This window comes from Gopherus evgoodei, chromosome 4, assembly GCF_007399415.2.
Source record: "Gopherus evgoodei ecotype Sinaloan lineage chromosome 4, rGopEvg1_v1.p, whole genome shotgun sequence".
NCBI classification, from domain to species: Eukaryota; Metazoa; Chordata; order Testudines; family Testudinidae; genus Gopherus; species Gopherus evgoodei.
The window spans coordinates 122,493,564-122,613,437 of NC_044325.1; the positions used below are offsets into that span (position 1 = coordinate 122,493,564).

Below are 119,874 nucleotides of genomic sequence, written 5' to 3' on the forward strand. Positions count from 1 at the left end.
TTTTGGGGTGGATAGATATGTCCTAATGCAATCTTAACCGTGACTAAAAGTTTTTGTACATGTCAATTATTTCCTGTAGTCCTACTTAGAGGAATTACTGCAAACATTTGTGTGGTTATCAGTAAAGCTTGAGTATATTTGTCCGTCTATTGATGATGCAGGTATTATGCTTAAACAGGATCTGTACTCTTCATCATTCCCTTATTTTAGCTATCGGAACCATACATACCCCAGTTGAGCCAGTGATATGAACACAGATGTAATACATGGTTTGCTGGTAAAACTGGGATAATACCGATCTACCTCACAGGAGGTTTTATAAGTATTCATTAGACAATGTTTGCAAAGAATTTTAGGTGTGCAAACTGATATAGAAATACTAAATACTATTATGATGTTGTTTTATTATTTAGAACACGCCATCACTGTTCAGTTGCTACGCTGATGGCAAAGTTGTGCTTTTCTAGTGAATGTAATCATAGACTTAAGGTCAGACAGGACCATTATGATCACCTAGTCTGATTTCCTGCACAATGCAGGCCACAGAATTTCACCCACTCACTCCTGTAAAAAAACCCTAACCTATGTCTGAGTACTGAAGTCCTCAAATCGTGGTTTAAAGACCTCAAGGTGCAGAGAATCCTCCAACAAGTGACCCATGCCCCACGCTGCAGAGGAAGGCAAAAAACCTCCAGGACCTCTGCTAATCTTCCCTGGAGGAAAATTCCTTCCTGACCCCAAATATGCCGATCAGTTAAACCCTGAGCATGTGGGCAAGACTCACCAGCCAGCACCCAGGAAAAAATTCTCTGTAGTAACTCAGATCCCATCCCATCTAACATCACAGACCATTGGGCATATTTACCTGCTAATAATCAAAGATCAATTAATTTCCAAAATTAGGCTATCCCATCATACCATCCCCTCCATAAATTTATCAAGCTTAGTCTTGAAGCCAGATATGTCTTTTGTCTCCACTACTCCCCTTGGAAGGCTGTTCCAGAACTTCATTTCTCTAATGGTTAGAAATCTTCATCTAATTTCAAGTATAACTTTCCTATTGTCCAGTTTATATCCATTTGTTCTTGTGTCCACATTGGTACTAAGCTTAAATAATTTCTCTCTCTCCCTGATATTTATCCCTCTGATATATTTATAAAGAGCAATCAGATCTGCCCTCAGACTTCTTTTGGTTAGGCTAAACAAACCAAGCTCTTTGAGTCTCCTTTCATAAGACAGGTTTTCCATTCCTCAGATCATCCTAGTAGACCTTCTCTGTACATGTTCCAGTTTGAATTCAGTATAAAGTCAGTACAGCAATACAGTTGTCATAAACAGATAGTTAAGGGTTACTGTCTCTTTTACCTGTAAAGGGTTAAGAAGCTCAGTAAACCTGGCTGACACCTGACCAGAGGACCAATAGGGGGACAAGATACTTCTAAATTTTGGTGGAGGGAAGTCTTTGTGCTTTTTGCTTTGGGTGTTGTTCGCTCTTGGGACTAAGGGGGACCAGACGTACATCCAGGCTCTCCAAATCTTTCTGAATCAGTCTTTCATGTTTCAAAATTGTAAGAAATAGCCAGGCAAGGCAAATTATTTTATGTTTGTTTTTTCAACTTGTAAATGCTTCTTTTTTACCTCTGTTTGCTGTAACTTTGAATCTAAGGCTGGGGGATGGGGTCCCTCTAGTCTATATGAATCTGAGTACCCTGTAAAGCATTTTCCATCCTTATTTTACAGAGATAATGTTTACCTTTTATTTCTTTAACTAAAAGCTTTCTTTTTAAGAATCTGATTGATTTTCCTTGTTTTAAGATCCAAGGGGATTGGGTCTGAACTCACCAGGGATTGGTGGGGGAAAAGGAGGGGGGATGGTTAATTCCTCCTTGCTTTAAGATCCAAGGAGTTTAAATCTGTGTTCACCAGGGAATTGGTGAAGCCTCTCAAGGCTGCCCAGGGAGGGGAAGGTTTTGGGGGGACAGAAAGTGTACCAGATACTAAATACTAGCTGGTGGCAGCGTACCAGATCTAAGCTAGTAATTCAGCTTAGAAGTATTCATGCAGGTCCCCACATATGTACTCTAAAGTTCAAAGTGGGGAAAGAACCTTGACAACAGTAGACAACATCTCTAACAAGAAAATATAGTAGAGGAGAATAGATTATTCACTTCATGTGTCTTTGGATTCCTTTAGTTATTTGTGTAGTTCAAATGGGCCTAGAAATGCTTCTCAGACAGTTTGCCATCATCTCTAACCTGAACAGTATAACATATGCCAAGATGTGAACAGAAGTTTGGGTGCTCCCTAATGGAGTTTAGGAACTGCTGCATTACAGTAACGGCTATGTGGAGTGGGTGTAACACAATACCATTCTGATCTAGTAATATTTTAAATCCACTTTGTGCTAGGTGCAATGCACTATGCATAAAGGCAGTTGATATACAAGCTAAGAAACAGTGGAGAATCAAGCTTATTCTGTGCATTTCTGTACGCCTCAACATCAGAAAAACAGAAACACATGGATTTGGTGAAGAATGTTCTCCTGCATAACAACGGGCCAATCAGACTTTATGATTAAATGGCCCCTTCTAGCCTTAAGTCTATGGATCTACAAAAGCGATAAGAATAGAGTTAGAGAGCTAAATATGGATGGTTGGATTTACAGGCCTGCTGAGATGCAAAAATGCCGAAAGCCAACTTAACCAGCCAGTGGAGGGTTCCCACAGCATGAGGGAATCCCTAGGAGGGGACTCTACCACCACAATGCTGACCCCCAGCAGAAGGGGCATGGCCAGGGGAAAGGGTGGGTGGCTAGAACACTCTGTGCTGTAGCAATCCCTGGCTGCTAGAATGGCCCCTTTGAGCTGTTAGCACTGAGGTGCCAATTAGAACAGCCCGAGGGTGCTCAGAGTTACACTGTGAGCTGAACCAGCAAACCTCCGAGCTCTTAAATGTATCTTATTTTGCTTTTGAGGTCCTGTAGTTTATCTTTATCTTTAGTGGTGCTTCACCAAGTCCCTTTTTGTGTGTTGTAATCAGTGGTTTGTGATCAGTTTCCACTTTGAAGCAATGGTCAGAAAGTGGTAAAATCTTGTACATCCATATTCCAGACCTAGTGCCATTTTTTCAGTTTGTGCATACATCATCTTTGCAGGTGTTATCACCGTAGCTGCATAAGACTAGCCCCATAATAGACCTGCTGCCAGCCCTCCTTTTGAGGCATCTGTAGAGATCTTGGTGTCTTTCCATGGGTTAAAAAAATTGCAGCACTAGAATGGATATCAGAATATGCTTTAAAACGCTGAACTCTTTTTCATGCTCTGGCATCCATGCCCATTCAGTGCTCTCTGGAGGGGATGTCTTAGGTGAGTTGTGCAAGCTGTGCAGTTAGGTATGAACTTGCTGACATAATTCAGCATGCCTAGCAGACTTTGAATTTCCTCTTTATCTTTAGGTCTTGGCATGTTCAGTATTGCCTGAATCTTTGATGCATCAGACCCTTTCAGGCCAGTCCCTCTCCCAAGCATGTTGTTTGAAGTTGACCCTTGGCCTTAGACAGTTTAAGGTTATCAGCTCTTACAATTTCTAATGCTCCCCTTTGGCATGCCTGATGTTCTATAGCAGCACTGCCCCCAAGTTATTATATTGTCAGTGCACACTTTCATGCCTGCTAGACCCCCTCGTATCTGGCTATTCTATGGTGAAACACTTCTGGGGCTGAACTTATTCCAAACGTCAGTCTTAGAAATGCCAAATCATATGCAGAAAGTGCAGATTTTGGTGCTCCCAGTATCTAACGGTATCTGTCAAAATCCTGCCAATACATCTAATTTGCTGGAGAATTTTGCTCCTGCCTTCTCAGACAATAGTTCGCTTCTTGAGAGGAAGTGGAAGTGTTTTCTTTTTATGTTTTTGTTCAGTTCCTTGGGGGTCCATACACAGATGTAGTACCTGTCATTTCTTCTCTACAGTTATTAAGGAATGAAAGGGATCCTGCTTGTACAGTACAACTTCAGGCACACATCTTGCAAAGATTTTCATGGCTGCTTGATGAGCAACCAACCATGCTGAGACAGGTATGCTCTACAGAGAAATATGCATCAACACTACAGAACGAAGCACAGCAGGAAAGAACTTACTGCATGTAAGAAGGTACATTTAAATTTGACTTACATTTATTTGAGACCTTATAAAAGTTAGATATTCAAAGTAGAAAATCTGTATAATAGAAACTGCACTCTGCTCCCTTTCCCCCAGCAGTGTCCTCTATATGAGAACTTGAAACAGAGCCGCCCAGAGGATTCAGGGGGCTTGGGGCAAACAATTTTGGGGGCCCCTTCCATAAAAAAAAAGTTGCAATATGATAGAATACTATATTCTCGTGGGGGGCTGGGGCAAATTGCCCCACTTGCACCCCCTCCCCGGCAGCCCTGACTTGAAATATGGTAATCCTATCATTCTTTCTCCATAGCATATATCCTCTTAATGAGACCAAGCACCTCATTTAGATATAGGCCCAAAACTGCCTCTCTGTACCACCACAAACTAGTTTTATCATTTCCCCTTTGTATTTAAGGGTCAGTGCTCACTTTTCTCAACAGTAGAATTGTTTCTCCATTGTTGTCTTTCAAAGACACTTTTGACTGTCCTACTTTTAAGTGCTCCTTGTATCTCTCTCTATTTCAGTTTATTACATTTACTTATGCCATCCATTGTGCATGTCACATAAGCTCCACTTGTAAACATTTTAAGGAGCCAATTGTTTGAGTTTTCAGCCTCCTTTATTGTGCTTAAGAACAGCTCCTCCTCTTTACTTGAGGAATCCTTTTTTGTATGTAATACCTGCATTTTCCTGCTTTCTCTGTACATTTTAGCATATGGTTGGGTTCATGGAGGGAGCAGGTTCTGAAAGAAAAACCCTAGGAACCTGCTTACTCCAGAACCACCTTTCCTAAGTCCCCTTTTCTGGTAAACTCTCTAACCAGGTCCCCTGAAAGCTCCCTTTCCTCAGCAGCTGCCCTCTGTGCTCTAGGGTCTACTGACAGAATCCTCAGAAGCATTTATTCCAGGGGCAACTCGTAATAATCTGCTCTGGCAGTGCTGGGGGGGAGGGCACTGAGGTGTAAGTGGGGGATCCAATGTTGCCCTGGGAGCAAAAAGGATGGCCCAGCGGGAGCTGTTGCTTCTGTGGGGGTGGTGTCCAGCATAGGACATGATCCCACTCCTCTGAACATGGAAAAGCTCTTCCTTAATTAACTACCCCCAGACAATTAACTGCTCACAGCTGGATCCACATTAGCTCTCTCTCTCTCTGGAGCCTGCCACAGGTAACCTGGTCCCTGACACCCCTGAAAGGGCCAGCCCGTGACAGCCACACAATTATCTCAAAACTTTTTCATTATTTCTTGAAGACTTTCCTCTCTCTCCCTCCACCACAACGTGGATGGAATCCACTGTAGGCAGCTAGAGTTTCTGTGCCTTCCATGATTAAGAGCAGAACAATCTTTTGCTCATCTTCCCAATAGGGCTCTCATATACAGTTTGAAATGCTGTTTGAACCTTTTCCAGGCACATTCAGCATTTCCCCTGATTCTCAGGGTGAGTGGGGCATTACCTGCAGTTGCACATGCTGTTTGCTGCCATTGCTACGTTACCTCTCTCTGGTCCGGTACGCTGTGCCGTCAACTCATGGTACCAGGTCATATCTTACTGATGAGCAGAGTAATGCCAAGGTAAACCCTGAATTATGAACAGAAGCTATGTACAGAACTGAGGCAACAAACTTTCTACTACTCTGTAGCAGCAAAGTCAACCACAGCTGTGTCCTCGGCAGGCTTGAGTTTACTGCCCGGAAGGAAATGTATCAGCTGAGAATCAAGTGCGTCACAGGAAAACCAAGACTGCATGTATGCAGGAAGAAGGGCATCTCTACACATCTGGAGGACTTACTCTATAGCACAACCCCATGGTACATTAATTGGAGAAGGACCTGACCAGAACTCTGCCAGCCCCTAAGATCCACCTTATTTAAGGAGGGGAACAAATAGGATTTGATGTTTGGTTCACAACCTCTACACTAGTGACTGATAAGTAGCACTGCCCTAGAAATGATAAAGAACTGCAGCTAAAATAATGAGAAAAGCTTAAGTGTGACAAGAAATAGGTGTTTGCAGTGACATGGCTGTGCTGGTCCCAGGATATCAGAGAGACAAGGTGGACAAGGTAATATCTTTTATTGGTGAAAGAGAAACTTTTGAGCTTACACAGAGCTCTTCTTCAGCTCTGAGGTCTTGGCTACACTTGAGAGTTACAGTGCTGGTGGTGGCTTTACAGTGCTGTAACTCACTCCCTCGTCCACACTGGCAAGGCCCATACAGCGCTGTATCTCCTTGGCTACAGCGCTGCATGTGCTCCACCTCGATGAGAGGAATAAAGAGAATAGCGCTGCTGTTGCAGCACTGGGGTGCCAGTGTAAACAGGGAATAATCTTACTACGCTGTAACTGACCTCCGGAACCTTCCCATAATCCTTTTAAGTAAAGATTACGCTCTTTGTTTTGTTGTGATGCCTCTGTTTGTTTTGTTGTGAACTCTGGGCTCCAGGGGGCTCCGTTTGGAATGCCCACAGCTAGTGTTTGCTTGAAGAGAGGGGGAAGGAAGGGGCTTGAGGAGAGAAGCAGAGCGGCAGATGGGGGTGGGGGGCCGTTTCGGAGCAGCTGCTTATCTGGTCTGTGAGGAGAAAACCAAAGAGGGCTATTTGCTTTCAATGAGTGAGAGAGGAGTGGGGAAGGGGGTCGGAACTTGCAAGGCAGCTGTGGTACGGGGAGACTTTGGCAAACCAGTAAAGTGCCTGAAACCACTATGGCTTATTGTTAAAGACAGCCTAGTCAGCAAGCTGTTAAAAGCAAGTCTCAGCTTGACCAAGGCAGGAGGAGAGGGGGATTTAGGGTGCTACCGAAAGGGCAGCTTGACCCCACATCCTTCCTGATAGCAATTGGGTTGAAATTGCTGATAAATGCATTTTCGAAGAGTAGGATATGCCCCAGAAATGTCTATTGAGGTCTCAAGGCTGCAAGTTCTGGAAAAACCCACACCTGGTTAATCAATAATCAGAAGGAACCTCTTGCTTGAAACTGCTTATTAACAAGGTTTCTTTAATTACTAATGTATAAATAAGGGGAAAAAGCTTGAGATGGGGGGACTCATTTCAGGACTGGCCTCTCCCTCTGGATACATCTTGCGTTCCCCAGCAGCAGACAAGCTGCCGCTGTATCACTCGAGAGCCACACTCAGCTTTGGTAATTATCAAGAGTTGGAGGTGTTTTACTAACTTGTTGCAGACATGTGTAAGTGCTAGAGACTAGTAAAGTTTAGCTTTAAGTGAAAGCACTCTCGTGTTGTCCTGTTTGTACCAGCCATCTATCGGTCGGACGGCTGTGTCTCCCTTGATTTATTTCCTGATATCTCCTTGCACAGAGTAAAGTTACCAAGAGCTTTGGGTTGAAAGAACCCCGGGTAACTGCTGCTGACAGAGTGTCGGCTCCAAAAATCCACTCTCTCTCTCCCCCACACTCCCTGTCACACTCTATCCCCCCCTTTTGAAAAGCACATTGCAGCCATTTGAATGCTGGGATAGCTGCCCATAATGCACTGCTCCCAATGCTGCTGCAGATGCTGCAAATGTGGCCACGACAGTGCGCTGGTAGCTGTCAGTGTGGCCAGACTGCAGTGCTTTCCCTACTCAGCTGTACGAAGACAGGTTTAACTCCCAGCGCTGTACAGCCGCAAGTGGTATCACAGCTAAATACAAGGTAGAACATAAGGAGTTAACACGTTGCAAGAGATCACTCAGGGTGCAATGGGCAGTTAACGCTTCTGCAGTCCTAGGATAGAAGGATTAGTGTGTTTTAAACTCTTGTAATCTAAGCAATCACTCCGTAGCTGACCTCTCAGTCCTCATCCTCAAAGGAAACCTGCACAACACATGCAAAAATGAGCCTGGAAGCTTAAATTCATACCTGTGCTGGATGCCAAAAAATCATGGACTCAATAAAGACCACTGGATTTATGGTTCACTACCACAATCTATAAGGAACCCCAAGAGGCAGCAGCTAGGTCTACAGGTGAATTCTCCCGTCCACTTAGTACTGTCTACACTGGAGGTTAGGTCATAGAATCATAGAACCACTGGGTTAGAGGGACCTGAGAGGGTCGTCTAGTCTAACCACCTGCCAAACTGCAGGATTTGTTTTGTCTAAACTATTCAACATGGGTGGCGATCCGGTCTCCTTTTGAAAACTCCCAGTGAAGAACCTCCCCAGGCAGTCTGTTCAAATGTCCTACTGTTCCCACAGTTAGGAAGTTTTCCTGGTTACTTGAACTGAGTCACTCAGGGCACATTTACACTTAAAATGCTGCATGCGCACAGCTACATTTACAGCAGCATGTGTTCAGGTTCCCCTTCCCACCACTGCTTTGCAGCCAGGCTGCTCCTGCTCCTGGGACCCTCCTGCTGGCTGTGCAGAGCTGAGGGGGAATGCGGTGCTGATGTCAGGGCATCCTTCACCCCTGTATCCCATCTCCACACAGCCAGAGAGAAGGGACAGGGTTCAGGACTTGCAGCAGCTCTGAGGTCTCAACAAGCCTTCCCTCTGGGCAATGAGTGCCTTGAAGAGACAGCACATGGTCTCTCGGAGACTTCCCCAGCAGCCAGTGCACAAAGTCTCAATCACTCACACACACCCCTCAACACATACTGGCATTATTGTTGTTACTCCTTGGTACTTCCCGCAAGGCACATATATTTTCTGTAATTTATTCTTTCAAAGTGTGTTATTTTAGTTTTTTGAATGGTCTGTGCATTTCATAATATTTATTTCTCTTATGCTTAAATTTAATTCTTTGAGTAGGGAGTTCTGAAATGCCTAACCTGTCCTGGCTGGAGTAATTATCCCTATGGTAACTTTTAAAAATTTATATATAATATTTTATGTTTTTACTGATGGTGCACTCCACACATGGAAAGAAAAAATTAGAGGGAACATTGCATAGGATGTTAGGTTAATGTAACTGTGTCACTCAGGGGTGTGGATTTTTCCACTCTCAAGTGATAATTTAGAGCAGCTTCCTTTCCTAGTGCAGACAAGGCCTCAGACCTGAAGAAAAGCTCTGTGTAAGTTCAAAACTTGTCTCTTTCACCAACAGAAGTTAGTCCAATAAAAGTAACAGAAGTGTTTAACAGTACACACAAGGATCTGGTTCAAGATGTTTATTATAATTGGGAAACTATCAAGTTAAGAAAAATAAGAGAATAAAACTGCTCCCCCATCTCTAGATCATCAATTCACACTTTGAACTATGTCCTAAGATTTAAGTTAAATAACCTAAGGTCTTGACTTAACTTTGTTAGATAATCTGTGGGTCATTTATCTATATATAAGTTTAAAATTTGTTCTGCAGATGTATCTTTTAGTCCATTACATCATAAGGACTATTGCATAACTTGATACATCTGTGATGTTTTGATGTAATCAGAAACAAAAAGCTGCTTATTTAATGGAACATGGTACATTGCATGATTTTAAAGACACCTCAAAGGCTACATTTACAGCATTTTTTTGCCATGGTAATCTTTGCATTCTAATAAGCCAAATACAAAGTCGGGGTCAGGATCATAGACTCATAGAATATCAGGGTTGGAAAAGACCTCAGGAGGTCGTCTAGTCCAACCCCCTGCTCAAAGCAGGACCAACACCAACTAAATCATCCCAGCCAGGGCTTTGTCAAGCCTGACCTTAAAAACTTCTAAGGAAGGAGATTCCACCACCTCCCTAGGTAACCCATTCCAGCGCTTCACCACTCTCCTAGTGAAAAAGTTTTTCCTAATATCCAACCTAAACCTCCTCCTCTGCAACTTGAGACCATTACTCCTTGTTCTGTCATCTAGCACCACTGAGAACAGTCTAGATCCATCTTCTTTGCAACCCCCTTTCAGGTAGCTGAAAGCAGCTATCAAATCCCCTGTCATTCTTCTCTTCTGCAGCCTAAACAATCCCAGTTCCCTCAGCCTCTCCTCATAAGACATGTGCTCCAGCCCCCTAATCATTTCTGTTGCCCTCTGCTGGACTCTTTCCAATTTTTCCACATCATTCTTGTAGTGTGGGGCCCAAAACTGGACAAGTACTCCAGATGAGGCCTCATCAATGTCGAATAGAGGGCAATGATCACGTCCCTCAATCTGCTGGCAATGCTCTTACTTATACAGCCCAAAATGCTGTTAGCCTTCTTCGCAAGGACACATTTGACTCATATCCAGCTTCTCATCCACTGTAAGCCCTAGGTCCCTAGTCTGTAGCAGTGCATGGGATTCTTCTGTCTTAAGTGCAGGACTCTGCACTTGTCCTTATTAAACCTCATCAGGTTTCTTATGGCCCAATCTTCTAGTTGTCTAGGTCCCTCTGTATCCTATCCCTACCCTCCAGCATATCTCCTCCTCCTCCCAGTTTAGTGTCATCGGCAAACTTGCTGAGGTTGCAGTCCACAATATCCTCCAGATCATTAATGAAGATATTGAACAAAACCGGCAGCAGGACTGACCTTTGGGGCACTTCGCTTGATACCAGCTGCCAACTAGACATGGAGCCATTGACCACTACCCATTGAGTCTGACGATCTAGCCAGCCTTCTATCCACCATATAGTCCATTCATCCAGCCCATACTTCTTTAACTTGCCAGCAAGAATACTGTGGGAGACCATATCAAAAGCTTTGCTAAAGTCAAGGAATAACACGTCCACTGCTTTCACCTCATCCACAGAGCCAGTTATCTCCGCATAGAAGGCAATTAGGTTAGTCAGACATGACTTGCCCTTGGTGAATCCATGCTGACTGTTCCCGATCACTTTCCTCTCCTCTAAGTGCTTCAGAATTGATTCCTTGAGGACGTGCTCCGTGATTTTTCCAGGGACTGAGGTGAGGCTGACTGGCCTGTAGTTCTCTAGATCCTCCTCTTTCCCTTTTTTAAAGATGGGCACAACATTAGCCTTTTTCCAGTCACCTGGGACCTCCCCCGTTCGCCATAAGTTTTCAGAGATAAAGGGCAATGGCTCTGCAATCACATCTGCCAACTTCTTTAGCACCCTCGGATGCAGCGCATCCGGCCCCATGGATTTGTGCTCATCTAGCTTTTCTAAATAGTCCTGAACCACTTCTTTCTCCACAGAGGGCTGGTCACCTTCTCCCCATACTGTGCTGCCCAGTGCAGCAGTCTGGGAGCTGACCTTGTTCATGAAGACAGAGGCAAAAAATGATTGAGTACATTAACTTTTTCCACATCCTCTGTCACTAGGTGGCCTCCCTCATTCGATAAGGGGCCCACACTTTCCTTTACTTTCCTCTTGTTTCTAACATACCTGAAGAAACCCTTCTTGTTACTCTTAACATCTCTTGCTAGCTGCAACTCCAAGTGTGACTTGGCCTTCCTGATTTCACTCCTACATCCCTGAGCAATATTTTTATACTCCTCCCTGGTCATTTGTCCAGTCTTTCACTTCTTGTAGGTTTCTTTTTTGTGTTTAAGATCAGCAAGGATTTCACTGTTAAGCCAAGCTGGTTGCCTGCCATATTTACTATTCTTTCTACACATTGGGATGGTTTGTTCCTGCAACCTCAATAAGGATTCTTTAAAATACAGCCAGCTCTCCTGGATTCCTTTCCTCCTCATGTTATTTTCCCCAGAGTATCCTGCCCATCAGTTCCCTGAGGGAGTCAGAGTCTGCTTTTCTGAAGTCCAGGGTCCTTATTCTGCTGCTCTCCTTTCTTCTTTGTGTCAGGATCCTGAACTCAACGATCTCATGGTCACTGCCTCCCAGATTCCCATCCACTTTTGCTTCCCCTACTAATTCTTTCCTGTTTGTGAGTAGCAGGTCAAGAAGAGCTCTGCCCCTGGTTGGTTTCTCCAGCACTTGCACCAGGAAGTTGTCCCCTACACTTTTCAAAAACTTCCTGGATTGTCTGTGCACCGCTGTATTGCTCTCCCAGCAGATATCAGAGTGAATAAAGTCTCCCATGAGAACCAGGGCCTGTGATCTAGTAACTTCTGTTAGTTGCCAGAAGAAAGCCTTGTCCACCTTGTCCCCCTGGTCTGGCAGTCTACAGCAGACTCCCACCATGACATCACCCTTGTTGCTCACACTTCTAAACTTAATCCTGAGAGACTCAGGTTTTTCTGCAGTTTCATACCAGAGCTCTGAGCAGTCATACTCCTCTCTTACATACAATGCAACTCCCCCACCTTTTCCGCCCTGCCTGTCCTTCCTGAACAGTTTATATCCATCCATGACAGTACTCCAGTCATGTTAGTTATCCCACCAGGTCACTGTTATGCCAATCACATAATCAAAAACACTATAGAAGACACTAGTAAACCTCAGAGTTGTCACCTACATCCCCCTGCTGCAGAAAGTTAGAATTTACAGAGATTAACTGTAGAGACAATGTTTCAATATTCTGCACAATGACATACTCCAGTAAGCCTGAAATGAGACCTATCAGCTATGCTTTGCTTAACAGAGGCCCTTGTGCACATTGTACTAGTCCCACACATTGCTTATTTGTTCTTGTTTATTGGCAAGGCTCACAAGCCCAGCACCATGCAAGTGACTGGATGTAACACTCACCTCTCCTGAGCATCTCTTGTTGGCAGAGTGCAATCCTGCATGCTCTTTATCTGCTCCCAGTGCCCCCATCAGCTGTTACCCTTGCTGGGCAGGTCTTCAGTGGCTCAGCCCTCTGTTTAAGTCACTCAGTAGGTGAATGGATGAACCCCTTCTGGGGTAACAAAGCTCAGCAAATGGTTAGCCCTCATTAGGGTCTTCAGCCCCATCTCTGGGACCACTTTTACTAAAAGCCTCAGAAAGAGGCTGCAATTGGAGAGTCCTCTTTTCGGGACCTGGACCCACCCACTACTCCAGGTCCCAATCCAGGGACTCTGTAAACAGCAGCCACGTGCTGCTTCCCTTTGTAACTTTAGTGCTCTCACGGCCAAGATGGAGTCTGCTCTGCAGGCAGCTCTGGCCAAGAGATGGCACATGCAGGAATGCAGCAGGAGAAATCTCTTCCACCCCAGGGGCACCTGTTTCCCCCACCCCCCAGAGTGAACACACACACACACACACAGAAAGGTACAATGGATACAAGAAAGGGAGATATTTATTTACAGAGGGATGAGAGGAGAAATACAACAAGGGGAAATATAAGGGGAGCAGTAAAACAGGGCTGCATTCAAACCAAGGCCCCACAGGCCCAGCAGTAGCACAGTCTGGAAGGGCAGACACTGAGCAACGTGTCTGCACACGGAGTTCAAGAGTCCTGAGCAAAGTTCCAGTCCAGTGGTGAATCTTGGGTGCTCCTGGTCATCTTCAGCACCAGTGAACTCTCCCCAGCAAACCCCTCCGGTGCCCTCTCCTGCCGCTCTCTGCAAAGCAACACAGAGCGACCACCTCCCCACTTAACTAGCTACAGCCTCCCTCCTAGTTCCTAGTGCAAAGTCACAAGCCCCAGTACTCACAGCCCCACACAGCTCTGGGCAGCCATGATACTGGGTCCAGCTCTGGCCTGTCCTTCTCGGGCGATTCCCCTTGGCACAGGGCTCCTCCTAGCTCCTGTCCTGGGCTGCCCCAATTGGGCCTGTCCTCCTCAGGCAGGTTCTCCCTGCTTCACTATTCCAGGACCTGCTGACTTCCCCTCTCCCTCCCTGGAGCTCCAGCATTGCCCCCTGGAGGTTCCCTCCTTTTTTCTTACTCTTCCCCTCCCCCCAGGAAAAAGATTTAAAGAGGCCATGCTCTCTAAACCCCAAAGGGGTTACACCTTAATAGCTGCTTCTGCATTCCCTGGGCTGTTTCCTACTAATTTCCATCACCTTCACCCTCCCGTAAGGTTTCATTCCTTGGGTTCTCTCTTTCTCTTCCCTGGTCTCTCACTCCCAGGCCTCATTGCCTAGTGAGTTTCAGTGTCTTCCACCCCTCCTGGTCCCCACCAAGAGCTGATGAGCTGCAGGGCCTGCAGCTCCTTTTATATCTGAGCCTGCTATCCTCTGATTGGCTGCTTTCCTGCAATCTCACAAGGCAGGCCTGGGGAGGACCCACTTTCACTGCTTCTTCCCTGGCACAGGGTGCAGTAGGATAATGAGGCCTCCAGCATGGGGGCATCGAAGCCTGGTACATCCTGTCGCAGAAGAACCCTTACTGCCATACGTTGTTAAGCTTGGCAGCCCTGGTTTCCGAGACAGAACTCTCCTCCACTACCCCCACCACCAGAATAAAACTAAAGCTTTGAGGGAATGTTGAATTTGGGATCAACAGATCTTGCCACACATCCTGTGATTTTTAATAGCAGCAACAAATAGATGTTTGGGTAGCATTTATTGTTATCTACAAGGGCTGGTCTACATTAGGAATTTATTTCAGTATAACTACATCTCACAAGGGTGTGAAAAATCCATTCCTCTGAGAGACCTAGCTAAACCAGCCTAGACCAGCACTAAGTTGACAGAATCTCCAGCTGCTTCTTTGCCAAGACATAAATTTCTCACTCACCCCCTTTTTCCTGCCAAAGAATGGCCACTTAACCAAGTGATAGTTCATTTAATTTTGTTGATACCTGGCGGAGGCATCAGTTTGCCCTTTGTCTCTGAAGAACCAGTTTGTGGCTGCTTTTCTAAACCTGGAACATGTCTCACTAGTGTCCATAGCCCCCTTACCCAGAGCTGGTTTAATAACAAGCAATTCAAACACTTCGCAGGTTCCCCAAAATAAAGTCCACAATCACAACACAGAAGTTAATATTTAGGCATGGCTCTTCTACCACAGACCTACCCAAAGCCACCAGTCCCCCTCCCAGGCTTTTTTGGGGGCTAAAACTCTGCTTTCTGGCCCTGGCTGCCTTCTCCTGTCAGCTACAGCCTATCCCCATACCTTACCGCCTAAGGCCTATCCTGCTTTGGCAGGTTCTATCTAGCTGAACTCAGGTTTCTGGCTCTGACTTCTAAACCCCCATTTCAGAGTCTTCCCTACAACAGCCTTTCTACAGTCTCCTGAACTTCCCTCTTCATTACAGCCACCTGCTGCCTTTTATAGGGAATTACTTGATCCAACCCATGTGTGCCTCTTTAGTAATCAAGGCTGGCTCTCCCCAGCCCTTCAGGGTCAAGCCACCCTGTTACACACAGCATTAACAGAAAGATAGTTATCCAGAGTTCATCCACTGAGCTGCTCCTGTTGCCTAAGAGGCCAGACACATACGTAGGATAAACCCTGTCTGGAGCACTCTCAAATGTGCCTGGTGCTCTATGTCCCCACTGAAGTCTTAACATTGCAGTGGAATAACATCATTTTACAGAGTCTTTCCACAGAGCAACAGAGGCAGCAACAGATCACAGCTGCTTAAGAGAGACTGGTCAATATGTGTGCACCTGCTCTGCTTTCCTTCCTTATGTAATTTTCCTTACATTCCATCTCATACTGAACAAGCAGCTGATTAACAACCAAAGAAATATCATATGACTAAATCCTGAGGAACTTGCTGTGATGGGTTCAGTCAGAGACCTCTCGGGGACTGTCACTTGATGTGCTGAGATACTGCTGAGCCAAACCCTTCTGCCTGTATGGGCATCCCTTAACTCTGTCTTGCTGAGCCAGGCCCTCCAGCACAGACCCAGAGATAGGGCCACATCCCTCTGCAGAATACGGATGCTGAGATCAGCTCAGCTCTGCTCTGGAAAAGCTGAACTAAAAGGACTTGTCTCAGCATCCAAGTGCACAGCCCTTCTGGGAACCTGAACCCCCAATAAAATATGTCTTATGCTGCATAGAAAACTGTGCAGTATAAGCTCATAAGAATTTGCCCTCTTTTTCAAAGTAAACAGAGATATGCACAGACTCCTTGCCACTCCCCAGGTAACAATTACTTAGATTGGATTTATTAATAAACAAAAGTGATGTTATTAAGTATAAAAGGTAAGATTTAAGTGGTCATAGACAGAACAAAGGAAATTGCTAAGCAAAATAAAACAGACCATGCAAACTAGGCTTAATACACTAAGGAAACTTGTTATATATAGTATTTCACCTTCACAATTGTTCCAAGAATCTTTGCACAGACTGGATACCCTTCCAGTCTGGGTCCAGGGCTTGTCCCCGGTTCAGTCTTTAGTTGTTTCCAGCAGTTATCTTGGGTGGGATAGCCGGGAAGCACTGATGACCAGGATTACCTCATTCCTCTCCCTTAAATAGGATTAGCATAAGGCAAAAATCCTTTGTCTCCCAAACAAGACCCCCTTTCTTCACTCCGAAAGTTACGAAAAGTCCCAGGTGATGTTCAGTATCAGGTGACCAGACCACCTGACTGTAGTATCCCGGAGTCCGTGAGTTAGCAGAATGGAATATCAGCAGGAAGGCAAGCCAAAATGTTTTCACAACCTGTTGTACTAGCTGATGAGTCATTAGCACTGTCTGGCTTTTACATTATTGTAGCTGAAGTGTTAGCAGTGGGAGAGACCCAAAGCAGCAAATACGAACTACAGATATACAGGTCAATATTCCGAATTTCAGCTACAGAAATGATACAAATAGGATAAACACATTCAGCAAAGTATAACCTTTCCAATTATGTTACATGAAGCATTTTACATAAAGCATATTCTAATTATGTCATATTCATAAGCATATTTCCACAAAGAATATGGAGTGCAACATCACAGCTGCTTTTATTATTTTACATTTATAATGTGATAGTGCCTAGAAACCAGACAGACTTTGGCCCCATTGTGCTGAGCACAATGTAAACACATAATAAATGAAAGTTCTTGCCCCTTACAGATAAGGACTATGACTTGAGTCATGAGCATATTATTACCTGAGTTCTAACTACAGGAGATGAGGGCTATGAGCTATGAATGTAAGTGAATTTAGTGGTGGTGAAAAGTGCCAGATTAACAAAATGGGTGACCAAAGACCTATTGTTAATCTACAGAATTAGTACTGCACCAGAACTGACCATACAATTTTCCCATGACACCATTTGTGTTCCCCTGCAATGACCTGGACATTACACTTTCAGGGGTTAAAGAACAGGTCATTCTGCACCCCCGCCCCCTATTCCCTCCCTGCTCTTTTTGTGGAGAGTGTTAAAAGGGTGGTAGTTAATGCCAGTTGTAATAGTGATTTCTGCGGCATGGCCATCAGTCTGCTGGCCACGAAACAAGCCCCAACTAACTCATTTCATGTATGCTGCTGATCAGCCATCCCACTGTAACAGTCAGTAACTGAGCCACTGTATGCCACTTCCCTTCCATCTCCTGTGGTCCGGACTGAACTCAACCATTATAACCACCACCCACATGGTTGGGGAGACTGACTATCATCCACTTTGCCACTGTCAGGGGATCCATCCCCTCCCCCCAAGTAGAACTAATCTAAAACCCAGTGAAGTCAATGGAAAGACACCAATTGATTTCTATGGACTTTGGCTCAGGCCCTCACTGTACTAACTCACATGCTACAGAGATGAGCTCAGTCTAAGTAGACTAGACAGAAAACCTAAGTTTTCCATTAAAGTACTTCCTCTTATCTATTGGCAGGAAAGGCTCTGGCTTTTGTCTGCTCTTCTGGGAACTCTGCCTCCAGTGACTGAGCTGCTGCTAACAAAACCCATAGGCAGATCCCTACATTTCTGCAAGCACAAATCATTCCCATTTACAAGGACCCAGTGCTGTGAAATGCTGAATATCTTCAACTCCAAATGAAGTCAGTGGGAGTAAAGAGGACTCAATGTGCTTCAGGATCAGGCCAAAAATACACATTATAGAATATCTGAATGAATCAAATATGCAGCATCCCATCAGATAAATGGTAAAATTGGATTATTAGCCCCTTCTACTACTATTATATAAAAGGATTTTTGCTGTATTGTATTGAAAGGTATATAGGAGAAGTGCATGTCCAGGGAAGGAGGGTGGCTAGGAATAGATTAACCAAGGCTGCTAGGAGGCCAGAATGGAGATGAATTATCAACATGAGTGGGTATAGAGAGGTTAATTGCAGGTATGAGTGAATAGTGAGAATTCAGATCAGCTCCCTGTGAATGGACAATCCAGTATTGGAATCCTAATATGAATAGCAAGGGTCAGATTTAAGAGTTCCTTTAAATAAACAAAACATTTGAGCCCCATCTACAACCACACTCACATGTACCACTCTTGGAAGTTCAAATATAATTACCCTAGTCACCATTAATTCTGTTTTCTTTGCTTTGCATATACACATACAGTCTTGGTAAATGGGGAACACAACCAGTGTTATTTTGGGTAACCAAACAAATCAGTCACCAAACTAATTGATCATTTGGGTTGTGCCCAACTGTCCACAATTCTGGTTCACAGCAAAGTACCATCATTGCCTCACCCTTAAATCCATCCCCATCTAACTCAAACAGATGCAGCAGGTCCATTTTGCTGTAGATTTACTCCAGCCCACTGATATTAGCTGCTTCTAGTGTGCTCTTGCACAGTTCTCAATTACCAGCTCTTTTCTGGTTCTCTACCACCCACTCCCCCAGCCTAGACCAGATATCATATAGGCCACCAAAGACACATAACCAGAATCCAACTAATTCAATTTTAATTAGAACTTGGTTGTCTACTTTAGACTCTTAGACTTCAAGGTCAGAAGGGACCATTATGATCATCTAGTCTGATCTCCTGCACAATGCAGGCCACAGAATCTCACCCACCCATTCCTGTAACAAACCCCAACCTATTTCTGAATTATTGAAGTCCTCAAATTGTGGTTTGAAGACCTCAAGCTGCAGAGAATCCTCTAGCAAGTGATCCATGCCCAATGTTGCAGAGGAAGGCAAAAAACTTCCAGAGCCTCTGCCAATCTGCCTTGGAGGAAAATTCCTTCCCGACCCCAAATACAGCAATCAGTTAAACCTTGAGCATGTGGGCAAGACTCACCATTCAGTACCCAGGAAAGAATTAACTGTAGTAATTTAGATCCCACTCCATCTAACATCCCATCACAGTCCACTGAGCATTGTTTGGGCCTGGTTACCTAGTCTGGGCTCCCTAACTTCTAGGTTAGAGTGTCCCACTTGCCCCCTTGGATAACATCCATGAAGTCTCACACTTTCACCCCCTTTCACTCATCTCCAATTAACTAGCATTCTGTATTACTGTTTATGAGTGTGGAACACAAGGAAACTCTGGATAGTACAGCTTTGGGCAATCTCTGGAACTCTCTAAAATATGCAAATTATATCCACCAGCCAGTAGGAACAAAGTCTCAATTCTCCCACTTCACCTGTAGAGGGAACCAAAGAGCTCTCATTCCAACAACATTGTTAGCTCAAGGACAATACATTCATCTATTAGCACTGATTTTTTAAATAAAATCCAATTTTATTGCAGTGAAAATTTTGAAACAATTTTGTTAATAAAATCTTCCAGACAATTTTGATTCTTCAACAAAATTTAAAATGAAATTTTTCATCTCATTTCAAATTGAAATGTTTGTTGTTTTGTTTTTCAAAAACCAAATTGAAATGAAAATGTACATGAAAACCTTAATTACAGGTTTTGTTTAGTTTTGATTTGAATATTTTTCACTGAAATACTGAAAATATAGTTGAAATTAAACTGTTTTTACCACACATTTCAATGAAACTGCATTTTTTAATGCAAAATCATTTTAACCAGCTCTCTATTCAGCGCCGTTCGCCTCATGGAAACAAACTCTCCTTCCCCAGCGCCGCCCCGCTAAACAGCTGTGGGCCGAAAAGGAAGGTTGGGGGAAGAGGGAGAAATAGCACGCCTAGGGTGATCAGATCACAGCAGTAAAATAGGACCCGCCCCCTCCCTGCTCAGCCCCACCATCACACCCCTCTTCACCTCCTAGCCCCCCGCTGGCTTGCTCTATCCCTCCTAGTCAGTCCCCCACCTACCACGCTCCTCCTTTTACGTTCTCCCTCCCCTGCCAGAAATCACCATGCCCACCCCTAGAACCCCTGCTGGCTCACTGCTCACCTCTTTGCCCACCTGCCGCTTGCCCACTTGCTTGCCCCTGACTTGCAGCTCACCCCCTTACCCCCCTCCACTATAAAGTCTCATTCAAAGACCCAGGGGTCACTATATTACTGCACACAGCAGTCAATCAGTGCAGTACCAAAAATTAAAATATTGAAAATGGATGCCCCCCTCTGTCCACCGACTCACCACCTGCCTCCTTACTCCCCCACCCTCGCTGCAAGTATCAGGGGCGGCAGGTTTATAGAAATTTTGGTGGTGCCCAGAACACTCAGAGCCCGCCCCCCCGAACCAGGGCCGTCCTTAGGCATAGGCAGAATAGGCAGCTGCATAGGGCCTCACTCTGCCTGGGGGCACCACTCTGCAGGCAGCCCAGACAGTGTAGAAGCAGGGCTGCTGGGTCCTAGAGAGAGCCGAATGCAGCACAGTCGGAGGAATGGGATTGGCTGCTGGGGTCTCTGGGAAGGGGAGGGGGGAGGGGTTGGGAAAGGAGCTCACCTGTGAGTGTGACTCTTTCCCCCCGGCTGAGGTCAGGTGAGGCAGGCTCTGTGGCTCTGGAACCAGTATCCTTTGTTGTTCCCCATAACATCCATTCTTCTTCCCTCCGTCCCACGGAGCACCCCCTCCTTTCTCCCTCCTCCCCAGGAGCACCTCTCTCTCTCTCCTCCCTCCCCTCCGTCAGGGCTGGGTTGGGTGAGGTGCTGGGGGTAGGTGGGGGGAGGGGAGGCTGGCTGCCTGCCTGCTGAGGAATGAAAGTGAAAGTAACTCACTTCCTCGGCAGGCAGCCAGAATTGGAATGTCACACTTGGCTTGGCTGGGGTTAGCCAGATGTGTGAAAAATCAGGATAGGGGATTGGAGTAGGGTGAGCAGATATCCCTATTTTATAGAGACAGTCCCAATTTTGGGGTCTTTTTCTTATATAGGCTCCTTTTACCCCCCCCATCCCTATCCTGATTTTTCACACTTTCTGTCTGGTCACTCTAGGTGGGGGTAACTGGTGCCTATATAAGACAAAGCCCCAAATATCGGGACTGGCCCTATAAAATCAGGACATCTGGATCTATCACCCTAGCTGGGGAGCGCCTCTCCCCTGGGCTGGCAGCTGCCAGCGATCCATCTCATCCGGAGGGAGCTGCACAGGGCAGGATGAGCTGCTGTGGCTCCATGGGTGCCCCGTCCCTGAGATCAGATGCTGTGCTAACTTCACCATAGTCTGTTGGACTGGCGGTGGTGACCATTGGCCCTGAGGGTTTGCTGCTGCTGTTGCCACTCTGCACCCCATGAGGTGGATTTTGAGGTCCTGCAGTTTTCCACCTATCTCCTCCTCCACTGCAGCTGTTGGACCAGCAGGCTGGGGGGTGAGCCAAGCATGAAAGCAGTACTGTGTTGCCATTTAGATTGTCATTTAACAACTTTGTTTGCCAAAAATTCTTGCTAACAATCCTAAATCCAATTTCAATGTCTTTTTTTAAAACAATATCTTAGCCAAAAACAGAAAATTAAGTTGTTGACAATTATTAGTGACAGGTTTGGTTTGAGGCAGGGAGTGGGCCAGTTTTCATCAGAGAAACAAAAAATGTTGACTGACTTTCCTGTAGCCTGTTACTCCTGATAAGAGCCCTCCAACAACTGTAATATGCTCATCTCCTTACTAGTGTATAAAGCAGGGTTCGGCAACCTACAGCACACCTGTCAAAGGTGGCAGGTGAGCTGATGGTATGCAGCAGCAGGCTGAGCGGCTCAGCCCATCACTGCTCGGGGGTTCCGGCTGCTGCCCTATTGCCAGCTGGGATACCAGCCATCGCCCACACTCAGCACCTGCTGCTGGCCCGGGGACACCCAAGGAATCCCAGGCTGGCAGTGGGCTGAGCAGGCCAGTTGAACCACTCAACCTGCTGTCAGCCTGGGGTTCCATTCACTCAGCCGGCAGCGGGCTGAGTGGGCTGGTGGCGGGCTGAGCAGGGCCAGTGGGGGGATGAGTGGCTCAGTCTGCTGCCAGTCTAGGGTGCCAGCAGCACTCAGCCTACTGCTACTCCGGGGTTCCGGCTGCCGGCCCCTTGCCAGTCAGGAGCTCAGCCGCCAGCCCCACTCTGCCTCCTGCCAGCCTGGGTGAGCAGAATCCCAGGCTGGTAGCGGGCTGAGGGGGGGTTGGCAGCTGGGATCCTGGCTGGCAGGAGTTGGTGGTCAGAACCCCACACCAGCAGCGGGCTGAGCAGGGCCTGGGATCCTTGTCTAGTGTTCCAGCCACCAGCCCGCTGCCGGTTTGGGGTTTCATTTACTCAGCTGGCAGTGGCCTGAGCAGGACCGGTGGCCAAGACCTCAGATAATAACAATAGTTTATTTATATAATATAGACATAGAGAGAAACCTTCTACAAACATTAAAATGTATCACTGGCACGAGAAACCTTAAATTACAGTGAACTTGGCACACCACTTCTGAAAGGTTGCCGACCCCTGATATAGAGTGACCATATGTTGTACTAAGATTCTCCTGCTTTTTATTTCCCCTGTGAATCAGTATAACTTTTGCCAGCCCAGAAGTTGGCCAGCCAATGTTTTACGTTTTCACAATGTTTTCTCCAACTTTCATAAAGTAAATACATAGTTAATATGAGTTAAAAAGGCCAGGGACACTTCTTTATGAAGAATCTGTACAGCAGATCATGCCCATGGACGATCCAGAAAAGAAATTTGAGGTTGAATTTTTTAATGTTGTGATGGATAAAGCAGTATCTGCTGTTGATGAAAGGTTTAATACCTTACAAGTACACCATGAACAGTTTGGATTTTTGTATGACATAACTAAATTCAACAAAATAGGAAAACAAGAGCAACTAATGACAAAGTGCAAGAATCTAGAGAGCCTCCTGAAGCACAGTGATAGTTTTGATTTAAATGGACTTGAACTGTACGAAGAATTGAGTACATTGTCATCAATGTTGCCACATGCAAAATCGGTGATGGACATTGTACAGTTTATTCATACCCGCAAACTTGTTGACATATATCCTAACGTGTACATTGCCACTCGTATTCTACTGACAATTCCTGTAACAGAAGCATCAGGAGAACAGAGTTTCTCAAAACTAAAGCTCATTAAAAACTATCTCCGCTCTACAATGAGTCAGGAACGCTTGACTGGTCTTGCTATTCTTGCGATCGAACAAGACACGACTTTGTCTTTGTCATACGATGACATTATTACTGATTTTGCAGCCAAAAAAGCCAGAAAGATTGCTTTTAATTAAAAACAAATCTTTGTTTCAAAATCTCTTCATATAAATTTCCAATAAAATTTTGATAAATTAAAAAAAAATATTATTTGCATCATTCTGTCATATCAGAATTTTTTCTATAGTGCTGCTTCTTTAGTGCTAGTCCATCAGCATTACAGTGTGCTTAATTAAGTTAAACTGGTTTTAATAATGTGAATGTGGCAAGTTTTCCAATACTATAAGCTTATGTTTATGTTGCTAAGAGCAGATCAGGCACAGGGGCACCAGTTTAATAATCTCGCTTAGGGCACCATAAAATCTAAGGCCGGCCCTGCCCCGAACTCTGCCTCCCACCGGCCTAAGGCTCTGCGAGGGAGTTTGGGTGGGGAGATGAGGTCTGGGGTGCAGGCTCTGGGCTGGGGCAGGGCCTTGGGGTGCAGGCTCTGGGATGGAATTTGGGTGCTGGTTGCAGGTTCTGGCCTGGGGCAGGGCCTCTGGGTGCAGGAGGAAGTGAGGCGTGCAGGCTGTGGGACAGAGTTTGGGTGCAGGAGGGGGTGTGTGGGAAGGGGGTAGGGGTCTCCTTCAGGTCTCCCATGGCACTGAAGGACCCCCCACCACCACCACCAAAATGCTGCCGAAGACCCAGAGTGTCTCCCGCCACCACTGAAATGCCACCAAAGACGACTCAGAGCAGAGCCGGGGGAGTTAAAAAAAAATTAAAAACTAAAAAGGTGCCTCTTAGGTGCAGGAGTGGGGCCCTTTTAGGTGCGGGGCCTGATTCCAGGGAATCAGCCTAAAGCCGGCCCTGCAGCTCACCAGGTAGTTCTGCAGCTCAGCATGTTAGCACAGCAGTGAGGGGAGAAGCTCAGATTGCCACTGCCTCTAGGCTGTGCCCTTTCCGTGAGCACAGGACTTCTCAAGTCCAGCATGAAACCCACTTTTTGACCATGAAACATGGAAAGAGAGAAGAAATTCAGGGTAACCCAGAGGGAGTGACAGCAGCATCCTGGACACAGACTTTCCCGTGAGTAAAGGATCAGCCTTGGATTTTGGTTTTCCGATTAGTCTTTGTTTACCCAGCTCCAGTTCTGAAAGTGCCTGTTCATCGTACAAACATCGACAATGCTGGCAAGGCTGAGAGGAAGCAAAGTTCAGCTGCAGGGAATGCAAGAGGAAGGGTGATATGGCAGCTCCCCTGGCAGCAACTCAGATCGTTAAAGCAAACGGTTCTGACTGGCAGCAGGGTGGGAAGGAAAAAGGTGGGGGACTCCACCTCCCAAAGCCTGGGTCTCTATGTGCTCCTGGCCATAAAAACTGGGGCTGGGCAGAAATCTAAGTCCTCCCCAACAGGCACGTTAAGAGCTGCTGACTGACCCCCAACACTGCACATTCACTACAGCATGTCCAGGGTTGTAGTACCATCGGGGAGATTATTGTGCCACCAGGTTATACTACAACTGTCTTCCCACGATGCCACGAGAAGAGGCTCAGCAAGGGCCTCTCTTAAGGCTCCTAAGCTCTTGCACTCTGGGGCCTGGCCCAGCAGCATCGGCTGGAGGAGGATGGGTTCAGGTGCAGCGTGCTCTGTGGTCGACAGCTAAGCACGTATATCCCTGCATCCACTCGCCCCTCCTAAAAGCAGTACCTGCAGCGTGTACTCGGTTAACTCCCTCCTGTTGACTCATTCACAGAAGTCAGGTTTCAGACACATCCCAGTACGATATGCTCCTAACAAAGGGGTTTGTTGCAGAAAGCTCCACTGTGTTGTGGACCATATTTGGGTTTGGTACACAAGCAATGTATTTTATCCGTCGGTCAGGTCCGTTTTCTATTGTTTTTTCCCATCTGAAACATGCTAACTCTGGTGCCATTTCTCTGAGGAGCTGCAAGCACCTCACAAACATTGGTCAACCATCAAACCACCCCTGTAAGGCAGGTAGGTTTACCCCTATTTTACAAAGGGGAAAACTGAGGCTCAGTTACCCAAAGTCCCACAACACGCCAATGGCAAAGCCAGGAACAGAACTCAGGTTTCCTGATTCTCAATCGCCCCACTTTAATCACTAGACTAGACTCTTTCTTCAGAAACATTAATTCTGTTTTCTGATGCTAATTTAAAATGACTTTATTCTATTTCTGTAGATTAAATGCTTTCCTTAAGCAGATCTCTTCCTCATAGAGGTGCTTGTCAAAGGTCTGCTCCAATGCACTTGAATGTTTCCATCGTGCAGCCTTTGTTGTCCCCCTTTCAGCTGTGAAATAGCACTAATCTCACACAGGCAAACTGACAAATGAAGCAAGTTCAGACATTGTCATCCAGAAGTCCCCCTGTGCTAAACTTAGGAAACCATATGTGGCTGCTTGTTCTTATCGGAGGGTGTGACCAAGCAATTCCTCAGCCAATCATAACCAAATTCTGCAGACATGAAGCAACTGAACTTGTTTATCACTTTGACATCTGGCACCAGAGCAAAAACTTGCAAATCTTAAACTGCCTTCACACAAGGAACTTGTGACACAGACAGCTGCAGCCTCACAGCCCACAGGCTGTGACTAGCTACACTCCCTACAAAGGGTACAGAGCCTGGATTGAAAGAGAACACAGTAGAAGGGCCATGTTGGGTTTTCAACGTGCATTCAGGTTGCTCAATGCAACAGTGAGGAATCAGATTGTTCCCAAAGCAAATATTGTTTCTGGAGCACCAGAGGAGATTGTCACTCCAACTGTGAGTAACCTTTTGTTTAGGTGAATAATGATAATCTATTATTGTAAATGTAGCAAATTATTGTCTTCTGGGCACTCAAAACTGACTAAAAGTATAGCTGGTATCATAGGGATCACTTAAAAGGACAAGTATCTCGTGTGTGTGACAGCAAAAAGGGGCTCTGATGGAAAAGAAAATATAAATCATGTAGGGAGAAAGTTAAATACTGACCCATCTTTTTAAGAAAAGGAGAAACTTAAGTACGTTTTCCTTGGGGTGGGGATAGGAGACGCTGCAACTGGTGTTTTTCCATTTCTTTAATTTCATTTGGACATGAAAGTAAAAGTATAAAGAAAGAGGGAAATGATGAGTTTCGTTCAGGAATAAAACCCTTTTCTTACAAATTGCCGATCAGATCACATGATGGATCAAATTCTGCTCTCAGTGACCGCACAGAAGTCAGGGGGGCTGCCTGGCTGTAACTGAAGTTGACTCACTTTGATTCCCAGGGGTTATTTTTGTTTATATTCTACTTTCTTCTCTCATCAGTCAAATGACAGAAAAGGGCCTCTTTTCATCTTGTGCTTGCACCAGTGGGCAGGGCAGAGATGTTCAGCTTTGGATGTGAATGCCCAGCAGGCCTCAGCCTGTAACAGGCCAGGCCAAACCACAATCCAACTTCTAATGGCAGGGATGGAGAGATCCAGATCTGCAATGTGTGGCTTGGGCTCATCTCTGCTCCACTCAGTGCCGTCACAGAACCTAGTGCTGTTCCTGATTTTGATAAGAAATGTTCTTTCCCTGCAGAAGCAGTTCCCTGCTTTGTGAACTGCTTTGCATAGTTGGCAAGGTGGAGACCCCAAAGAAAGACTTCTGATCCTGCAGAGATCTCCATATGTGATTTTGGAATCTGCAATATTGCACAGATGCAGGGATCCGCCTACATGGAGCTCACTGAGGGATTGGGGACAAACTGTGTTAACAGAGACAAAATTTGTCAACTTTTTACTCAACTTGAATGTTTGGCATCTACCGGGTTAAAAAAAGAAGCCTCTCTGGAGGCTGTGACAGTGGTTAAGTCAGAATCCATTATTGGTCACATCTGTTACACGTACCAGGAAACTGTGGTGATCAGTCACCTGCAGGCTGACTTATGGTGTAACTTTAAACAGACAGTGGCAGAAACTAAACTCTGTTCCTTCCATTAAAATACTCCCGCTCACTGTTTTGCGGAGCCTGCCAGGAGTGCCATGTTCAGAGGTGAACATGGGTGGCCTCTTTCTCAATGGGCCAATAATAAAAAGAAACAAACAAAAAAAAGTCATATGAAAAGACGCTGTCTCATTCTGGCTATAAAAAACATTCCCCTTGTTGGGGGCGGGGCAAAGGTGGGGGTCATACTGCAACCACCTACCGTTTTAGCTCTAGCTCTGAGATCTAGTGACAAGGCATCTGGGTGTCTCATAAGAGGTTGTGCTGCAGTTTGCTTCATTCTACTCATTTTGTTTGTATTTCTATAGATACTATCTCACTCCTCCCTCTGTCAGATCGCCTCTCCTCACCTCCAAACCAACCACCATTTTAGTTAAGCCTTTAAAATGGGAATTTTCCCAGTTGAAATTGCATCTGCTACTGTCATGCAGCTGTGCAGAATCCTGTTGTTTTCCTGCTTTCCTCTCCTTTTCCAAGAGATTGTGTGTGAGCTGGGGCCAGGCCTATACTAAACTCAAGAGAGTCCAATCCTGAGGTGCTGACTTGCTACTCAGTTCCCCATTCCTTACTCAGGGTATGTATACATCTACAATTTTGCAGCGCTGGTTGTTACAGCTGTATTAGTACAGCTGTATAGGGCCAGCGCTGCAGAGTGGCCACACTTACAGCAACCAGCGCTGCAAGTGGTGTTAGATGTGGCCACACTGCAGCGCTGTTGGGCGGCTTCAAGGGGGGTTCGGGGAACGCGAGAGCAAACCGGGGAAGGAGACCAGCTTCGCCGCGGTTTGCTCTCGCGTTCCCCGAACCCCCCTGCAAACCGAAGGGAAGGAGACCTGCTTGCACGGGGGTTCGGGGAACGCGAGAGCAAACCGGGGAAGGAGACCAGCTTCGCCGCGGTTTGCTCTCGCGTTCCCCGAACCCCCCTGCAAACCGCAGGGAAGGAGACCTGCTTGCACGGGGCTTCGGGGAATGCGAGAGCAAACCGGGGAAGGAGACCTGCTTGATTACCAGAGGCTTCCTCAGGTGTGCTGGGATACCTGCTTATTCCACGGAGGTCAAGAAAAGCGCTGGTAAGTGTCTACACTTGATTACCAGCGCTGGATCACCAGCGCTGGATCCTCTACACCCGAGACAAAACGGGAGTACAGCCAGCACTGCAAACAGGGAGTTGCAGCGCTGGTGATGCCCTGCAGATGTATATACCTCCTAAGTTGCAGCGCTGTAACCCCCTCACCAGCGCTGCAACTTTGTGATGTAGACAAGCCCTCAGGAGCCTCAGAGAAGCTTTGCCAGATTAAGGTCTAAATAAAAATTGAACAAGAACCTCAAACTTTGGTCCGAAGATTTATTCTATTAATATGCTTTGCTCTCAGGAACAGAGCACAAAGGGTTAATGTATTACAGCTGTATGTAGAGTTAAGACTGTTTGCAGCCAGCGCAGATAACTTGGTACTAGGTGAAACTTTGTCCAGGCCATTGCTACTGTTCTTGGCACCTCAAAGTGATTTGAAGGTCAGACTGATCGTCATCATGCCCTTTGGGAATGCAGTCCCAGGCCATGACCTTCTTGCTGAATCTGAGCAGCTGGCGAGCTCATGGCACTGATCAGTGACCTTGGAAGGCCGAGAGCGAGCAGTTATTGCTGGGCTGCTTTGAATGTCCTACGCCTGGAACCTTGCTGAGACGTTAGACTGAACCCTGCCTGCGTGGGATGAATGTTATGGGAACTAACCAAACCAGAACAGGGAAGCTCGGCTCTATGCCAGCAGGTGAAGCTTGGAGTCATTCTGTTTTTCAAAGCAAGTGCTTATGAACCACATTGTCCCAAACCAGGTCCCAGCTAATGGCAAGCTCTAGGCTAGGGAGCTGGGTTACTTTGATTTCCGTGCCCAAACTGAGATGCAGCAATACAGGTCTGTTGCATCTTAGGAGCATTTAACATGCACGATTTCAGCTTTATGCAGTCGGCAAAAACAAGAAAAACAAACAAACAAACGAGTATTTAAATTATTGTTTTTGTGTTTCTGTAGTGCGGGCGATTCCACCCGCCATTACACTCAATGTAATTTTGACTATACGCGATTTTCACTTTATGCACTGACTGTGGAACGTAACCCCAGCATAAGCGGAGACAGACCTGTATACAACCATACAGCAATAGAACTAAATGGACATATCAAACCACATTTAGTCTAGAGCTAGAGGGAATCAGTGCATTTACCCATAGCTCCTCCCTCCCGTCTCTCTGTGAACCTGTTCCCATGTTCCCTGGACACCCAAACTTCTGACTGAAGTCAGTAAGAGCTTGGGGTGCACCCAGAATGGAGATGCACTGGAGCCAGCTACAGTTTGAATCCCTAAATCCCAATAAGGTGATATCCCACCTCTATACTGATTCATGCTGCAGAAGACCCTATATGACCTCTGGTTTCTCTCCCATTGCCAGGATCAAGCCATCGCACTAACTGCAATGTTTGCAGCCTTCCTGATCCCCTCGGGCTGGATTCTGGCACATATGGAGGACTACAAGCGCAAGCCTAGCGAGTGAGACACTGGAGGAAGCTGCATCCTGCCTAGTTCAGGACAATGGGAAGAGGAGACTATTGAACAAACCCCTTCGTGGCAACCTTTGAGGATATTATAATTAAAACACCATGAAAACAACCACAACGGGCTGAGCAGGGTTTTTGTTTGGGTAGAACAACTGGATTGTATATGCTGGTTAGGGTAGACCCTGATCTGTACTACACCTAGCACAATGGGATTTTCCTCTTAAGCTGGACATTTCATGCATCCCCACTCACCAGCTTTACAGTGCAGCCTTAATTCAAGTCCATGAGGAACAACTTACTATGCTCAAGTGCACTCAGGTTGCAGGCCCAGTCACTAAAGTGCAATAGAGCAGAGATACTGGCAAGAATATGCTACATGGCCATTCACTGTTCAGTAGGACTGGAAAGCTGTGAAGTGGGGGCTTCTGCACATTTATAGTTCACAGACTTTAGGTGTTGTAGGTGCTCCGCCTGCCTGAAAAATCAGGCCCATTGGCCCAGATCCACACTATGTAGGATCCTAACTCGCACTGAAGTCAATGGAAGTTAGGAGCCTAAATACTTTTGTAGCTCTAGGTCACATGTCATTTCTCCCCCCTCCCTCACAAAATAGCTATTAGGGAATTAGTGCCAAGCAAACACAGCCAAGGCTGCTCCAGGAAAGCCGATTGCAAGGGTAATTCAGAAAGGGGGCAGCAACACCACTTCTATTATTACAACCTCATCTCAAAGAGGGATTAGTTTCTTTAGTGAATATCATGTCTATGAAGCCTACCGGAGTTATTTGAAAAGGTTAATACAAGACAAGTCCATGGTTCACTAGGATAGGGGAAACTCCCTAATTCACTTCTGTGGGCCCCTCCACCCAATATCCCCATCTCACACCAAACCTAGCCCTCTCTCCACACTACTGAAAGGGCTGTAGTGAGGTCTCCTGAGCTCCACTGCTTCAAGAATTAGGAACTTATTAAGTATTGCAATTAAAACTAAACTGCCAAGTCATACATTAACTCTGCTTTATGATGTTTGTTCCTTTACTACTTTCCAGTGGCACTCAGTCAGCATGAACTAGTGAGGTTCTACATTATTTTTAAAAGCCCTCCACTTAGCCCAACCCTGAAATGACAGAAAATATATTTGTAACCATGGGTTATTTCCTCCTTACCTCTGCATCACAGACTGAATCATGGGAAGTGGCAGTACACAGTGAGGGTGTCTTAGGAATTAGGTTTGCGAGCAGTCTTACATATATTAATGACCCAGGGCATAAATATGGGAAATTCTCAGATTGCACAAGGTTGGAGGAAGAAATGGACCATAACACTTGCAATCATCACAGAATTATTTCAGTGAATAAAACAAGGGAGGATAGAGAGACTCTCCAAATAGAGTTTGACAGAGTGGTGTGGCTAGGGAAGATGACGGTGGATGTGAAAACAAGGGGCCACTTGCTGAAATTAAATAATTTAGAACCTATAAAAAAGGAAATGTTATTTATACAGGAATTTCCTGCCAGGCAAGGCCGTTGAACTGAACATGGAGGTCAGAGAGTAAAAAGAATTAAGTCATTTTATAACCAAACTCCACAGGTGAAACTGGTATACACCTAATCAAGTCTCACACCTTCAGATCTTCTCTCTGTTCACTACTGTTGCACTAACATGCACCCTATTTTGTGGTGTGCTTGTCACGAGTGTGAGGAAAGACTTGAAGAGCATATGCAGAGCTACAACCATGGGAAATCCTACTGTGTTGGCCAGAGTCTTTGCCTGGTGAAGAAATCCAACTCGCACACTTTGATGAACTATAGGCACAACCACTGGTGAATAGCATGCCAGCTTTTGGAATAAGCTAGTCCTAGGATACTGTCCTAAGCACATGGTGCAAGAATATAAGTATTGGATCTTACTGTTTAAAGCTAACTTTATAAAGCTTCCTGGAAGTTTGTCACTATAATTTATTTTTCATTTGACACCATCTGCCCAATTGACAGGTGGAAAGGAGGCTCAGTTGCTGTCTGCAGCAGCAACCACTGAAGTCAGTGCCACCCCCAAAAGAGCACCAGCCACCTAGCGGAGATCAGAGACCTGCTTGGGTATCATTCTGACTAGCGTTTATGCTCACACACCACATTTCCTTTGGCGTTTGCACCATCATAGCCTAGGGCAGCAGGCAGCCATCTCCTTGATGTGGAACCTGTGCCCCACCCCCACAATCACTCTGCTCATTCCCCCAGCTGAAGTAGTAGCCCAAGAAAGGTGTCTTTTCAAATAGACTGGTCATGGGCCCTTTTACCAGCCTTCTCTCCTGGCTGTTTGAAAAACCCACCACCCCCATGAAAGACCCAAGCTGGCCACACTACTAGTAATACTATGGAAAAGTGACTATTATTGAACTGAAAGACTATTTAACTAAACACTGATATAAGAGCCATGGACAGTGCCAGAATACACAGGCAGACTAAATCAAAACAATGAAGCTTAAACTGTATTAGAAAAACATTCATTATCTGCAGCCTGGTTCTGTCACCTTTCCTCACCAAAAGTTGCTACTCCATGTGAGTATGGGTGACAGAGTCAGAGATGTTGAGAAACGTGTCAGAAACACAGCTCCTAACAAGACAGAACCTTGAATGCTGCTCTTGGCAGTCACCAATATTTCAATTCATTGTTAAGATGTATTGCTCTGTAATGAAGACTACACCTGGCATGCTGAGTAAGATCTTATGTTATTCAGTTAGATTTTAAAGAATATTTCAGTTCTCCCTTAAACAGGACACAACCCAAGAGTTAGCACAAGAGCATGTGAACAGAACTGTAGAAGAGGGAAGGCAGAGAAGTTTATTCCAGCAATACTGCTGCACCACACTTCACAATAATGTGTTCATGAAAGACAAGAATAAACCCAAAAAGGATATAAAACCAAACGCACTAAATTAATGATTTTATTCCTGGCAAACCCACTGATGGGGTGAGCAGCTCCCTTTACTGCCAACTGTGGGGGTCAGGGGTCTCGGTAATGCTGCCTTTAGGCTGTTGGGAGGAGGGGCTACGAGGGAGAAAGTCATGCTCTCCCAAGTCCAATCACCACATCAGCAATGCCTGATAGTGGGAATATGCATCTCTCTCTCTAGCACAGTTTAGGACAGAAGCACCCATCTACTGGGCTAATGACTACTATGTAGCTACCACCAGCACCCTGCAGTGCAATAGTTTGACACTAGGACTGATTCAACCACCATTATTGAGCCCTTATCCACCTTGGTGACAGTAGGACAGGAGCTCCTATGGTCAGTGCTAGCAGACGGTTGGCGCACAGGGAATTCCTGACTTAAGCACCAAAGGGTTACACAGTAAAGGCCACTTACTCCTCTGTACAAGCATCACAAAGTAGTTCTTCCCGACTTCCCCTTGCCCCCCCTTTAATATAATTCTGTACAGAGGCAGTGATCTGAGCACCACCAGTTTCAGCAGCAGCAAGAGTTATTCGCTCAGGCAGTGCAAGGTCTTCTATGTTAGGATATCGTGGGCTTGGTGCTCCACCAGCATTTCCATGCTCCTCACATCTGTGCACCAGAACTCCAGACGGTCCTTCATCCCCTTGATCTGGAAAGCAAATCCATAACAGCTTTAGGAGCCTGGACATAGAAGGGGAAAAGTAATTGCACCTCCCCAGGAATGGGCACTACGCGAGACTGGGCATGCTGCACACTGAATTCAACTACTTTGGAGCAGAAGATTTCTCACTACATTCACTGCATTTAAAGGTGGAACATGAAAGCAAACATGGCTAATCAGAGGCAGGGCCCCAGGAAAAGCATTACCAAGAGTGAAACCAATTCAACATGGGTAGGGCCCTACCAAATTCACAGCCATGAAAAACGCATCACAGACAGTGAAATCTGGTCTTCTGTCTGCTTTTACCCTATAGTATACTATACAGATTTCATGGGGGAGACCAGCATTTCTCAAACTGGGGGTCCTGACCCAAAAGGGAGTTGCAAGGGGTTGCAAGGTTATTTTAGGAGGATCGCGGTACTGCTACCCTTACTTCTGCACTGCCTTCAGAGCTGGGTGGCCGGAGAATGGCACCTGCTAGCCAAGGGCTCAGTTCTGCAGGCAGCAGTGCAGAAGGGTGACAATGCCATGCCATTCTTTCTTCTACACTGCTGCTGGTGGTGGCTCTGCCTTCAGAGCTAGGCTTCCGGCCTGCAGCCACTGCTCTCCAGCTCTGAAGGCAGCGCCACCAGCAGCAGCAGCGCAGAAGTAAGAGTAGCAGTACTGCAATCACCCCACAATTCCTTTTGGGCCAGGATGCCTATAATTACAACACCGTAAAATTTCAGATTTAAATAGCTAAAATCATGAAATATAGGATTTTAAAAATACTATGACTGTGAAAATGACCAAAATGGACTATGAATTTGGTAGGGCCCTAAACATAGGACATCAAGATCCCAAACTTGACCTCAAGATATGGTATGATAGGACTCCAAGATTCTAAGTATGTGGGTTTCTGAGAAAGCTTTTAGAAAATGAGTATAATAAAGGAGGAAATTTTAAGGGAGAATCATTTTAAGTTTTGCAAAATGAAGCAGTCCATCAGCTGTGACAGTGTCTCATTAGGACAGCAATGTGCATTTCAGTTTCACTCAAAGCAAGGTCAAACATTATTTCCCTCTCCCCAACCAAGTGTTTTTCATGGTTTAAAGGTTTTTATATCTCAGAAAAGCTATTCAAAGAGTTCTTCACACCTTCTTGTTACACATTCGTTATGGGAAAAACTAATTAATCATGGAAGGCAGGGATGGTACAGATATAAGGTCTTCTAGCCCATCCCCCTCCTCAGGCAGGATTGTTATCTATAGCATTTACTAATATGTCACAGGCCTCATATGATGAGGGACCAACCCTGAGAGACTATTTAGCTCTTAACCTTTCTTCCAAAGTCAATCCCTGTTAGATGCAAGGTCTCAGATATAGAGGATGCGCAACACAGCTTAGTTATTAACCTGAAACTAAATTTTCGCTTCATTAAATTTAAATTTGTTACATTAACCCAAGTTTTTGTCAATTTATATATACAAGTGTGCATGTGTGATGTGCCTATAGTTTGCATGGCCCTATTCTCAGAATCTCTCACTTATTCCATCCATCATGTTCCCAAGGAAGGCTTGTGAGTACAACTGCAAAGCTTAGTTATGGATATCTGGGTTGAAACCAGGAACTTTTCAGATAGTGTTTTCCTCTGGAAGGGGAACCTTTGCTAACTCTCCTCTCCAAACCACTGCAAGAAATGGGCAGAGCCAAGGTCTGAGAACTACAATCTTATTAACAGCTTTCATGTCAGTACTCAGGCCAATTACAGATTGAGAAGGTGAGTTGCCACTGGTTAAGTATTTCAGCTGACATTACCTGCTGTAAATCCAGCACACGCGGTTGGACCCAGGTCATGTGCACTTTCTTATCCACTTCATCAATACTGCCCTTTACTAACCCTACTGAGAGAGCCTTCATCACCAGCAGTTCCACCTGAAGATAGGAAGAAAGGGATTAAGAACCAGTCATTTTTCACAAACACTCCCCAATTCTTTTAAATTGAGTCATTTTATAATCCAGTCATTAGACTACTGTTCGCCACAGCACAAAACAAAACTGAAAAGTGGCATAAGGCAACTATCTCCATGACAGATCACTTGACCAAGCTGGGCAGCATTCTATACAAACATCTGGATCCACAGGAATTAAAACTGTGTGAGCTTGTTCTACTAAGGAACGTGAGGGCCACCTGTGTCTGAGACAGAGCAGGAGATGGCAATTCATTCTTCCTCTACAGCCAAAGGATTCTTTGCAGTTAATTTGCAAACATTAACGCAGTGAATTTTTCCCCCACTATTTGACAACATATAGAAATGAATCTATTCTGCAGATATTGTTGGAAACCTCACAATCAAGTTACTTATTGTCATCATTAGCATTAACACAACTCACCTCATTCACGGTGACTTTGGCATTTTTAGCAATCTCTTCAAAAGTGAGCTGTCTGTGATTGGCTGGTCGGGTGAAAGTCATCTAAAGGCAAGCAGAAAATCAGCACTCTTCAGATTTCTTCTCTCAAGATGTATTGAGTCTCCCTAGTACTGTCCTCCAGAAGCCACAGGGTATGTCAACACAGCAATTAAACACCCATGGCTAAACCAGGTCACCTGACTTTAGCTCCAGGGGCTCAGGCTGCAGCGGTGTAAAATTGCTGTGCAGATGTTTGGGCTGGGGTCTGAGCTCTGGGACTCTGCAAAAGGGGAGGGTCTCAGAGCCCAGACTGCATCTCAAGCCTAAACACCTACACAGCAATTTTTAGCCCCACAGCCCAATCTAGCTGACCCGGGCCAGCCACAGTCATGCCGCAGGTCTTTTATTGCAGTGTAGATGTACCTGCAGACTTGAACCTCATCTCTACCTGTGCAAATCAGAGGCTCTGATAACAAAGGGCCAACAGCAACTAGTTCCCCCTCTATTTTTTTAATAAGACTGCTTTACTGAAGATGGTAAAGTAAGCAGCAGTCACTCCTCCTCCACTCCCCCCATCTACCTCCCCAGGAAAAAATTACTCAAAGAAAGTAGATTCTAATCCTGAACATGGAAATTCTCCATGCACATCATGTTATTGGCATAACTGCAAGTGCTTAAGAACCAGTAGACCAGTGGTTTTTAAACTTTTCTGGGGACCCAGCTGAAGAAAACTGTTGATGCCTGTGACCCAACAGAGCTGGGGATGAGGGGTCTGGAGTTTGGGAGGGGCTCAGAGCTGGGGTGCAGGGGTGAGGGCTGCAGGGTTGGGTCAGGAATGAGGAGTTCAGGATGTGGGAGGGGGCTCGTGGTTGGAGTGCAGGAGGGGGTCAGGGCTCTGGGGAGGGGATGCAGTCTCTGAGCTGGGGCCAGGGATGAGGAGTTTGGGGCACAGGAAGGGGTTCCAGGTTGGGGGGGGCTTAAGGCTGGGGCAGGGGGTTGGGGTGCAGGAGGGGGGCAGGGCTCTGGCCTGGAGATGAGGGGTTTGGGGTGCAGGAGGGGCTCCATGTTGGGGGGAGGGCTCAGGGCACAAGCTCTGGGGTGGGGCTGGGGATGGAGATTGGAGTATGGACTTACCTACGGCGGCTCCCAGTCAGCGTTGCAGCCGGGGTGCAGAGGCAGACTTACCTCCTGCCCTGGCACCGTGGATTGCGCTGCGCCCTGGAAGCAGCCAGCAGCAGGTCCAGCTCCTAGGCATAGGCGTACAAGCGGCTCTGCACAGCTCTCACCCGCAGGCGTGGCCCCCCCGGTTCCCAGCCAATGGGAGTGCGGAGCAGGTGCTCAGGGCAGAGCCCCATTGCCTCCCTGCCTAGAAGCCGGACCACTGCTGGTTGCTTCTGAGGCACAGCGCAGAATCAGAAAAGGTAGGCACTAGCCTGCTTTAGCTGGATAGCACCACCGACAGGACTTTTAACGGATTAGGTTACCCATACCCATTGGTGACAATGAAACCAGGCCTTGTACATGCAAGAAATGCCAGAAAAAGTATTTCTGTGTCTTAGATGTTAAAGGATTTCCTTGCAAGGGGAGGGTTTTCAATCCTTATCCATTTGAGGTGAGAATTTGGGCTGTTCTTTAGGCAGTTATGTTGAGACAGTTTAAGAGCCATCCCTTCAGATGGCGTCTTTGGAAACAACTTTTTTGGCTCTTGCTGTCTCTTACTAGCATCTACTGGCACTTTCTTCCAGCAGCATTTGTCTTTGAGCACCACCAATAGGCAAAATCATGTAATGTTACCATTAGTGATTTATATCTAAACAGCAACTATATAAAATAGTAGTAGACTGAAAGCACCGTGCACACAGCTCTCAACTCACAAACAGAATCTACTTGGACACTACAGGGAAGTTAATCATGGGGGCACCTTCCAGTCCCATATAACAGATAATTGGGATGCCCAATCAGGGTCTCAGCTAGCAGCTTACCTCCATGAGGCACAGCAGCTGGATCTTCTTCAGGAGAAGAGCTTCATTTGCAGCCAGGTCTGGCTGTGAGATAACAAAAACATTAAGCAGCTGTCTATGAATAAAGTTTATTTTTCTTCTGTTTCTCTTTTTTTTAAGAAACATCCTGTGCACTAGAAATGAGCCACACAGAGGATAAATACTCTATCATCTGTCTTGCTTCTGTTCCAAAAAGCCCTGGATTCAAACCCAGTAACGGCTGACCACTCCATATAGTACTAACAAGGGGATGGTGTACTGTTAAATGCTGTCCTCCGCATGAGATGCAAAATCATGGTCCTTAACTAAGGGCTGTCTAGATGGACAATAAAGATCTCTGGGAGCTATTGCCGTATTGACAACTTCCTGCATAATCACTGAAATATTAGTATTGACAATCATTACTTTGCAATGGTTCTGGGAATGTGAGAGGCACTTTCTTTAGTGTTTTCCATAGCACCTTGAAAATGATATTTAAGTGTGTCCCAGGTAAGTTAGATTGGCACAGCAAGAGCCCTCTGCTCTTGTTTCCTTGGTTACAGAAGACTTTCTTCCATTCTTTATATTTGATTAGAATACATACATGAAAGTAATCTAGTTATGGTGGGAAGGTGCTGTTAGAAACGTTATGGTGGAGATTTTACATAGACTGAAGTCAGGAAAACTAGAGTTATGGGTTATATATTATCCTTAACTCTGTCCCTTTGTACTCCCACATTATTTTATTATTCTAGCTGATGTCTATGCATTTATCAGGGCACCATGAAGTTGTGTTTCCCATCTCACTCACTCACCTGCTGGCCCCAGGCAGTCTTCAGAGCCTGGAATTTCTCTACATTACCACTATTGAAGGAATAAAGTGTGTCAATCAGCCACTGTCTGTCAGTGTTTCTCAAGGACTCCAGCACAGGGTGCATGAGCTGTGATAAATAAGGCAGGACAGCGTTACTGACCAACTATAACCAATTCCCACCATTCAACAGCTGAGACAACCCACAGTCTACTTACCAGCTCCCCAAAGTTATAAACTCCTTCTCCTAGGAGTCCTGCCAGCCCCAAGGTAAAGGCTCTCTCCTGCTGCTCTGACACTGCAAGGAAGAATAGTGTGTGTAAAGCGACAGCTTCAACCATATTGCTCCTTCCTCTTTCAGTATGTATATATGATCTCTTTCAGATTTTTTGGTCATCATCACCTCCACATTTACTCAAGACTGCAAACATGATCAAATCTAATCTTAATCCATGTAAAATGCAGTTCCATGCCAATACTAGAGGCTGTAAGAACCAGTGTGTGACAGAAATCCACTCCAGTGCAGCCTGAGGGTCTGAACTACTTGAGGTCACTGACTACCTCAGTGACCTGCTTGCAGCAGAGCCCCCCAGAGGAATACCATCACTTACCATATCAGCAACCCAAAGGAGATCACAAGAGTTGAGAAACGGTCATTTACTCTCCGCTACCTTACTGACAGTCTCCCCACCCCCATACATCTTGGGAAGAGCAGCCCTGAGATGAATGAGCAAGCTGAATTCATCTCTCTGGGTGCACTCTACTAGGTTAATGGTGGAGTTATATAATACAACAATGCTGAGGAAAGCTGACTTCCCTATGTGCTACGTGCCTACACCTGGACTACACTGGTGGAATAGGCTAGGACTGAATGAACATGGAAACTGCAGTTCCCTATATCTGGCACAAGGAGGCATATTTACCTGGCAGATCCTTGACATCAATACAGCCCAGGAACCGCAATGCATCTTTATAGTAAGAGGCATGATTCCCAATTGTCTGGTAGTACTTGCTGGAAAGGTCGTAGAAACGGCTGTGAACAGATGTCACCCCAGGGAGATTGTTCAGCATCTCCTCAACATCCTCTATGGTCTCCTAAAGAAAGGAGAAAGTCCAACTCTTGACACAGACATTTTATACACACCTGTACCTTTCACCTCCGCCACTTGCTATTTTAGTTAGTCTTGAAATTTACAGCTTATCACAAATTATATTAACATGTTTAGTACAAAAATCCCATCCAGAGTGAATCAGATGAGAGTGCAGCTGAGAACATTAGTAACAGCATTTGAAAAAGCAAGACAACTCCCTTTCTCCAAAAAAGTCTCATTCATATTTACAAACACTGGTCAGTGAGTGCACTTCTTGACCTTTGAAACTTCATATTTCCATTAATACAAGAACATGAACAAATGAGGGATCCCCGTTTGGTTCATGTTGGTGAAAATAATATATCATAACTTTGCATAATAATTATAGAAATGTAGGGCAGGAAGGGTCCTTGAGAAGTCATGACGCCAGACCTCCACACTGAGAAAGGATCAAGTAAACTTAGCCCATCCCTGACAGCATTTGTACAATCTGTTCTTAAACACCTCCAACGATAGGAATTCCACAACTTTCCTTGGAAAAAACATCTGTCTAAGTGGATTCCCTCTTACCCAAATGCTCCAACTTATGTCAGTAAGCTCCCTCTCCCCCAAAAAAGGTCAACCAAGAAGCTAAATACAGATATACAATATTTCTTAGCTCTTTGCCAAACCACATACATGATGCTAAATTCGTAGAACCACCCCGAAGTTGCAGTCCGAGACATGGAAGGGTTAACTCAAGGGTTTTTCTAGCTCTTCTCAGAGGTAGCTGCTGATTCACACCAGTGAAGATCTGGCTCCATATGGGTCATTCATTAGTGGTGATAGTCATACATTAGAAGTATATGCCACTAGCATCTCAGCTAAAGGAACAACACTGGAAGTAACAGCCAGTGTTATCAGAACTAAGCAAACACTTTCCAGCCTTCCAAATAGAGCTGGATTACCAGGAGATCTGCCCATGCTGCCTAAAGGAGGTTACAGATTAACTTAAATTCACAAAATTCAACAGACACAGAAAGAGTGGGGCCGCTTCTAAAGGCTAAGCAAGTGCATGGGCATCCAGATGAATTGAATGCACTAAAACGGACAGAACCTAAATGCCAACATAATCTCACCTTTGTGACCTGTAGGTCGCCAATGTTTAACTTCAGAGCCCCAATGGCTGTTTTACATAAAATCACAGCTTCATCACTGCTTTTCACCTGCAACCATAACACAGTTACACATCAGAAAAACATAACTGTTCCAGCCACGCAGGCAACTACTGATAGTTAAAGCATAACAAGTGCTAATTTAGTTAGGTTTTGTTTCTTGTGTTCCCAAATCCAAATCCATGTTGGCTTGTTCATAGAGAATAGTATGAACTGAATATAAACACAGATGTAAACATATCTACCTGCACAGACCTACGTATACATGTAAAAAGCAGCAGATATTTTATTTAACTGTGTGCCAACAGGAAAAAACTTGGATTTCACAAATACCTTTTCTCGAGTCTTTTCCAGGAAAGTAAGGGCCACATTGGGATCTAACATGGAGCAAGAAGAAAAGCATATTAAGGATCCAAACAGCAGAATATTTGAACCTACCACAAGAAAGTACCTTGACTGGCTCCACAGAATTCAGAGCCAGATTCTCAGCAGGTAAAAGCCATCATATGAACTATGCTGATTCACACTAGCTGTGGATCTGGCTCCGTACGCATCAGCCATCTCTCCAGCAAGGTCCCTTCTGCAGCAGTAATTTCAGCATTAGTTGGTAAATTCTATGAGTTTATGTTTTTCACTTTCAATACTGTGCAAACCAGTTGCCTCGTTTTCACATTGAAGTCTTAGCTGTTGCCATCAGCCAGTTAAATCCTACGTCTAATAGCCCTAAAAAGTCACCATTAATACTAGAAACGTTACTCACCTGTCATCTGTCTAACTACATGAAGAATGATCTCTACCAAGGACAAAGGATTCACCCTGAAATGAACAAAATGGAATCAGAACAGTTAAAATTAAGAGTGCACAAAGTACACACTTATGTACAAGTAGCCAATCTCACCTGTGTTCAAACTCACTGATGAAGTTATCATAAAGCTGTGGGTGGTAAAAAAAATTTGTGACAGCCAGTTAGTGACAGAATATTTCATTACAGTGAAATAGGCAACTTGCCCATCATTCAATATAAACTCCTCCCTCAAAGTAATTTTGTACCCATAGAAGGAGAAATCTAAAATGTACTGACACTAGACTACAGAAGCCAAAAATTGCTCATCTTATGAAGAGCAGTCTCCAGGATCGCCTCCCTGCTGTGGAGAGTGATTCACCAGTTAATAGATTAATGAGATAAGAAGACTAGTCTTACCAAGAGGGGGTTACCTAGGTCTGTTTACCCCTCTTTGTTGTGAGGGGCCGCTATTCCGCTAAGTATCCGTATAGTCAATAGAAGCCTAGCTATTTCAGGTTTTTCTACACACTCCACATGCAGGGCATGTCCAAAAGCTCAGGGCTTTCCTCACGGATGTCAATGTCTTTTTGGTAAACCATAATTAGATATAAAAATGCAAAGAAGAGGGAAATGAGCAGAAATTAATTACAGGAGTACCTAGATTCATTTAAGTTCAGATATCTGTGTGCTGCATTCTTAAAGATGACAATATGCCTAAACTGGAAGAGGGGAATGAAATCTGCTCTGATACCTGAGTTTGTGAACTCTCAGGAAAACCACTCTGTGCATATACACAGTTAATCTCTTTGTTGCCAAGACTGAAGAAAAGCCTTTTTAAAAAAAAAACACAGGTGAACCAAACTAAGACCTGTGAAGACCTGAAACTCATCTCATTCCATTCCTTAACTTAAAGCGCCATTATTTTATCTAAATCATTTCAAGCTTCAGAATGTTTATAAAACATGGCCAGACTATGCCCAAATCCAATCCATAAATTTCTAATACTAATAAATTGTATCTATTTGTTGACATTTTGAAATAAATATTCAAACCCTTCCAAATAGATGGGGTGCGGTTAGGAAGTTTTAAAGCATATTTTCCAATCCCACAATGTTTTGGCAGGCCTTCGCACAGCTATTTCATATCAGCCCAAGAATGCTCACACTGTCATCTTTACACTGACACCCGCTTACGAATCAATCTATTCACCTTGATGAGTCCATCTCCTTTAGCAAAGCAGGGGTCCTGCACAAAGTCCAACACCTGCAGAGTCAGCTGGTGCCAGAGTCTGAAAAAACAAAAACAAAGAGGCCCCTGGCATAAGCAAGCATCAATACAATAAGCAAAACGATCAGATGGACACCTACTGAAATACAGAGGCAACTGTTATAAAGCTAATTTCAATTAATCCATAAGGAAAACTATAAAGGATAATTTATGACTCAATTCAGCAATAGTTCTGAAAAAATTAAAGACTTCAACTGGCCAGGACCAGCAGACTGGTGCTTATAAATATTCTAGACCAGACTTCAATTAAAAAATGTGTTCTTCAACCTTTTCCTCATGCATACTTCAGAGGAATAGTAAACACTGAGTGCAGATTTCTGCAAAAGATCTCAAAGCATATAAGTAATACGAATCAACCCTCAAAACATCCTCCAAGGAAAAATATTACTTTCCTCATCTTACACATGAACAGGCAGCAAGAAGTCACAGGGAAAACAGCAATCTCTAGCCTATTTCAAACTCCTGTCAATTATTTTTAAAAAGTTGCAGTATGGTTTCATGTTCTACATGCATTCCTCCACCCATGGCAATTTTTGTGGTTTCAACAATCACATTTTCCTATATTTTAAAACTGATTTCTCTCTGTTGTTGCTGTGAGCAAGGCTGACAAAGAGGTGAAAATCACTAACAGAAAGAATAAAACTGACTATGTATAAAGTGGGGTCAAACAAAATAAAACTGAAAAAGCATCTCAAATTTGCTATAAATATCCTAGGTGTTTTTTGTAGCTACTACAGATAAAAGATATCAGATGACTGAGGGTTTTAAATTAAAAGGTGTCTCTTCACTATGACATTAACTGAAGAGTACTGAATGGCACTACTACAAGGGGGATTGCATTTCTTGAGCACTGTCATTTCCTGTAACCCTCATTGCACCCTGACCTCCTTCGGACAACAAACATTACTGACAACAAAAATTACCAGGAGGGGGGACTGGAGCCCGAGCCCGCCGATAGCCCCAACACCCTGGGCTGGGGAGGGGCAAAGCCCAATGGCTTCATCCTTGGCCCTGGGCCCCAGCAAGCCTAACACCAGCCCAGGCGACCCCACTAAAATGGGGTCACGACCCACTGTGGGATGCCAAGCCAGTTTGAGAAGCCCTGCAGTGTAACCCAGTTACAGTGGAGATGTCAGAGTGCGCTTCTGACGCTGCACTGAACCTCCCAGGTAAGTGCACGGGAGACGGGGCGTCTGCACATAGATGCAGGATTTGCTCCCGGGGCGGGTCTCAAGAGCAGACTGGGGTGGGTGGGTCTCCTGGCGGAGGAAGGCGGAGCCTCAGCACCAGCTCATGGAGCAGCCCTCAAGCAAAGCGCTCCAGCCTCCCAGCACCGGGGCAGAGCGCGACCCCGGCTCCCAGCAGCCACCAGGCCCCAGCTCGCCCGGGGGGAACGGAACCACCCCCGCCCCATCCCACAGCAGCGGGCAGCCCCCGCTCCCCTTGGCGCCGGCCCCCCCGGCCGCTCACTTCTTGGTGTAGAGCTCCTCCAGGCGGTGCCACACGGCGGCCTGGCCCGGCCCGGAGCTCTGGCTCTGCTGCAGGAAGCCCGGCACGTCCTTCATGATGGCGGAGGGGGAGGGGGCGAGAGCGCGGGGAGGCGGGCGAGATGAGAGAACCCCAAAGATCAGGAGGCCAGGCCACCCGGCTACTACCGCCGGAAATGCACACTCACTTCCGGTAACGAACCCCCATCGCGTGCGCGCGCGCGCGGCATGACGGGTACCGTATGGCCTCGCGTAGTGTAGCCCCGAAACCCCGCCTTCGAGAGGGAGGAGCAGCTGCCCGGCCTGGGCCCGCTGGCCTGGTGCGGGCGCAGGAATGCGCGCTGGTAGCCATGGCAACATGTGCGAGCTAGGCCCTACAGCGCGGAGCAGGGAACGGGACACAGGCTCTGGGGGACACGGGCAGCCCAAGCCTACGGGGTGGAAGTTTCCATCTCCAGCAGCCCAGCACCCGTCCCAGCACCATCACAGCTGCTCCTCCACGTGTGGCCATGGCAGTGCCTTGCACCAAGCGCCCTTGGCCAACACTAATTCATGGCCAGCCTGTCCAGCGTGGTGCATCGAAGCGCCATGGCGTGGGGATGCTGTGTCTCAGCGCCATGACGTTTCAGAGACCTCTAGATCAGCCGGGACCATGTCACAGACACAGTTTTGTGGCTCTCGGGACTCCCTCCTGCCCCTGCTAAACACACGTTACTGCATTCAACAGTGAAGGTCTCCTACCCCCGTCCCCAAAAAGTGTAACTGTAGCAATTTGGAGTCACCATTGATTCTGTTTGGGGTGGCAATGTTTCTCAAAAGTCCCTGAAGGGGGTCACACAGGGTCACAGACCTGCCCCCCAAAAAAAAATAAAGCTGAGCTTCTGAGGGTGGCCCTTTACACGCTGTCTTACCAAAGCTGCTGCTTCCAGATAATGATAGAGCCCCACTTTTTTCAGATGACTTTAAGCATTTCACTAAAGTACCCCATTCTCATCTTCTTTCCCTGCCCGAGGGACACCCTGCTCTGAAGGCCAACCATTAGCATGAAGATAGTTGAAAGTCATACTAAAGTAAACAAATTATAGTGTTTTTACTTGAAATTCTACATTTCCCCAACTTTGGGGGAGGTGACCACACAGAGACAGTTAGTTGATTTGGCCTCTGTCCCTTCCTTTGCTAAAAAGGAGGAAATCCTAGTGCATTTATTAACAACTTGGTGGATGGAGGGGAGAGTACACTAATGGCAGCAGTGGACAAATACAAAGATGCTTGAAAGGGCAGCAAATGTTGTATGACAATTAAAATAGAGTAAGAGCGAAATAAATTTTTTAAATTGCATAAAATCAGTAAAATGAGGTTCAGCAATTTCACATAGGGAGAGAGAATCAAATACAGAGGTTTACAGTGGGAAAATAATGGCTCAGCAGGAGAATTGCAGGTGGGGATCTCTGAGTGATTTCGGTAGATGATAAAATGGATAGGAACCAATGCAAGGGGAGCTATTGGGGCACTGATAAATGGATCAATTTGCTGCCTAATTTCAGGCCTAAATTAGGAATGGTGGCAGTGATATCTGAATGATAGGAACAGTGCCCAATGCTACAGTATGAGGGCACTGAATTGCTGGAGATGTCACCTTTTAGATTAGGTAACATCAAAGTTCAGAGCACGCATGGTCATGAAAGATCCATGGCACATTTTGAAAGATTTGGTGTTAATTACAATGTCCAGGACACTTTCCCATCCAGCACAGCACCTCTTGCAGGACCTATATTCAGTACTGCCAAATGCATATGTTTGAAAATCATAAACTGGGCTCTCAAAATCATGAGATTGAGAACAAACCATTTTGGTTTCTTTTTAGTTGCCTTTTGCTTTGGGGGCTTTTAGGGTGCTCTCAGGTCAGATTTTCAAGCCTTTCTCCACTACCATGAGGACTAGAAATGTACTTTAGAAAAAAAAGCTGAATTTTCACCTCATCACTTGTCTCCAGCAGTTGGAACTGCTCAAATATCCCGAGACTCGCAATAAAATCATAATCATTCCTTGACCTAAAGACACTGTTGTATAGTATAGCTAGAGATGAAGGCTGCTGTGCTCTACTCCATTTCAGTGGTTAGGTGTATGATCCCTCTATACACAGTTTGTATGAGCGACAGCAACTATAAAATTACAAACTATGGTTCTTCTAGTGTGAACTGCTGTGGGCTCTTCTATTATGGACATTGTGGTAAATCCTTTCAGCTGTTCTGCCTGGCTCAGGATCACCTTAAGCAAACAGGCTGGTGCTTTGCTTCGTGCCGTAGATCCCCCTTCTCCAGCCTAGTCCAGGTCACTAGTGCAGCGAGTCCCAGGGGGATGCAGGAGATAGTGACCGCCCCGTGCCAGGCTCCCTGCAGCTAAACTGTCACTTAGTCGTCGGGGTGTGTAAAGGGAAAAGCAGGGAAGCAGCCACAGCAACCTCACTCGTTCTTATCTACATCGCACAAGTCTCCACTGTCTGCCACAGGGCAGGGGTAGGGGAATGAGCCTGGGGTTACGGTTCAGAGTCGCGGCTGCTAGAAATGTGTTTCCTACTGCGAGTCTTCAGGGATTCACGGGTAAGCAGCATATTCGAGGGAGTTGCGGGGAGAGGGTGAAAATGATCGGAGGGAGGCGGGCAGGCGGATTTGGGAAGACTTCAGTTCAGAGGGAGGGGAACGGCAGGATAAGTTGGCTGGTAAAATTCAGAGATGACGGGAAGAATGGAGTGGCTTGAGCAGCAGAGTTCAGAGGGGACTGGGGAGAGCAAAGTACAGTAAATGAGTTTGTAGCATGTGGGGAGGGAAGCTTGCTGGCAGTTTGTGGGAGATCAATGTCAGTGACATACTGTGTATGGCAGAGTGTATGTTACCTCTGTAGCCATACGTGCCTGGTCTCAAGCTTTTCAGTGATAGAGCCAGGCGCTGAGTTTGCATGGCATGCCAAGCTACCGGCTTTGCTTGTACCAAATGTGGTGTTAGGAAGCTCTGTGGATTTGGAGGTGCCCTCTTTTAGTTGAGATGTAAGAGTGATAGAGAGACAAGGTGGGGGAGGTAATATCTTTTACTGGACCAACTTCTGTTGGAGAAAGAGACAAGCTTTTGAGCCACATTGAACTTGTCTTCAGGTCTCTTTCACCAACAGAAGTTGGTATCATTTCACCAACCATCTCTCTCTAATATCCTGAAACCAACATGGCTACAGCTACATTGCATGTAAGAGGGATGTCACTCATAATGCCATAATTCCTGGTAAATGCATGGAGCTGACTGTTCTTTCCATAACTCTGGATAGATTCCTTTAAATCGGTCACCCCTGGCCCTGCCTTCCTAAGGGACTCTTGTCAGCTGGTCCAGATTGTTATCTTTTGTTTCAGCCTGGAGGAATCTCTGGATATGCAGTCAGAGAAATCATCCCAGGAGGTCCGTTGGTTCCATGGGGGGCAGAAATCTTCCCTTAGCTTCCTTGGGATCTGGCTTCATCCTCACAAGTGGAACTTCCCTGCAGAGGGAGCCTCTGGAATGCCATGGAGAGATGGCAATTGCCCGTGGAGCGAGGTACGGCTGTTTTCTCATTTCGTGCTGTTCCCTGTCACTCTCAAGCACAATCCTGATAATTCTCCACAAACCAGGGCTCTGTTATCTTATGGACTCATCAGACTCTCTCACCGTCTCAGAAATACCCACCCCCAGGAAGAAGGAGATGAGGCTGTTATAATTAAATTCACCAGATACTGTAAAGAATGCTGAGAGCTTGGAGCTAAGAACAGTGTTCACCATCTAAATGCACAGACTTTGTGTCTCTGTGAGCTACGCTGGTGCAGTATCTGCTGCCCTGAGAACTCTGCAAGTGGATCAAACAGCAGAGAGACTTTGAAGAGAAATATTTACCACTGCTAGAGATGGGACATCTAGTCTCATGCTGCAACCCATGGAGGCCACATTCAGTGATTCTGTGACCTAATAATCACCACCACTAGGAGTCACCAAGAACCTCTGGGCTCTGCTTTCTTTTCTGGATTTTGCCCTGATCAGAGTCAGTGCCCTGTGTGATGGGTTGGATCACAGAAACCCTCTTGGGACTGCCACCTGATGTGCTGAGGCTATCTCTGAGCCTGTTTTCCCTGCCAGCTTGGGACTTCAGTACCCTGTCTTGTTGAGCTAGACACGCTAGCCTGCTGCAAACATAGACCCATGTCCCCCAAAAGCAGCAGACTTAACTGAAAACAGCTTAAGAAGTGCTCCTGCCTCTAACACTCAGACACCCAGCTCCCAATGGGATCCAAACCCCAAATAAATCTGTTTTACTCTATATACAGATTATACAGGGTAAACTCATAAACTGTCTGCCCTCTATAACACTGATAGAGAGAGAGGCACAGCTGTTTGCTCCCCCAGGTATTAGTCACTAACTCTGTGTTCAATAATAAGCAAAAGTGATTTTATTAAGTATAAAAAGTAGGATTTAAGTGGTTCCAAGTAATAACAGACAGAACAAAATTATCAAGCAAAATAAAGCAAAACACGCAAGGTTAAGACTAATACATTTAAAAACTGGTTACAGCTGAAATCTCATCCTCAGAGATGTTCCAATAAGCTTTTTTCACAGACTTGACTCCTTCCTAGTCTGGGCCCAATCCTTTCCCTTGGTACAGTCCTTGTTCCAACTCAGGTGGTAGCTAGGGGACTTTTTATGACTGCAGCCTCCTTTGGTCTGTTTCATCCCCTTTTATAGCTTTAGCACAAGACAGGAATCATTTCTCTTTCTGGGTCCCCACCCCTCCTTCTAAATGGAAAAGCACAAGGTTTAAGATGAATTCCAGTACCAGGTGACATGGTCACATGTTCTGTGAGACCCCAAGCCTTCATTCTTCCTGGCCTGTCTCACAGGAAGGTGTGCAAGTAAACAGAGCCATCCACAGTCAATTGTCTTGGTTAATGGGAGCCATCAAGATTCCAAACCACCATTAATGGCCCTCACTTTGCATAATTACAATAAGACCTCAGAGTTATATTTCATATTTTAGTTTCAGATACAAGAATGATATATTCATACAAATAGGGTGAGCACACTCAGTAGATTGTAAGCTTTGTAATGATACAAGAGACCTTTTGCATGAAGCATATTCCAGTTACATTATATTTACACTCATTAGCATATTTTCATAAAATCATATGGAGTGCAATGTCACACCCTGGGTGAGTAAACATTGCTTAGGTTGTTTGGGGCAATATTCTTCTCATGTGATGGATTGTAGATTCTCATTTCCTCTTCCACACTTAAGGCTGAGCAGTGATTCAATTAGGTATCTGCCATCTGCACATGGACTCTACTAAGGGAGGAATCCTGGATGGGATTTAGGGAGGGCTGAGGTTTCTTCAGTCCTTAAACTGGGCAGCCCTGTCAGAATAGCACGGAAACACAATCCCAAGTGCTTTCTGGTTGCCAACCAGGATGCTAAAGGGACTCCCGTGTGCATTAGCATTGGGGAATCATATACTAATTTGGAGATTCAAAGCTTCCTTAACCCCAGTGCGTTGTCCATAATCCACCCAAATACACACATGGTGGAGCTGTGATGCTTAATGTCTTATTTAGATTGAAAACATCTTTGGGGTAGAGACTGACATTTTGTTCTGCGTTTGTACAGTACCTAGCACAGTGGGGTCATGGTCCAGGCCTGGGTGCTAGCACAATAAAACAATAGATAATAGATGTATTTTAAGTGCTTTGATATCCTCGTGTGAAAGGGGCTGTAAGTGCAAAAGAATATATTGCGCTCCTGGGGGCTTCATACTAACTGCTATTATGTTTTCTCCCCTCAGTTACCAAACAATAGCACATGAACCTACAGTTGAAAGATCAGCTCCTGGCTTCCTAGGAAACATTTGGGATATTTTTCTCCATCTGAGAAGCTTGAGTCCTTTTGTTACCTGCTGTGTTTCCTTTCTGCTCCTAGAAGGATCCAAGGGGCTAGACTGGTCTCCTTATCCACTGCTGCCATGGGCATCTTTGGGATCGGCAGAGGAGGAGATGGCAGTGGGAACCGGAAGCTCACCCTGCAGGACGTGGCAGAATTAATCCAGAAGAAGGAGTGTCACCGGATGGTGGTGATGGCTGGAGCTGGGATCAGTACACCCAGCGGCATCCCAGATTTTAGGTAACACCTCACCCCTCTCACAGATGCTTATTGGAGCCAAGCCAGAGCTTGAATTGATGATATTTGAAACCTAGGTAATACTAGGGGGCTGCCACTTAGCATTACTCTCCCTCTCACTAGTACTGGGGGTACTGATCCCAGCTCCAGCCATCACCACAACCCTCTCATTAGTGCTAGTTTGTGGCATGCCATGTCTGCTGCTTCTCCTTTCCTGGCCTGCTTGGACAATGCCACAGTTAAGATGAGTGCTCCCTTCAGCAGCTCAGACTCCATATGACACCTTGATCCGGATCCTCAGGCCCAGCTGAGTTGTCCTTATTGCTTGATTTCGCCTCTGCACTTCCCCAGTTCTGGGTCTGTCCAGAAGTCAGTCTGGCCATGGCGTAAGCTAGAGTTGAAACAGGGGCCACTCCCTCAGCTCAGGATCACTGGAGCACAGTGTACTTGCTGTGGCCCTTCCCATCCTCAGCAGATCCTGAACATGCCTCATACATCAGGGGTCTGGAGTGGGGGGGCATAGAGCCAGCAATGCCAGTTTGACATCACCTGAGGGCAGGGGTGAAAGTAACTTACAGGACTTACTGCCGGAGTCCTGAGGGGGGCGTGGCCTCTCAAGATTTAAAACCCTGAGGAACCAGCTGTGGCTGGGAGACCCAGAGCCTTTAAATCAACCAGGGACTCCCAGCTGCAGACATGGCTGGGAGCCCCTCGGGGCTCAGGAGCAAATTAAAGGGACCAGTGCTCCGGCCGCCAGGGGAAACCCTGAGTTTTGTGGGGCTGGGGCAGGGATTTAAAGGGCCCAGAGCTCCTGCCGCTGAGGGAAACCCCAAGCCTTTAAATCCTGGCCCCAGCCCAGCCGAGCCGCCAGAGCCTGGCTGGGATTTAAAGGGCTCTGGGCTGCCCGCAGTGGTGGGGAGCTCTGAGCCCTTTAAATCCCAGCTGTGACCAGGATTTAAAGGGCTCTGGGCAGCCTGCAGCCGCGGGGAGCTTTGAGCCCTTTAAATCCCCAGCCCAGCTGCCCGAGCCGCAGCTGGGATTTAAAGGGCTCAGGGCTGCCCACAGCCGTGGGGAGCTCTAAACCCTTTAAATTCCGTCCCCAGCCCAGTCGCCGGAACTGCAGCCGGGATTTAAAGGGCTCTGGGCTGCCCACAGCTGTGGGCTGCCCAGAGCCCTTTCAATCCCCGCCGTGGAAGTTGATGCAGTCCAGCATGGCATACTGGCTCTTGCCAATACGCTGGACTGGACCGGCTTACTTTCACCTCTGGAGCAGCAGAAATACAGTCTCCCCTGTCTCTCCACTCCTCAAAAGGTCACTGGCGCCCTCCCCACGGAATAGTAATACATACTGTATGTATGTGTATGTGTATGAATGTGTCACAAACAATGCAGCTGCAGCGTGCCACTGACCAGCAGCGATCCCAGCAACCGGCCCCTGTGGGCTGTTGCCTGCAGAGAGCCAGCAGGTGCCGCTGGGCTGGGTCTGCCAAGGAGTAAATAACCAAGGCAAAAACCACAGCCAGCCAGGGAGGGAGTGGGGGGGGGTAGGGAGTTGGGGTGAATGAAGGACAACTGGAATAGCCTTCATGAAATATACAAGATATTTAGAGAAAGTTTTGTCAATTTCAGCCTCTGCACTCTGCAGGCAGGACAAAACAGAGATCTGAGATTGCACCCGATGTCCTAAGGACATTTCAGGTGTTTAAATCAACATATAAAGAGGGTGGATTGGAATGAAAACTACTATTTCTTTCAAAGGAAGCACAATAATTTCCCTGAATATTCAGTTTTCCCTTCCAATCTCTTTGTTGTTTTGTCTATGGGGGCTGTTTGTTTTTCCTCTGAATCTTCAGTTGCTTTAGCAAAATTGCATTGCCCCAAATAAACCCTAATCATCATGACACATCTTTCCACCATGTTCTCCATGTTTTTTGTTTTTTTTTGTTTTTTAAACAGTAACATTTCAAAGAGGATCTGCAAGCAGTTTGGACATCACAACCATGATCCTCTGCTGGGGAGGGAATGGGATAGATTGAACTTGGAAATGGTTCCTGATTTTGATTGTGTTTAGGAGATCCCCCTCATCCCGGAGGCAGAAAAGAACTGCCCCTGCCATGGTCACACACACCCAACAACAACTGGGAGTGAAATTAACAAGGATGCCAGAAATGGCTCCTAACTCTGGGCACTGAACTGCACAGGGAACAGCTGAGTTTAAACTGTTCTTTTGTAGGCAGCAGCAGCAGGCATCTCAGCCAGTTTCCCTACTACAGGCTAGAGCCTAGAGGAAAACCCCTGCTGGGGTGGGGGAGAGGAATGCAGAGCCTTGTCTGCAGGCTGGTTGGAGGACGGGGAGGGAGGAGACGAGAAACCAATGTGACAGTGCGTTTTCCCCTTCCACCTGCTTTTATTAGCTCTGGATTTAAGCTGTGCAGTCAAATGCTGGTATTTGTTGTGTATATTAGTATTGGACAGATCCCCTCATCCCGGGGGCAGAAAAGGACTGCCCCTGCCGTGGTCAAACACACCCTCCCCTCGACCCCCTTCCCCCAGCTACTGTGAGTGAAATTAATAAAGATGCCAGAAATCTAGCCCTGGGGGCTGAACCATCAGGGAACAGCTGCGTTTAAACTATTCTTATGTGGGGAACAGGCTTCTCTCTGCCTCCCTCAGTCAGTCTCCTTTTCTTACCGGTCCTCCGTACCTGCCTATACCAGCTTACTTTCACCTCTGCCTGAGGGGTTCCTCTTATATGCAAAGGAAATCCTCAGCTGCCCACTTAAGACTCCTTTGCCCTGCATCAGCTGCAGAAAGCAACCAGATAGGGCTCAAGAATCTGGTCATTCTCTCTCAGAGAGGTGTCATATGTCACACTGCATGGGTAAGTGTCTTTAGAACATCTGTGCTGGGTTTGTTTTCCTGTGGCATTCTGACTGATAGGCCCCCTTTGTCCCCTCTGCAGGTCTCCTGGGAGTGGCCTGTACAGTAACCTTCAGCAGTACAACATTCCCTATCCAGAAGCCATCTTTGAAATTGCCTACTTCTTCCACAATCCTAAGCCCTTTTTCACTTTGGCCAAGGAGTTGTACCCTGGCAATTACAGGCCCAACTATTCCCATTACTTCTTGCGACTCCTCCATGACAAGGGGCTCCTTCTGCGTCTGTACACTCAGAACATTGATGGGCTAGAAAGAGGTGAGTGTCCCCTTCCTGTCTCTTCTTGACGGAATGCAGGGAAAAACAAGGTGGGGTGGAATATGAGAGTAGGGCTGTTGAAACATCAGATGAATTTGGGGCCAGTAGGTTCAATTTCCTTGTACTGAGTTGATCTTCTCTCCATCTTGTGTTCAAGTTGCTGGGATCCCTCCTGATAAGTTGGTAGAAGCTCATGGCACCTTCGCCACTGCAACATGTACCACCTGTCGGAGATCCTATCCGGGTGAGGACTTTAGGGTGAGTGGCAATTATGAGGGCATCAACACAGAGACAACAGAAGCAAATTCAAAGGGGGCCTGCAAGCCAGTTACCTTGTCCTCATGGCCAAGAGACAAGGTTCCTGTTCCAGGGCAAATTTTGTTTTGTTGCGATGTGATATGATGGCAAACCCATGTGTGGTTGTGGGATGGATGGTATTTGTGATGGTGGAGTTGCCATGCTGCCTGGTAAAGCATGTAGCTGCTGATGGGTTTTCTTGTTTCAGGGGGATGTGATGGCAGACAAAATCCCCCATTGCCCAGTCTGCACTGGACTCATCAAACCTGACATTGTGTTTTTTGGAGAGGAGCTCCCACACCGGTTCTTCCTGCACATGACAGATTTCCCCATGGCAGATGTGCTCTTTATCATTGGAACCTCCCTCGAGGTCTGTGACATAGATCATGAGAGGGCTACAGGGATTCAGCACTTTGGGTCTTGGGGAAATAATGTAAAATTGAACAGGGCGTTGGGGGAAATGGAGAGGGGGAGATTCAGGGATCAGGAAAATGAAGAGAGGAATTTGAGGACATAGGGTGAGGAACGGAGTACTCAGACTCGGGGAGGGGGGCGGGTATATGGAAACAAAAGAGAGCTAGGCAAGGTCCATGGAGCTCAGAGTAAGAATTGGGGGATGGACCTCTGGGGATGGAAGAGATGAGTTTTGTGGATACTTGAGGAGGTAACAGTAATAACTGGGGTGGACTCTGCTGGAGAGATGCCCCCTGCCAATTCAGTGATGTACCAGTAGGGGTACAGTAGATAATAGCTTTTGTCTGGGATATTCCTCTTAGCCAGTTTGCCCAGGTTATGAGATGCAGTGTAAACTTTGTTATTAACAGAGGGTCTGTGTAATATGGAAGAGTCAGGCTGCAAGGTTTGGGGCCTTCCAAGACCCTGCATTTTGAGTCCCTGAGGTTCAGTTTGTGGAGTGCAGTGAATTCATTTTGTGGAGGTTTGGACTACCCTACTGACTGCCACTCCTGGGATGAAGCTCTCTGTTTCTTTGCTCCTTGTGGGGGGATTTGTTTAGGTGCAGCCCTTTGCCAGTCTGGCAGATGCAGTCCGCAGCTCTATTCCTCGTGTGCTGATCAATCGAGACCTGGTGGGACCATTTGCTTACCAGCCACAATACAATGATGTGGCCCTGCTGGGAGATGTGATCAGTGGGGTGGAGAAGTTTGTGGAGCTGATGGGCTGGAAGGAGGAGATGCAGGAGCTAATCCGGAGAGAAACCAAAAAGGTATGAAAGGCTCATGGAGGTCTCCCTCAACCTCATCATTTTTTGTGTCAAAAAATATTCCAGTGCCAACAGGTTTTAGGAATTGTCGGGCCCAGAAAGTCACATAGAAGCCATCTTCATGTCTACAATCTGAGGGAGGGAGGGAAGAAGGGAGAGTACATTCCAAAGGATAAAAGAACCACTAGGGCATTTAGCAACAAACGAGGAGGATTTATATCAGGAGATAAGGAAGTAGCCGGAGTTGTTAAATACATTTTCAGCCAACATCAGACTTCTCTCAACCAAGCAAAGAGAAGACCAAGACTGTGGAGTATAGTTCCCTAATGATGGAATAGTTTAACAGTATTTAACGGAATAGCTGGGTCATCCTGATCTAGAATGATGTGGATATTTAAAAAGTACAAGCTGTTTTAAGGGAAGTCTCTTCTGTTTATTTACTGATGCATGTCCAGATAGACTTTTCAACCCCTAAAGAAATGAAGAGGGTGATGGATACTTGCCTAAGACAGGGATCAGTTTACCGGAGACAACAGCTGTGCAGCTAAGAAGCATACAAAAAACAGAAAGGGTTTGGGTTAGATGCATTTAAAAGGCAAATCATCACAAGTCTGATCCAAAGCCTAGTGAAATCAATGCAAAGATTCCCATTGACCTCAACAGACTTTTGATCAGACCCCAAGTCCAGGATAACACGAACTCCGGGGTGCAGACTGCAAAAGTTCCATAGAGATTCTGAAGGACTGAAATGTTACCAGTATCCCCATGCCAAGAGAAATACCGACATGTGCCAAACTAATCTGTGCACATTATAAACACAAAAAAGTGGTGGCTTTTTTCCTCCTCTCAGTTTTTAGATCAGAGGCTGTCGTGAAGTCTCAGTATTAAACTTCATTCATTTTACAGAATATTCATGGTGGGTCAGATCCTCAGCTGGTGTGAGCTGACATCACTCTCTTGATTTCAATGGAGAGGCAGTAGAGCTAAGCTGCTTTGTGCCAGCAGATGATCTGGCTATATAATTGTATTGATTCCTTCTGAAGTGTTACCATAAATAAAATTAACCTATAATAACATTCTCTTTGCTTTTTCATGGGGTTGTTCTCTTATTTGCTGATTTACAGAATCAGTTCATTCGCAATGGCTCTCCCAGTCATTTGTATGAAAAGAGGTTGTGCAGTCATCCCTATTACTAACAGGAGTAAAAGCATTTGTCTAGTCTGGTAGTAATGAAATGCTAAGCGCCTAATCCTGCAAACCTTCGGTCTTCTGAGAAGTCCCATTGACACAGGTGATCCTTTGAGATCTTCAGAAGAGAGATTATAAAAAAGCAAGCTATTAATTTTATTTTTCACTAACATTAATTAGGGACCATTAGTAGTAGTAGTTTATTTTAGTCTAGTGGAGCATTTAACTCCACGAATCAAACTCTGCTGGTATAAATGGGTGCAGCTCCATTGGTGTTAATACAGTTTTGCCCATTTGCACCAGAAGAGAATTTGGCCCTGTATTTTTAAACAAAGTGCTGTGAGAGGGCATGACGTAGTATGGAGGTCCCAGACCCCATTTTAACACTGCTGTTTCATTTTTCACTGTCAGATTATGGATCATCTACTGAAAGGCTGATTAGTCATTTGTCAGGGTTTTTTTCATGGTAAACCATTTGAGGGTAACACGAGAGTGCACAGCCCTTCATGTCATGGTTGTGCTGCTGTAAGTCAATGAAGCAAATCCAGTTAATTGTGGCATGCACGCTCTCTCTCATCACCCTGGGCTTTTGGCCTGAGTGTCACCAGCTGAGCTGATGAACACTGGAACACATGAATCACGTTGACGAGCCATGAACATTCTTTCTATTTTTAGCTGGATGCAAAAGACAACTAGGACAGCTGCCCTCCCGCTGCTGGGAAATGATGTTCACCTTGAAAAGCGGTAGGTGTCATCCCCAGCGAGCTGTGAAGAGGTTACAGAAGAAAGCTGGGGAAAATGCTCTCCAGCTTTGCAGTGGCTACTGACGACCCCTTTGGCTGTATCTGAGTGCCCTGCCGCAGTACAGAAAAGACCATCACACAAGACTCGTAGGAAGTGAAGACCGAATGGCAGATGTGGACTGGCTATTGCAGGAGACTTTCCCAATCTGACACCTCAGACTGGCACATGTGCCCACTGAACGCTGTGACCTCAACATTTTCCTGTCTTCCATTCTCCCAGATCACACATTTGGAGAGACTTTGCCTCTCCTTTTGTGTCACATAGATCCTTTAACAGCTGTATTAACTATCATCCAACTTTGCGATGTTCACTATTAGACTGGGCCAGAGTCTCATTTCCCTCCCACCAGGCATTCTGGACTCCCACCAGGCATTCTGGATCAAATTTTCATAAGTGCCTTGTAAGTCTGGGTGCCCAACCTGAAATACCCTGGAGTGGCCTGTCAGAGGGTGAGAACTCAGAATGTCCTGAAAGGCAGGCCTATTTATAGTACTTCAAGGTGGGCACCCAAAGTTACTAGTCCACTTTGGAAAATGTTAGTTGGTCTGTCTCATTCTAATGTTGCTGGGATAAGTACCCAGCTCCATCAGACAGGTTCATAGAAATTGTCCGGCTCCCTGAACCAGCTCTTTGAAAGAGCAGGTTTCGAATGCAAGCAGGGTTTTTTCAATTATTTTTTGTTGCAAATTTGTAGTGTTTATTATATGGGTGAAATTGCTGCTAATCAGGAGGTGAAAGGTATTAATGTGTCTAGAGATGATGCCTGGACACCCCACTCCTGCTGAGCAAACAACCCTATGGGCCAATTTAAGCTGCTGTTTGAATGGAACATGGTTTGATAGCTGCACAGCAATAATAATTATTAGTACTAGTGAGTGCTGATGCCTTTGCGGATGTCTACACGTGGTATTTCAATGTCTCTTTCACACATTTCCTAGGGTCAGTGCTTTGATTGCACTTCCCCCAATTTGGTTCATGCCTTTTGTTATCCTTCATTTCTCTTAATTATTCACTTAGCAACTATTCACCCTTTAAATGCTGGCTCAGTTCCTTGCACAGATTTACAGATCACTGAATGCTCCAATCATACGGAGCAGTAAAGGGTTTATTGTCTGTTCACTGAGCCTCCTAGGGAGGGAATGTTTGCCAGGACACCAGGGTTATTTCCTCTTTTCAGAAGGTGCCAGGGGATATTTAATTTGCACATCACAGATGGGCAAAAGGGCTCCATGTTTAATGTCTCATCAGAGAGCACTACTAACAGTGAGAGGCCCCTTCCCCTCTCACACTAGAGAGCTATCAGTGCAGCTGAGCCTAAGTCCCAGCGTAGGATTTGAAATCACACCCTTCTGGCCTGGAGGCGAATGCAGCAATAATTAGCTTGTCTATTACAATGATTTGTCTGGATGTGACCTTTGCCCAATACTACATCTAAAGAAGCACAACAGAGGAAATGCAAAACACCTTGCTCAATATGGTTATGGTTAATATTGTGAAATGCACAAAAGCCAAGGAATTTGAATGTAAAGGCTTCCATAGCTACTGTAACTCTGCATCTTTGTACATTTGTCTCCCTTTTATAGTTTGTTAACTTTTACACCTTAATATGTATGTGCAATGTGGCTAATTTACAGTTGTGGTATGAAACTTAGTTTTGGATTATCTGTCTTCTATGCATTTACAAACTTCAGGCCAAATCCTCAGCTGGCGTAACTCAACAGCACTCCGTTGACTTCAGTGGATGTATACTGATTTACACTAGCTGAGGATCTGGCCTCGTCGTTCCTACCATTACAGTAACAGAGATTTTTGCCCTTGCACTTCTTTTAAATGAGGTCTGTGATTGAGCTCACATTCAGATGAACAGACTTGTTTATCTGAATGTGTGATTCAAATATATTTGAATGTTCTTACATGGTTGTAGGTTCAGCCATTGAAATAAATGTCATTTGAATTCATAGCCTAAACAGAAGTGTTTCTTTCACTTTGCAGCACACCAGACACGTAGCCTATCTAGAGTTCTGCCCATTTGTACAGTTAACATTTTACTACAAAACAGCATATGTTGCTTCTCAGCCATATTTTGTTATACACGTCAAAGGCACTTGTCCTGACTTGAGCCTCAATTCTGCAAAACCTTATGCACAAGATTTATACATCTAGGCAGCCCTATTAAAGTCAGTGGGACGACTCATGTTTAATGTTGAGCACACGGGTAGAGCTTCTGTAGTATCAGTACCTAAGTCCATTGCAAGCTTGAGTTTTAAACATGGCATATTTCTGAGGGATTTGAACAGAAGGAAATGGGCGAGGGGAGAGTAAAATACACCATGTTTTTCTTTAATTTCTTGAATGGGTGATGTTTCTGCCAGATCTAGCACTTTGAAAAAGATCAGAGGTTTGCACTGAAAGTTCACTATTATTTTTTGCCATCTTCTGTGTTAGAAAAAATAAAAATAAAATGGCTTGACTCAGAATTTCCACACTTGATTTCTCCTGTTCTCCTCAGCGAGCCTGCTGTCTATTAGTGAAGTTTAGTGGGTTAATTTTTGAGTTATTCAATTTTTTTTTCCTTTTAAACTCCTTGGAGTTTAAAAACTTCCATAAAGTTCTTCACTAGGTGAAGAACTAAACTTGCATTTTTAAAGAAGTAAATCTCTAGCCTTTTTCCCTTGCAGAGACAGCCTTTAAAATGTAAACCAACTGCAAAGTATATTTAGAATTGTTTTTCTCCCCTTAAAAAGTTCACAGTAGGAGACATTTTTAGGAAAAATCCCCAATTCTTCAGTCCCCCCAACTGCCCTCCACAGCTGCACTTCTGCCTGCCAGGGCTCCAACACCACCTTGATTTCCTGGACCACAACCTGTTCAGCGATAAGCCACAAGGCCCAACCCTTCCTGACCATCCTCTCAGGAGAGAAACACTGCTATGCTTAACCTACTCTCTCATTCAGTATGGGTCAGAAACCCCACTATCTACATACAAGCAGGTAACCATTTTGCCGAGATCCACTCCACAAACACTAGCTGAAAACCTCATTCTGCAATTCGGTATATGCCCTTAGATATTCTACACAGAGCAGAAAAGGGAACTAACATGCACGGACTGTATTTCTTATTTTTAATAATTACAACCATTTAAAAAGTAATTGGAATACTTATCATGCTCCTATAGCTACAGTACATGTGGTGAGGGACGGAGTGGGGCAGAGTTAAGGGTGTTAGTGGAATCTTAACTTAGAATTTCCTGAATCTCAGGAGCTTAGATTTTTCAAATTAAACATTCAGTGATATGTTCGGGTTTTTTGAAACTAGAGCCAGTTTCACCCTTAACTGTCTCTTAATATTGCCTATTATTTGGGAATCAAACTAATGTGTGGAATGATCATGGCTATATGACGGACCCCCAGAAACACTGGCCATTTTCAAATTTGCTTAGAGTTGTGACGCCACTCAGATGAATCATTGACACACACTCGTCTCTTCAGAAGTTTCCTTTATTCTAGTGTAATTCTTTCTATTTGTGCTAATATGTTCTGAAACTCTTGGTACAGGAGACAAATTGGAAGATAGTTTCTCTTCTTTAAACAGAAAAGTCTACGCCAGAGTGCAGGAGGGGATATGATACCAGCCTGGGAGTGCAAACAGCTGGGGATCTGTGGGAGCTGAAGCAGATGATTCAGCAAGAAACTACGCAAGGGGTCTCTGCCTTTCGTTCAGAAAGCAGAATGGGAGAAGTTAGTCCAGGAAACTGAGGGTAGTGGAAACAGGGACACTGCACAGTGCTATAGACTACAAATCAAAGCATTACTGGCAAACAGTCACCTGCAAATGTCAATCCTGCAGTCAGTGTGAGTGCAGAAAGTTTTTCACAAGAGCTATATTCTCATACCCCCAACATGTGCTCCCCACACAGAATGAGTACATGTATCCTAACGTGAGTACTGACAGGCAGATGTGCTTAAATATTACACTCACGTCCCCACCTGTACACTCCACAGCCACTCATGTATACACCCCTCACATGCCCACAACTATTATCTATATGTGTACCTAAATATTACATGTTGACATGTGCCATCTGTACATATACAATTGCATACACCCAACACACTCAGGCTCACCTGTACAAGTACATACCATCAGTATGTAGACCTGTAATGCCCCTATTCTTCTAATCACTACATATGTCCCAGGCATGTACTCGTATATACACATTCACACACATCTCATGTTCCCAAATTACCACATATGTTCTCTGACACAGGCACACCCTCATGTGCCCTTACAAATGCATTCACGCTGCACAAGTGCCTCACATACTATAAACACACCCACACCCCATAAAAACACCCAGATGCACAGACAGTGATGTGCCTACACATAAGTCAGCACACACAATGCTCCACATGCTACTGGATCCCATTGGTGTAAGAAGATATTCCCTCCTCCCCCTTCCCAATCTCTTTTATAAAAGTCCTACTGGATAATCATGGGCTTGGGTTAGAGTGTGAGATCCTCAAGGACACGGAGGGAAAGAGACCAAGATGAAACCAAGCTTTGGTGAGCTCTTTGGGAAAGGAGAGGTGGTTATGGGACTGGAGAGGAGGTGGTTGTTAACCACCTGGGCAGTGGACTCCAGTCCTGACTCAGATCCTACTGGGAGAGTCCTCACCCAGTATTTATCCTCTGGGTGCAGCACCAGTTCAGGAGGGAGAGTGGAGAGCCCACAGTCCTTGGAGGGGGTGGAGAGGTGTGAAATCAGTCCAACCCCAAGTCAGAGTCAGACGATGACCTCTCCTCTGCCAGCTCATGCACAGTGTTCTCCAGAGAGGTGAGATTGCCCCCTGGAGTCATCCCCATCGGCTGGATGACTTGCTGTCTGCAATACAGAAGGAAAGAGCAGAGTTATTTTGGCAAAAGGAGTTCCCAGGAGAAACCACATAATGTTACTGGAGGGGCTACAGAACTGGGAGACTGGGGAAGGCTCACATAGCGGAGCACTTGTGTCCATCCTCTGAGGGACCTGTGGGCACCTCCAGATGGCAGCCAGGGAGAATGCTTTGTGGGATACCAGTGCAGTAGAGGCCCCCCAGTTAAAGAAACAGGCCTGGTTCCAGCAACAACATCCCCATGCACCTAAGGAAGGAATAAACCTGTGAAAAGAACGAGGGGCTAATTTTCAGAAGTTTTGGGCATCCACAACTAACACTGAGCTCCTCACCTCTGAATATCCGGCTCTGTACTTCCACTTGCAAAGCTTCAAAAGGCAGCAGAAAGAATCCCACAGCCCAACAAGTCAAGTCCAAGGAATGGATTGCTGCCTCTTCTCAAGCAACTCGAAGGTGCAGCCCCTGCGGCAGGGTGTGCTAGGGGCCCAGAACCCCAGTCATGTTGGAATTAGCATTGGAGATCCCAGGAGCTGCCACTTTAAGCTCCTGCTACACTGGTTGGGTTCTAGAATCTCCTGGGCATTCCTGGCACCGTCCGGAGCAGCACTGGACAGAGGCAGGGAGTGCTAGCTGAACCACTGTAGTATAATGTTAAACTCACACCAGGATGAGTTTCTCTCTCTCTGACACACATGCCATCAGCATTAAATGAACTGCCCTTTTCCTTCCCATCTCAGTGCCTTCTGAACTCTCCAGGTAGATCCCGGACCCCTACCTGCAGTGCCCTGAATGATGGATGAGCGCCTACTGGAGAAGGCTCTCCTGTAGGGAAGGAGAATTGGTGCCACTGGCTGCCATCTGTGGCTGAAATGCTACTTCCTACCAGCAGCCACCCAGGGGCAATGCCACTACCTGCTAGAGAACTCCCAGGCTGAACTCTGGTGAGGTGACAACTCCCGATGCACTGGGAGGTGGAGAACACATTATGTGGTAGTTTCTTAGTCTGTTGCTGTATCAATGAGGTTTGGCCAAGGCCCCTGAACTCCTTTTGCTGGGGTACCAGAATTCAGCTCTGTTAATTTATTCACGTGTTAAGTCTTCCCAGCAATCACCCCAAGTCCTTCCCCCATGACCTTCCAGGGCCCTGGACTTCTACCAAAAACACTCACTGCACGGAGCTGGGATTCCCCTCCTCCTCAAGGCATATACCTAGTTGTGTGCCCATTAAGACTATCCTACTGCACTGACCTGCCATAGTCATGACTCTGTGACAAACCTAGGTCTCCCCAATCTCAGTGTCTGACCTATATTAGCCAGGACTTTTTCTTCTAGTGCATTCCCACTGCATCCCCAAACCACAACCACGCACACTCTGTTCTCTCTTCTGATACCTGGACAGCTTGTCAAACATGTTAACCAGCTTCATGGCTTCATACTCCTTCTGCTCCTCAGTCATCCCTTCCATGGGGTTGGGGAGCTTCTCCTCCACACGGCCTGTCACTGGGTTAATGCTGAATCCAATGATAGGAACAGGAGGTAGAGAGAGAAAAAGAGAGACAGAAGAGAGAAACAGGTTCATTGAAAAGCAGGCTGCGTCTATGAGTCTACAATAGCATGAAAGCAGAGCTGGCCACAGAGCACATGATCTCTCCTCTCCTTGGGATACTAGCGCTGGTGGTATCACAGGAGACAGCCAGGTGCTCCTGGCACTTGCCCATGCTCCACTGCATCAGCCCCCACTCTCCTTCAGTAGGAGAGTCCTGCCAAGCCCTCCCCTCCTTCTCTGGCCACCTGAGTGGGAATACACCTTTTCCTCGTTGCTTTCTTCCAGAGGACTCCATCTGTATAGACCTCACCTCCCTCCTCTTCCACATACATGTGGTCCAGGTGATTCCAGAATTGGTGGACTAATGGCCTGATTTGACATGGCCAATCCTACATTCAACCAGAGCTCGGTAGGACTCCCTACCGAGAGTTCCTCTGTCCACCCCATCACAGCACCACTGCTAAGCACTGCTGAGGAGAGAGGAACACAATCACTTTGGCTGCAGACAGGGATCCAGCAGCTGGAGGTGGGTATGACCAGAGCTCTAACCCAGCCCTCATTACACATGCTACCCCATCTCCATGCCTCTCCGGAGAGGTGCAATAAGACTGGCAGTAGGGCACGTGAGTGGATATGGGCATGCTAGCAGCTGTCACGCGAGGGGAGCCATTCCCGAGGTGGGTGAGGCACTGGAGTAGGAAGTAGGTAATTTTTGGATGAAATGCCATCAAATGAAGTGAGTAGTGAGGAGGAGAGAGTGGGTGAAGCCCTGGGAAGGGGGATGCACGGAGAGGATGGGGAAGAACAGAAAGGAATAGGGTAAGAAAAGTGGGTAATGAGGTAGGTGAGAGCACAGGGACAGGATGGGCATGGAGAAAGGGATTTGTGAGTATGTAGGGACAGAAGGACTGTGAGAAGAGGTGGTGGAGGAAAAGGGGTCCTTACTTGGGCTTAGCTTCCTTGTATTCCTCTGTGTCCGTGTCTTCATCCTCAGAATACTCTCCCTCTGCCCACCCTCCTGCCATGAGGCCTCGTGCTGCCAGGAGCCCAGCTGCATTGCCATACCCTGTGTACTTCACAAATCGAGACACTGATGGGGAGAGACACACAAGAGTCAGCACATCCTCGTGCTGCCCACCAGCCCTCCTGGGGACAGGCTGGAGTGACTGAGAGAAAGTGACCAGTTTTAAACAAGAGGCACCAGCCAGCACAGACATCCACTGGATGTCCCTCATGTGGAAGAAGCAGGTGGGAAATGCAGACTGTGGCACTGATAGTCAATACACCGCTCCTGAGTGTTCAAACAGCAAGTTCAGCTTCGGGTCCTCCTCCCTCAGACAAAATCCCCAAGTACCAATTCTTCCCCTGAACTTTGTGACAGTGGAGCAGAGGGTAAAGCAAACAATCCCAGATTTATTATCTGACTCCCCACACTGGAGGGGCTGAACAATGGATCAGTGGAGCTGCATCTGTTGACAGCAGGTCTGAATGTTGTCCAGTGTGCCTGTGAGGTGGGAAGGAGCTGTCTCCTTGCAGAGTGTTTCACTGACCACTGGCACGGCTCAGCTATATGGTACGTCTGAGAGGTGGGAAGGCAACTCCGGCTTCCACAGTGCACTCCTGTACTACCTGCCCCAAGCCCCGAATGTCTGGACAGCATGTCTGAGGGATGGCAAGGTGTGTCCTCTAGCCTCAGAAGGTCTGATGTGGTGTAAGCTCTAATTGGCTTTGATCAGAAATTGGATTCCATGCCCTGCCTCCCTGGCACTATGATGCCAGAGGATCTCATCCATCCTGTGACATTTTCGTTACTCACCGCTCTCCTTGCAGAGCACAAAGAGGAACTCGGCCGCACAGTGCTTCACGTCGGTGTCAATGTGAGTCATCAGGCGCACAAGCTTGTTCCGCAGCAAGTTCCCCACCTCGGGGCGATTCTTCACGTCCCGCAGTGGAGGCAGCACCTGCAAAGCCACAGCAAGAGGGATGAAGCTGGAACAGCACTGGGATTTCCAGAATACCACAATGTAATTTACAGATTAATTAAATGAATAAACTATGGGGAGTGCGGCAAGCATGTAGGCAAATGTTGCAGGTATTGTGGGGCTCATAGCCTTGGATAGCAGAATCTATATATCGAGGGAGCAGGGTATCTGCTTGGAGGCTGGTGGTATCCATAAAGTTTGTGTTATTCTTGTCCCACCTCAGAGGAATCAGGCACGAGTATCATTTGGATTCTCCCTACACCAATACGGTACCTTAGCTTTGAGGAACTTCCTCGTCTGGCGGTGGACACGGGCACTCTCAGTCAGCAGGTTCAGCACAGGGGTCAGGGTCTCCTTCAGTTTGTGACCCTGTGAAGGAGCCCAGAAGAAACAACAACAGATCATCACAAGCTCACGTAGTTCTCATTGTCCAGTTTCTAGCAGAGACAGATCCCGAGAGCGTAGGCCTGCATGTAAAGAGATGAGGACGGAGGATTCCAGTTCTGTGCCATGGCAGCTTTCCCACTGTGTCAGTGCTCAGAGCTGGCAGCCTCTCTGCATTCGCTGTATGGCATGGGGCTGCCAGAAGTAAAATGGAACACAGGAGCGACAGCAGAGAGAGCTGAGAAGTCGTGCAACCACACTCAGAAAAGCTCTCAATGTATTTCTAGAGATTGAAGACCACACTCAATGTTCTGCTGAGTTGGTGATGTTTTTAATAGGTTTGCTTCATATAACACCTTTCTGTCGAAAATGAACTGAGAACTTAAAAACAATTTTATTTTTGGCTTCAGGGAAAGCTCAGATTAAGCAGCTGGAGTAGTAGATCCAGGAATTTGAGGGGGTGAGGGGTTGGGTGTTAATCCCGATGGATCTGCCTTAATGAAGCTCACAAAAACTCCACCAGCCCTCCACCTCAAAGTGAGATTGTCACCAATCAGTCCTCAGAGCTGCTGAGTTAGTCACGGGAAAGAAACAGCTAACCAATCAATTAACTGCCTACTGTACAGCAACTCACACTGTCATATCCAAACAGCTGACCAACACACCTGGTAACTAACCAGTGCCAGGGTTTCCGATTCAATCAGCTTTTCAGCACCCTGATCAGTCAGTCAGTCAGTTAGTTAACTAACTCCCATCCAATGAATCTTGCCATGCAAACAGCCAATAAATCTATTATTTTTTAATCAACAAGTTAACCACCCTACTGTCCAGTCAACCAGTGAACCTTGTCAAACATCAACCATAATTTTTTTGCCTTTGTCAGGAAAATATCTGCCACTTCTATTAAAGGTATAGCTGCAAACTACTCTGGCGAATTCCAAACCAACCATTACTTGCTGACATTCTTGTGGTCTCCTTGTGAGGTGTTTTGGGTATTTTTTAATGGAGAAAGTAGCTCTGCTGGTCAGAGATGGAGGGCCAAATCTGCCCTACAGTGAGAAAAGAAGGTACTGCATGGAAAGATGCACAAGGAAAAACTCCGAACAGCATCTCATCTACCTACCCTGTCAAGTCGTCGCTCTAAGAAATCCAGCAGGACACTGACTGCATCCATGTTGACACCCATGTACTCAAGCGAGCCTGGCCGCACCTTCGGGGTCAACAAGACATCCAGACACATGAGAGGGAGGTTGCCCAAGAGGTTAACAGTGTGGCTGAACATACAGGGAGAGGAGGAACAAAGAGACATCCAAGGCTCTGTGTTAATGTAGATTCTTTTACTCTCCAAGGAGCAAGTTAATTTCTAAATTCTAGCAATATGATGTGCCGGAGGGTAAGATAAAAAACCATCATTTGCTGGGACCTGCAAATGGACTCTTCTACAACCAAACTAATCAAATGGTGTGCACACAAAGGTCAAACATGACCTGATTTTGGGAGGTCTCAGCTCTCTCTCTCTAATGACAACTGTCAATGTCAATTGCACAATATATGGCAACTGCTCAGTATGACTCAGGATATGGTTAGATATTTAAGGCCAGATTGTGAAGACCTTTTCCAAGTTGGTGAGCAATTCTTTCTCTGACAAGTAGCCCTATTCCCTTCAGCAGGACTACGTGTAGAGAAAGATAGCATTCAGCATGAGTCAGGGTATCAGAATCTGATCCTTAGTGTCAGGATGGCTTAGATAGTAGCACCTTCTTGTCTGGGTAAGAAGGTTATGTGGGTTCAAGTCTTATGCCAGGACAATGATCTTCACCTATGAAATTCTTCTGTCCGGTCCTCTCCATCAGCTGAAATCATCAGGCAGTGACGCAGGAGAGCGCCCAGGCGTCGGTACAGAGCAGCATCTTCCTGGCCCCAAAACAGAAAACAAAAAACCTGATTATGAAAGGGAAGCACATCTCTGCAGTCCCTGAAATCCCAGGGTCTGTTTGCCTTCTGCCTCTCTATTGCTGTTTTGGGAACAGAACGCTTCTGTACATTGATACCAAGAACAACCAAATCTTGGTAAAGTGGAGTAAGATACCAATCATGGCAATGTCCGCAGAACTCTCTTTTGGCTTCCTACCATGCTCATGCACATGTTTGTCCTTTATCTTGCTCCATATCCCTCCCAAGTCCTCCATCACACTACAAGGTTAATCCAGGGGCCAGGAGAGGCCACAGACATTCCTAAGAGTTAGCCATCTGCAACCTCCATCATACCCATTAGTTAATACAGAAGGCGGAAAAGGGCCATGCCTTGGCCATTTCAAAGGTGAGTTACATGACTGTTTTGCCCTCTTCCGGCACAAAAAAATTATTTTTAAAGTCATAAAAAAGTTTACAAAAATTAAGAGTTATTAAAATGCTACCATTTGTTAAGTGTTAACAGTGTATAGGGCAAGTATCAGAGGGGTAACTTTGTTAGTCTGGATCTGTAAAAAGCAACTAAGAGTCCTGTGGCACCTTATAGACTAACAGACGTATTGGAGCATAAGCTTTCATGGGTGAATACCCACTTCGTCAGACGCATGTGGTGGAAATTTCCAGAGGCAGGTATAAATATGCAGGCCAGAATCAGTCTGGAGATAAGGAGGTCAATTCAATCAGGGAGGATGAGCCCTCTTCTAGCAGTTGAGGTGTGAAAACCAAGGGAGGAGAACCTGCTTTTGTAGTTGGCTAGCCATTCACAGTCTCTCTTTAATCCTGAGCTGATGGTGTCAATTTTGCAAATGAACTGAAGCTCAGCAGTTTCTCTTTGAAGTCTGGTCCTAAAGTTTTTTCTGCTGTAGGATGGCTACCTTTAAATCTGCTATTGTGTGTCCAGGGAGGTTGAAGTGTTCTCCTACAGGTTTTTGTATACTGCCATTCCTAATGTCTAAATTTGTGTCCATTAATCCTTTTACGTAGGGATTGTCCAGTTTGGCCGATGTACATAGCAGAGGGGCATTGCTGGCACATGATGGCGTATATTACACTGGTGGACGTGCAGGTGAATGAACCAGTGATGTTGTGGCTGATCTGGTTAGGTCCTGTAATGGTGTCGCTGGTGTAAATATGTGGGCAGAGTTGGCTTCAAGGTTTGTTGCATGGATTGGTTCCTGAGTTAGAGTTACTATGGTGTAGTGTGTGGTTGTTGGAGAGAATATGCTTAAGGTTGGTGGGTTGTCTGTGGGCGAGGACTGGCCTGCCTCCCACGGCCTGTGAAAGTGAGAGGTCGCTGTCCAGGATGGGTTGTAGATTACTGATGATGAATTGGAGAGGTTTTAGCTGAGGACTATAGGTGATGGACAGTGGAGTTCTGTTGGTTTCTTTCTTGGGTTTGTCTTGCAGCAGGAGGCTTCTGGGTACATGTCTGGCTCTGCTGATTTGTTTCCTTATTTCCTCGTGCGGGTATTGTAGTTTTGAGGATGCTTGGTGAAGATTCCCGCAAGAGGAAATAAGGAAACAAATCAGCAGAGCTAACCAGATCACCCACATCATCACTGGTTCATTCACTGCCACAGGACTCTTTGTTGCTTTTTACAGTGTATAGGGCAGAGACAGCAGAGTTGTCATCAAACTATTCTAGAAGTGAAGGCCCCATGGGCTGCTTCTGTTCCTACGTATGTATGTAACCGTGAGTCCACAGACTGGAGGATGCACCAACATCAGACACAACAGGGAGGAATTGCTAAGTGGAGGTGGAAAACAACAATCAAACCAAGGAATGGGTAGTGACTTCTGGGAAACTTACCTCATCCACCTCCCTCTTGCTGGAGTCAAATGTGATGTTGAAGAGCACCTTAAGGATCTCCATGGCACGCTCTGTCTCCTGGCGTGGCAGGGGTAGGGGAGGGCTCCCCTCAGTGGCTACCTCATGGGGGTCTAGCCATTTCACCCCTAGTGTCAGCTCCAGGGTGTCTGTCATCAGGCTGATGCCCCTGAGCTCCTGGGCCAGCTGCTGCCGGATGTCCACCCTCAGCGCTGTCAGCAGGAACAGAAGACGCAGGTCAAAAAACTTGACCTCATGGGGGAGGTTCTTCTCATTGTAGAGTTTGATGCGCTCCGTAAGACCCACCACGAGCCGGGCCTCAGCCGTCAGCTCTTGTGCCCGGGGACTGCTGAAGACTATGTTGCAGAGGCATTTGAGGGCCTCCAGGATCACATCTAGGTCTGGGACTTCCCGAATGAGCTCCTCTGAATAATCAATGCCAGCATGTCTGGCCAAGGTTTGCAGGCCTTCCCTGGTGGTAAAGGGATCAAGGCAGCTTTTGTCCCGGGACAGAATGCGGATGCTTTCCAAACATGTGACTTGGCAGGAGGGCTGGAGCTCTCTCTCCAGGAACTTGATCAGCAGCTGGGCCATTTTCTGGGGAGTTGGAAGGGAAAAATGAAGACATGGCAAACAATGCCTTAGTTCTGACATTTCAACTGCTGTTCTCACGAGTGGGCACTCTCTAATGCACCGCACTGAAACAGATAAGCAGTATCTAGAGATGGGCCTACCATAAAGTTCAGATCAAGATGTGAACTTTCCAAAGCTCAAGGGCATTTGGCTCCAGAGCATGGGTTCTGACCCACATCTAGCAATAATGCATGGAAAGGAGTACAAAATTGGGGGTGGGGAGGAAATGCAATGGGAGTCTCAAGGTCAGAGAGCAGGTGATACTGGGGAGAGCAGGCTGAATGAACTGAGGGAAGGATAATACAAAGTTAAGGGAAGGATGGAGGATCTAGCTGGGCTGAGAAGAGGGTGGGAAGAAGGGAAAATCTCTTAGAAGGTTTAGATATAGTAGAATGTCACTAATTCTCACCAATGACTAAGAGACTCATTGGCCCAGTCTCCCTGCTGGGGTAAACTGAGATAGCTCCATTAACACTAATTTACATCGGCTGAGGATCTGTCCCATTGTGAATTGCTGATATCTTGCAGATCAGCAAGTAAGAAAACAAAACAGCAATAATAGCAAAGGTACAACCCTGCATAGTTTTGTTTCAATGTATAACACTTCATATGACACTAATAAATGTTCTGCATATGTTGCATAAGTAATGATGCCACCGCAAGAGAAGACCTTACTACAGCTCGCTCGCTGCCATTCAATCTGTGATGAGAGGTGAGACAGTCATTTGCCATGTGAGTGAATTTTGGAGACTGAGGATCAATGGTGCATGAATCAGTGGGGTTTTGCAGTAAACCTTAAGCCTTTCTAGGGATGATCCAAAGTGACCTGAATGAGGAGAGGGCCTTGCAGAGGTAGCCTTTATACAGAATAATGGATTTATGATCACTTCATGCTTTGTTGCAAGATAAGACCTTCAAAATCAGGATCCTTCTGCCACCCAAGAAAGGGTTTTTGATGGAGTTCTTGAAGCACTGGAGTTTTTTTTTTTTGGTTTTTTTTTTATATTGTATATTTTAAGGCTATAAAAACCATTTAGTATAAAAAAGACCCCATTCCCCACCCCGCTCCCCCGACGAATAGTGTAGCATCAAAAACTCCACAGAGGGAAGTTGGGCCTCTCTAATGGAGTAGCTGCTCTCTTGCAGGTAGCTGGAGTCTCCACTGGGTCCTAATACTGTTTTGTCCTTTCGTAAGGCAGGGTGGTGTATGTAAGGGGCTGTCTCTGGTTGATCAGATTGCTCCTTTAAAAAGCTCTTTGCCATATGATTCATCATTGCTTACTGCTACAAAATCCAATGGTATTTGGCATATTTCTCACCCTCTATCTATGGGTCACTTCTGTGTGTAGACACAAAAGACATTTCCACTGACTGAGGAGGTACAATCATTTTGTACCACAATACATTTCTCCACTATAGATAAAGGTCTCAGTGTGTCTATGCAGGTGGAGAGTATTATTCTGGCTACCTGGGTGGTGGCAGGTGTGTGCCTCTGTGTATATTACATTCTGCAGGCCACATTCAACCCTGGCATAATTTCATTGACTGCAGTGGAGTTAAAGGCAGCATGACTTTGGTCTGTGTGTCAGTATAGGTGGCAAGCGTGTTCCTGTACGGTATGTCTATTTAGGTGATGTTTGTGTGGCTGTGTGTACATGCATGCACATGGTGGGCATTTGTCTACCTGTGGGGCTGGTGGCAGGGGTGTTGTAGAGTATCCAAACTCAAAGTAGAGAAGGTGCAGGCAATGTGACAGAGGAGACTGAGACAGAGAGTGATTTTCTGTTCCAATGTCTGAAATACGAGATTGAGGCAATAGCTTTTTCACACTAATTATCAAGAACCATAAAAGACGTCTTATGAAAAAGCATTGAGGAATAACTTGCATGGCCCTGGGGAGGAAGGAGAGGGATAGCAGACATGGTATCGTGCTATGTAGAACCTGCCCCTGGATCAGGAATGGACACTACTGACAAACTGACTCAGGGGACCACTGTTCTAACTCAATGCTCCCCCATCAGTGACCAAGTCCCAGTGAGAGAGCACTAGCTTCTCTCTGGGATTTGCCATCTCTCACCAAGCCGTTTGGCATTCACTGCTTTGCATTCAGGTGCCTCTGTTAGCCATAGTAAGAAACAAAGGACATACCTTCCTCTCCTCCCGCTCTTCATCTTCAAAGGTGAAACACTGAGACTTCTGTGAAAACAAACCAGAAATTACCAGTCTCAAGAGGCAAAAACCAAACTGAGAAAATAAATTTGCTCTACTGTATACAAGGAATGGTTCAGGGACAGCCATTGGGCTGCTTCTACCCAGCCAGACACATAATATGAGAGCTATGGGCCAGTCATTGAACTGAAAGGCAGCAATGAAAAAGGAAATCATTCTTCTTGCAGAGAAGAGCCAATTCATGGAACTCACTATGCAGGAAATCAGTATAGCAATAGTATCAGAGGGGTAACCGTGTTAGACTGGATCTGTAAAAGCAGCAAAGAGTCCTGTGGCACCTTATAGACTAACAGCTTCATGGTATTCACCCATGAAAGCTCATGCGCCAATATGTCTGTTAGTCTATAAGGTGCCACAGGACTCTTTGCTGCTTTTACAGATCCAGTCTAAGAGTCCTGTGGCACCTTATAGACTAACAGCTTCGTGGTATTCACCCATGAAAGCTCATGCGCCAATATGTCTGTTAGTCTATAAGGTGCCACAGGACTTTTTGCTGCTTTTACAGTATGGCAATGTTTATCAGAGGATATTAAAAGGGTTTAAGATATTTACATAAACAAGTAGAACACAAGCAGCTGAAGTCACTAAGAAACCAGGCAAAAAGTTAACAGAGAAATCAGGATTGCTTGCAAAAGTTCAGAAAAATCATTTCCCCCCACGGTATAGCACAGTTGACTAGACTCATTATGGAGAGTTTCACCTTCCTCTGAAGCATCATGTAGGAGCCACTGAAAGAGGCAAGATACTTATATGCCTAGGAGACAATTCTGCTAGCACTCTGTTGCAAAACTGTTACTCAGGGTTACATATGTTCCAGGAGCCAACCCACAGGCACTCCACAAGGCATGTTTCCAGCCAAATTAAAACAACAATGGAGGGGGAACAGGAGTCACATGAACTGGATATACCATTACAAGTCCTTTATACATGGTTGCAATTAGGGTCTGATCCAAAAGCTGCTGAAGTAAATGGAAAGACTCCCACTGACTTCAATGCACTTTGGATCAGACCCTTACTTCCTGGAGTTCGCATTACATTTTAATGACCACTTACATACCCAGACTGTTCTCCAGACACTCCTCTGCTCCATGTCATCAGTCCTCCTCCTGCTTCCTGCCATCCATCCCATTAACTCTCCTCCCACTCCGTGTTCCTGCCATTCCTTCACAGTTTTGTGTGACTTCCTTCTTCTTAAATCTAAGCCTCGTTATTTCACATTTCTCTCCATTGCCCTGATCTTGCTCCTTGTCTGTCCAAGCCATTCTGCGATTTATTAACAGGCATATTTGTACTGATCAGCCCCGATCTCCTACAGTTGCTCTAGTTTTGTACCATTAACAAGTTTCATCCCTTCACTGCATGCTCCTTCTTTTAGGTCACTGAAATGTAAATACCTTTTCAGGATGACACTTCAAAAATCCGTGGAGTTTTAAGATCCCTTAGCAATCTGTATATGTAGGAGGTTCCTGTAACATGTCTGCTTTACAAGGTCCTGGGCTTGATCCTCTGTGGAACCCGCAGCTCCCCATTTAGCTTGCTAACCTACAGCCTGCGATTCTTAGGTTGACAGCCATGGGTTTCTGATTTGTATTGGGTACAAACATTTCCACACGTTGTTAAATTTGATGCAGGAATCACTGTGTGAAATTCTGTGGTCTGTGTTACACAGGTGGTCAGGCAGATGATCACAATGGTCCCGTCTGGCCTTAAAATGCATGACTCTATAAAACAACATGAAGAGTTATGGAAAGAACAGATGAGTAGGGATGGGAGCTGTCATGTAGGAAAGGCCTGTGTCCAGCTTCGCCAATAAATTCATTATTTTCTAAAGTCTATTGTGATACCTGTGTGTCTCCCACTGCTGTATGGTTGTTTCTGACTACTTCCCAAGCACTTAAATATAGAAACAACAGTAACAAACTCTCTCTCCTTTTCTTCTTTCCAGGCCTGGGTGAAATACAGCTTGATTCGTTGTTTGTTTTTTATTTGCTTGTGAGAGTAGGTGTGTTGAGTGTCTAGTGCCTTGATTAAAGTAGAGAAATGAGCATTACCTGGCACAATGAGCATTACCTGGCACAGGTCTGTAATGAGGTACCCAGGAAACTACAGACCAGTTAGTTTAACTTCTGTGCCAGGGAAGATAATGGAGCAGGTAATTAAAGAAATCATCTGCAAACACTTGGAAGGTGGTAAGGTGATAGGGAATAGCCAGCGGGGATTTGTAAAGAACAAATCGTATCAAACTAATCTGATAGCGTTCTTTGATAGGATAACGAGCCTTGTGGAAAAGGGAGAAGCAGTGGATGTGATATACCTAGACTTTAGTAAGGCATTTGATACGGTCTCGCATGATATTCTTCTAGATAAAGTAGGAAAGTACAATTTAGATGGGGCTACTGTAAGGTGGGTGCATAACTGGCTGGATAACTGTACTCAGAGAGTAGTTGTTAATGGCTCCCAATCCTGCTGGAAAGGTATAACAAGTGGGGTTCCGCAGGGGTCTGTTTTGGGACCGGTTCTGTTCAATATCTTCATCAACGATTTAGATGTTGGCATAGAAAGTACGCTTATTAAGTTTGCAGACGATACCAAACTGGGAGGGATTGCAACTGCTTTGGAGGACAGGGTCAAAATTCAAAATGATCTGGACAAATTGGAGAAATGGTCTGAGGTAAACAGGATGAAGTTCAATAAAGATAAATGCAAAGTGCTCCACTTAGGAAGGAACAATCAGTTTCACACATACAGAATGGGAAGAGACTGTCTAGGAAGGAGTATGGCAGAAAGAGATCTAGGGGTCATAGTAGACCACAAGCTTAATATGAGTCAACAGTGTGATACTGTTGCAAAAAAAGCAAACGTGATTCTGGGATGCATTAACAGGTGTGTTGTAAACAAGACACGAGAAGTCACTCTTCCGCTTTACTCTGCGCTGGTCAGGCCTCAGCTGGAGTATTGTGTCCAGTTCTGGGCACCACATTTCAAGAAAGATGTGGAGAAACTGGAGAGGGTCCAGAGAAGAGCAACAAGAATGATTAAAGGTCTTGAGAACATGACCTATGAAGGAAGGCTGAAGGAACTGGGTTTGTTTAGTTTGGAAAAGAGAAGACTGAGAGGGGACATGATAGCAGTTTTCAGGTCTCTAAAAGGGTGTCATCAGGAGGAGGGAGAAAATTTGTTCACCTTAGCCTCCAATGATAGAACGAGAAGCAATGGGCTTAAACTGCAGCAAGGGAGATTTAGGTTGGACATTAGGAAAAAGTTTCTAACTGTCAGGGTAGTTAAACACTGGAATAGATTGCCTAGGGAAGTTGTGGAATCTCTATCTCTGGAGATATTTAAGAGTAGGTTAGATAAATGTCTATTAGGGATGGTCTAGACAATATTTGGTCCTGCCATGAGGGCAGGGGACTGGACTCGATGACCTCTCGAGGTCCCTTCCAGTCCTAGAGTCTATGAATCTATGAAATGTTATTTCTTGTGAGAATAAGCTGCTTCTGGCTCTTTATTCTGTGGTCTATGAAGCCATCCAGGATGTGAGTGATTGTCTTGGTGAACGAAGAGGATAATTCCTTGCAGTGAGAGATGCTGTGTTCTGAGGTTGAGTGGCGGCCAGCTGAGTTTGCAGTTGAGAAAAATTTTACGGGGCTTGCTTTGCTACCTCCATGGCCAGGGAGAAGCAGGCTCTCTATCTCCCTCATGGCAGTGGTAGAAAATGTGTTCTGATACAGCCAGCTTCCAGTACCATTTTCTACCACTTATGCCTGAGTTTCTTCTTGCTTCTTCAATCCTAGGTTGTCTGAGAATGACAGTGATCCAGGGTGGATCAAAGTGTGCCAGTGTTAAAATCTATAGTCATAATCAGGAAGTGCTTAGCACTAGTGCTAGTTCTTCTCCTCCCTGGCCTCTCAGTTGATTCAGGTTTTCAATAAGCAAGTTCAGGAATTTGCCAGTGTCCAAGAGATTCTCGGGATCCACCACATGCACCAGTTTCTTAGTCTAACAGCAAAGCTTCTGCTGCTATGTAGCCCAGTTCCCTCCATCCCAAAGGGTTTCAGCTAACAAAGACTGCTCCATGCTTTCAATATCCAAGCAAGTAACTGGCCCAGGACTTTGATAAGTTACCTTCTTATTTGCAACCCTGAACAAAGACCACATCCAAACTGTACAGCACCTTCCCTCTTCACGAGGCCGCTTCACACTGGATCAGAAATGTCTGAGATCTGTCTAAAAAGGTATTTTTAACATTGCAAGTGACATGGCCACTTAGAATGTGGCTGCAGTAGAAGTGCTTTACCAGTATAGGAATGCCAGCACACTTCACTGGCAAAGTGCTGTAGTGTGGACGCAATTTATACTGGCAAAGCTGCGCTTTGTATCAACACAGTAAAAACACTCCCCACGAGAAAAACACCAGTAAAAGTGGGGTTTTGTTGGCATAGCTGCGTCTACATGAGGGGCTTCTGCTGTGTCAGTCAGGGATCAACCCTCTTCATGTGCATGACCTATGCCAGCTGAAGACTGTAGTGTAGACATAGCCTTACTCTGCTCTCTTTTTCCAGCTCTATAGGCCCCACTGATGCATGTCGACTGGCTGTAAAACATGCCAGGAGCTGAGCAGGCTTCTATTCTGTACATCTTTCTTTGAAGAGACCTCTCTCAATTTTTAAAAAGATTTAAGATGCAAAGGACCACCTCCCCAGACGGGGAAAGCAAGAGATACACCCCACACCTAATACAGAAGACTGCTTGGCAGCTAATCTTCCGGCTGTGAAAGGGAGGGAGGTTTCCTAAGTGCATTGGTGGGAGGGCATTTATTAAACATTGGAAAGCAGAGAGAGGAGGAAGAGGATTAAAAGGCGAGAGAAAGAGAGGGAGTTAGTGCCTGATTTTACGAGGGTCATCCATCTGCTCTGCCCTTTGGAGCCATTTCACTTTTCTCTCTCTGTTCATCTCCCTGTTTTGCACATCTTTCTTTGAAGAGACCTCTCCCAATTTTTAAAAAGATGCAAGACGCAAAGGACCACCTCCCCAGACTGAGAAAGCAAGAGATACACCCCACACCTAATACAGAAGACTGCTTGGCAGCTAGGTGAAGTCTCTTGTCTTAACAAGGCACTTAAGGTGAACACCAGTCACCCTGTTGCATCTTAAATATTCTAGGTATTGCATCTTAAATATTCTAGGTATTGGCCCTACTCCCTGTTGCATCTTAAATATTCTAGGTATTGGCCCTACTCCCTCTCCTTGGTGACTATTTCCATTACCTCCTCCACAGCCACATCCTATAGTTTCCTCAATCTGCTCTGAATTCCTTAATACAGCTGTTAGACTAGTTTCTCTCCAGCCCCTTTGTTTTCAAAAGGTTTAAAATATAGAAGCATAAATTGCCCTGTCTCACTTCCTTTATTAGCCTCATATTGATCCTGTCCCCACCCTTTGGTTTTCTCACCTTTCAGATCTTCTAATTCCTGATTAGCTATTCTGGAAATGATCTTGATTTTCAATATAATTTTACATGTATCCTTCATCCCACAGTCTAAACAACATAAACAGCATCACAGCTGGGTAAAAGAAGAATTCCAGGCAAATAATCAGCACACTATACGAAAGTGGGAGGAGGCTGGGTGATGTCTAAGGACTTCAACATGTCATCTTCTCCCCTTGGATTCCAGGCAATTCAGATTCGATCAATAACGCGTATAGGTCTGTGTCTTGCTCTTGGTTCTCAGTGCTATGATTTAGGGAACTTCCCATTCTTCTGGAACACAAAGAGCCATCCCTGAGGCCCCACAGTCTCCTTCATCTGCCTCTCATCCTTCACTCTGAAAACATTTGTTTTATCTTGCCTCTGCTTTTCATTCCTCTGGTTTTGGTTTTCATGGCAATTTTACTGCACAATTAACCCCTTCACTGTTGAACCCTGGTGCCACTTCTGTATGGCAGCTAAATGCAGTAGCATTATTTTAAGTGCTAAGCTGACAATGAAACATCAGAATTTCATTGATGGCACACCTGCTACAGCATCTGCAGCATCACTGGAGGTGCATTTTAACCAGGTACATTAGACAGCATTGAAGCAGCTAATTTCACTCTATAACCTTTCCATTCCTCTCCTGACCCTGATATTTTATAGCTCAAAAGTGCCTCCTGCTTCTTACCCTGGAAGATTCTGTTCCTTTTCTGAACTGGACTTCTTTCCCCCCCCCCCCATCCCCCCCCTTTCCTTTTTGGAGTGGCAGGCACACAGAATTTGTCCATTTTTTTCTCCATCAGGATCCTTTCCATCAAATTCAAGTTGTGTCTTGCTCCTCCATTTCTTCAACCTTATTAATTAACCTCAGTTTTACACACTCTTCCATATCTGGCTCTGTAAAATTCATTATCTCTAGATTCCTCACAATCAGGTTAACTTCATTTACACAGCTAACTAGAATTACTGGCACTGTTGACTGGACCATAGAGGTGGGGAAACATCAAAGCAGGTCCTCTACGCTACTCAAAACTAAGTCAAGACATTCCTTTCTACTCAGCTCACTCTTTTATAAAGCGTGCAAGGAAGCCATGTATTTATGTTTCATCTCTTTGAAGCTGGGGCACTGGGCCAGATCCCTAAGTGTTATGAAATGGAGAAATGACACAGGTGGATTTCCACCTCTGCCTCTACTCCTGGAGGCAGAAGGGGACTGTTCTGGTCTCCAGTGCAAATTGGAGCAGCTCCGGAGCTGCTCTAAGGCCAGTTCAGTCAGTCCAAGATTGCCATGCCTCCTCCCCCCGGCACACCCACTGCACACGGAACATGGTCCCAGGAACATGTGATGCGGTAGAGCTGCCTACGCTGATTTTCTGCCTCCCAAGGTTTCCCCTATGCAAAGGGAATCCTCAGCTGCCCTGTTAGCATAACTCTGTATTCTCTTTGCACTCCAGGAGTGGTACAGGGGGGATGAAGCTGGAGCTGAGAATCGGGTCTTCTTCTAATTGTCTGTAAAGGACCACGTAAAGGTATGGTGCAGCATGATAATAATATCTATAAAATTCTGATTTATTCTTGTTGCTTGTTGTCCACATATGTATACAGACTTGATTTTCAAACTATGAGTAAGTTATTTTAGCCTAGTACTGTGCATAACACACACCTAACTGCCTGTCTGACCAGCTGACATTTTAAAAGACTACAGTGCAGAAGCAGAGAAGTCAATATTCCTGATCCAGGTATGCTGTATGTCCATGCAGATCAGTACTAAGTTACATCCCAAATCATGCATATATCGTTCATACATTTTTTCTTCTTGATATACAGTGCTCACTAGTGCACTGTTTCACCCATTCATTCTCTCTAGTCTATCTGTCTAGGTATTATGAGGTCCTTGTTACCATAGTATCAGAGCTGGTCAGTTATTTACCATGAGTTCTTTAAACACAGTTGATTAGCATATGTAAACACACCCTCTCTATAGCTTATTACAGCCTGTATTTGCTACCGTTGAGTCACTTGATAATGGAGATCATTTTAAATTACATAACTAACAACAAGTAAACCATGCCAACTTTATAATACACTGCAGACTTTCTGGGTGCATTGGCTAGAAAATGTTCTCATCTAGTCTTTGGTACCTTTCCCGTAGTCTCTCAATAATACAGTGCCAAACTAAGGGTCTTATTCAGATTTTACTCAGTCATTTTCCAGTAGAGTTCTGCTGAAATCAAAAGGAGTGTTAAGCGGTAAGGAAGGAATAACAGTGAGGAAGGATCAGAGGGTTTGGCCCATTGCTCACCATGGCAGATGGATTAGAGGAATCCCTCTCAAACATCCAAAGCATGGCATTTCAAATCCAATCTTTTAAAGAACTAAACAATTTTCATACCTCAACATGATGTGTCATTCAAAGGTTTGAGCCAGATACCAAGATGAGCCTAGTTTATGTAACTCCGAGGTCTCTCAATACATATTATCCTATTCAAATCAGGCAGGGGTTGCTGAAGCAGCTAAATGAAAACATTACAGTACCCAACTGTGGCTGCACCCTGTGCTAACGAGCAAGGGGTGGAGGGTGCGCATAGCCTTCCCTTGTTCCCCACCACCTTTGCCATACTGGATCAGACCAGAGCTCCGGAAGCTCCTGCTTCTAACAGTGGCCAATGCCAGATGCTTCAGAGGAAGGGGTAAAATGGACAATTATAAACTAGCATTTCCATGGGGGAAGTTATGATTTATGCCCCAACAGAAGAGGGTTTAAAGACTTTTATCCTATCTAATGTAACTGCAGATATCCTTGTTACATTTGTAAATGTTCCGTCCTTGTACCCTCCTCAGCTACCTGTCTGAATTATACCTTGTGGCAGTGAGTTCCACAGGTTAATTGTGCAATATGTGTGTATAAAAAGCATTTCCTTTTACCAGTTTTAACAATATTACCTTTTAATTTCACTGGATCATAGAATCATAGATTTTAAGGCCACAAGGGACTATTATGATCATCTTGTCTGGCCAGCATAAAACAGGCACAGAGACTGTGCCTTTATGACAAGAAAAGGTAAGGATGACCTCCTGACCGATCTGTACTATATCACTCAATATTTTATATACAGGACCTTTCTCACGTCCCCTTTCCAAACTAAACAGTCCTATCCTCTCTTCATATGGAACCACTTCTATGTTCCTAATTACTTTTGTCATCCTTCTCTGGACCTTTGAAATTTCTGTTACATCCTTTGGCGATGCAGTAACCAGCACAGATTACAATAGGTTCTGAATTCTCTGCCGGGATAAACTGGCACAGCTCCATTGCAGTTAATGGAACTATCCCAATTTACACCAACAGAGAATTTGATCCACTGCTTAAGGCAAGGATGTCATCAGTTTACATAACAGTATTATCATATTTTTGTTATTAATCTCCATCACATTCTTAATACTCCCTAATATATTTTTGACCAACACTGTGTTTTGCCCAGATGTTTTTATTGTGCTGCCTACAAATGGGCTCTAGGATTTTTTCCAGAGTGATTATACTTAAATTTAGAACCTATCAACATGTATGAACAGTTCAAATTGTTCCTTCCAATGTACATCACTTTGCACCAGTCCACAGGGAATTTTTATTGCCTCCATGTTGCTCAGCTGCCTTTTGGCATCTGATCCAGCACCCACTGAAGTCAGTGATAGTATTGCCATTTACTTCAATAGGCTTTGGGGATCCAGTCTGTTGTAGGGTCCCTCAGGAATTCCTGACGTTCTTTTGCAGTCTTGAGAGATTTTCATAATTGTCTGTCATGTGCAAATTTGGCCTCCTCCACTGTTCTCAATGTCTTCCAGATCCTTTATAAACGTATTAAACAGCCTGACATGAATTCTTCAGGCATCCTAATGTTAATTTCCTTTTATGGCCATTTGTTGAAAAGAATGTATCTGGGGCAGGAATCTCCCATCATTTTCCGTGGTGATGACCAACACAAAGACATTGCAGAGAAGCTAAGGCAATGTCTTATCCTCCTTTATTGCTCCCTTTGCTCCCTGACAGCCTCGCTGACTTGCTAACTCTCTCCCAGGCTTCCTGTGTCCCATATACTCTCAAAAATGTCTTGGTGTTTGTTCTGCTATGTTTAGCTATTTGCTCTTCAAATTTCCTCTCAGCGTCTTAATTCTTCTTATATTTCATCTGCCACGGTTTGTGTTATTTCTGCTATACGTCACTTTTATGAGGTTCTACTGTTTCTTAGTCGAGACTTTCAATGGATTAAAATTGCCCGGTTGGAACAGATGTAGCACGCATAATTTTCCCCTGGAAAATGACACTTGTACAACAATATTTGCAGCTTTCTCTGCTCGCTTTCCTCCTACTTTCGCGTGATGCAGAATGAGTCATGTAGGATCTGATGGGCCAAATTCATTCCTAAGGTGACTCCATTTGAAGTGAATTTCACCTGCACTTGCGTATTGGTTCCTGAGCTGAAAACATCATGTGAGCCTATTCATGTAATGTTTTGAAACATTTCCAAGCTGGTAGCAGCAATCGCTCATTCCTACCAGTTTGTTCTTTTCACGTCCTATTTCTGATTCCTCTTATCAACTTTCAGATGAAGCATATGTGGCAAATCCCTACTGTCAATGTGCTTCCTTAATTATCTTTAATTGTGAACCATAATAATTCTACTCCATTCATAGCTTCCTCCTTAGGCCTCATATGTTACCTCCAAACCTTCCTTTACCATAAAGGGCTCCTCCTTTCTATCGCTCACTATTTAGCCCCTGCACGAACATTCAATTCCCTGCCATGTTTCCCTTGCACTCATGATGTTAAAAATCCAGCCTGAGTGTTTTATTTCCAGTACATAAGTGAAGCAGGAAGGGGAGATGTTTACTAGATGCTTAGGAACAGTCACTGTCAAAACATGCAGGAACCACTGATGTTACAAACAAAAGATTTACCCACTAAGCAGGTTAATGGCAGTTTTATTGAAGCAATGCACAGACAGATATAGGTAGAGGAGACAGACGGGGACTGCTAGGTGGCACAGAAATCCCACAGCATGGCTTCTCCAGCCAACCTGCTCCCAGACACGTAAACAGGGAAAGCTGAGGACTGGCTCAGGCCAAGCACAAACACAGCACTCACCTCCTGGTTGTAGATCTGCAGTACCTTGAGGATAGCATCTTGTTCCCCACTTTCCACAGTCTCTACCACATTCTTGAGCTCCATTGCCCCAGCAGCCTGGATGTGGATTGGAACGATATGGGGTGGGCGGCCTTGCAGCGTTGCCAGATAATTACCGATGCACGGGGACCTTGATACACAGACAACTGGGAGGAAGAGGGGAGGAACAGAGAGAGAAAAGTGAAATGGCTCACTCTGTTATATCCAAAGGGAAGAGCAGATGGATGACCCTCGTAAAATCAGGCACTAACTCCCTCTCTTTCTCTCGCCCTTTAATCCTCTTCCTCCTCTCTCTGCTTTCCAATGTTTAATAAATGCCCTCCCACCAACGCACTTAGGAAACCTCCCTCCCTTTCCCAGCGGGCGAATTAACACAGAACAGATAACTACAGCTCTCTGCAGCCCTCCTCCTCCATCCAGTCCTGATTTCTGTTATCACAGAGCAAAATCCCAGAAATGACCCTGTGGAGTAAAAGAAATACACAGATAAGCACCATCCAGGCTGGGTTAAGGTGGAGCTGTCCTTTAAGGTGGCATGAAGAAGTTCCTCAATTAAAAGAACTGGGATTTTGCTTTATTGGTTCAACAAAGAATCTAGAATACTGAGGCTCTGTAACTGAGGAAGATGGGAGGATATACCGAACACACTACAAAAACGCCTGTCTTGATGACAGATAAAAGGCCTCTATAGGCCTAAGTAACAGTAGGCTTGTATCATCCAGGAAACCAATGTTATACAATTATATTAAATAATTAGCTGTGTATTTATATGAAGATAATACTCATAGATTCTTCGGGGCTAGGCATGTGTTTAAGGTTGTCTGTAAAGCCTTGTGTTGATATAGGGTGCTGAGAGACATAGTTAATAAATAATATAATACATTATTGAGTACAATTCCATAAGTTTATGTATGTTTATATTTTCTATAGCTAGACATCAATTCTGCACTACATATTGGTAGTGTAAAATTACAGAGTAAGGCCATGATCCTGCAATGAGTCCCCTGCAAACCCCTGTCCCCCACCCCCGACTTCAGTAGGGCTTCATCCAGAGCTCATTGCAGGCTGTGCACCAATTCTATGGCATTACCACAGTCAAGTTGAAGGGTGCCTACTGACCATCCACCATGATGTGTATCCTGAAGTATGAGAGCTACTAATAGGGCCATTTAGGAAGAGGAAGCACCAACCACCTCCCAATCCCGCCCCCCTCAAAAAACAAACAAACACACAAACAAACAAAAAAACCCTAAAAGAAATTCTACACAGTTGTAGATTTAAAGCTGAAAAAGGCAGCTCATCTAATTCCACCCCCATTAGGCCAGTGCAGCATTGTTCCCTACAGAGTATTCTCCAGCTCTTTGTCCAGGCCAGTCTGATGGAGCTTCCACCACTTCCCATGGGACTAGGGCATTTAGACCTCACTATTTGGAATTTGGAATTTTCCTGTTTTCTATCTTGCATTTTTCTGTTTAACTCATGAGGAACTCATCCCATTAGTCTTAATTCCACACCCAGCACCATTCTCTTTGATGCCCACACCTACCATAAATATAGAGAAGCTGGTCTTTGTGCTCCTCCCTCCGGTACTGGTTCTGCAAACATTTACACGTGCTTACCTTTAATTCTGTGAGCAGTCCCTTGAAATCAGTGGAAACACTCCTGGTAGTTGAGTTCAGCATGTGTAAGGTCTTTGCAGAATCGGGGCCTTAGTCTTTGTTTAGCCAAACTACACGTGCATGTTTTTTAACCTTTCATAATAAATCAACCTTTTCAGAAATCCTGATCACTTTGAAGGGACAGAATGGGACAAATAATAACTATTTTACTAAAAGTAGGGACTGGGACTCGGCAATCGAGACAGAGGGCATAGAAGCAAAATGTCTGCAACAATTAACAATAACCATTATAATAATTATTAGATTAGCTTTACTTTAAAAGATAAAATGTTGCTAAATCAGTTGAAACAACTCTACCTTCCAGATCAATGAAAAAGGGTATAAACAAACATTAGGAGCTACTATATGTTAAATTATATATATACAAAGCACATTACCTTTACTTTAGCTTTCCTTGCTCAGGTTTCCTGCTTTATTTCCTGACCACAGCAGCTGTCCCTCCAATGCAGCGTTTAGGGAGGGCACCTGCTTTGTTTTTTTTTAAAAACTTGTTCTTTCACGTTGGGACGCCGGCGGCAGGCTGGAATGCGGTGTCATTTGCCCGGCTGGGCTGCTGTTCCTAGGGCAGGGTAGCGGGGAAGAAAGGATCTTTCTCTCCTCCTCCCCCCCCCCCCCCCCCCCCCACGGCGAGCGGGAAAGGGAGGGTTTGTGTGTGTGTGACTCATACGGAAGTTGTGACCCGTGCAGTTAACGCTGCATCCGATAACCGATTGAGAAGGGGTGGGGGGCAGCAGCTCGGGTAGGGAAGAAGACAGACAAAAGAAAAGCTGCGTTAAGGGAGGTTTGGAATCGGGGGAGGGACAGAGTTAACTTCCAGGGATCCGCCATAAGAACGTTAAACAAAGGATGCAATCTGGAAATATTTTAGATGCTGAACACCTTTTTCTGGTAGAATTAATGACAAATAATGAAAAATCCTCTCCTCTCCCATTGTGTTTGAGAGTGAGAGATGGGGGGAAAAAATCCCTAACGTAAAATAATGAAGCAGGGCTAGGCAAACCTGTTCTTTATCCTATTCGTTTTTTTTTTAAATGAAATATTTAAAGCTATGAAATATAAAATAGCAAACATTATGGAACAAACAAGGCATGTGCTAAATACCACTGCTCAATCACTGTTTTTCTGTTCTATCCCATCTCCCTATCTGTTCATTCTCGGTATCCCTATGGTGTAAATACTTACTGCCAAGCAGAGTGACTTCCTCCTTGTGTGGTCCCACTGATGGAGTTCTCTAAAGCCTAGATCCTAACAGCTGTTCCCCATCGCTGGAACCTTGCATCTCTTGGGAGCTCTGTGCAGGCGCAGGCATCTGCTCACATGGATCAAATTGCAGGCTCAGGGATTAAATAAATAATATTTTGTCAGTGTGAGAAGGAGACACAGGAAGTTTAGGCCAGGATGTTAGGCTTTGTTAATTAAAATAAACTATAGAAACATTTTCCATTCCACTCAAAGCTTATTTTTTTAAATGTAAACATTCCGATGTTACAACAAGCCCAAACAAAAGAGCATTACAGTACTATCACTCAGGTTTAAAAACGAAACCCTGGGGGGATGTTTTGCAGGACTGAGGCCTACCACCAGGCCTGACACTATCTAATCTGCAAACCCTAAGCAAAGGAGAGCAGCCAATCAGGATGTTGGAATCCCTCCTGCGTTGTCCTGGAGTCTCCAAGAGTTAAAGATTAATATTTAATTAAAGCCTATCATGTCGTGTGATGAAATCTTCCGGAACACCTAGCACCAAAACTGGCAACCTAAGCTTGACTGACCGAAGGGGTGAGAGAGCGGGGTGGGTTACAGCCCTACAGGGACCCACACATCACACAGCTGTATTGCTGACGTAGACACAGGCAGGGCTGTGTGGTGCCTCATTGCAATGGGTCTAACACAACTAGCATTCAGCCATCAGACAGAAGGGGCGCATCCACCCTCTAGCCCATGCGTCCCCAGCCGGTGGGGCACGACCCCCTATCCTGCCGGGCATGGGCAAGCCTGGCCTCTCTGCCCGGCCAGCCGAGGGGCACAGGTGGGCTGGATCGGAGCCGAGTGTTTACGGCAGGCTGGGAATGGGACTGTCCGGACAAGGGGGAAGGGGCCCAGCTGGCCGGCCGGGGAGGATACTGGGCGAGATGCTCCCAGGCCGCGGTCTCCTCCCCCCAGCAGCCCGGGCTCGGTGGCAGGGGAGGCCCCGCCTCGGGAGGAGGAGTCACTCCCCGCCCCCGCCAACCGGAGCCCCCGCTAGCGGCCGAAGCCGGATACGGAGGCACCAAGACAGGACGCGGCCATGGCGGACTGGGGTCGAGGTGAGACTGGGCCTGGCTTCGCGCGCTGCCTCGTCCCCCGGGGGAAACGAGAGCCCCGGGCCCGGCCCAGTCCCGAGCTCGGAGCCGCTGCCGCCATCATCTGTCCGGGCCCGGGCGCCCCTGCGTCTGTCTGGGGAAGGGAAACGGCGGGGCCTGGCTATTGGTGGGAGTCTGGGAGTGAGGTGGGGTGGGGGTTGCTGGGCTTTGTTTGGGGGAGGCTGGGGGGACAGCGAGGCCCATGGCACGTTGGCAGTAAGGTATGGGGTGGAGGGTGGGTTTGGGGTAGCTCTGTGGTGTGGGGAGGGGCTTGTCAGTAAGATGCTGGGATGGGAGGACAGTGCAGCCTATGTTGGTAAGATGTGGGTAGTTGGTTAGGTGTGGGTCTGTGGGGCAGCAAGGGGCATGTCAGTACAAAATAGCCGTGAGTGGTATTGCCTTGGTTTGCTGGTAGTTTTGAATTTAAGGAGGCGATCAATGGATACGACAGTATGTCAAGTAGTCACTTTGGTTTCTTGTTTAAGCATCTTATGCATGTTGGGTTTTCTAAATAATAATTTCATAAAACAAATTTTAAAGTTAACATTCTAGAAGTGGGTTACTCCGCCACCTCCCTCCTGCAACCACTGCTATGGAGGATACTCCAATGGGGCTGTCTCTTCTAGATCGAGGGGGTGGGGGTGGCATGAGCAGGTTTCAGGGGGTCTGCCAAGCATGGTGTCACTCTGCTTGCTTCCATTTGGGCAGTAGGGGTTCAGAGTATTTAATGCTAAACAGATACTGCCTGGATCCCCATAGATTGAAGTGTAGCTGTGTAATGGACTGAGGACTGGAGGAGGGGTGTTTTGAACTTGTGTGTGCATGCTCATTATGAACTGCAGGCTCCCTTGCCACCCCAAGATTTCAGCAGTGGTTCCTTCATTTAAGTAATACTCCTTACTTAAGTTGGCACTAATATTTGGCTTAGACATCCTCATATTGAAATTGTTACAGAAGAACAAACTACTATTATTTATTATTGCATATGTACACACACACGCTCTTAAGCCCAAGCTTTTCCAAAATATGCACCTGTGCAGCTTAAGGCAGAATTAGTCATTTTTTTAGAGCAGGGACTCAGATGTAGAAAATGTCTGTTTGTCTGTCAAATGGTTGATGAATTTGCTATTCTTTTCAGACCAGTGATACCGGGCACAGTAGTTCAGAGTTGAGAGAAACAGTTTCCTGAAATATTATTGCTCATAGTTGCATAACCTTCCATTTAGCATTTGTCTGAAAAGCAGCCTTAAAAATAAGGTATTTTCCCAAAAGCTGTGGTATGGTGTTTTTTCCGTACTTTCTTGTAAATTACTCTTCAAATCTCCATAAGGTTTTAGTAGTACCTTTTCATCAAAGGATCTCAAAGTTTTTCACAAGCATTGATTTTTACAATACCCACATAAAGTAGATAAGCATTATTATCCCCATTTTACAACTCTGCAAATGGAGGCATAGAAAAGTTAAGTGACTTGCCCAAGGTGTCAAAGCAAGTCGGTGGTAGAACTGAAAATAGAAATCAGAAATCCTGACTCCGTTCCTCAATTTTAACCAGTAAAATACATTGCCACTTGTTGTATCATAACCAAGAGGACTTTTTCAGGTCAGAGTCCAAATGCTGTGGACGATATGCTAGATATGGAGAATAAGCGCATGGCGGACAATCTAGCTACCAAGGTCACCAGGCTGAAATCGGTTAGTTGCTATCTTCACTTCATACATTTTCTTTACTGTTTTACATTGTGGATATTGAGAGTACAGAGTAGGTTACATGGGGCTGTCTTATTTATTCAGCTTTTGAGACGCCTTAAAATACATCACTGTCTATGCCAGTCAGGTAGCTAACTTTTGCTATTGGAATGTCCTGGAGAATTTTATTGAAATCCTCATCCCTTGTTTGGGATTTAACTATATTATTGGGTACAAAATTGTCTGGTTTTAGTGGCATCCAGAGAAGGAATTAGGTTTGGTAAGTGATTGGGGGATGTGGTCAAGATATGCAGAGATATATTGTTAAGAGTACCGTCTTTGGAAGGTTTCAGTAAAGCCATATTAAAAATATTCATGAAAAACGTGTGTGTGCAGTGTTCCCTAAGGATAATATTCCTGAGACTAAATCAGTTCCATTGGCTTGAAAAACCTTGATTTACTTACACTTCTTAATGCAGAGACCACAGTGTTAGCAAAATACTGGAGTCTGTTTTCCATTTTCACTTTTCCAGTATTTGCATGGTGACTTCATATACAAAAGTTTCTGTCTTTGGTTGATTGTAGAGCAGAATTTCTGATTCTGGAGTTTTCAGGAATTTCTACTGTAACTGTTGGTGTGTACATTGGACTGAACAAACACATTGTGTGTATGTGTGGAAGGTGGCAGGAGTGATGGCCATTCTTGTTTTTGTGCTTGGAATTTCACCAGCTTCTGGTATGTTAAGAGTTGATTGTTTCACTTGGTGATGCTGATACTTGCTCTCTTCTGTCTTGAGTAGCTGGCACTGGATATTGACAAAGATGCTGAGGATCAAAACCGCTATCTGGATGGCACGGTAAGAAGCTGATAGAAGTCCATAAGGGGTGAAAATTTATGTGCTGAATCTCAAGAGTTGTCTTAATGTTTTGAGTTTCATAGCAGCCCAATAAATGGCACCAAATTAAATTCTAGCATTTGGGTTTGGCAGTGTCTCAAATGCTGGGTGATAAATGTGAAGGTATTTCATATGGACTTTTTGGTACATAGTCCAACAGATACCTACCAGCTGCTAATATCATTGTGTCTGATCAGACTAACACAGCTAGCAACTAGTAACAGAAACCATTGGAATAGGACAATGTATTTTAAAAATACAGATGGTGATTATCTACTTATTGGGATTAAAACCTCTGCCTCAATCTAATATTGAGATATAGGCCTTTCTTGGTCATTTGTTTGTAACTTTGGCAATGTTTATAAATATGTCAGGATTACTTCCCATAGTCTCTGAAACTCATAGAATTAATCAGGGCTTTGTATTCACTACTCTTTTTGGAAGTGCTGAGGCTGGGACTCTGTGCAAATGGGTATCTGCTCATGTTATCAAGTATCTTATCCTTCCACTTATCACCTTCACTTCTACAGGTATTATGAAAAACAAATGTAATTTTATAAAACAAAAATAAAATCTGGTTATCTATTCTAAACTCTGGCTGCTAATGGAAGATCCAGGAACTTCAGGAAAGGCTGAAATCGCTGTGCAGTGTGTGGGCTAGCAGATGCCCTAATTTATCATTCTTGGGGGGGGGGGGAGACCTTGCTTTCCAACCTCCATATTTTTTATGTCCAATTGATTTCCCCTTTATTTAACAATCTTAACTTCATCCCCCATTGCAGTCTTAAATTGTTATACAAATTGTATGGTAGCAACGAGAGAGAATATCTGTAACAGAGCTTACCCACTTAGGCTTCTGGAAGAATTCCGAAAGGAAAGGAATCCAATGCAGATGTTTGAGGATGGGAGTGAGGTGGTCCTGCTGTTACTTGTTGAGTGAGAGCAGGCAGTGGCTTTTGTGCACATGTTGAAGTCTGGAGAAGCTGTGACATGGAGGCCATAGAGAAGGTAACTGCAGGATTGAAAGCAAGATGGGATGAAGATATATATGAAGTCTTCAACAGGGATGGGATCCATACAGTCACATATAAAGTCAGAATTGAGAAGGAGAGGAGAATGGAGGTTGACGGTGAAGGTTAGCAGCAAGATTATGGGCAAAAGGCCTTCATATGACTCTTAAATCAACAAGGTATTTTCAGGAGATGAATTTGTGCTTTTACCTAAGAGAAGCATTTCAAATACATATCTTGGAGGAAACTTGAGCAGAAGCCACAAATTACGTGTAATTAAGGAAAATTGGAGGGAAGGATGCAGCATTAAAGTTATTGGATAACATGTTCATTTGAGTGTGGCTGAAAAACTATAGCAAAGGATAAAAATGGGAGCGATAAAATCATAATGGAGAGGAAGAAATATATGGCCAATAACACTGCTCTACAGCCAAAATGCTTCTGAAATAAATGTAGTCCAACTTTACTAATTCTAGGTCACTGAGAATGAAAATGATGCTTAAAATTGTTGATTGGTTCTAGTTTTCAAGATATGCTATTGGGTCAGTATATACGACCCTTGACTTGGGAATGGTGGAGGATAAGTGAGTTATAAAGGGAAGGGATCTCAATTTAAACCAGAAATGACTAAAATACATCTTTGACTGGATCTATGAATAAATCTATGACTGGGTTTAGACAATACTTGCTTTTTAGGCAAAACAATGAATGATGCAATCTGAAGCGGGTATTGCATTATACATGATATGAATTGCATCATATTATTCCTAGAAGTCACGGATGAGGCAATCATCACGAAGCTTACATCACTCTGCTGAACAAATTGCCCTATATCAGCTCTAGAAATCATACAGTGTCGTGCTCTCTTATTTGTCAGTGTTTGATTTTGCAAAGGGACACATTTCTGTTTAGCCAAAGTGAGCAGAGATGCCTCGTACTTGTGTGAACAGTGCAGATAACTTCTGCTATGTTTGTGGTGAAGTGACTTTTTTGCATCACAAAAGCGCAGTATAACCACTATGGTTAAGAAAACCTATTACCTTTATTTTGGCTGCAAAATTGGAGATCAAGACAAGAGGTGGGCCCCACACATATGCTGCAACACTTGTGCAACAAATCTTCGCCAGTGGTTGAACAGGAAAAGGAAATCTATGCCTTTTGCAGTGCCAATGATTTGGAGAGAGCCAACAGATCATACCAGCAATTGTTACTTCTACATATTGCCTCCAGTTGGGAAAGGTGTGTCAAAGACAAAAAAGTGGACTGTGCATTATCCAAACATTCCATCAGCTGTACGCCCAGTACCCCACGGAGAAGGACTGCCGGTTCCTGATGCACCAGAATCATTCTCACTTGAGTCAGACGAGGAAGAGGATGAAACTTCTGGTCCTGAACCATCAATGTCACAGGACCCACATTTTCTCCCATCGTCCTCCTCTGAACCACACCTCATAACACAAGGTGAACTAAATGACCTTGTCAGGGATTTGGAACTACCCAAGAGTAAGGCAGAGCTGTTGAGCTCCAGACTACAGCAGTGGAATCTCCTGGCAGGCTATCAGGGCAAATGGAGCCCATCATTGCTTGCAGACTATTGCTGGACAGTGACAAGAGATGCTCCATTTAATGAATACAAGAGACAAGCCAAGAAGCGCCGAGTAGACTCTGAATAGGACTAAACTATGTGCATAATAGTTTTTTGCCTTTTGTTTCATAATTAATTTTATTTATATAACCCTTTTGCTGATTTTTAAAGTGTTACATAAACAGGACAGGTGAAATATTATCATGTAAAGCAACCATAAACACATGAAAAGACCTAGGTTTACAATTTATGATTAAAACTCTACTATCTACACAATATACATAGACATAAAATGTAAAAACTTAAATATCTTAGAAACAGTAGCCAATCAGTTGTTTTAATTGTCATATTTGAATTCAGCACATCAAAATACATAATGAATAGCACATTTTATCTCTGAAGCAGGCGACTTCTCAAAAATTGTAGACCAGTGTAACTTAGCCCTGCTAAGTTCTATATAGGAGGGTTCTTGATACAGAAGAGAAACCACTACTAGAGATGAACAGCAGTTGTATAAACAAGGGGACTGGAGATGCCTATGCATCTATGGAGGTAGCGTAACAGAAAAGAATGGTCGAAAATCTGTATTGAAGTCAAAGGTGAAGAGGAAAAAAGAAGTAGCTATCATTGACCTAATCAAGGGAAAGTACATTCTGTGCTACATCCAGTCGCACTTTAGACTGCCGGACTTCAAGAATATGGTTCTCTGAGAGGTGACTGAGAAAATAGCCTTATCTCCAAGTGCTTTGAGAAAGGAAAGGATGGAGGTTAGGAGAAGCTTTAATTAGAAGAGGAACAGCAGTAGACTTTAGAGATTTGGGTAAGGAAAAGGAACTGCTGATGATAATTATGTGAGAAGGCAGAAACAAAAGCTAGGAGAGAAAAGGGGGGCTTGAGAGGAGAGAATTTGCATTACAATAGGGTCTGATGACACAGCGATGAGCAAATATAATGTTCTAGTCTGCAAATAACATTATAGTCTAATGGAAAGAAGCTGCACCTTTTTCTAAACCTTTGGGCTTGTCTATGCATGCTGTTATCCCTGATTAACTGCATGTATGGGAAGTCTTGTTCCAGAGTAAGAGCTTCCACACCTGGAATCAGGAATAACTCCATGTATAGACAAGCCCTTAAAGCTAGATACGTAGCATTCTGTATTACTAGCTATACTGTATGTGGTGTGTTGTATGACATAATTGAGGACTCTGTCATAATGCATACATAGAGTAGGACAAAACTAAGGTTGGTCTGAGAATCCTTAATTCTGCATTTTCTGGTTTGTGTGGAATTAAGATACCTATAGTTCCATTGACTTAGGTTGTTGTTATATTTGGGGTGGGATTGCATTTAATAGAACTTTACTTGCCCTTCAAATACCTAACTGCATTGAACGAACTGAAGGTAATAGTCTGTCCCTGGAGCCTGGGTGTGAGAGTAGCAGACAGTGATTTCTTAAAGACAGATTGCTGTTTGTATTTTGCTTTTGCTTTTTTTGATTCTAGACTTAGCAGTTAGTCAGTTCCCCGGGCAACTGGTGACTGAAATGGTTCTGCTTAAAGTAGCACTCTCTAGGGAAAGCCCCATCTGTTTTATAATTTCTCATTTCACCTTTCTGTCTCCCTCAGGACTCAGATTTCATGAGTGTGACAGGCCTGCTGACGGGGAGTGTGAAGCGTTTTTCCACCATGACACGCTCGGGAAGGGATAATCGCAAACTGCTTTGTTATGTTTCTGCTGGACTGGTGGTTGTATTTTTCATCCTCTATTATCTGGTCTCAAAAGCACGGACTTGAGTGGGGTCCTCATGCTGGAATTTTTATGGAAAGAAAAACTGTGGCCATGATAAACAGAGACTTGCTCAAAGTTATCCTCAATCTACCCTGTCAAGGATTGTTAGGATATTCATGGAGGACCAGATAACCTCTCTGGACTCCAGGTTACTGTCACTTTTCTAGTCAGTCTTGGTCATATTCATCAGATATTTTCATAAAATGAATATAGTTCATTTTGATCTTTTTAAATGTATGTATGCTGCAACTTGATCTCCTTGTTGACACTTAGCCTTCATTTATTGCTTTATTGTCCATGACCTTTAGCCTTCATCTATTACCTGGCTCATAACTATGTCATGTCCACCTTAGTGACGTGCTGTGTTGTTAATGTGAAAGTGTTTGACTCAGCCCATAGTAGCAATGTGCCTGTGCACCATTCAAAAATGAGGAGAGCTGGTGGGGGGCTGCATGGTTTACTCTGAATATGGGGCTGGGAGGCAGGAGCTGTTGAGTTCTAATCCAGCTCTGTCATTGGCTAGCTCTGTGATCTTGGGAAGTCAGTTAATCTCATTTTATGTTTTGAAATACATTAATACCAGCAGCATCTCAGGCTAGAATTGTTGTACAACACTCTGAAGAATTAAATTGTGTGTGGTAGGTAAATTGTGTGAGTTGAGTAATTACTACATGTTACAAAAATCCATCAGCCATTCATGGTATCAGAGCAGGATTTTATCACCATGATAGCTTGGTTCTACTGACTTACTTGTCTTATAGCCGAGGATGGGGAAAGGCAGTGAAGAGATGGCTGGTGGCAGTAGCAAAATATTGTGGGTCTTGTAACAAGTAAACATGTGCTCAGTTGGAACTGTAGATGACATGAGAAAGTTGAAAAACTGAAGAGGAGGAAAAACATTACTTTACTTTACAAAAGGCTTGGAAACCATTGTTTAAATAATCTAGAAGGGGAAGTTTTTTGAACGATTGGTACTAGCATTCCCATAATACAGCACTTTGGTATTGTTGGATAGACATTGCCACTCCATAGGTAAAGATGGAGTTTAGATCTGTTGTCTTAAGTGGTCTGATCAGAGGGATGATTTAAAATAGGAGGTCACCTTAGAATTCCCAATTCTTTGTCCTCTCCACAGTACATCACCTGGTAGGTACGCTGCATGTCACTGGGTAACTGTCTGGAATACATACCTGAGAAAGTATTGTCTATTGTTTGTGAAGCCATCACTCAAGAGCTTGCAGCACTTTGAGATATAGTATGTACCCTGCTCTGTGATTGTTCTACATAATTCTGTGCATTTGAATGCTGTGTGGATGAAGGACGTTTATAATCTTTCAGCACTACATCTTTATTCTGTACTGTATGTTGATTAAGAATGCTCATCCCAAATCACCCTTCTCTCCCTTTCATTGACTTTGTCGCTTCCCCTCTCATTCCAGCCCATGTATGTTTTCCCATCTGAATTATTTATATCTGCCTCCACTTATAATAAACGATTCTAAAAATACTATTGTTTTAAAAAAAAATATTTTAAAAGGTTTTTATGGTACAAAACAACTCTACCAAAGTTATTTTGTAATGTATATTATTTGTTCCAGGGACTTCTCTGGATTTTTCTGTAAGAAAGCCAATCATCAAGCAGGGAAATCTCTTATTTCTCTTGATGTAGCCACCTCTCTAACTGTATAGAGGATATGTTCTTTGGTCCTATTCTCCCTAAACAAACTCATATTCCCTAATCCCTGTGTATATTGTCTGATCCTGACAAATGACACTGTGTGTGACAGTGAAAAATTCCTCTTACAAGCCACAGAACGTTGATCCTTCTGCAGATTTAGATCCGGTTTTCTTAATCTGCTTCTTACCTTGAATATTGATCTTCTAATGCACTAGTTGCTGTACTGTAACTTGTGTCCTTATCCTGTTCCAAAGGTAGAATGTGCAATAGGGATGGAGGGAGAAGGATGCAGGGATGATCCATTCTGGCTCTTGGTTCAGTTGACTCAGTCTTGTTTGATTCTCGTCTTTGGTAAGACTTGGCTGTTCTGAGCTAATTTTACATGCTTAAAAAATTTGGGTGACTCACTTGACTATTCCATCTGCTTCCCTCAAGCAAATCTTTCATGACCAAAAAACTCCAAAGCACTCTAACTCTTGCTAGAGCAATGATCTCTTTTATTTTGCTTTTTATGCTGTGAATAAACTTGTACTGTGTTAAGATGCTGCACCAGTAATTTTATATATGTATGTTCTTATCATGGTCCAAAGCTGTATTATACTAGCCAGTTTCCAAACATGTACATGATTAACTTTTTATAGGACTTATTGCCTTGGAACCTGCATTGATGAATAGTCATCAATAATACAGTACTCAGTACAATGGACAGTGGAGATTACATCCAAGCACTAAGATGCAGTAGACCAGAAGGTGTGACAAGATAGCACCCTATGGGATCTGCATGTATCCGTAAAGAAGAGAAATTGGCCCCTACTGACTTCTAGGATGAAGAGGAAAAATGACCACTAAAGTACAAGTCACTCATCTTGCTCAGGAGTCAATAATAGAGCTGGTCAGGAACTTTTAAACAATTTTTGTTGTTGGAAAATCCTGATTTTTGTCAAAACCAAAACTTCCCCTGGGTTTCAATGGATTGTTTGACACTTTTGTTCCAATTTTTTTCCTTTTTGGAATGAAGTATTTGATTTTTTGATTCAAAATGAATTCTTGTTTTGAAATGTTAGTTTAAAAATATTTTTAAAATAAAGGTCAGCATTGTGCTCTGGAGTCCAACAGTTCGCTTTCCCATCACCACCTTCACACTAACCTTGCCTTGAAAGGCTAAGTAAAACTCCCAGAGAACACAATAAGTGGGGGAAGGGACTGTTGGGGTTCCCAGCTTGGTTAAGTGGGGCAGACAATTTGTCCTTCCCAATAATTGTGTTAACCTTTGGGCTCAGCTGTGGCACTCAGGCACTGCTCATAGCGAGGGATGGTGCAGAGTTGCACCACTTCTGTGTGGAGCTTGGGGAGGAAGCCTCACAGAGATACAATTTTCCCTACAATTCAGGAGAAGAATATCTACTTCTATACCACTTCAACAGTTGCAACTTCCCTCCCCTGTGCTGTCAGGCCAGCTCCAAGTGGTGATGTGTAGCTGCAGTGTGTCCCTAGCTCCAACACCTCTTTAGGGCAGTATGCATCTCTGAAATAGTTCCTGTGCTTCCTGAGAGCAGCCTGCAGTTATGGTTAGCCTGCATGTGGACCTTGCAAGACGCTGCATGTTCACAGCCATCTGGCATACAGCAGCTGAGAGAGCAAGAACTGCACTTCTCCTAGGTTAAGGGGATGTTATTTGGCAATCTAGCCTTACTTCGTTTTAAAAAATTCTAATGAAACTTTGTTCTTAAATTTAGTGAAAAGGTTTTTTAATTTAGGATTTTAACATTTTCTAGCAATTCTAAAATGGCAATATTTTGTTAAGGCATGAGAACCAGAAGTGGTTTTAATTTTCTCCTCCCCACCCCTCCCATCCCCTGCTCCAAGATTAGTGAAGAGGAGAAGGTAAACTAGGAATGAGTGGTGAAAAGTCCATTTAAATTTTTAAAGTTTTGTTTTAATAATCTAAAGATGTAACATATCTAAGAACTTGTTTTAACCACCCAGTATCCCTTTAAACTTTAGTCTGTAGCTCCATCTAAAGGTAGATTGAAGTATTCAGCTACTTTGACATAAATACTGATTCCCTGATTTATTTTCTTTACGTGCTGATACTGCAATAGAACACAGTCAAAGGGATAAATGACACATACAGTGAGGGTCATCACAGGAGTAAACAAACAAAATAGCTCAGTAGTACAAAACTGAGTGACTCTTTATGTATACAGTTGTGAATTCCCAGTTTCTGGAACACAGAATCCAGATGCTTCAATGCACTAATGGCAGGGTTCAGATTCTCAGCAGGTAGATACAGCAAGATCCACATGCCTGGGTAATACTGCTAGCTTCAACATGTCCTCTTCATTAAGGGGGATATGGAAAATTCCTTCATAGCCAGAGGCAAGTTAAAATATTGCAAATGATCATTTTCTGAATATTTGTCATCCTTTAATGCTAGAACTTGTAGAAACTTATTCTTTGGTTGAAGATATATGATAACTTGTATAAAAACTGGCAGCTTTAAAATATAAAGCAACATGATATAGAAAAATAAATGTAGTTTCTGTAAGGCAGCTTGCGTGAAGGTCAATAGACATCCACTATCAAAGGCATTGTATACTCAGAGTGTCGGATTCCAAAGGTAACAACTGGGGCGCAAGGCTTGGTCAAAGTTACCTGAAGATGGAAAAGTAAATACAACAAATCAGGATATTCACTATTAACTAGCATCAGGTTGTTAGTTTCTATTTTCTGTGCTACATGCCCTCCCCAATCAAGTACTAGATCTGGACAGTGCAGGTCACCTATTGTCACACACGTGCCCCTTTTACTAGTTTCCAGTCCGTGAAAAGAAGTTTGTAACTGAAGGTGCACAGACTGTCTGTCACGCAGCCAGATTAGAATGGTTGAAGAGCAATCGGCTTCTCTGAACTCCGGGTTAAATGTTGCAAAAATTTCCTAATAAGATGAGGGGTGTGTGGTGGGGTTCGACCTTTCATGTTGGCAGCCTGAAAGTGCAGCTTCTTCCCTTAGATAAGTAGCCTTGTTGCTTCTGGATGCACCACAACCTGCATCAGTTTCTTTATGAAATAGAGTTCTCATAAATGATAAGTTTGTGAGGTTTACTTACCCAGATACGCCTATAGATCCCACCTTGTCCACTTTATGCCTCTCTCCTTTTATTGTTGCTAGAATGCATTTAATGGTTCCCATTAAGTTGGTATTTTTATTCCAACACTCTCTAATCAGTTGTTTCCATAATAACTTAGGACATTACTGCCATTTGGGTTAAAAGTTCCTGTGCTTTTTTCTTAGAACAGAGATGAGTATTTTAGGAATATTGGTGTAAAATCTATTCAATATCTCTTATTTCAATGGTCCTTTTAAAAACGGTTTTGTTTTTTATTTAATACCCCTCCCCAACACACACACACACCCACAAGCATTAGGGATGAGCTGTGAAGTTGTAGTCTGTATTGGTACTTGCCCAAATTTCAAAATACTTCCAATCCTATATGCCAGCTTGAGCAGGCTTCTAACTGAAATATTTTTAATTATTCTTAATTATGTCGCCCTGTACATATAACATGCATTAGTGAAAGAAAGGAGTGTGTGTGTTGTGATGATGCAGAACAGGACAGAGTGACATAGTAATTGCCAAGTGTGTCTTTCAGGTCAAACAAATTAGGGCTTTTCTCTGTGTGATGATAAAAATTCCACTGGCACTTTATGAAACAGATTGCAATTTGCAGTATCTTTGCCATATTTCCAACTTGGATAATTCTGCCTTCCTCCTTGCAGTTTCAATAGGGTACAGTATCTCTGACTTCCTTTTCTAATTGTTACAATATTATATGCTGTAAAAATAGTTGTCACATTTCATCATTAGGGGACAGCAGTGGCAGATTAAAATGATCCCCAAACTAGTTTGTAAATTTCTAAAGCTGCCACTTTAGGATTCTTCTGGCACTTCTATATATAAGGTAATGTGATTTATCATTGTAAAAAATCAATACAGGTAAAAGAAGCTGCACTAATTTTGATGCTGCTCTTCAAATGTGTTTGCGTAAATAAACTTGTGCATTTGTTTAAGTAAATAAAATCTATTTATTCATGTCTGAATATTAGTGACATCACAGCAGACTTTTCAGAAGCCTTCTCAATCCATCACTACCTTCGAATACTGAGTAGCTGTCCTCTCATTGATCTGCCACATTCCGTTCCTCCATCTTCTTCCCAGTCATGCCCTATTATGAGGACTTCCCACCATTCTTTCCAGAATAACTTTTTCAAGATTATTTCTGTCTCTGTGCCTGATGTGACCAAAGGACATAAATTTACACCTGTTGATTTCCAACAACATGGTCTGCTTCTCTCTAATAATGCTGCTAGTTTAAGCATTTGTTGCATTTTCCATCCAGGAGATATACAGGCATCTTTGGCAGCATCCCATCTCAAAGGCTTCAGTTTTCATTTGCTTTCCAACATTTGTTACCCATAATTCACATCTATAGGTCGTGCTTGAGAAAATTAAGCTTTTCACCAATCAAGCTTTCATACATAGGGGGAGGGATAGCTCAATGGTTTGACCATTGGCCTGCTAACCCTAGGGTTATGAGTTCAATCCTTGAGGTGGCCATTTAGGGATCTGGGTCAAAAAATCTATCTGGGGGTGGGTCCTGCTTTGAACAGGGTTTGGACTAGATGACCTCCCCTGAGGTCCCTTCCAACCCTGGCATTCTATGTCATGCTTTTTCTAAACTTTAGTGAGGGAGGCCATGGCTGAGCAATCCATTCCCAATCTTCTTCCACTTTCTTTTGAACAGCCTTCTTGGTTGGATATGTATGATCCCAGGTAACTGAATTCATCTATTGCCTCTACAGTTTGACTGTTAATCATGATGTCCACTTTCATCCTGTTTTTGTTAATCGTGTCAACATACATGCACTTCGTTTTTACAATAGTCAGAGAGTCTATATTCCTCACTAACTTTTTACAGATTCCAGCATTCATTACATTCTACCACTGGTTGTAGCAACAGGTGTTGTCATTGGCATATCTAAGGTCAGTTAAGAGGGGGTCCACCAATGGAAATCCAAGCTCCTTCCACTTTATCAAAATCTTCCAGTGTTTGTTTCATTCTGCATACCTCTTGAAAAAGTTTGGGACAGAATACACCCTTGTCTCGTGCACAGCCCAGTGGAAAACCACTAGCTATTACCTGCAACAGTGTGGTCTGTTGTTGAAGGTAGAGACTGGCAAATCTGCCATTATCCTACAAAGATGATCAAGTTGGACAGTATTGAATACTTTTGAGTAGTCCATGAAACACATGATCAATGGGTGGTTGTACTCCCTGCATTTTTCAATGATGTGACTGACTGACGTTCACAGTGTGATCACATGTGTCTTATTCCTCTCTGAAAACACCTTTTGGTGGTGGTGGTAGTTCTGCTTCTGTCATTTGCTTCATGTGATCCTGGATTATGTGAGGCAAAACTTTGGTCAATTGTGATATTAGGCTGAGGATACAATTGTTATTCCCTGTTATGTCTCGTTTCTTTGGTAATGGCAGAAAGACTCCCTTTCATCTAGTTGTCTGGCCAATTTCTAGTTGTCCGTACATGGTTGGAAATTTTCCACAAGATCAATACTGCAGGCACGAGTCACTTTAAACAGTTCTGCTGGTACTTTACCTTCCCATGGTGTTTTCCCTGGCTTCATTTTCATAATAGTACACACATTTCCTCTTGTGGGATTGATGGCTCTGGCTCTGTACTCTCCTTTCTGTTGCCCTATATTCTGAGTGGCTCTAATGAACCATAAAGATTGGCAAAGTAATCTCTCCTTCAGAATTTGATATCCCTTTCAGTGAGGATTCTGCCAACATGATCTTTTGTTATGTTCAATTGCAGGGAAAACTTTTTGGTAAGAAGTCTAACATCTGTGAACAAATTTTTTGTATTATTACTCTCTTTGTGATTCGCAAGTTCCATGCATTTTGCCCTGCTGTATTCATTGTTGTCTCATCTAATCTGCCTTTGGATCTGTTTAGTTCCTTGTACTTTCTTTTTCATTGTGCATTATTGTTCCACCTGCTCAAGCCATTTCTCAGTCATCTGTGATGCACTGCAACACTGACTTTTCAGAATGGCAGCTTTGAGCATGATAGTTTTCATGTTATTCCAAAGTTTATTCAGGTTGTTCTCTTTTACCTGTGAAAATCCCTCAAACCCATTTTGGACAGAAGTCATGTAGTTTTTGTTGATTCTGGACCAATCCAAATGTAGCGGACCTGTCGAACATCTTATCTTCAGTTTATGTTTGAGGCTAATGGTTGGTGGTCTCCCAAGTGCAGACTAGGAGTCAGTCCATATCCATTGGATGCTCTATCTCCAACATTGCTGTATCATTACATGGACAATCTGGTTCTTTGACATACTTTCAGGTGACTTCTATCTGTTTAAATGTGTAAGGTGATGGGTGAAGATAGTGTTTGTAAAGACCAAGTGATGAGAGCAGCAGAATTCAACTAAATGCCTCCTTTCTCATTTTATAAACCAAAACCATTGTTTCAGTAAGCTTCATGAGAGCTTACACTTCCAACTTCACGGTTCATAGAACCCTTCCCTGGGCACTGCATCTTAGCATGGTGAGAAGGCTTGCATATTCCATTGAGGTTGGTAACTATGCCAGCAGGAGCTTTATCTCCAGACAGGGCCACCCAGGATGGACAAGTAAAAGGGTAGGGACCAGACAAAAGGTAGTCCAACTGGCTGGTGCTGGGTGCAGAGTGGCATTCAAGTAACTTGGCACATTTTGTGCCAGTGTTTTGACTGGATGAGTGCCCTGGGGAGGGTAATGGAACCCTGATGGAGGAAGTGCCATCAGAAGGTGGAAAAGTTCAATCAAGTATTTAATCAACTGCAGCTAAAAACTAGAGAGGAGTCAACAGGAAACCACCTTCTGTACATCCATGCTGGAATAAAGGCGAAACATTAATCTCCATGTGGTGCTGGATGGCAAGACTCCAAGGTTAGAAAGCACAACAAACTATACTGGGGGACGAGGTTCTGGCCATTCAGAGTACCAGTTGCAGCTATGATAGAGCTGTACCAAATCTTTCAGGATGAACCTGATGTTTGCACCAACGAAGAGTGACTTGAACCTTTGTAAATGAATGATCAGAGTAGACACATGGAATGCAAAGAGTATGGGTGAAAGGAATCTCTCCATGTTGGCCAAAGAATTGGAAAGATATAAGAAATATGTGGAATCTCAGAACTGTCATGGAATAGTTGTGACTGTTTCATTACAGTGGATGGATATGCAGTGTACTACTCAGGATCTGAAAAAATGGGGTCGCAGTTATCCAAGAAGACCTCAAAGTGTGTGCTTGGATATAATTCAATCAGCAATAGAATCATTATGGTTTGCCTTTGCGTCCACATATCAATCATACAAGTTTATGCTCCTACAACAACAGCTGACAGTGAAATGACGGAGTTCTATTTGATTAAACAATACATGTTTCTTTAATCCCAGGTGCACAAATATAATATTTTTTGTTTTTGTACATGTGCTTTTGTACATGTGCTCATGTAGGCTCAGATATCTGATGAATACATACTTAGACAGATGGAATGAAAGATCCTGCTGGAATTGATATGCACAAGGATTTCTCAAAGAAACCTGTCCAGTTTCTTGACTCTCTGCAATTAATCTGTCTCAATAATGCATTAATATTGTGGGATGTGGGTTTTTTAAAATTTAACTTTGACTTGTTCAAACATGGCCTCTTCGGGGCAGTAATGTAAAACATTAATTGTAGCTCTTCCATGCAGATTGATGTCCCTTCTTACCAGTACTCATCTTAACGCATTGATATATTGAAGGATCTTGTCCTTGCTATATGAATCTGGATTTCTATATGCTGAACTCTGCTGGAAAAAGTTTTCGTAATAGCTCTAAATCAAAACGTGTCAACTCAAGGAGTTTAAATACAAACCAGCCTTGTAGCCTGCGACTGTTTGTCCTCTGACTCAAGTAAATTACCCTCTAGATCTCTCTGCCTTACCTTTCCGGGATAATAGTCTCCTGGTCCAGGATGTCTAACAGTTCCTGCAGGCTTAGTCCGGGAGCTCATGCTGTACTTGGGGGCTCTCTTTTTGTACACATCAACGTCTGTCTTTTTGTATGCAGCTGGACCCGGGGTCTGTAAGAGAGTCAATAGAATCTTCCATTGAAAATGGCTACATTCAATATCCCCAATTTCCTATGAGAGCTGCATAGGTTTATCTGCAACAATTAATTAATTTTAACAATTTTTTATTTTTTTTGCAGAAGGATTCCCTCTCAACCGTGTCATGTCCTTTAGAAGTTTATATTAGATGTCTGAAGTCTTATTAGCCTGAGCCTCTTCACTTTTGACAGACTGCAAGGGGACAGTGACTCAAACTGAAAGGAAAGTGCCATTGTTCTGTCTCTGCAAGTATTAGGCACCTGTGATCTTCACTGGTTTTTATATATGGCTTACAGTAAAAGGTTTGTCTAAAAGCCCAGTGTTTTCAGTAGGTTTTAGATAATTAGCAAGAATCTGTACATGATCATTTTTTATCCAATACAAAAATAATCATTTTGTAAATATGTAACATTCCATGGTATTCAGCTGCACAGTCTTATTTCACTTAGTATGATGTTATCATAGACATGAAATCTGATGATTAGTTTGGTAGGTGGCACTAGGAATGTTGCTACAGCCTGCTACCTAGAGGGATCGTTATTTCCAGAAAATAAGCTTGAGCAAGATGTCAATTTTTTTCCTCACACTCCTCATTGTTAAACACAATCATTTAAAAAAAAATCATGTTCCAACTCTTACCACACAGCAGCATCTGAGATGTAACAATTATTTCCTATTGTAAGAAAGCTGTGGTCCTTCAGATGCTGCTGTGTTTACCATGGGCAATTGTTGACATTTTTAATGACTATTACTGGGTATTTTAGAAAGAATTTTTACACATACTTATTGTCTGGGGACATGGATCACTGTAGGTATTTCAGTAAGAAAAATTCTTTGGAGATGGCAGCGAACTTTGAGTTTGAAATGTTGCTATTGCATATGCACAATAAGGTGTCAAAATACTCAGTAATTATACACTGGAGCAAAAGATTTTTCCTCTAGAACAAAAAATATATTGCAATATGTGTGTCCTGATGTGAAATTTCATATCTGAACTTCTGTTACTTAACACATTTCTTGTCCTCATCCCAATTACAACTCCTTTTCCAGATGGAGTTCATGGAACATGGTGCTTAGGCATAGCACAAGAAAAAGGCCTACTCTGAAAACTATAGTAGTCATTGGAAAGATTCCCATTGATTTTGTTGGGTTTTGGATCAAGCCCTTAGACAGGTATTTGTTGCAGATACAGTTAGAGCCCTGACTTGCCAATGATGCAGTTACTAAGAACAGCCATATTTGCTGCCAGTCTTCTGCTGCAGCACTTATCTGTTCATGCTGCAGAACACTTGTATCTCTTCAAGTACTAGGAAAGAACCCACCAATGCTTAGAGGCCTTCAATCTTGGAGGCAGTGACTGACCACTGGTTGTCAATGAGAGCAGCTGAAGGGGAAATGGAAAAGCAGCTTACCTTATGGAGATCCTCATCAAAGCGACCAAGCTTACTCTTCCATTTCATGGAATAACAAGGGCTAGCAGTTTTGTCTACTGTGTTGGGTCCCATCACCCGAGGAATAGTGTATGCACCAGGACCTGTGGGGGGGAAACCATGATAGTTATGTACAGTGTGAATCCCCAGGGATTAGAGGGAGCATCATATTGGAGAGAGCTTTCAACAGAGGCTGGAGAGAAGGAGGGATATTTCTTTTTCACATTCCCTGGCCCTTTTTAGTCCTGGAATAAGAGTAGGCATCTGGAGTCTGAACTGCTGGTGCTCACGGGTGGTGAGGCTGGCATACTGAATTAAACAAACAGAAAAGAACAGTTACTTACCTTACACTAACTGCAGTTCTTCAAGATGTGTCATTGTAATCAACTGCATCTTGCCCCAATTTTCTCAGAGCCCTCAGTATCTTAGGAATTGGCAGAAAGGTATATGTTCATCCCAGTGTCAAGGCGTCTGGGCTTGAACCATCTCAGGAGCAAAATGCCTGATGTTTTGTTGCTCTGGTCTGTAGCAAACACATCTGTTTCTGGGAATTGCTACGTGTGAAAGACGTTCTGCAGAACTGAGTCTTTGATAGACCACTCCTGGTTGTTTGAGAACTACCTGCTAAGTCAATCGATGTTTTGAGGGCCAGGAAGGTGCAGCGCCACTGGTGTGATTTGATCTGGAATGCACCCAACTCCACAGTGGAGACAGTCTTGCTCCCCCTGTCTGTTGACGTAGTAGCTGTGGGGTTGTCTGTCAGCACTGGGATCATAGATTCCTAGAATAACGGTACGTGTACTTTGCATGAAGGCAGATAGCCTGAGCTCTAGAATGTTTATGTGAAGATGAGTTTCCTGGGGGGATCATAGGCCCTTAGTCTGAGGGTGATTTAGACGAGTCCTCCATCTCCAAGTGAAGGTTTTTATTGCTAATATCTTGGTAGGTAGAGATGCAGAACAGAGTATCCCCTTGCATACCAGAATTGGGTCTTCTCACCAGTTGAATGGGGAGAGGACTTTTTGTGGGGGCATGCAGTGTCTATTGAGTAGATACAGCAAAGAATCCTGTGGCACCTTATAGACTAACAGACGTTTTGGAGCACGTTTTGAGTAGATACTCTTTCATGGAGCACAAGTGAAGTCTGGAACTGAGTCATGTATCCTACCCCATGTGTCCAGTAGAATGCAGGCTGATATGAGTATAGGTACTAGGGAAGGTGGCACCAGGAACGATTTTCCCTATGAACATTAGGTCATTTCCTGCTGTTCCTTACACATACTTCCTTAGAGTTTCTTTGTGGCTCCTGTGACATTTCCAAAGCAGGAGAAGGAGAGTGCATAGGAGTCGAGTCTCTGTTATGCCCTGATGGGGATGAAGTAAAGGAGTACATTTCTTCCAAAGGAGGGACTGTACTGTCAGGAACATCCTGGCTCTGTTGTGCTCTCCTCAGCTGGATAGGGTGTGAGGTCGGTACTGGAGCTGTCTCCTTTACCTGTTGTACTGATGTGTCAGTAGCTGGTGAATCCTCAGCCACTCAAGGAGAGGAGACTGGTACCGAGCCACAGATAAATCACTCAGTATTATATATGCCTTGAGTACTAACACACTAGGGACCAGTGCTGGGCACTAAGGAACATGGTTTCAAGGTTGCCTGTACAGAAGCACCGGTTGCTGAAGGATCATTACGAGAGATGCTAACTGCAGGTTTAATGGCTAATATTGGTGCTCTTTTAGCAGTCAATACAGGGGTGCCTAAAAAACAGAACCTGACTGAAATCAGAACTTTTTTGTGTGTTGCTAGTGGGCAACAAAACAAGCTCGATGCTGCAGAGAAGCAGGTGGACACAGTGAGGGGTTCATTCTCACTGCCACAGATGATAAGGAAATGAGAGACTCTTGGACCTGGTTCACCACTTACAATTTATGCCCTGGGGTTAGGGACACAAGGGACCTCAGGGTGCATGTGCAGCTCCAGCAAATACTGCTGGGCAAAATAATCTGAGATCGTACATATAGGGTGCATGTGCACCAAGAGTAGAATCCCTGTGGATAATCACTCAAAGAACAATGAAATTAAAAAGCCTTCTGCTCTGTCCAAGGATACAGCTTGAAGTTTAGAACCCAGGCTGAGTTTGTAGGGCTGGCAGTTTGAAAAAAAAAATCACATCTTTTAATTGTGGGCTGATCTAATTTACACTGGAGTCCCTGGGACGCTATAGTGGTTTTTGAGAGTAGAGCGGCACTTTTAAAGCTGCCCCTGATAACTATTCTGCCTATAAGAGGATGTACTTCACATAACTTCTCTTTAAATTGTATAATGTTTATTATTTTTCAGTGTTATTTTATGCAATCATTATAAATTGTTCTATCATAAATCTCAGGTCCCATCTACACAACAATCCTAACTATGTTGGGGCAGCAAATGACAAACCTGCTGTGGCTTAATGGAGCTGTAATGCGGTTTGGTTTTTGCCTCTGAACAGGACTTATTTTTACCTTTTCAAGGTTGTAACATAGTTCACGTAACAGGATCATAATGTTTTGCCTTTGTACAGATCATTTTCCTGGCTTTGTCCATGCCACCTCTCTCTTTTCATCTCTCCTCTTGCTCCCCCTTCTCCATCACATGAAACACAAACTATTTGTCTTCACTTTCAAGGCTGTTTGTGACTTTTCGCCATGCTACCCATCATCTCTCCTACGCTATTGAGATGTCTAACGACGCCTGCCTTTGTTCTGCCATTTATATCCGCTTTTACTGCTCACGTGTTACATTTTCAGTCAAGCACTTTTGTGTTTCCTACCAGTCTGCCCATTATGCCTGAAGAGATCACTGTAAATATCTGCCAAGCCACCTCTTTGTCCTTTTTCAAATCCATCCTTAAAACTCTCCTTTACTGTGATATCCACACACAAAAATGTGATAACAGATGGGAAGCTGGTGTGCTGAGGTGATGACTATCAGGCCGACTAATGTTGTTTCCTTGTGCTCCTCATTCTGTCTGTGTCCACCTGTTATCTTTCATCTTATTCTTAGATTGTCAGCTTTTTGGGGAAGTGACCACCTTTTTTTCTGTGTTTCTACAGCGCTCAGCACAAGGAGGTCCTGTTCCAGGGCTGGGGCTCTGAGGTGCTAACCCAGTAATGTTTGGGTTCTGTCTATGCAAAGAAAACCAAAGTGTATTATACAAGGCTTGGACACATCTATTTTGCACACAAACATTGTTGTGATTGTAGACAGGGTGTTAGCTATCTCAGGGAACCAAAAGCAGTAGAGAAACAGTTGCATAGTGATGATATGTAGACATTGCTCTGAAAGTGGTACAACAGTAAGTATTATGTTTTGGATCTGTCTAAATGATTGATCCGTGGCTACTATTTTTGATCAACCTGTATCTCTTCTGTCTCATCTCTGCATGTTTGATAGTTTTCTTGCTGATGAAGTAAACCTAACCCATCTGTAGTGACCTGGGTTTTTCAGACATTTTTTCAAGACATATTATGGAGTTTGTCATATGATGACCCCTCTTGATAGTTGTGCTGCTAATTATTTGCTGATATTTAAAGTGTAGGTAAAAGGAATTGCATACGCATTTCAAACAGACATAGGAAGATAAAGTTAGGTCATAATTTGGCCTACTGATCTTGACGATAGTATGTCTCAAAGTCTGGGTGTAACACTCTCTTCTAGTGAGTTTTTATACCTCTGTGCCAAAGGAGTTCTTCTCAATTTTGAGACATAAGCTGCCTGGCTGTGGTATCAATGTCTACTAACTCTGAGTGTTGTCACATGAGCATTGAGTGTTTTTTCAGTATTTTTTTCCCCTCCCCTGGAAATATTCCTGTTGGTTTCTGTCCCCCATAACCCCTTGTTAATTGAGAGGCAGAATTTGGTTTCTTCAGCTTTCACCTCTTTTGACACTAAATCAGTTAAATTGTCTCTAATAGCCCATCTCCACTACAAATACAAATGGGATACAGTCTTGTTATAACATGCATGTCCATTGACTCATTTAAGACATGATTTCTGTTTTAGTGTAGACGGGATTCAGTGGTTTGAGCATTGGCCTGCTGAACCCAGGGTTGTGAGTTGAGGGGGCCATTTGGGGATTGATCCTGCTTTGAGCAGAGGGTTGGACTAGATGATCTCCTGAGGTCCCTTCCAACCCTAATACTCTTTGATTCTATGATTAACCATGTACTGCAACTGAGCGAAAGCTTTGGATGTGAGCAAGTCTTAAGCCCAGTTACAGAACACAGTTAAGGTTCCATTTGCACTACAAATTGGAACTCTATTATAACCAGTGTAGAGGACAACCATATTAAGCTCAGGCCCATTTCTAGTTCATAGCTTTTAAGAGCCCCAAGTTCAAACTACATATGCCATTACCAAAGCTTTCTTTCTTCATTATAATACTTTGCTGTGGAGTCAGGCTCAGGGATTTCACTTTCTTTCTGGCTTTTAGGCCAGGTGGCAACTACAGGACTCCTAGATTGATTTCCTTTATTAGTTGTTGGATTTTTACCTGGAGTGCTGTCTACACTGAAGCTCCTAGTCCTGAATGACATGGAGTGCACAGGAGCAGATTCATAAACATGCTTTTTTGACTTTTCTGGTGAATAATCGCCTAGACAAGACATGAGCAAAGCAACAACAGTGATCCTTTCATGCCAAACAGGTAGCTTGATCTGTAGGTTCAGTCTGTGCAAAATTGCAGTGTCCCAACCAACCACATCATGCTGCACTGCCATTTCCCTCTACATTCCAGCCCCATTGTCCTGCTTTGCCAGTTCTCCTCCATCCTGCTCTCAACCCCCTGCACTGCTGTTCCCCTCTTCCCAGCCCTGTTGCCCTGCACTGCTCTTCCTTGAATCCTGAGCCTACCACCCATGTTGTTGTTCCTCCCACATCCTACCCTCAGATGCTGGAGCTGTTACTTTCCATTTGAAAACATCCATACCTCATTCTGGTGTGGTTTATATTCCCCTAACATAGGACACCCATAGGCAGATTATCTTCACCTTGAATAAACGGTTGAAAGAAATATTACTCACTTGGGCCAGGTGTGACCTCAGTTTTCACGTTGGGGCGCCCACACATGGTATAAGCTGGGGCAGTTTCCTTTCCCTTCCTGGTCATTGAGGGTTCCACATAGTAATGAGGACCTGGAGAACAGGCTTCACGGAGCGAGGGCCTTGCCCCCTTAAAAGTGTAGGCAGGGGCTTTCCTTTTGGTGGGGTTATGCTTCAGGTAACCTAGGAAGAAGGGCTACATTTCATATGCATATGTCAAGTTTTATTTTAATTCCCCTTTGGGTCCTGTTGCTAAAGCCTTTGGACCATGAGATTCATTTCTAAGATGCTGGCTTTACTGTTGGTTTGTAGGATGGACATATGGTCATTATTATTGCCCATTCATCTCAGTTTATGGGTACGTCAGAGGTTTCTCTCTTGTAACTAAGCCTAAACTGTCACCTTCTGAGCAGTTGTGTCACTGGACAAACTAACTAAGGGCAAAACTAATTTATTTCAGTGGGGCCAAGATTTCACCCAAGGATTGCAAAAGAGAGCTGTACTATCCTGTTCTTACGACAGTGACTAAGGCTTGTCTACCTCAGAAAACTTACCAAAATAGCTATTCAGGTAATAATTATTCCAATAGTTCTTTCGGTATAAGCCTCATGTGGATGCTCTGGAGCTTATACTGAAATAACTATCCCTGGAATAATTACTCTGGAATAGCTATTTTGGTACATTTCCCAGCACAGACATACCCTAAAGCCAAGAGAATTTTCCTTCAAACTCCCTTGTAATATCAGAGATTATAAAAATTACTTCCAATTACACAGAAGAGTAACTCCTAAACGAAATTTGTTTGAAATACTAGTTTTAAATAATTTGGAATAAAACAAGACAACATGGTGACAATGGGATGCCTAGTACAACTAAAAACATTTACTTTCCCATGTGAAAACACTGGTGATTGGACTATGTCAAAGTTATTGTAAAGTAAATTCTGGAACTACAAAATACTTTGGTTATTTAACAACAAGCTGTTAAAATAAAACCCCCTCCCCACCAAAAAAAACCCCACCCAAACTCAAATGTAAAGAACACTTTTTACTTAGCACTAATTTTAAACCTTGTTTTCCAATGAATTCTAATAGGGATGCTACCGACCATGTGTCCTGCTGCTGGGAAGTATAATACAGTTATTCAAATGGCAGCTTCCCAGTGAGAGTGACAACTTCCTAGTGACATTATTTCTAAAAATCTGTATTGAAAATTCCTTCTGAATTTATATTCTTATTGATGTTTAGATAAGTTAATTGATGCCTTAAAATGTGCATAATACAAACAATTTAGATGGTGATATAATTCCTTAGCTAAATATTGACAGTTTATTATGAGGAAGACAAAAGGTATGCAGCAGCAGTAGTGAGAGGTGATGTAAGAGTCAAGCTGCCTCTTACAAATGTCTGACTGTCATTTGCATCACAGTCAGACATCTAACACCTTGCTCATTTTCTGGGGAGCTACAGCCATAGGTGTTTGGCGGTGAGGTTAATCACAGCAGGAATATTCTTTATGAATTTCCCAACAACTTCTCCTTTTTGTAATTTCTACTCCAAGGAAACGTGTTTCTAGTTCAGCTTTGTGATGTCATGAAAATTTACCAGCCTACCGACAAAATCTACTCGCCACAGAGAGATTTAAAATAATGATTGATGGTAAAGAAAACACTGTTTGAAACAGTTCAGCATAAGTCTGCACTAAGCAGTCTCACCCTGTCTTATTTCCTAGGTTATAATGAAAATTAATACAGACATCCCATAGGAGGTTTTTATTAACTTTCACGTCAGAGAAAGTGGAATTATTTGAATAAAATATGAGAGAGTACTAAATTAATTGTTTAAACTGATCTGGATTTAGTGTGTTTAACTCATGTTATCATCTGTGTTTCTTGAAACTCTGTGTCTTTGTCCTTTTACCTGTTGTTCCTTGTATTGAGTACTTTGGTCCTGGGCTGGTAAAGTGGGCCATTATTGGGCCCCTTGGACGATGAGGCCTCCAGGTCCCCACCCAAGCACTGTCACCCATGGTGGGAGCTGGTTACAAAGCCTAAAGGGAGAGTAGAAAGGTTAATAGCGGAATTCTCTTAAAGAAGCAAAATTCTATTTGAGAATTTTTCACTGAAATGCAAAAAAGAGTCTGGCCCTGTAATTGTACCACACCTAAAGCCTCATCCGCTGACTCCAGTCTCCATGTTAATGGAGCTGAGAGACATGCTGTTTTATAGATTGCATTGTATCAGGAATAAAGGACGCCTGCTCATATAGTACATACCTTGTTTATCTGCTTCTTTAGACCATTGATACTAACGCATTCAAACTTAGTGGTCTTCTTGTTTTGCTAATCTGCATTTTCTTTTATACCTGTTACCCTGTTTATGGTATGGTGAGGAGCAGGGAGACATCAAGGTGTGGAGCATTCTCTCAGGACTTCCTTCATTGGTAGCACTGCACAATGGCTGGTGAAATATGCCCAATAGGCTAATATGGGGTGAGGGTGTGCATTCTTGTGATGCATCAGATTCTAGCCCTGATGGAGGCAAGATATTCAGCTAAATGCACTGGACCAACAGTCCGATCCAGCATGTCAGCTCCAATATATAAGCAAACCAATTGAGACAATGGATATAGGACAGTGGGCAAGTGTTGACGAAGTTACTAGCATATCAGTACTGTAGTAAGACTATCTTGGAAACCTCTTGGTATCTGGGTGTCTGCTTCTGCCAGTAGCATGATGGTACTGAGGCACTAAAACAGATGTTGGAAGGGAAATTGTAGGTGTTTTCCATCAGTGTGACTCATCGTGTTTACCAGAGGGAGAATCCCCTAGGGAATAGGAACAGGAAACCTGATGCCTGTGATATTAAGAATCTTTTCAATGCAGTAGACAGGGCAAATCCCTGAATCCAGAATAAGGAGTCCTCTGACATTTCAGAGGGTCTTGTTTTCTCCCCTATCAGAGAATTGTTATAAAGCAGACCCTGGTTTTATTTGGTCACTGCTAGTGACCTTCACATCCTGTATCCACAGCAATTGTAGATCCTCCCTTACAATGTCTTTGCCACTAAGATTTTCTTGTCAGAGTTTGAACTTAATAAAAATCTAAGGTCTCCTGCAGGTTGTTCATTAGCCAGTATCTCAGCAGAGCCCAGAATCCCCAGGCTGCAGTTCTGTTCTAGATGGATAGGCCTATCTCTAAACTTATACACATACTGGGGGTGAAATCCTGTCCTTAGTGAAGTCAATGGGACTTTTGCCATTGTCTTCAGTGGGGCCAGGATTTCACTCCCTTCACTAGTATGTGCACTTAGCCCTCTGCCTCCATTCCTTTAGCTATATATCTCCCTATCTCACATGGTGTAATGGGACTTTTTAGATTACACTGCTCTCAGCTGTAGGACACTTTGAATAACTGGGCTGTCAGGCCCTCATGTAAGCTGCCTCATTATCCCTGTTCAAATTACTCTGTATTACTCTCCTTTGCCTTGATGCTTACAAAAAATTGACAGCAGTTAGCCCACCAGTGTGCTGAGACCACTGCCTATTCATGCTGACCAATATTATCGCATAGTTTCCTTGTACTCTTCTCTGCCTGTCTGTATCTATCTGTTGCCTTTTGTCTTTCTGTTCTCTGCCTGTACAGCTTCTCGCACAGTGAGGTCCTGGGCTTGTAAGCGCTATGGTAAGAAGGAATTGCTAGAAAACAGCTCACTCTACCTCTTTCTTCTGCAGAGTCATTATTGCACCTGCTGGTATCTCGCTCATCGGACACCCATGTGCTCACCTGAGCTTCACCTGTACTTGCTGCTTTGGTGCTTTAAGCATCAGCTGTGTGGCTCTATTTTCTCTGTATCAGCAGCAAAACTTGCTGTGCTTTGAATCGTGAACCATCCCGTCTACTGCCGTTCCTTTTGAAATATGTTATGACTCAGGAGATTTATTTTAAAACAGTTCCTGGTCTGGACTGACACAGGTGCCTGAAACCCAGAAGATAAGAGCTCTTCAGCAAGCTGGATACAAGAATGAAAAATGAAGAAATAACATTAGCATAACAATGTACTTGCAGATTTAAAATAAGGAATTGACCAAACAAGCCTGGAGGTTCAGCTGTTCTCTGTAAGAATTGTAATTTTCCTCTTCTGTATAGGTCCAAGAGGGTTAAATGTGCCTCATATACATTACGTGTATGTATTACACACTTCAAAATGTGGTTACAGAGAGAACAGTGACAATGTAAAAATGACACTCTTTGCTAACTGTCCATGTTTGATATTTATCTTCCTGGTATGCTGGGAGATGAAAAATTTTAACTACAGCTGGCATCTCAGAGCCAGTATAGTTACAGAGAAGGGAGCTGAATGTTATCCTGATTCTCCAACTCAGCTAAGTTCCTACTGCAGAATCCTTTGTTACTGGCAATGATGTACAGGAGGAGGCAGATCCTAGGTTCAGTTTGCAGCACTGGATGTTAGAGAAATGATTTTTCTTTGGGTTTGTAAACTGAGCCGATATGCTGTGAAAGCCACTGGATATAATGGCCCCGTGCTGCGCTCATAGAACTCCCACTGATTTCAACAGGACTCCTGCGTGAAGACTAATTGAAGATCAGGCCTTAAACATAGAAGACCATGATGCCATTTTCCATTCACTTTTCAGAGTATAACCTACTAAAATATTCCATGATAACCTATAACACTGATGCTATACACATTGGAATTCAACATGCAGGAGAAACAAAGCTAGTTTTGGCTTATTGCTTTCTATAGGGAATTCTCAGCAGGTTGAGTTTGAAAGAAGCACATGTCTTCCTAGCAGTTCCAAATTCCATGTAAAGCCCTCTCACTATTGGCACTCCAGCAGTCCACAAAAAATGCTCAGCATGTCAATGCAATTCTAGACTGTCTGGTAGAGTTTTGAAGACTTGCAAAGAGTTTTTCTGTGGACCACAAATGCTTTACAACTATGTTATAAAGCTACTTCTCTGACGCAGATGGTGTCCTAAATAAAAATAATTCTGAATCTGCACAATGAAGTGTCAGATGTTAGCAGATTGTGTTTGGAATTTGGTGGGTTTGGACTTAACTGTGTTTTCTTGCGTACCCTACCTAGCAAATTACAGCAGTTTACTATAGGACAGCTGACAGTTGTGTGAGTATAGCATTTTTACACCTTTTCCATGATTTTTATCTTCTGCAACACCTTTTTTTGTTGTTAATATTCTGTATTGAAAAGAAAATACATTAATGCATTATTTTATGAAAACAGTTTTAAATATACCAGCTTGGAAATGTTAAAGCATTTATGGTTTAGAGAGAAAATGATTTGTTAAAATTATCCCGTTAAGCTCAATTTGCAGTAAAGGGCAAAGACTGGATTCAGTCCTGCTTCTGTAGTGACAAAACATGAGTTTCTGAATTAAATCAGACTCAATATAGCTAACTATAGAACTAGAAGCTGTACAGAAATGAAGACGCTGTGAAATCTCCAGCTAGGTAAATAGGAAACAATTCACCTTTCTTGTCCTTTGAAGCCTAATTATGTGTGAATAAACCCTGTCCTCTCTGCTGCCCTCCTCACTTTTCTTTCAGTAATAGAACTGCAGAGTTTTAGGAGAAGGTGGAATGCTGGCAGGGTAGGCTTAGGTTTCTCCCTCCATGTGGACTTGGGAAGAACTTTAATGAAATTGTCATAGAAACTCACAATTACTTGTACAGTGGCTCAGGAGGTTCTAGAACACTGTCCAGTATTAGGATTCTAGCTCCTGTTGTATGTGTTTCATGAATCATTCCTATAGCTTTGGCATCATAGTGCTACTTTTTGAGTAGCTCACAATGAGGGAACAGGACCTTCAGATCTGCACAAGGACTTTGTGCCCACAGGGTAGTCTAGTTCAAACTGCAGTGATAAGTCTTTCTGCCCACTTCTCTAGCATCAGTGCTGATTCATCTCTTCAGATAGTCAAATCCTTCTTACCTAGTGCTTGCATCTGACTGCTTTGTGTATACATTGAGCTCTTCCTATGAAATTCCAAAAAGACTGCATTAGGTTTTGTAGGTTAGGGACAAACCTTTTAGTCACCTGAATGATTCGGAGTCTAAGCCCTGGTTTAAAAAGTGACATAGACACTTAAAGCCAGATTTTCAAAGGTAAAAATGGAGATAGGTGCCATGTGAGATTTTCAAAATTGCCTAATCAGGTTAGATGCCTAATTTAAATAGATTTCAAAGGAAACGTCAATGGATAAGTGCATATGTCACTTTTGAAAATGAGAGGTAGGCTCCTAGGCCACTTAAATACTTTTGAAATTTTTACCATTAAGATGTAAAACCCAGTGAACTTGCTTTGGAAGTTACAAGAACAAATCAGCCAGATTTGCTCCTTCCATATGATTACATGATGGGATGCATGGTCTCGACATTGATCCAGGGCAGGTCTGTCCAGGGATAGACAGACGAAAAATGTGAATTATCACTCTTCTTTTTCCTAATGATTTCAGTACTAATGGAACAATGAAGCATTAAATTTCTATAGCAGGGGTGGGCAAACCACAGCTCATGAGCCGTATGCGGCTCTTTTACAGTTAAAGTGCAGCTTGTGGAGCCCCCAAAGGCGCCTCCCATCCATTCTCCATCTACCAGACAAGGGGAGCTCAGGGCTTCTGCCCTGCAGCGAGCTGGTGGGGCTAGGGTAGGGTTGCCAACTTTCTAATCACACAAAAACTAACACCCCTGTCCCCGCTCACTCCATCACTCAGTCTTTCCCACCCTCACTCACTTTCACTGGGCTGGGACAAAAAGGTTTGGGGTGCATGGGGGTATGAGCTCTGGGGTGGGGCCAGGGATGAGGGGTTTGGGGTGTGGGAGGGGAGTCCGTGCTGGGGTCGGGGTTTGGGGTGTGAGAGGGCTTCAGCTGGGGGTGGAGCTAGGGATGAGGGGTTTGGGGTGCAGGAGGAGGCTCAGACTGTGTCGAAAGCTTCACTGTCACACTGAATGCTTCCAACCAGCCACTAGTCTGGTTACCCCATCAAAGAAGGAAATTAGTTTGGTGTGATTTGTTCTTGGTAGGTCCATATTGGCTATTACTTATCCCCTTATTATCCTCTAGATATTTACAGACTGATTGTTTAATAATTTGTTCCAGTATCTTTCTGGATATCAAAAGTTAGGTTAACTGGTCTATAGTTTCCCAGGTTCTCATTCCTCCCCCCTTTTTAAAGATAGTAGTTGTGTTTGCCATTCTCCAGTACTCTGGGACCTCATCCATCTTCTGTGAGTTCTTGAAGATAATTGCTAATGTTCAGAGATTGCTTCACCTAGTTTCTTAAATACTCTAAGTTGAATTTCATCAGGCCTGATGATTTGAATACATCTAACTTTTTATCTAAATCTAACTTTTCTAACTTACTTAAATATATATAAAGGTCTTTGCACTTATTGTATATCACATTTCATCTAATGATCAAGGCATTTCACAAATATTAATTAAGCTGCATATGTTCCCAGTACAATAAGTATTTTTATCCCTGTTTTAACAGATGGGGAAACTGAAGAGAGAGGATGACTTGTCCAAAGCCCTCAGTGGCAGAGCTGAAAGTAGAATCCAGGAGTCCTAATCCCATCTGCCAGACTTCCCTGTGTTTGCCAGTATCACACATTAGCCAAATGATAGTTGAATTAAAATATTCAGGAACACAACATCTTGACTCTTGTGCTAGGCTGCAGTGGCAATACTTAAACACACAACCAGTTGTGACAAATTGCCAGCACTATTATGATGGGTCTCACGCTTTCTCTTCTTGGGGGGGGAGGGAGTGTTCATAGCACCATTTCTTGCCCCTGAATTGGAATATTAACAGCCCCATTACTGTCCTAGAGGAGCAGAGTGGAGAGGGAGGGATCTGGGCCCATCCTCTACTCCAGGTCCCAGCCCAGGGGCCCTGAGGATAGGGTAAACCACTTGAACTGACAGTTCCTTCCCCTAGGCTACTTCCCTCTCCTGCCCTTCAGCTTCCTTCTGTACAAGCCAGGTGCCCCTTTACCTAGGGTCTTGGACTTCTTAGCCCACCGCAGCACTTCTCCAAACTGTCCTCTGCTTCCCTTCAAACTGTTCTCTGCTCCAACACCTATCCACTCTGTTTCTACTCCTGCAAACTGTTCTCTGCTCCAACACCAATCCTCTCTGCTCCAACACTCTCTGATTGGAGCAGGGGGGGTTTATCAGGGGACTGACTGCGGGTGCTCTAATTGGCTTCAGGTGCTCTAGTTAATCTATAGCAAACTTTCTTCCCCTTACAGGGAATAAGGCTCCCTTCTAACCCTCTCCTGCTGTTCTCTGGCCATGCTGTATCACATAGTGAATTACCAGAAGGCTGACAGGAGCCCTTACATGTTCAGCAGAAAGACCATCAATACTTTTCTTCAGTGCAGCCAAAGCTGCTTTAGTAACGTCATCAATTTTGTACTGGGAAAGTGATCCAGCGTAAAGCTGTTCAAGCCCTTAAGAAGCGTCTAGAGACAGCCAGGAAGAACCTCTCCAGCAGAAGCAGTCCCTGAAGCACAAAATACACCATAAAGTTTAGCAAGGTAACAAAATATTTTAAGTTATTCATTTTTCACTTATTTGATGCAGTGTTTCCACAAGTGTGTCAAACCCTATTGCTGCCCCCAAAATCTAGTTAGGTTTATGCTTATTTTAGATATAAGCTATTTCAGCTTCAACAATTTTCAACTTTCAAGGAGATGCAAAATAATACAAAACACCGAAGTCTGTTCTTAGTTATATAAGAAACACCTGTGGTTTCAGTATTGTTACTCCAGGTTTGCACTGATTCAACTGAGAATTCCTGTACACTCCGGCTTCTTTGAGCCTAATTACACCCTCTTAACAACAAACGAATGTAAGAGTGTGGAAGATGGTGTAACTTACTCCTTGAGGGCCATAACAAGTAGTGAGTGAAAGTAGGATGTCTGTTATAACTTTCAAGTTCTCATCTCTAGTTGCTTTCTTTCCTTTATTTACTTCCGTCTTCTGACCCTTCAGTTTATGTATTATTCTAGACTCCTTTCATTCAGTATCAGTGAGCCTAGTTTAAAGGCTCATTTAAAGAGGGAAG

The 119,874-nt window shown here is 44.3% G+C and overlaps 5 protein-coding genes across 9 annotated transcripts; 2 read left to right on the forward strand and 3 right to left on the reverse strand.

The window, feature by feature from the left end:
• Positions 1-32,583: 32,583 nt before the first annotated feature.
• On the reverse strand, positions 32,584-44,568 carry PSMD13 (proteasome 26S subunit, non-ATPase 13). Its single transcript, XM_030560792.1, has 13 exons — positions 44,351-44,568; positions 42,803-42,881; positions 41,708-41,742; positions 41,570-41,625; positions 41,143-41,186; positions 40,774-40,860; positions 39,488-39,659; positions 38,783-38,862; positions 38,569-38,694; positions 37,757-37,819; positions 35,757-35,837; positions 35,181-35,297; positions 32,584-33,371 (listed from the first exon to the last, which is right to left on the reverse strand). The coding sequence occupies exons 1-13, from the start codon at positions 44,443-44,445 to the stop codon at positions 33,276-33,278; spliced, it is 1,131 nt and encodes a 376-aa protein (XP_030416652.1). The 5' UTR covers positions 44,446-44,568; the 3' UTR covers positions 32,584-33,275.
• A 1,677-nt stretch (positions 44,569-46,245) lies between these two features.
• Positions 46,246-59,211, forward strand: SIRT3 (sirtuin 3). The gene is made up of 8 exons (XM_030560793.1): positions 46,246-46,967; positions 47,765-47,945; positions 50,348-50,548; positions 53,508-53,740; positions 53,898-53,998; positions 54,246-54,407; positions 55,053-55,262; positions 57,123-59,211. Exons 1-8 carry the CDS (start codon positions 46,892-46,894, stop codon positions 57,141-57,143), a joined length of 1,185 nt encoding a protein of 394 aa, XP_030416653.1. The 5' UTR covers positions 46,246-46,891; the 3' UTR covers positions 57,144-59,211.
• Positions 59,212-60,730: 1,519 nt separating this feature from the next.
• RIC8A (RIC8 guanine nucleotide exchange factor A) lies at positions 60,731-87,208 on the reverse strand. 5 transcript variants are annotated; one of them, XM_030560796.1, is made up of 13 exons: positions 86,870-87,208; positions 86,233-86,384; positions 85,428-85,784; positions 83,333-83,517; positions 72,636-72,683; positions 69,837-70,451; positions 67,875-67,975; positions 67,179-67,329; positions 65,945-66,040; positions 65,506-65,650; positions 64,635-64,779; positions 63,535-63,654; positions 60,731-62,133 (listed from the first exon to the last, which is right to left on the reverse strand). In XM_030560796.1, the coding sequence occupies exons 4-13, from the start codon at positions 83,414-83,416 to the stop codon at positions 62,013-62,015; spliced, it is 1,626 nt and encodes a 541-aa protein (XP_030416656.1). In that variant the 5' UTR covers positions 83,417-83,517; positions 85,428-85,784; positions 86,233-86,384; positions 86,870-87,208; the 3' UTR covers positions 60,731-62,012. The 5 variants fall into 5 exon arrangements, with proteins under 5 accessions (XP_030416656.1, XP_030416655.1, XP_030416658.1 ...); XM_030560795.1 differs by having other exon boundaries at positions 85,428-85,609; positions 86,233-87,208; XM_030560798.1 differs by having other exon boundaries at positions 67,875-67,969; positions 86,233-87,208.
• Positions 87,209-87,254: 46 nt separating this feature from the next.
• On the forward strand, positions 87,255-95,864 carry BET1L (Bet1 golgi vesicular membrane trafficking protein like). Its single transcript, XM_030560800.1, has 4 exons — positions 87,255-87,356; positions 88,993-89,084; positions 89,879-89,935; positions 94,195-95,864. Exons 1-4 carry the CDS (start codon positions 87,338-87,340, stop codon positions 94,360-94,362), a joined length of 336 nt encoding a protein of 111 aa, XP_030416660.1. The 5' UTR covers positions 87,255-87,337; the 3' UTR covers positions 94,363-95,864.
• An 88-nt stretch (positions 95,865-95,952) lies between these two features.
• On the reverse strand, positions 95,953-117,558 carry ODF3 (outer dense fiber of sperm tails 3). The gene is made up of 6 exons (XM_030560801.1): positions 112,683-117,558; positions 110,746-110,946; positions 110,217-110,318; positions 105,670-105,791; positions 104,093-104,230; positions 95,953-98,690 (listed from the first exon to the last, which is right to left on the reverse strand). The coding sequence occupies exons 1-6, from the start codon at positions 112,789-112,791 to the stop codon at positions 98,601-98,603; spliced, it is 762 nt and encodes a 253-aa protein (XP_030416661.1). The 5' UTR covers positions 112,792-117,558; the 3' UTR covers positions 95,953-98,600.
• Positions 117,559-119,874: the final 2,316 nt, after the last annotated feature.

What these genes read in the sequence shown, in the direction of transcription:
- RIC8A (XM_030560796.1), bottom strand. Translation starts at nt 83,416, where the DNA reads ATGGAGCTCAAGAATGTGGTAGAGACTGTGGAAAGTGGGGAACAAGAT. An exon ending in TAGAGCGACGACTTGACAGG is followed by an intron (nt 66,041 to 67,178) that starts GTAGGTAGATGA and finishes GCTCCTTCACAG; the next exon opens with GGTCACAAACTGAAGGAGAC. An exon ending in TGTGCTCTGCAAGGAGAGCG is followed by an intron (nt 64,780 to 65,505) that starts GTGAGTAACGAA and finishes TCTCCCCATCAG; the next exon opens with TGTCTCGATTTGTGAAGTAC.
- ODF3 (XM_030560801.1), bottom strand. Translation starts at nt 112,791, where the DNA reads ATGGGTGACAGTGCTTGGGTGGGGACCTGGAGGCCTCATCGTCCAAGG. An exon ending in CTCAATACAAGGAACAACAG is followed by an intron (nt 110,947 to 112,682) that starts GTAAAAGGACAA and finishes CCTTCTTCCTAG; the next exon opens with GTTACCTGAAGCATAACCCC. An exon ending in CAGTGTAGACAGCACTCCAG is followed by an intron (nt 105,792 to 110,216) that starts GTAAAAATCCAA and finishes TCCCCCCCACAG; the next exon opens with GTCCTGGTGCATACACTATT.
- SIRT3 (XM_030560793.1), top strand. Translation starts at nt 46,892, where the DNA reads ATGAGCCTGGGGTTACGGTTCAGAGTCGCGGCTGCTAGAAATGTGTTT. An exon ending in AGCGGCATCCCAGATTTTAG is followed by an intron (nt 50,549 to 53,507) that starts GTAACACCTCAC and finishes TCCCCTCTGCAG; the next exon opens with GTCTCCTGGGAGTGGCCTGT. An exon ending in TCCGGAGAGAAACCAAAAAG is followed by an intron (nt 55,263 to 57,122) that starts GTATGAAAGGCT and finishes TTCTATTTTTAG; the next exon opens with CTGGATGCAAAAGACAACTA.
- BET1L (XM_030560800.1), top strand. An exon ending in AGGTCACCAGGCTGAAATCG is followed by an intron (nt 89,085 to 89,878) that starts GTTAGTTGCTAT and finishes TGTCTTGAGTAG; the next exon opens with CTGGCACTGGATATTGACAA. An exon ending in ACCGCTATCTGGATGGCACG is followed by an intron (nt 89,936 to 94,194) that starts GTAAGAAGCTGA and finishes TGTCTCCCTCAG; the next exon opens with GACTCAGATTTCATGAGTGT.
- PSMD13 (XM_030560792.1), bottom strand. Translation starts at nt 44,445, where the DNA reads ATGAAGGACGTGCCGGGCTTCCTGCAGCAGAGCCAGAGCTCCGGGCCG. An exon ending in GAGGAGCTCTACACCAAGAA is followed by an intron (nt 42,882 to 44,350) that starts GTGAGCGGCCGG and finishes TTGTTTTTTCAG; the next exon opens with ACTCTGGCACCAGCTGACTC. An exon ending in GTGTGCTGGATTTACAGCAG is followed by an intron (nt 33,372 to 35,180) that starts GTAATGTCAGCT and finishes TTTGCTTTCCAG; the next exon opens with ATCAAGGGGATGAAGGACCG.